The sequence below is a fragment of the Gasterosteus aculeatus genome, chromosome 12, assembly GCF_964276395.1.
Source record: "Gasterosteus aculeatus chromosome 12, fGasAcu3.hap1.1, whole genome shotgun sequence".
In the NCBI taxonomy this organism is placed as follows: domain Eukaryota; kingdom Metazoa; phylum Chordata; class Actinopteri; order Perciformes; family Gasterosteidae; genus Gasterosteus; species Gasterosteus aculeatus.
In genome coordinates, this window is record NC_135700.1 from 22,910,062 (window position 1) to 23,023,655 (window position 113,594).

A 113,594-nucleotide genomic window follows, 5' to 3' on the forward strand; every position below is an offset into this window, starting at 1 on the left:
GACGCTGGCGGAGCAGCACAGCAGAACTACAGCCTTCACTGCAGAGTGGAAGTGGACGTCCCCCGCCAGCCCCCCCGGGGCTCTCCTCCTCCTCCTCCTCCTCCTCGCCCTCGTTCGGCTCGTGATTCCTCGCTCACAGCAGATTGGTTCTTCATACTCGGGCACTCGTGTTCATGCAAACAAACTGCAGCATAAAGAAACTCCCCCCTTCTTCATCTGTTACATTTTTTAAAAGTCAGTTATGGATTTGTATGAGATTCTATTTTCTTTTTAAGGGTGTGCATCCCGACACGGTGGTCCCAGAACTACCTGACATCACTAATTCCGTTGTTATTTAGTTGCTCTGAAGGATCGTAGGTCATAAAAACGGTGGTTCAAGTTTGTCAAGTATCTCCCCAACATGAACCAATCAAGATGAGACGAGAAAAAGAAAAATCCATTAAGCTGCTGATTATCTTCTTTCTTTGGGTGAGAGCCGGCTTAGAGGAGTTAAGCCCCTAATGGAGGACTTACTGAAAAGTTCAAACACTTATTTAACGTGCACCGATAACTAGCTGCACGGTAGCAGACGCTTGAATAGAGTGGTGTTTGTTTTATTCATCCGGGGGGGGGGGGGGTGTATGGTTACAATAAGATATGATTCATTTTGATTGAGCCGGAAATAAAGTATTTAAACTTTAATCCAGGCATGAGGCCAGATATGAAGCGAATGACGGGATGCTCGAGGGCGGGGCTACGCGCCGATTGGCAGGTTAAGCGTCCGCACGCGGCTTGAAACCGCTCGCGGTGTGTTTTCACTCTGACGTTCGCCGTGGCTCCGCCCCCTCGTGCCACTCACGGTTCCCCACGTACACAAGGTGGCCACGGCCAACGTACCAGGCCTGAGGCTTCAAAACGTCACCCCGCCAACCGATGGGCGACCGTTTGGTATTTTCAGTCTTTGGCGTGAGAGAGGTGTGTTTTTTGGTTTTGGACCTTTTGGGTGGTGAATCTCTCTTTGCTGCATTGATTTAAAAAAAAAAAAAGTATTTGTATTTTTGACTATTTTACCAATTTTGTCTAAATGACTCGCAGCAAAACAAAGGGAGGTGTGTGTGTGTGTGTGTGTGTGTGTGTGTGTGTGTGTGTGTGTGTGTGTGTGTGTGTGTGTGTGGCTCATTGATCTGTTTCTACTAGGCAGCCCCCTCAGAGGAAAACTCACAGCACTGAAAAAAGGGGGAAATGGGGGTTGTTCACTTAACAAATGAACAGTTCGTATACATAACACAATTGATTTATGTTCCTCCTCTAAACATATGTAAATCGTGTAGAATTCTTCTAATCTTCAGGGATGTTTAATTTTTATGTTTCAGTCATGTTATAAAGAAAGGAAGTTGTTATGTTTCATCTGGAAACTCCGCCCATTAGGAGCAGGTTTTTTAAGGGAAAACTTTGTGCGCCATTTCTTCAATCCAGTCGGAGGAATTCATCCGTCTGGACCATAAAAGTCACACGGTAAAGTTAATAACACTGTATCATTTATTAGTCAAAGACAGACGTAGTCGCGTTAGTCGCACAATTTTGACTAAACTGAGGTTTTTATCTGCCAGTATAACATCGAGCAGGAATTAGTCAATGTCAGTCAAAGTTAGCTAACGTTACCACTCGCTACATGGATAGTCAATGGTAATGCTAATGTTGCTACTCGCTAGCGTTAGCTAACGTTATGCTAAAGATAGTCCTGTTCGAGGCATTATTTTCGTCGAGCAGATATTTTTAAATGACTAGCAAAAATGAGCAATGCAAAGGTTAGCTAATGTTTCTACTCGTGTTATGCTAGTGAGGGCAACTTGCTCATGTTTTCTAAATCAAGCTGAGTAAAAGGTAATGTTAAACTGCTCGGTTATACCAGCATGGGAGTTTTTCGCGCGTCATTGACTTAGGCCCTGTCCACACGAACACGGGTATTTTTATAACAGTGACTTTTTTTACGCGGTTCGGCCTTCAGTCCACACGAAAAGGCAGTTTCAGGGCACAGAAACCGAACATTTTTGAAAACTCCGGCCAGGGTGAGCATTTTCAGAAACGACGGTTGCAGTGTTGTGTGGACAGTATAACCGTTTTTTTGCCTTGCGACGTCAGAGTGTACGCCTTTATCCGCTGTGTTTGATGTCAGAATGTGCGCCGCTAACTGCTTTGTTGACAATTCTGTGCAATGGCGGATGTAGCCCAAATCGTGCTTATAATAAGCTGTGCCGCTAACAGGGCTTCTAACATGTATACCGATACATGATCAGTTATATCACTATGCTGCCATGTTGTTTTGCCTAATGTATGCCTTGAACCTCAACTACCCTCCTGAACTTAAGTACTCGTTTGAAGTGCTCCAGAAGGTTGTGATGGAGCTGGACGGCAAGACACTGTCAAAGAAAGCCCCGGCTCTCAAAAACAGACTCCATCAGTGAACTGTTGCCATTTGATGGCAAAATGGATACAACCGTTTCACCATCTTGTTTTGGAATATGGACCATTGCTGCTTTTTCAGTAGGATTATTGGAACCAGTCACCTGCATGTTCTGTGATGGGCCGCTACCAAGTGTAGTGTATTTTTTTTTCTTTTTCTTTCTCAGGGTCATGTGCCTTTTTCATTTAAGTGTCAGCATTTGTCAGATGTGTTTAATAGACCTCCAACCGTTTACCCTATTTTCAAATTTGGAGGTGATTTTTGGATTTTGCACATTCTTAACTGACTTATAGTAGTGGTGGGAAAGCAAGCCATAACTCTTAATTGTATTACTTTATTTTCAAAACCAAATGTACTTTTCAAGCACAAGATCTACATTTGCCAGGACAATAATGGTTCTTACATGTGTCCTTTTGTTAAGAAATTGTAAATGTAATGTTTTTTGCACATATTTTGCACGACATTCCTGCATTAGCCTGGCTTTATAGTATTCTCTTGATGCTGGTTTGATGTAACTCAGAAGGTGTTTTAAGGACCAAAATAATGTTGTCTCAGGTTGCAGCAGTCATGAATGTTTGCTACACACTCTTGATAACTTGCATACCAAGTGTTTCTTGTGAAAGAAAAAGGTGCTTTGTTCTAATATGAGATTTGTTTGTGAATGTGTGCATGTGTTTGTGTATACATGAATCTTCTATTGTTCTATGACAATACAGTTGTAAACTAAACGTTTTTGTTTTGCCTTGTTTATTTTAAAAATGTTAAAGGAGTAAATTCTGTAGGTAAGAGATTAGTAGAAATCGCCATACAGAAATAATTTTAGCATGTAGAATTTATACAGAAAAGTATGCAGGATCATTATCAGACTAACTTGAGCAGGAAGCAGGAAGTTAATTTAACAGAACAACATTGCATATACTTTACATAAAAATCTCATGTTGCTTCAATAGGTGAGAATTGAATACACTTAACATAAAAGGGACATTTTAAAGTCACATAAAAATCTCATGTTGCTTCAATAGGTGAGAATTGAATACACTTAACATAAAAGGGACATTTTAAAGTCACATTAAAATCTCATGTTGCTTCAATAGGTGAGAATTGAATACACTTAACATGAAAGGGACATTTTAAAGTAACACAAAAAAAATAAGTTGGGTTATCAGAGTAATTTAATACAATTAACATTAATAAAGTATTTTGAATTTACATGAGAAAATCATGTTTGTTTTACAAATAAAAATTAAGTATATTAAATAGAAATGAATCATTTTGACTAAACATGAATATAATATGTGCAACCGATGTACATATTTTTTTCATGTAAATTCAAAAAACTTTTTTTTTCAGTGAGGATCAATTTTTTGTGAGTGGGCGTTTTGAGTTTGTTGACAATAAGAAAGATGTACAAATATCACCAGACGTCCCCTTTTAATGCTGCGTTCTCAACCTTGGTGTCTCTTAGCTTAGCCAGACGGACACGAGCTCTGAGCTCCTCTTTTTATTTATTTTTAAATCACAAAATGACCCGTTTCACCGCCACTAGAAGTAGAGAAGCTTCTTATTTATGGTTTGATTGACGGATCGATCAGCTTGCCATCGTGTTGGTAGCGTCTGGATGTTCACTTGAGGACTGCATGGCCCAATAACCCGCCACCGTACCTCGCTTTGGCTCATTTCAAGCTTTGAAGCCCACCCCAAGGTCCGACAAAAAAATAAATAAAAAATCTGAGTTCTCTCCGTTCCTCCGCGCTTCCATGAAATCTCATCCACGGTGAAGACCACGTTTGGTGGGAAACTGGTGGAGATCTTCCCCCCCCCTGTTCTGTTGGTAACGCAGCGCCTCTAATCACTTGGACGTAGAGTGCGATGGCTTTAGAGGCCCGCGGCACGAGATATTAAAATCTGGGTGCCCTACATTGGGCGGTTTGTTTGTTTCTTTTCATATTCTTCCAGGCGGGCTGGAGGCGAGTGTCTGATAACACAGCGTCCCCTCTGATGGCCGTGTTCCGATTATAATCTGCTGGTCCAAACACATAATCATGTTGCGGCGGGACAATCTCAGCCATTTCCTTTTGTTGTTTAACGGCAGTAAGGGGATTAAAAAGTGTGATTGTTATCGACACAACGCTGAGCTCAGGATGCAGCATCTGTGGCTCTTTGTCTGAGGGGAGAATGTAAAATATGGCCCAACTGAATCCACTAAGTTCACTGCAAAGACTGGAAACGAGTCCACAAGAGTCTGCAGCCGCTCGGCGAGGCTGTTCAGGCTCAATGCTAACACGCTAACATGCTCACAGCGGGCAAATGTTGCACAAAAAAAAGCAGAAGTTTGGTCAGAAGGTTTACAAGCCCTGCATGGATCTTCAAACTCAATTTTGTGCAAAAACGTAGCTTGAATCCATCTGGTTGTTGTTGGAATATTTCAGTCAGGTCTTAAATGAAACTCTAATGGCCCAAAACCCATTAAAACAATCCAACACTCCACCAATGCATTCAGCTTTCCTCCGGTGTCTCTAGAGGGAAGGTTTGAGGGGAGTTTGAATCAATGGAAAAGCGATGTTGTCGTTAGCCGAGCCTCCGAGGCAACGACTGGGGGTCGTGACCCGACAGCAGCCCCTTCAGCCACTAAGAGGTCTTAAAGAAATCGCCCCCCCCCCCCCCCAGAGAGGGACGCTGTCCAGACACTTGATTTTTTTTTTAAAAGGAGAAAAATTGCATCTCTTCTCCCTAATTGGGAAAAACCTGTAGAAACCTTTTTTTTTTTTTTTTCAATAGTTTTTTTTTTTTTTTTTCATCAACCCATGAATCCTCCTATTGTCGAGGGAGGAAGAGACTCGAAGAAAAGAATACATTTCAAAAAACCTGTGGAAATAATTAGAAGCAGCTCCGGTGACGCATCTACTCGCCCGTCATCGAGGCAAAAGTGTAACACAAAATATACACACGTTAATGTGTCACCTATTGCACATACGTCATGATTTGAATATGTTTTAACCTTTTATTTCTAAGTGTTTCTGTGAGTTTGTGTTCCTCATGTGTTTTTGTAACCATGGAAACGCACAGGGACGTCTGAGGAGAAAGAAGAACAGCTTCATGACTATTGTTATTATTCCTGCGTTATTATGTAATGTGTGTTTTTAGGGTGTAACGTTAGCCCTCCACACTGGGGGGGCTCATGTTTGCCCTCCAGCTGACCCGTGATGTCATGCTGTGAAGAAGGATCCACTCCACTGTGAAGAGCCCAGCTCATCCTGGCGTTATACATCCTCAGATATTCTGGGCTTCGCTTCCTTTTCTCAGCCAAACACACAAAAAGAGGAAATATCCATGTTCAAGAAAACACACCTTCCCCGAGAGCGACTGAGCTCATTTCACTTCCCCAATCAGAGCCGACCAGACGCGACCTGAAAGGTGTTCGTTTTCACCGCCTCGCTGTCCGAGAGAGAGGGGGGGGGGGGGGGGGGCACACAAACACACAGGTATGTTTTATTGATCAAGTACAAGATGGGGAGAAAGCCTGTGAACATGGCCATGAATAATGCATCGGAGGAAGGGGGAGGGAACCCGAGGGCCGAGATGAAATGGAGAGTCAGCGGGGGGGACGGGGGGGGGGGGGGGGGGACGGGGGGCTGTGTTTCAGTAACCACATATCCCGACTAATTGAGTTAACCTGTGAGGGGTTTGCAGCCTTCTACATTTTTATGAAGTGATCGCAGCCCACAGTTGTCACTTTTCATCTATCACTTGTCTTTGATGGCTGTGGAGTTCCTGTCAATTGGCCCCTGAGCAAAGAATATAAACCCCCCCATCCCAAATATTTAACAGAAGGACACCAGACTGAGAGAACTGGACTGCAGAATGTCACTAATCAGTCAGCTTGTGTCTCTCTGTAGTTACTGCGTGTCTCTTTGTGGTGGTTTTGTGTCTCTTTGTAGTTACTGTGTGTCTCTTTGTGGTTGTTTTGTGTCTCTTTGTAGTTACTGTGTGTCTTTGTGGTGGTTTTGTGTCTCTTTGTAGTTACTGTGTGTTTCTTGGTGGTTGTTTTGTGTCTCTCTGTAGTTACTGTGTGTCTCTTTGTGGTTGTTTTGTGTCTCTCTGTAGTTACTGTGTGTCTCTTTGTGGTTGTTTTGTGTCTCTCTGTAGTTACTGTGTGTCTCTTTGTGGTGGTTTTGTGTCTCTCTGTAGTTACTGTGTGTCTCTTTGTGGTGGTTTTGTGTCTCTTTGTAGTTACTGTGTGTCTCTTTGTGGTGGTTTTGTGTCTCTTTGTAGTTACTGCGTGTCTCTTTGTGGTGGTTTTGTGTCTCTTTGTAGTTACTGCGTGTCTCTTTGTGGTTGTTTTGTGTCTCTTTGTAGTTACTGCGTGTCTCTTTGTGGTGGTTTTGTGTCTCTTTGAGGTGGTTTTGAGGCTCTGACCTAGTTTTGCGTCTCCATAGCGGTGTTTTTTGCACATCTGGACCCAGTGGTTCTACTCTGCAGGCCTGTGAAGACACTGGAGATTGTGGACGGACATTTTCACGTTGAAGCCTTTTGGGACTCTAACTGCATTCAAGGCCTGTTGACTTATTTCTTAATAAGAACCGCTGCAGTGAATGAAACACGCTCACACGTGAGTATATTAAATAAATGTGTGATAAGTTGGTGGTATTTGGTTCGACTGCTCATGTGTGATTTACTGTCAATAGAAGCCTGATATTACTGCTGCAGGTCAAAGAATCAAACTGTGACCCCACAAAGCGTCAAACCTCCACACGCCTCATCACATTATACCAAGCGTCGTGTTTCCACATCTATACGTGTCTTCGTTAAAGGTGCAGAATATGACAATAAGAGCATCATAATAGCAACAAATATTATCTCTGTAAAGAATAACACAAATAACACAACGTCTTTTAAAAGTTAAAAAGGGAAAGAACTACAGTCCACGAATATGGGAGATATGTAAGTAACATTAAATTGTTATTAAAGGCAAACAAATCCTTTTATTCAACAGCGAAAAAGCACAAGAGCGGATATTGGGGCAGCGAAGCAGAGATTTCTGGGTGATTCCCACAAACAGAACAGCATCATGGACGCGTAAGCAGGGTGGGAAATAAAGGATAGCGCTGAAAAGTCTCTAAAACCTTGTTTAAAATTCAATCGTCACTTGCCGCTGTCACTTAAATGTATTTAAAAAGCAGTATTCATTATTCAGATTTTAAATATTCATGCATGAATAAATAAAAGATCTTCTGCTCCCACCAAATTCCAGCAACACGTGTCGCTTCTTCCGCTCCCTCAGCATGGTCCATGATATTTGTGTTTCACTGCTTTCATGTTTTTTAGGGGTTTCTTTTGGTGCAAAAAGTCATCTCGACATTGGGGGGGGTTCACGGGGGAGGATCCTGCTGCTTGTTCATTTGTCTATTGATACCATATAAATCCGCCCAGTAAAAAGAGCCACATGTTCGACAGTCCCTCAGCGGCTTCCCCTCATTCTACTCATCTAATCGGTGGCCCGATTACCTCGGTGCTGCGCTAAATATTCTAATCGCTTTGGCGAAGTCGCTGCAGAGGAAATACATCAACCAACTAACACACCGATTCCGGGCAAATGTCCTCCGTTCCCTCCTGTTTCGTCATCAAGAATAAATAAGCGGGATCGCGCAGTAAAACCCTGCGGCGCTTCCTGTTGAGGAACGACACGGCGACGAGGTTTAGTCGAGCCAAAACATTTAATACACGGCAGGAGACATGCAGCACTCCACACGGCCCCCGACTGCACCTCTCGTTTGGAAAACACAGGAAATATTTTAGAACAAAACACATTAAAAAAAAAATTGTGTTACATTTCTTTTCTTTTTTTCTGATACACGTTCATAATACTGCTTCATGAAATATGTCACAAACAAATTAGCTTCTTTTTTTTTGACACAGAGCAAAACATAAAGGAAAGCAACTCAGGTGTTACACACTGTGCTCGGTGACAGCCAGCAGAAGATGTGATGACATCCGGAGGGCGTGAATGTCACGGAGGGGACGAAGGGAAGGACCGTCTGTGGGGGTGGGGGGGGTGGTGGTGTGGGTGGTGGGGGTGGTGGGGGTGGTGGTGGTGTCCATATCCTCTGAGGAGAAACAATCCCAGTGTGCTGAAGGCCACAGAGGTCGATGGCTACGCGTAGAAAGTCTCTGCTTTCACCGCCTGGCAGAACATCGTCATGGAGAAGACCAGGCCCAGGACCTGCACCAACACGGGGGGGACGAAAGTCGCCGTTAAAGTCCAACCACGGCGGGCAAAGTCACAGGGGAATAGACGGGAACCAAAAGGACGCCGCTCAAATCTCAGTTTGTTTCATTGACAGTAACAACAAGAGGATCCGCAACACAGACTTCTACAGTGGACACAGTGGACTTCTCGGCGTTTCGAAGGCTTCGACTCTGCTGGCAGCCTGTCAATCAGGAGGAAGCCCCACCCTAAAGCATTCTGCACCGCGGCTCTATTAGTCAGACGGACCATAAAGCGCGTTAAATGTTAAATGAGCTACTTTTTCCTGCCCGACCGGCAGCGACTAAGCGCTTTAATGCCTCGAACTCAATAATAATAATCATTCAAAATGTGTCGGGAGGAAAGCTACACGAAACACGCTTTAATTTGTGTCCTTCGGCATAATTGTATGATTGTCACTCAGCTGGCAGACATCATGTCCGTGATGCGATTACATCATCTCCCCAGTTCTCATCCGGCTGCACGTACAGCTTTCAGAAAAAAGCGGCCTGAGTAAAAGCCGCCCGCGGCGCGGAAGCGTCGCGTGATTGATGTTTTCGAGAGCGTCACCCCACCATCCTCCCCCCTCCCCCCCCCCCACCTCGCAACTTGTGTAAGCGCATCACGTCGCCACTTGCCTGGGACGCAGATCAAACGCTTTCTAGGGAGGAAGCTCCTCCGTGGCGCACAGAGAGAACACAAGAGGCTTATTCGGGCTCCCGCTGTCCAGAGAAATCCTCAAGAGCGCTCGGGCTCTTTGTTGGACAGGCCGCCGAAAGCCCCGACGCTGTTTATCACGAGGCGAGAGCCTCCGCCCGAGGCGGCGGATATCAAACACCGGAGGCTTAACGACGGCTGAAAGAGGAAGAAAAAACAAGAAAGAGCAACTTAAACGCCGCAATTACCTGTGTGAGCGCCGTGCATAGAGCGAAGATCCAGAGGGCCACCAGGTTCTCGTTCAGCCAGTCCTTCACGCGCTCGTAGCACGGCTGTGGAGACACAACGAGCACGTTCACGTTTGCAGGATTTATTGATAGGGGAAAATACTGCGGATGCCTTTGTGGGTCATCGTCAGAAGTAATAAAAAGGAGAAGAAAAGAAACGGGCTTTCAAAGAGCAGTCGACAGGTGACTTTACAAAGTGATGAGAGCGGCATTTGCCAGGCGGCACGTGGCTCTTTCACTTCCTCTTTTTATACACATGCCAAACTGTGCTTTTCATTATGTCCCTCCGGAGAAAAGACATCAGTCCACAGCTCTGCAGTCATGCCTTTCCCGTTGTGCCATCTTCTTCTTCTCTTTTTTTTTATATTCACCTACATTTTACCGCCGGCGGGACCACCGAGGGAAGCCGGAGACGTGTTTTCCTTTCGCACAAAGCAAAGTAATTCTGTGGCGGATCGATGTGGAAAGTCATGCAGTGGGCCCAAAAATATTTTTGCCCGGCTTCAGTGTTATTTATGAAACCGCTGCAGCCTGAAGACAAATGCATTCGTATTCGTTCGTCACAAGTGAACCCTCCTCGGCCTGAAGAGGAATCCGTCCTCCTCTTCCTCCTCCGTGTGGGAGGCTCTACTCAAAAAACCTCAATGGGGGGTTTTAATTGGGCTTAAATCATTTTGTGACACCGGCCGTTACAAAAGGTCAAGAAGGAGCGTGACGCTCCTAATGGGTGTTTTATAATGAGGAGGCTTGCTTTGCTTCAGAGAGCAGCTCGGTAGGAGTCACAGGAAGATCTTACTTGGGGGAAAGTTAAAGCTCCATCCCACGGTGGAGCTGTGGTTGTTGCAGACGCTCGACTGAGTGCAGTGGTTGTACGGAATGAGACTTTGTAGGAGACAAGATTCCGGTCTGCTGACTTAATGTGTGGAATGTTATTCCTGTCCAGAACGAAGAGCGGATTCGGTCCCTCTTGATTTACATTAGAAGTGCATTAGGAAAGTCACGTCCCCTTTGGCCTCTCGCTGCAACGCGCATTCCAAACCCATTCAGCGCTCTCCACCTGCTCCTCGTTCCCCCGGGACGAGCTCCACCTGCTCCTCGTTCCCCGGGACGAGCTCCACCTACTCCTCGTTCCCCGGGACGAGCTCCACCTGCTCCTCGTTCCCCGGGACGAGCTCCACCTGCTCCTCGTTACCCCCGGGACGAGCTCCACCTGGGACGCGTTCACCGGGACGAGCTCCACCTGGGACGCGTTCACCGGGACGAGCTCCACCTGGGACGCGTTCACCGGGACGAGCTCCACCTGCACTTCGTTCACCGGGACGAGCTCCACCTGGGACGAGCTCCACCTGCTCCTCCTTCTCCCGGGACGAGCTCCACCTGCTCCTCCTTCTCCCGGGACGAGCTCCACCTGCTCCTCGTTACCCCCGGGACGAGCTCCACCTGCTCCTCGTTCACCGGGACGAGCTCCACCTGCTCCTCGTTACCCCCGGGACGAGCTCCACCTGGGACGCGTTCACCGGGACGAGCTCCACCTGGGACGCGTTCACCGGGACGAGCTCCACCTGCACTTCGTTCACCGGGACGAGCTCCACCTGGGACGAGCTCCACCTGCTCCTCCTTCTCCCGGGACGAGCTCCACCTGCTCCTCCTTCTCCCGGGACGAGCTCTACCTGCTCCTCGTTCACCCGGGACGAGCTCCACCTGCTCCTCGTTACCCCCGGGACGAGCTCCACCTGCTCCTCGTTTCCCCCGGGACGAGCTCCACCTGGGACGAGCTCCACCTGCTCCTCATTCACCGGGACGAGCTCCACCTGGGACAAGCTCCACCTGCTCCTCGTTCTCCCGGGACGAGCTCCACCTGCTCCTCGTTCACCGGGACGAGCTCCACCTGCTCCTCGTTCACCGGGACGAGCTCCACCTGGGACGAGCTCCACCTGCTCCTTGTTCCCCGGGACGAGCTCCACCTGGGACGAGCTCCACCTGCTCTTCGTTCACCGGGACGAGCCTCGTACCTTCAATGAAGCCCTCATCTCTTCCTGTGTGCTCCTCTACTCGATCAATCGATTGGCATCCTGTGTTAAGTGTTTATGGGCCAATGTGCAGAGTGTTCCTGGATTTGAAAGCATTTATTTTGTATTCAAGATAAAAAACGGCCTCAAGTTGCTCTTTAAAAGGATCTTTTGGTTGGAAACAGCAGTCTTTTCTGTTGAAGGTCAACAAATGTTGTCATTTTTCATTTAATCACGTGTAGATCTTTCCACAACCCACGTACGGACGAAACCTTGAAGCATTGAGTGAGTGCTGCTGGTGTGTCTTCAGAGCGTTGTGTTGTGTTTGTGTGTGTCCTCAATGAGAGCGTGAGGACAAAATATCTTTTCCACTGTTCAGCATCACTCGCCTGAGAGATCAGCCTTCATTCGAACTCTCTGAAAAAGATGAACACCGTCTTGGGGGGATTTTTATCTATAAAAAGAACTTAATATTTCAACAATACAGAAAGCCTTGAAAGCCTTCGCCGACTCAATAAAGAAAATGTCTGGAGTACAAATTAATTTCAAACTGACAAGAAATTATGAATTATATTACTTCTGGTACGGATATTCGAAATGCACCACAGAAATATGAATGTCATTGCAATTAAAGGTCTGAAGATATTATTGACAATGAGAACTGTTTTGATTGTGAACTACACTAATTGATTAGTTCATCTAAGGGCAAACAACATAAATACAGAACCACCTGAATGAATCTCATATTAATCGTAAAAAGCCGCTGGAGTGCAGAGACCTCCGTGAAGGCCGGCCTATTTCAAAGCTTTCTGCAAAGTGTCTTTCAGGACAAGTGATAGAAAAGTACTGAAAAAGGTTGAGCCGTTTCTTTCCAAAATTTAAAACCAATTGTATCAAGCTGCTAACAATTAAGGTACCTGTTTTTTTGTCTGCTAAGTCTACACCTGTGACCACGATGGCGCCGCGTTTCAATCAATCATCCATGGTGGCCGGCTGCACTGTAGGTTGTGAACCCCTCAATGTTTGAGTTGTTCTAAAAGTGACTAATGCTGAAGCGTTTTAAATCTGCATTATCTCTAGTGACCAGCAGGGGGCGACTCCTCTGGTCCCATAGACGTCTATGAGAGAATGACTTCTCTCTTGATTTATTCCCTCAGTAAACATTGTAAACATGACTTTATGGTCTCAGTCTCTAGTTTCAAGTCTTCTTCAATACACCATGACGTTCATTTAGTAAAATATGGTCCATTTAGAGTCAAACAGACCATAAATCATTTACCGTGTGTTTTTAGTTCATTTAGTTCAAAGATAATTGCCTTAAAATGGCAGAATCCTCTTTGCTTACACTCAGTTCAAACCTCTCGTGTTCCTAAATGCCAAACTCCAGTTGAGTCCAGAAAGAGCTCATGGTCAGTAAATCCATTATGTCATTTGATGCTTACAGAGTTGTGCGACATCACCATTTACAGCTGTGAGTCTCCGTGCTCTGCACACGATCGGTTTGGGCGGTCGTACGGGTTCGGACCTTGGTACCACGGCTCCACCTCGCCTTCACCCGCTACTCTTCAGACTGAAGCTCCAAAGGGATTTGGGATATTTTCACTTCACTTCTCTGCCGTGGAAGTGGAGATGCGTGGACCGTTTGTATCTGCCGTCTTCTCTCTACGTTGTGCACAATTGCCACTTGAAATTAATTAAATTACATTCAATTAAATTGATTTAATATAATTTGAGTGATGACATTTCTAATGGACACTGTCTGCTGATGAAGATCACGTGGCAGAAAGTCCCAGAAGAGCGAGTAAATGGACCTTGGCGGTGAGGCACTTTCAATCTGGTTTTAAAGATGAAATCACTTATCAAGGTGTGACATTTATTGATGAGCTTTATTAACTGACCATTTCCACGTCACCATCCGCTCGGCTCACAGCTGTTGAATGTGCCTGCTGTTTTTGTGTTTTTTCATTTTGGCTCTTATTTTTTATCCAAGTCACATGATAATTTCAAGTTTTCTTAATAAGGTTTTTCAATTACGGTTGATGCTAAATATAGTTGATTGAAGCATTAATTCCTGTGTGTAATCAGAAAGATTCATCATCGTGCTCATGGAGACGTACAGTGCCCATAAATAGCAAGATGCATGGAGTGAGAGCTTATGTTGGTCCAACAAGCTATTTTCTGTCACGTGATGTTGTCGGGCATAAAAAGACAAATACTTTTCCCAGATACTTTTAGGAAAGGAACAGCTGTAGCTAAAATCAGCCTTACAATTGCATCTAACTGAATTGGAGGGGACCTAAAATCGAACCCTGCGGTATCCCATAAGAAAAAGCTGAGTAAGTCCGTTACACACTACGGACGTGAAGAATAATTGCAAAACAATTCCAGGGCTTGAGTTGTGAAAGGTGATCACAGAAGGTGTAGAGACTGAAAGGAATAGTTTGCCATCTTGATTCTAGTATCTGTGACAAAAACTACAGGTTAAAAAAAAGTAGTGAAAACGTTTGTGATGGCATTTAAAGTGAGAACTTGGTGGTTCCATCTGATAGATAAGTCGAAGGCTGCATCAGGTCACCTACCACATGCTCCTGCATACGAATAGTGAGCTCTGCTGTGTCCAAGGGACACAGAGCCAGTGAAAGGTCACAATGTGATGCATCAGCTGCCAAGAGGAGATTGTTAGTCAATATGGCGGATTCTGTTAAATGGAGCAAGGTCTCTGAAACCAGACTGAAATATTCAAGGAGGTTCTGTAGGCAGGAAGGAGAGATGCAGTTCAGTAAAAACACAACATCTCTAGGACTTATGTGTAATCCATCACTTCACGTATGAATGACGGATTTACAGCTCTAGCTGGTTCTGAGGGACGAGGGACTAATTGCGTTCATGACACGTTCATGGGAAGGCTGTCAGAAAACAGGCGGTTGCTTTAATGAGAGACGCAGGTGGCTTCACCGCGGTGACAGATTCCCGTGCGGCAGCGTTTGGTCACCAGTAGGCGGAGCAATTCAAGTCATCAATGAACGGGTCGATGCATTAGATCCCGTGAGACGGCTTCCAATCTTGCCAAACGATGTGCGGATTCATCTTGTTGCACACTTTCCCGTTATAATCACACCTGTTACCTATTTGTCAAGACAACAATGTTGTAGCTTTTTAATTTTTTCCCTTTAGAGTGATGCAATTCTCTGCGCATCCTCGTAATAATACAACCCCGGGCAGATTTTCCACATGACACTATTAAATGTAAAGTCATTGCCGACCCTTTTCTTCTCCGGTGTGGTTTGGCAGCTGCGAGGCTTCGACTATTACTTCAAACCAGGTCGGGATGCAAAGTCTGTGCTGCCTTTGAGTGATGAAAACGTCGAGAGGTACAGACCCCGAAAACCTCAGCTGTTTGTTTGTCGTCGTAAAGTTTTTCGTTGAATTGTTTCTTTCTGCAGTTTTTATTGCAACGCAAACAGCGTTGTGCACAGCAGGCGCTAATAATTAAAAACACTGATTATTCATTACCAAACATGGGTGGACCCAGGAGACAAGTCCGTCTGGACAGAAGTGATTAATTCAATATCTGTCATTTAGAATAAAAATCTCCCAGTCCTCTGTTTGCTCGCCACACAGTTAAGGTTAGATTTTCCTAATTGGACAATTTGTGGGCCAAGTTGTTTTTCAGGGGGCGGCACGGTGGCGTGGTGGTTAGCACCGTTGCCTCACAGCAAGAAGGTCCTGGGTTCGATTCCACCCAGTGGCCTTTCTGTGTGGAGTCTGCATGTTCTCCCCGTGTCTGCGTGGGTTCTCTCCGGGTTCTCCGGCTTCCTCCCACAGTCCAAAGACATGCTCTGGGGATCAGGTTGATTGGGGACTTTAAATTGCCCGTAGTTGTGTGAATGTGAGTGTGAATGGTTGTGTGTCTCTGTGTTGCCCTGCGATTGGCTGGCGACCAATCCAGGATGTACCCTGTCTATCGCCCGAAGTTGGCTGGGATGGACTCCAGCCCCCCCGCGACCCTGTGTGCAGGATAAGCGGTTTGACGATGGATGGATGGATGGAAGTTGTTTTTCAAAAGATAACTGGTTATTGGAATTTAGAAATGACTCATTGTTTGGAAAGAAAAGCAGGTATGCATATTAATTATGTTACTGGGATGATTTGCGATAAATGAGGAATTCACTTATTATTTCCATTTAAATTAAATGTGCCCAGCGCTAGTTTTTTTTAATCTGTACCTGAGATGATATTGGACATCACTTGAACTCCCTCATTCAGGTCATGTAGAACCTCGCCAGTATAGACAATTGACTTGAATTAGTTGGTTGAGGTTTTATAAATTCAATATGAAAAATGGTCTCCTTTAAATACAGTACAACTTTAACCGGAGGGTTAAAGTTGAAGTGCTGACTCCCAGATCTCTGCTCATAAGTGATGATTGGGAGGAAAAAATCCAACTCTGCTTTTAACATTATTAAAAATCATAAACCATTTGTAAGAATAGGATGTCATCGCCGTCATCTTTTTGTTAGCCAAGTAAACAGGAGCGGTTGTATTTGGGCCGTGGAGGAGGGGCTCAAAGGTGCCTTTTAATGCTCAGGTAAATGACCTGCCAATGAGCAGGTAGCCCCGCCCTAAGCCCACCAAGCTATACTTTATGGTCTGTTGGACTCCAAATAGACAATAATTCACAAAATAAACACCATGCTGTATTGACGAAGACTTGAAACCAGAGACTGAGACCATAAACTCATGTTTACTGAAGGAATAAGAGAGAAGTAGAGTCATTTTCTCATAGATTTCTATGGGACCAGAGGAGTCGCCCCCTGGTGGTCACTGCAGAGAATGCATGGTTTAGATAACTAAGCATAAGCTTCATTTTTCAGAAGTGCCAAACTCTTGACAAACTTAAAATATCGACTTTCTCTCCTCAAGCCACATGCACACCGCTTCCCAGCCCTGCTGTGCCTAGTTACGGTTGCCGAGGGAGGATTTGCGAATCGCTGGGAAAGGTGTTCAAGCAAACATTGAGTTTCCGTCTCCATAGCACCTTCTGGACGACTACTTTGGGGTATTTTTGTAGGGTACTTACTGCTGTCCACCACGTCCCCGGGTTGTCCAGGCCACAGTTGTCGCTGTACTCCAGGCAGCAGGAGTCCGGCACACGGGAGGTGTTGTACACCTCGAACCAGTCCGTGTGGTTGGTCACTCCGCAGCATCGGAACTGCACCGGGGAGAAAAGACGGGTCAAGAGAGTCCGTCCCAACACAAAGAATCCTAACGTGTGATGTCATTCAACGTCCCCCGATGACGGAAACCAAGAACGATTTACCTGCTGAGGAACAACATCCGCCGAGCGAATGATTCATACGAAACCTTTGATCTGTCAGATATCGAGCCTCTTTTTGTACAATACACATCTCATTTGTATTAAAGGCCTAAAATCATTTTCCAACGCGCAGGCTTCTTTTTATCTTTGTGATTGCTATGGATTTTTGATAAGGGATCATGGCTTCCAACACAATTCAATTCATCAGTGTGCTTGGGTGAAAAAGATAAGGCGCCCCCGATGTTTTGTTCATTCAGTGGACCTTATTCCCGTGTGGGAATAATGCCGAGTCGCTCCGTGCACAGAATCAGGGATTGTGTGTTAATCTGAAACTCGCTCGCCCGCTTAAACAATGGATCATGTTTGCAATTCATAAGAAGTAAGGCTAACAAAGCCATTCAAAAAGCATCTGAAGCATGAACTTTGAGTCGTAATGTTCAAACTATTTCACCTTGAAAAGTTTACAGCCAGCTGCTCTTTCCTGATTTACCACATGCTGCTTTTTTTTTTTTACTACTCGTATGCAGATCCTCTTCTATCCCCAGAGCATCCGTTAATAACATGCAGGGTGGACGTTGCACAGTGACTCAGCACGTCCGAAGGACGAAACCGTGACAGAAAAAGAGCCGGACTTCACCTCGGCCGGACTGCACGGAGCCTCGTGCACAGCGAGGCACGTTCACGCCTCCTGCAAGCGATGGCTCAATCACGCGGCGGTTCCTCGCGTCGCACACGCTGGCGTGGATTATCTGCACAGCGATGCGTTTCTCCGCCGTCATCGTCTTTCCTAACGAGGAGGCATCCTGCCACAGTTTGCCTCGAGGAAACCAGACACCCGCTCAGCGTTTACTGCTCTAATGGAACAGAACTAAGAGGCTCGACATCGGTCCAGAGCGCCCCGACGTCTCCAATCTGTCATTGGATGTCTCCCATCTGTCCTCTGCAGCCCTACGTCCCGTATCTCGCATTACCAACTAATCTAATCTAAGATAATGTTGATGAATAACAGAAAGGAAACCAATCAAAGCGGGATTACACCGTAGAGAGTCTGTGATGTTTTTGTTGATCTATCTGACAGTATTTTAACCCTAAAGCTTCAAGCGTTTGTTACGGTTGAGTCTTCCTCACACTTCTTTACTGTCATATTTTTATGTTCATTTTTTCTCCACATCCCAGTAACAACAGGAAGGATCGCAGAGTTTTACCACATTTCTTTACACAAAATGCAGGAAGATAAACCCAAACAGCCCTTTTAACGTGATGGAATCGCAGTGGTACAAATAGTGAAACGTCTCTAATAATAAAGTGTCACAATAGATAATCAAAACGGTCTTTCATAAGGGCTGAAATTTCATTTAATTGATATTTGTCAATTTAAATCCACCATTGGCAGCCGGTAGTGTGGAGCCTCATATTAACACATGTTTGGAGGCTCAAGGACTTTTATTTTGAAACAAATTGTTGTTCTGATCATCTCTTAAACCTAACTAAAGTACTTCTCAATCTTTTCGTTTAGTTGCCTAAACCCGAGTTGTCCCCCGCAAGGACGGAGGCTTATTTTGGAAGGAAACCTACGACATCTCACATCGGTTTGTACGATCATCCAGGCGTTAGTCAGGCCCACGTTGCCCTCCGAGCCGAACAGCTGGAGGCCCTTCTTCAGATCCCTCTGGGCGTAGTGGTCGATCTGAGGAGACAGGAAGGCAGAGACACACGGCGTCCGTCACTTATTGTTATTTGGACGTGTAGATTGCCCGTGGAAAGCCGAGCGACGAGTTATGGTTTTTAATCTCAGTTTTGGTCGTTACGCGGTGGAGTGTTCTGCGTTTGACCTCCGGTTCAAACACTCACGGAATGGAGTAGAAACTAATAAAATGGGTGTTTTTATCCCATCAGGTCTTTGTCTCAGCAATAAAGAACATGAACACAGTACGAAACAGAAGACATTACAAAGACCTGAGGTCAACGACCTGCGGAAACCTCCCAGCAGCCTGGTGTTCGCGTTGTTTGACGAGGTTCAACGGGTCCCGAGTCGGTCACGGAGGCTTTCTGTTTGCCAGCCGTTGCGTTGCCTGAGAGGCCACGTGAGTCCAGTTTGAACCGGTTCTGAACCGGAGCTTCTCCACCACTGCGGAGCCGGATAGACTCTGAGGTCAACCCTGAGAGAAGACCACCGCAGAGGCGACCGTGGTGCATGTGGAGTAGAGAGGGTGCGCCAGGAACCGCAGGGTGGTTGGTTCGAACCCCGGCTGCTCCATTTCGTCCCATGTCGAAATGTCCCTGAGCAAAGACACCTAACCCCGCCCCTCCTCTACCTGCTCCCCGGGCGCCTTAACGGCAGCACACTGCTCCCAATATGTGGGACGGGTTAAATGCAGAGTTCTTCTTCTTCTTCTTCTTCTTCTTGCGCACCGTGTTTCTCTGCAGGCCTTTCACAGAAGTCCTGCGAGAGAAACCGGCTCATCTTGTGGGTAAAGAACACCTTTAAACGGAGTGAATCCATCGGCAGGAAGCCGAGCCGCTGTGCACCCGAGGGGCTCCGTGCAGAACAAACAAGACGCCACGTCGAACAAAAAGGTCCGCTCGCTTCACCCCACAAAACCAACAGGACGGAGGAGGAGACAAACACAACCGGCGAGGAGCAAACGGCGCCCACAGGCTCCGCCCTGTTTGCACATTTTAGACGGTCAATCCCGAGACCCTCGGATGACAGTGATCGTATTGGTTGAGAGATGAGGCCTCAGAGTCGCCGAATCGAGGACACGCAGCTTCTCTGATGTAACAGTTGGAACATGTTTAACACAACAGACCTTGTCGACAGTTTCACACCGTCACAAGACAACAACAAACACTGTGGAAATGTTGCTCGATAGACCCGCCGGGATAGATTTTCTGCGCTCAAATCCCCGAATGCAAGAATCTTCTTTGTAGACGTGGAGCGGTCGGGCAGTCTGACAGTTTGGGACGGACATCGAGACGCGCCCCCCCCCCCCGCTGCCTCGGCCTACTTTTCCATCTTACACATTGAGAACTTTGAACACTTTGTCGAAACATCAAAGAGACTTCAAAGCCCACAACAATGGCGAGGTACTTTCCTCCCGCCCTTCCTTTGGTCGACGCCCCTTCTGGTACATACAGGTGCCTGTAAACACGTGAAAGAAAATGGGGACGCCTCAGAGAGACGAAGACGAAAGAGAATCCCGAACAACGAGACGAATGACACGGATTGTGATTTCTCGCAACAATGTAGATGCTGCAAGCTGCTGCATGACGTCATCAATCCGATGCATCCGACGCGGGAATCCGGGAGCTCTGATCCCCCATTCGAGTGGACCGGGTGAAGTCCTCTTTTCATTTCGGTTCCAAGTAGGTCGTTGTGCGAAGAGCGGCGGCGGGGGCGGCGGCAGGAGGCGGGCGAGCGAGGACGCGGCCCGGCCTCCCAGCAGCCGTATTGATGTTGTCCTCGGGACTTCAGTCACCCTTTAACTACACCAGGCGAGTCAGAGATGGACCATCAATTATTTACCAGACGGGGATCCGGGGAGAGATGGGAGAGAGAGAGAGAGAGAGAGGAGGAGACGGACGGGTGGATTCAAGAAGACGAGCGGCGAGGACGAGCCAGCGGACGACGAAGGGCACAGAGTTTACACTTTAAGTTTGTTTACTTCAGGAATAATTGTAACAACAAACGCCCGCGGTGAGGCGTTTAAACGCTGCCAGAACTCTAAAAGCAAAACGTAGAGAGGCTGTTAATTGATTTTGATTTATCGATTTATCTTTATAATTATTAGAAGCTTTTATTTCAGCATTATTCATTAGTTAATTTTACCTCTTTGGATTCTAATTCAAAAATCTTTACTCCGGTTTCCGAGCTCCACTGATTTAAAATCCTGGTGTTTCCTCATTTATACCGACACATTTCTTCCAAACGCTCCTTTTGTCCAAATGTGGCAGCAGGCGAAACCAGACGCTGAGACACAGCAGCTCCATCAGCACAGATGTTAACTTTCAAGTTGCCCGTCACGTTATCGAGCTGCTCTTCTCCTTCATTCCAGCCACTGAACATATTCAGTTGCAGGAGGAGCGACGTGGAAGGAAATAAAGGCCATGATCCTTCACCGATGTGCCTCCATTAGGATTTCGAGTGTGGCGCTTTAACCCGAGCTGTAGAATAGAAGATCTCCGCCTGATGCCTCGTAAAAGCCGCTTGTTCTCTACTTGTTCACCTGCTGTATTCAGATGTTTTGGAGTGATGATTACTGGCCACTGGTTACTATGTGAGATGCAGCACCTTGGTTTCAGATGAACAAACAGAGTTCACGACGGGCGAACAGGTACAGTGAAGTAAGCAGAGAGGACATTAGGATTGAAGACATGTCAGAGGGGAGGAAACCATGAGGAAGAACGGCTCCCGGCAGGAGATGCGTTGCTCTCAGACGCCAAACCGCAGACGGCGTTTCTCTGCTTTCAACGATATTGATCGGGAACTTCAAATTGCAGCGCGGAAGGTTTGTAATTCAATCACAGCGGCGGACTCAGATTTAAAAAGCCGTCTTTCATACGCATGCGATTTGGTCCCGGTGCTTTTCCCAGTGCGTCCAAACGTCCCATTGGCTGCCCGCTTCCATCCCATCCCTCCGCCAGCAGGGAGCCCGATGACCTTCAGGGGCCCCCGAGCCCGCAACCTGCAGGAGCTGCTTTGCAGCAGGCGGAGGAGGAGCGCCACCCGTCTGGAGAACGGGGGGCGGGGAACAGGAGAAGCGGCCCTCGGGTAGGGGGGCCTCTCGTCTCCGGACTGAGATTCCCCCCCCCCGGGGCGCAGCAACAAATCAGGGCTTGAATCGGGCGCCGCTCCTCTTCTTACTGACTAATCAGAGTCCTCGGATCGGGCAAATCAATTAGAAAAACCCGACTGGGGCAAATCAATTACACCTTCCGTCTTCCGTCTCTAATCAGCTCCTGATTAACACTCAGCGACCGGCGTGCGCCGCCGATCGATCTGACAGCCTCCATTAAGGTGAACGCCGCTTCTCCTCCTCTTCTCTTTCATGCTTAAATTAAACCAAAGTTTGATTATAATTATTCAAAATACAAATCTCTCTCATGTCATTTCGTTCTTAATTTGTGTATTTTGTTGGTGCAGTTAATAGTTTGGGAAAGGATCAGTCAATCAGCAGCACAATTAAACTACATATTTTATACTCATTTGAGTATAAACACGGAATAAAAAAAAAAAGAAGTAGCGAACAAGGAAAAAGAGCAGAACACGAGTAAAGAAAAGTCCACGCCGACTGAACGCTTCTCAGGCCTGAGGCACTGACGGTGATGATGATGATGATGACGAAGGTGGAGCTGTCTAGATGAAGCGTCGCACCGTCAGGGTTCCCCGTCGGCAGAGGACACGAAGACGCTCGTCCAACAAAACGCCGCCTTCACTCACGTGTTTGCTGCTGCACTTCTGCTCCGGATGTCTATAATAGATAAAAGTCCATAAATACGTAATAACGGTTAACATTAGAGAAGGACGCATAAAAACGTCTCCTCTCCGCTCGCGGATACATTCCGGCGTGTGACGAATGGCTCGTGTGCTGCCAGGGAGAGAAGCGTCGTGGAGCTGGTGGAAATAAAGTGGAACTGCTTTTTAATAGCCGGCATTCTTTAATTTATTTCTTTATGGTTGCAAAAGGCGCCGCCGGAAGGAACGAGTCCTGGTTCAGAGCGCCGGGGCCTTCGTCTCCAACCGCCTCCGTCACGCGCCGGATATGAACTAACGAAATGAAATCCCGAGGTCGGCGTTTCTGACCCCCCCCCCCACCCCCCACCCCCCTCCCTGATTGAGAGTGTGAAGGGAACTGTTGTTTTATCACATATTACACCCCCAGTGTGGCCTTTTCTCACCCTGAAACCAGCCGTCACACCTGTTCTGACACCTTGTGTCCTTGAGGTGGACGGAGCCAGTGGAGGTGGACGGAGCGAGTGGAGGTGGACGGAGCGAGCCAGTGGAGGTGAACGGAGCGAGTGGAGGTGGACGGAGCCAGTGCAGGTGGACGGAGCCAGTGGAGGTGGACGGAGCGAGCCAGTGGAGGTGAACGGAGCGAGTGGAGGTGGACGGAGCCAGTGCAGGTGGACGGAGCCAGTGGAGGTGGACGGAGCGAGCCAGTGGAGGTGAACGGAGCGAGTGGAGGTGGACGGAGCGAGCCAGTGGAGGTGAACGGAGCGAGTGGAGGTGGACGGAGCCAGTGCAGGTGGACGGAGCCAGTGGAGGTGGACGGAGCGAGCCAGTGGAGGTGAACGGAGCGAGTGGAGGTGGACGGAGCCAGTGCAGGTGGACGGAGCCAGTGGAGGTGGACGGAGCGAGCCAGTGGAGGTGAACGGAGCGAGTGGAGGTGGACGGAGCGAGCCAGTGGAGGTGAACGGAGCGAGTGGAGGTGGACGGAGCGAGCCAGTGCAGGTGGACGGAGCGAGCCAGTGGAGGTGGACGGACGGAGCCAGTGGAGGTGGACGGAGCGAGTGGAGGTGGACGGAGCGAGCCAGTGGAGGTGGACGGAGCCAGTGGAGGTGGACGGAGCGAGCCAGTGCAGGTGGACGGAGCGAGCCAGTGGAGGTGGACGGACGGAGCCAGTGGAGGTGGACGGACGGAGCCAGTGGAGGTGGACGGAGCGAGCCAGTGCAGGTGGACGGACGGAGCCAGTGGAGGTGGACGGAGCCAGTGGAGGTGGACGGACGGAGCCAGTGGAGGTGGACGGACGGAGCCAGTGCAGGTGAACGGAGCCAGTGGAGGTGGACGGAGCCAGTGGAGGTGGACGGAGCGAGCCAGTGGAGGTGAAGTCGGTGCAACAAAAAGCCCCCGCCATGACGGGAAAGGTGCACAGCGTGACGGCGCGCGGCGGCTCGGGGGCAGAATTCGCTCTTTTAATTTGAAGCTTTCAACGTCAAAACGGGAAATCGTTTTCCGCTCGGAGGCCTCCGTCGGCATCGAGCTCGGCGGTCCCACCGGAGTCTGATCCAGATGTTTCTGCTCGACTGATGTTCCTCCCGAGCCACAAGCACGTTTTCATATTGTTTCTTGGGGTAAAAGTACCGCCGCGTAAAGGCCTATTGATCTGACTTTATATAACTGACTCCAGGTCCTATCAATACGGTTCTTTAACAGCTCAAAGCACCTCGGGGGGGAAGCTGGGAGAAGGAGGCCGATCATTTCCATCACTCGTGCTGTGCCTGTTGAGAGATTCCACTCCGACGCTCAATCCGAGACCTTTTCTGCTTCCCGGCAGGACGCTTGATTAGCAACCGAATCCAATACTCAACAGCGAGCGCTTATCAACACCACAAACACAACTTTACTTAAGGAAAAATACTAACACAAAGAAGTTTGGCTGCTTCTTTGCAGAAAATACCCCTTTTCACCGCCGGCCTGCTCTCACTTCTACTAACTGAAAGCATAATAACACAAGTAATAACTGTTATTCCCTGAGGACTAATGACAGAAGATGGCGGGCGGTCTGCCGGTCCGTCGTGGCTCTGTTTATCTTTCTCCTGCGGACTGATTTTCCCCTTGAGGTGATAATAAAGCCGAGCCGACAAGGTTGTAAAACCCGCGGCGTGGCGGCACGAAAAACACCCATACATCAACAATTCTCAACGCGGCGCCGCTGACGCCAGGCTCATTTTCATTTCACCTCGCATGGCCTCGGTCGTCAGAGGCCGACAGGGGGAAACAAGCGGCGGGGCGGTCGGGGGGGCGTTGGAGCCGGACCAGCGAGCGCGACCAACGTGCACCCGCTGCACACTGGAACCTTTTTAACTCGGCAGCTGCAGGACCCGCTTTCAGGGCGGTTACCGTGGCAACGGAGGGGAGGAAAAAGCAGCAGGTCCTGATAATCAGAGATAAACTCTATCTACACACACAGGATAAAAAAAAAACAAAGTGACACTGATAAGGATCTCTTCAGAAAGAGACGAAAAATATTCGTGTGCATGGAAAGAAGCTCGTTGTAAGTGAAAGAAAATTCCCCGCAGATGATATTAAGGTTTTTATTTTGCAAAAAAAGTTTATAAACTGAGCGGTTATAAAAGCGATGTTCCTCCTAAACAGTCTGTCAAGATGACGTTTGAACAACTTGAATAACTGAACTAAGAAAATAGCCAAATTGTTTTGCGGTGTGGGTGCAGAATAATACAAAGCACCAAAGAATGAGGCAGAATCTCCGATAATGACAGCATGAAAAGGAGATAATGTCCCCGACTGATGCTGCAGGGAGCGAGGGGCCGTGATGTATGAAGCCGGCGCATTGTTAGCGGAATACAAAGAGAATGTTGTCATCACCATCGTGAGATTTGTCCATTCTCAGGTAATCTCTGCATCACTGGCATCTTTGTGCTGCTCTTCAAAGGCCGGCCGGAGCTTCATGGCGTCACGTGAGCGATGACCCCTTCGACGGGGGGGGGGCAGCGTGCAGCAGGCAGGACTCGCTCACCCGAGCGCAGCGTGTTTTACCACCTGCAGGAGGATGTGCCACGGCGTCGCTTCTCATTTTGCTTAGCAAAGAGGGTCAAAGTTCAAGGACGAGGTGCGTTCCAATAGAAGAGTCGAAGAGTCGCGCTGCTCCCCCCGAGGACCGCCAGAGACCAACACGTCCACGCACTCATACGTCAACACAAACACAACCAGGCCCCCCCCCGCGGCTCCGAGGCACCGGGAATATCAAAGCAGGCTGTTATTTACCGGAATGCACAAAGGCATTAGTGCGGGTTAGCCTCGCATCGGCCAGCAGGGAGGAACTCCTGGGTACCAACACTTGAATAATGTAACGCAAGGCGTCTGGAATCGCCAGAGATTCATGTTGCAGATCCACTTTCCTAACTGGTGTGGCATTAAGCGCCTCGAGGGGACGTCCAGTCGAATGCACGGCCAATTAAATCACAGCACCTGCCTGTTTTATTCATCCTTTTGTGTCACTCCGGCTCATTACAGGATAACGGACTCCTGTACTGGGATTAAATAATGTGAATGTGAAAGAGAAATCCGTTTTTCCTCGATTAAAAAATGCTGAAATCTTCTCAGACCAAATAGACGCGTGTGTGTGTTTCTAATTGACGAGGACGAACCCGAAGCGCACAGCAGTCATTGCTTTGCTGTTTGCTTCTTGTCATCTTGCCTGTAATTTAAGTTAATCAACAACACGATTAAAAACAGCTACACGAGACTCGCTCCTCGTTACAAGAAACACATCTTGTGTGACGCAGACTGCGGATCCCAACAAATCCTCACCGCTGCATCCAGCGGGTGTTTAGGTTGCTCGACGAAAGACGCGCACAACGCACACACAAAGCCGGGTAACCGGTTTAATCACGTTTATTTTCTGCCCGGGGTAAAACGACCCCAAGGACAAAGGCTGTTTCCGGATAGCGGCGTTAATTACTACCAGGATGCAACATCGCACACTCTCCACTGCGTCATTAACGCCTGACTTGTTTACTCACAGAGTAGGGAGCTTCATTAACGAGGGAACGGACGCGGGAAGACGCGCGAGCGCCCGGCGACAAAGAAACATCTCAGGAAGTACCTCGAGTTTTACTAAAGCATCGCCGACGAAGCTCCCCGGACGCCGGGTTCGAGCCCCTAACGGACGGGGCAAAGGTTTCTCCGTGGCGGATTTGAGGAGCTCGAACAGGAAGTTTGAGTCCTGTTGTGTATGAATGTAATGTTTGTGTGACACACAATCTGTGGCTGTATTCATGCTTCGATTACCGGGTTTTGACAAAATATTTTGTGGGATTTAAATTTGTGGAATACTCAATTATTTTGTTGTCTCATTTCACTTTAAACTTCTTTTTGCACGTTAGATTCCCTTTTAAAGGGGGAAATACTGTGTTTAATTCAAATTAACGCCTACAAATAAAGGCTACATGCTTATTTCTTGGATTATTATTACTGAATTACCAGAGATTAAGACATTGTTGTTGTTATGAAATAACCTACACAACATCAGGACGGGATATTTCGGTTGCATCTCCCGAGCCGACGTGAATTATGTATGTTCTCACTGAATTTGACCTCTGCACAAATAGAACTCTGTAAGTGGCTTTTTCAAAGCGACGACACGCTGAACAAACTCTGAACTTCAACGACGCGCCACAGACACCCACGGGAAGCGGTTAGGAGCCTTACGTCGTCTTGGTAGATGAAGAAAAGCACGATGGCCAAAATCTCCAGGAAGAAGATGAGCAGGAGGAGGATGAAGAACTGCGGAGACACAAAGGGAAGAGAATTGGTTTAGCACGCCGTGCATCAGTGAGGAGGAAACGAACACGGGGGAGATAAGGAGAGTGAAGAGGCGAGGAGGGAAGGAAGCTCTCACGCTCAAGAGGAGCAAACCAAAGGGAAAAGTAATAAAAAATAAAGAAATGACCAAAGCGACTTGAGGACCAGCGTCCATACGTCTCAGTGACTGACTGTCAGACTGAAGAATCAGTGGAGGAGAGCGCAGATGGACTCCTGCAGTGTGGCTATCGGGGGGGTAGGACTAGGCATTGGATGAGATACTGTTATATTATATATATATCGTGAGGAGAGACTATGAATATACAGTCTGAGATTATTCTACTTTCTTTTGAGGTTTGCGAAACTGTGAATTGCTGTAATCTTCTGAACCAAACAGACTCACTAGCTGAGCTTATTATTTGCTATTTTGTGGTATTTCCTATTGTCGCGGCGTTCCTTCGGTCGCGAAAATTATTAAGCCGCAATTGAGCTGCAGACACGCTGACTCCATTTTGTTGACGCGAATGACAGGAGATCTTTATTTTCTTTTCGGTTGGTGTTTATTTCAGCAACAAGAGAGTTAAAAAAAAAAACACATACCAAAAACACATTCCGTCACACGGTGGAAAAACTGCGCTCTAGTGTCTAATGAGCTCATCTAAGGTGCACCGGCTGCAGACATGACGTCAATGTAAGAAAGAAAACAAAGGGGGCGTCATGCCAACATACATATCCAATATAATGTCTTCAATATGAGAAAGTCCAATTTAAACAATATACACACTTCGGGCTCTTACACCTTTCTTGGCTTTCAAGATTCATCTTGACCACACTTACTACTTGTCAATCACCACTTTGTCTCTATAAACGGACCACAATTTACCAAATGAACATCATGCTGTATTCAAGAAGATTGAGACTATAATGTTTACAGTGAATAAACGTTTATAATGTTTACAGAGGGAATAAACAAGAAAGTAGTTATTTCCCATAGACTTTATAAAAAAACACTTATTTTTTGGTCTAAACTCATGAATTCCTCACGATTGTGTCAAAGAAAGAAGATGAATTGATATTTGGTTGGTAAACTGTAACCATGGAAAGCTGTCAGCACTTTGTGTGTTATTAGCGTATCGATCGGTGAAGTACGGACTCAGATCCAATACAACACACGGTTGTTGTAGTTCCAAACGGAGTATTTTATTATCCCCAAAGCAAACCAACAGTTTACAGAGTCACTGGGCAAAGACGTGGTCGGGGACAGAAGACTGAAGTACCGGGACAGAAGACGAGGGAGTCCAAGACAGGCAGGGTCGGCAACGGGGAATCAGTCCAAAGGAAAGTGCTGGCAGGTCTCGCATAAACGCAGAGGACGATCTGGCAGCGAGCGAGCGAGTGGGTGGGGTTTAAACACAGAGGGGAGTGGGTGGGGTTCAAATACTGAGGGAGTGGGTGGGGTTTAAATACTGAGGGAGTGAATGGGGTTTAAATACTGAGGGGAGTGGGTGGGGTTTAAATACTGAGGGGAGTGGGTGGGGTTTAAATACTGAGGGGAGTGGGTGGGGTTTATATACCGAGGAGAGTGGGTGGGGCGGACAGGTGAGTGTGAGCAGCAGGTGTACGGAATGAACTGATTAGGTGGAGTGAGAGGTGGAGAAGGACTGACTGGGGTTTAAACACAGAGGGGAGTGGGTGGGGTTTATATACTGAGGGGAGTGGGTGGGGTTTAACTACTGAGGGGAGTGGGTGGGGTTTAAACACCAAGGGGAGTGGGTGGGGTTTAAACACCAAGGGGAGTGGGTGGGGTTTAAACACCGAGGGGAGTGGGTGGGGTTTAAATACTGAGGGGAGTGGGTGGGGTTTAAATACTGAGGGGAGTGGGTGGAGTTTAAATACTGAGGGGAGTGGGTGGGGATTAAATACTGAGGGAGTGAATGGGGTTTGAATACTGAGGGGAGTGGGTGGGGTTTAAATACTGAGGGAGTGGGTGGGGTTTAAATACTGAGGGGAGTGGGTGGGGTTTAAATACCGAGGGGAGTGGGTGGGGTTTAAACACAGAGGGGAGTGGGTGGGGTTTATATACTGAGGGGAGTGGGTGGGGTTTAACTACTGAGGGGAGTGGGTGGGGTTTAAACACCAAGGGGAGTGGGTGGGGTTTAAACACCAAGGGGAGTGGGTGGGGTTTAAACACCGAGGGGAGTGGGTGGGGTTTAAATACTGAGGGGAGTGGGTGGGGTTTATATACTGAGGGGAGTCGGTGGGGTTTAAACACCGAGGGGAGTGGGTGGGGTTTAAACACAGAGGGGAGTGGGTGGGGTTTATATACTGAGGGAGTCGGTGGGGTTTAAATACTGAGGGGAGTGGGTGGGGTTTATATACCGAGGAGAGTGGGTGGGGCGGACAGGTGAGTGTGAGCAGCAGGTGTACGGAATGAACTGATTAGGTGGAGTGAGAGGTGGAGAAGGACTGACTGGGACAATATCTCAATATTGATACTGTTTACTGTCAATTTCAAAATAAAGTTCCGTTGTTGTCTTTGTCCAGTTGTTGTTCGTTCGATCTTGCTTGATCTTTTCATCAAACACCTCGACGGAATCAGCTGGAAAAGTCCCAACTGTGAAGTGCGTCGACGTGCCGGTTATACAAACAGTGAAAGTGTGCTGATTGAGTGTCACTTCAAGTTAATCCTTTCGACAAATGCAAACGGTTTGTTCGAAACAACTCGGTCTTTGAGGAAAACGAAATGGTTTAATTGAGATGATAAACACATGCAGCATCATTTATTCCAACTTACTTTAAAGGCCCGTTGCCTAACGAGAGTAATGACTCGTGTTTATGTGACAGCGATGCGCCAGGCGGTGAAAATACATTTACATCTGCTTTAGTCCTTAAAGTAATGTTTGTGCAAACAAACGTGGCTGCAGAGCATCTCGGCTCACACCCAAAGACGCTGTGTTGGTTTTGTGCTCGCCGTGATAAATAATTATAAACAAAGCCTCCGACCCAAACACGCTCGATATGTTCCCCCTGCAAATGTCATCATTCAAACTGAAATACGTTTCTGCGTTTGCAGCTTCCAGCAGCAGACCTATCGGGAAGATTTATGGCCGATCAGAGAAGAAGGCTTTTCTGTAGGTTAGAAAGATGTGAAGCTTTTGTGAACTGAGATTTGGCTGTTTTTGAAATGCAAAGTTTTTTATTCGAGAAGATTACTGTAATTACCAGTAAATAGCTTCACGGTAAAGTAACGTCAGCATCATGTAAACAAAGCTGTAAAAGTCTGTAAGATTGAGAACCACTGGCTTAAAATCGAATAATAAACTAGTGGCTGGTGGCTGATGGATGTTCTGCTAGATCTTTGGGACAAGTCCTCTCTGGGCTTTGCATGTGGTGGTTGTAGTGTAAAATGCAGAGTGAAATCCGAGCAGCGGAGCTTTGGACGAGATGGAGGCGGCAGAAGGATTTGTTTTCTGATGCCAAAGAACACAGAGAAACTGTGTTATTACAATACAGTGGATGAGCGAGGCGAGCATCGGTTGAACCCTTGAAATGTTTCTGAGCAAACTGACATTATGCTTGTCTACAAAGAGGCCAACAGGGAGCATGTGAAAGGAAACAGAGCTGGACCCAGCACGGAGCCCTGGGGCACCCCACGTTGAAACGCTGCTGCAACACAGAAGCGCTTGTCTGCAAAGTAGGACCTAAAGCACACAGTACAATGCGTCCTTAGCTACAGTATAGTTGCGTGGACGCACTTCCCACTCCTGTGCACTGCATTGTGTGACATTCCTATTCATACACCCTCACGCACCACTTTTTGTATCTTGCTTTCAACTCTGGAATCCTTCCCCGACGATCGTGTAGTCTCAATCAGAGCATTGCAAAAATTCTTTTTTTATATCTCTGAGCAGCAGATAACACAAAAAAGAGTGTGAGCAGGGAAGCCTGGTGGTCACAGAGCCGGCCTGCGGGATACAGATAGCCCCGACACGTGTAATGGTGTGTGTTATCACGTCAGTCTTTCACCAGCCAGATAAAACTCTGTAAAGTGGCCCTTCAAGACCTCTAAATCCCTGTCGCCTTTGGACCGGTGGCCTGCGGCTTTTCTGTTCCATTGCAGTTTTTGTACTGTGAGAGTTAATGAGCCACAGCTGGGTTGCATCTGACTGAAGGGGTGGAAACGTGCAAGACGTGCTGGCTATCTGGGAGCAGACCGGGCTTTTCTTCCAGCGCTTCCATGCTTGACGCTTGTTGTTATTGGTTCATGGGGCTGCAATTAGTCACTAGTGAATTGGGATATTTACTCTTTTAGAGGCCACGGAAGACTAAATGCACAGTGCACGCATTATGAGGCTGGTTGGGCCGGCGGTGCTGATGTCCCTGTTTAGAGCAGGTATCGATGTCACGGCGAGGCCTCGGGACGAGAGCTGTAATCAAAGTCCAGGCGCGGGGATCGATTCCTTTCGCGTTCGTCCACGCTGTGATTTCCACGCAGCGGGAGCGCTTCGGAGGCGCTTTGTGCATTGACTCGCGAGGTGAGTCGTGTCAGGCACACAGTCCATCAGAACCCTCCGAAATCGATACCTCTACGGGGATCTTTCCAGCCCTGAGTGTCTGTGAGTAGCCCTGGAGGCGATAGAAACGTCCTCCCCATCTAATCGTTTTTTACAGGCTTTGTCTCTGCGAGCCAAGCATGGGGGAGCTTACATTTCCACCAGTGACCTCACCTCTCTGGGTGATTTGTGGGCTGATTGGGCCACAGACCCACCTCTCCTCCCCCGTAGCCTTTGACCTGCACTTGCAATAACTGCCGGAACCCACTGGGGTGGAACATGACTTTAATCACCCATAAAATTGAACTTTGGAGAAGTTGCGCGTCTTCAAAAGGCTTTCATTTCTAACTTGAAAGGACAAGATATGGGATATTGTAACCAATTTGGGTTGAATGTCATGACCGCATTGTACTCAAATGATACGATGTCTTTTTCCTGATGTTTTTTGTCCAGGTGACCAATGAAGGCCTCACTGTTTGAAATGGCTCCAGAATACTGAACAGATCGCTCGGCAGCCGCTAAACGAGCTGCTCCACCGAGGCTCCGCTTATTGTTATAAATGCCCTGACAAGTAAAAGCTTTTTCTTTACCTTTCGTCTGTCTGTTCCCTTCATCCTGAAACCTTGCGTAACATCCACGCTGTTGAAATTCTCTACATATTCAGTCCACAGATCGAAGACGGTTTGGACGAGACAAACGAACACCACAAACTGAGACGGCAGCGCCTTCATCCTTTATTGTGACAGGAGACGATGTTTGGTGATGCAGATGTTCATCTGATGGGCAGATGGATACAGTGGGACTGAGAAAAGATCACCTCACATTGTAATTGCAGAAAATTATCTACACTTTTCTGTCCAAACCACCGGGTTGCAAATCTATTGTTACTTGGTGACTTTCGTCTCTTATACTCTTATGCTTGGAAATTAGTCTTTGGGGCCTTTTTTTGAGTTTGTTTGTTCTTGAGTTTAAACATTAATATTGCAAACCAACATTTCTCTAAGTAACTCAGTCAATAAACAGCTGCGGTACTGAGTGAAGACTGAAGCTTATACGGGGAACGGGACGGGAGATTTAAGGAGAAGATTCTTTTAGTAAGCTCGGCGCTGTGGGGAGAATATCGCAGGCGATGCTGATGAGTCGCTCTCATTCCCAAAAAGCTGATAATCTCCACTGATAAATTAGGGTTACCCCCCATTGCTTTGAATTTGAACACAAGAGCCTGTTTGTTTATCAGAACTATTATTAATCGTACAACGATCCGAGGTTCAAACCTCATCAGGAATAATTCAAACGAATGTGTAGGAAAACATTAAATGTCAAGCGCCTTTTTTTCGTTGTGTTACATGTCACTTAGTGTGCATATGAGGGAGAATATCCATATGTATCACATTAATATGTAGCATAATAATAAGTCAAATATAGCTGTAAACCGCCGTGCAAACAAGCAGCAGCTATTTATATTAGTGATTAGTAATGAAAATATGCTTCTACACAATAAAGCAAATATAATACGAGCTGCCGTGTTTGTCTCCGGTCTAAAGTTCCTTGCTACATAACAGTGATTATATTTGTATTATCTCGTCATTGCTGTGTTTTCTCCTTTTCACTTTAGGTTTAATTAAATTAGGGAAACGATGTCTCTTAATGAAATCGGGCAAACATTTTGCATAATTAACGATGCATAAAAACAGACGCCGATGTGGCCACGGTCGTGTCATCCAATTAACATAACTGGCAAAAGGTGCTATGGAGATAAGATGGGATCAGATCAGGATCCATTTACAGAGAGGGAGCATAAACTCAGGAGCCGCTCGGCACCTCTCGGGTTGTGAGTCCTCCTGTGGATCGTTTGTGCAGGATTACACTGTTTTAACTTAAGCTTAAGGGGGCATTTTAGATTATTTCCTATGATTTGAAACAGCTGCAGCTTGATAATGTTAATTAATTTGGCTCGTCAATCGACCCCAAAAGAAAACTCCGCCTGCGTCGTTTCCAGTGTTGGGAAAGTTACTGAAAATGAGTATTTAGTTACAGTTACTAGTTACTTTTAAAGGTAATTGAATTACTTACCAGTTACTGTGTATCAAAAGTAATTAGTTACTCTGGAAAGTAACTTTTAAGTTACTTTTATGTCTTTTTAAATGTAATGAATATAAATAGTACTAAACAGTCAAACACAATAAACATATTTTTTAGGGCAACAGGCCTTCAAATCAAGCAATAGTACAAAAGTCCTTTTTAATACTTGACTTAATGCAAAATAACAGTTTCAGGCGTTTGCCTGAAGGCAACTGACTCGACGGTTGACAGGATGCATCATCTTCAACACAGCGAGCGATCGATCTATTCATCTCCGCCCGGCTCATCGGCCGCACTGCAGTCCGTGTAAAGTGGAGCCGCGGTTGTTTGCGTGGAGCGGCGCCTGCAGCATCCTGCGCTCTTGCTGTTTACGTGCACGCACGCCGACTATCCTGTGACGCACAACGTTTGGTGGCCACAACTATTTAGTGCTGACATGCAGCTATTTACTTACTATTTGCCGGCCCTCCCCTCACTAAAGAGAGTAACGAGAGTAACGAACTCATTTCAATTTCAGTAATTGTAACTGCGTTAATTTATTTTTTTTAAATTCTTTGTTACATGCTCGTTACCGCTAAAAGTAGTGGAATTACAGTAATGCGTTACTTTGTAGCTGTCATGTCTGTACAAAGAAATCTCACAATCACGAAAATAGTTGCATGAGCGTTTTCTGTGAAGAGGAGCTCTTTGCTCGAACTGCAGTAAAACAAGAACAGAAGCAGACGGCCAGCGAAGGAGACACCGGGAGGTCACTCACCGCGAGCAGCAGGGGGCGGCTCTCCTTGACGGCCCCCACGCAGCCCAGGCAGCCGATCACCATGGTCACGGTCCCCACGGCGATGAGCAGGTTGGCCGCCGACAGGGAGGGGAGGGACGACGACAGGGTGGCGAAGTTTCCCTGGGTCACCGAGAGCCAGACCCCGACTCCCAGGATGCCGCATCCCCCCAACTGCAGAGACACGGAGAGCGGTCAACAACAGGACGCCTCAAAGCGCCTCAATTCGTCCGCTGAGGGAGGACAAACAGGAAGGCGAATAAGTGGACGCCGTCTCTGGGATCTGTTTGGGTTTCGAAGCATTGAGTTCTAACTAAAGATTAAAAGGATGAGCTGCACGCGAGAACATTTCCTCATTATGTTTAATGGCACAATCTAGTTGCCATGGCAGTTTCTTTAAAACACATTTGCTTTTGCACATTTCGAACTCCCCCCCCCCCCCCCCGCAATCCGTTCTCATTTTGATTTGTTGCAGCAGGTCTGTGATTCTTTGAAGACTGCAACAAAAAAAAGGTGTGAATTCCCCGTTAGTGACTGTGAGCCGCGATATTAGGCTAATTATCACCTCCACGGGAGGGGTTAGGTGTTTAATATTTCACAACAATGTTTGAAGACTCCAGCTGCTGTGGGAGGAAATCCACAGATCTTCGCCACAGCTTTTTCCTCCAGAGGACGACGACTCCGAAAGACACGGACAAACATACGAAGTGAAGTGGGAGTGGGAAACACGCGCTCGTTCTCCAGGCCGCTCGCCAGAATCTCCCCGAGATTCACGCGGATAAACACACGCTCACAGCTTCTCTCCGGCCAACGTCGGCTCTCTCTGTTTCCAGCCCCAACACAACATCCCGTTTAATGAGCCGTGGAAGTAGGGCAAGGCGGAAATAATAATCAACTCACGCACTGACGTGGGGCTGCATGCAGCCAGGCAGAGCTCTGGGGGGGGTTGCTGGGGGGGGGGGGGGGGGGGGGGGATGCCGGGGACCGTTTGGGCGTCAGAACTCTTTGAGACACTTTCCACTGTCCCAAAAATGTACAATTCTAATGATTAACTAATCATAAAAGGTTGTTTTGCTTCATTTGCGTGAGGAGTTTCCGTGCTGCTCACAGCACGTGATAGGACGTGATAGCATGTGATAGGACGTGGTAGGACGTGATAGGACGTGGTAGGACGTGATAGGACGTGATAGCATGTGATAGGACGTGGTAGGACGTGATAGGACGTGATAGCATGTGATAGGACGTGGTAGGACGTGATAGGACGTGATAGCATGTGATAGGACGTGATAGCATGTGATAGGACGTGGTAGGACGTGATAGGACGTGATAGCATGTTATAGGACGTGATAGCATGTGATAGCATGTGATAGGACGTGATAGCATCTGATAGGACGTGGTAGGACGTGATAGGACGTGATAGCATGAGATAGCATGTGATAAGACGTGATAGCACGTGATAGCACGTGATAGCATGTTATAGCACGTGATAGGACGTGATAGCATGTGATAGCATGTGATAGGACGTGATAGCACGTGAGAGGACGTGATAGGACGTGATAGGACGTGATAGGACGTGATAGCATGTGATAGCATGTGATAGGACGTGATAGGACGTGATAGCACGTGATAGCACGTGAGAGGACGTGATAGGACGTGATAGCACGTGATAGCATGTGATAGGACGTGATAGCATGTGATAGGACGTGATAGCATGTGATAGGACGTGGTAGGACGTGATAGGACGTGATAGCATGTTATAGGACGTGATAGCATGTGATAGCATGTGATAGGACGTGATAGCATCTGATAGGACGTGGTAGGACGTGATAGGACGTGATAGCATGAGATAGCATGTGATAAGACGTGATAGCACGTGATAGCACGTGATAGCATGTTATAGCACGTGATAGGACGTGATAGCATGTGATAGCATGTGATAGGACGTGATAGCACGTGAGAGGACGTGATAGGACGTGATAGGACGTGATAGGACGTGATAGCATGTGATAGCATGTGATAGGACGTGATAGGACGTGATAGCACGTGATAGCACGTGAGAGGACGTGATAGGACGTGATAGCACGTGATAGCATGTGATAGGACGTGAGAGGACGTGATAGCACGTGAGAGGACGTGATAGCACGTGATAGCATGTGATAGGACGTGATAGGACGTGATAGCACGTGATAGCATGTGATAGGACGTGAGAGGACGTGATAGCACGTGAGAGGACGTGATAGGACGTGATAGCATGTGATAGCATGTGATAGGACGTGATAGGACGTGATAGCACGTGATAGCACGTGAGAGGACGTGATAGGACGTGATAGCACGTGATAGCATGTGATAGGACGTGAGAGGACGTGATAGCACGTGAGAGGACGTGATAGGACGTGGTAGGACGTGATAGCATGTGATAGAACGTAATAGGACGTGATAGCACGTGATTAGTTGCCACGGCAACCGAGCTCCTGCTTGCTGGAGGAAAACAGCGGTAACTTCCGGTAACACGTGAGCGTGGTCTTGTGTTGAAGTTTCACTTTAACAAAAAGAAAGAAGCCAGTAGTTTAAATATTTACAATGGAACAGATTCACAGTGTTTTAAATCAATACCGCCCCCCCCCCACCTCGCAGCAGAGCCCCCAACCGGCCGATTCAGACATAAACACACATCAACCAGGCCGCCTTTTATTGCATCACAAACATCACAAAAGTGAAATCGGTGTGCTGAAGGGGAAGTGCCCCCCCCCCTGTAAGACGATGGACGTACCCGACTCGCAGGAGCACAGGTGGAGGATTTAACGACGAGGATTACATATTAATACGCTGTAATGCTGTTAGTATAATTAAGGCCTTAATGTAAATTCTTCTTCATCCATGAATACGAAGTGAAGCTCTGCGGGTTTAGCTCACGGTTACCTTCATCTTTTATTTCTCCTGCCACACTTTGATGAGTGAGAGTCATGAATTCGGTTTGATGAGTGAGATGCTGATTCCACGTCCTCGGCTTTCCTAAAGGGCGATGACGTGCACTGACAGATGTTCGGTATGGGTATTGCCTTACAGATGTGGAGCAGCGGTGAGAGGTCCCGGTGTCAGTCGACTGAGGATCTATATTTGCTCATCACGGCCTCGAGTGACTGAAACTAAACTCAGTCTTTGTCTCCTTTTCAGCTCGGCCTCCTTCACACAGTGAGGAGGGAAACCGGTGGCGGCCTCGGGGGCTCGGACACGCCGGCCAGCAGCTTGAGGAGCAAAACTAAATCCGCTGGGAGGCGGTTTGGCTTGGATGGGGCTGGAATCAGACGGAGCCGTCACAGTTATTGGATTTGATGTACAAATATTTAACCAAAAGGAACTCGACACTGATTAAACGTCAGGCCCTGAAAGCTTCTCGCTGCTTTGATTCGGAATAAGACCCGAGGAGATAATAACTTCTGTCAGACGCCCGAGGCCTTCCTGCACCCATATTTCTCTTGGTAAATGTTTACGTCTCACGGTGTGTTTCTATCCAGACGCTCCCCTGCTGCCAGAACTGAGCCATCATCAAAAGCTCCACCTGCAGGACGCACCACCTATTCCTGCTAGAAAGGCTCCAAACAGACTCGTGGAAACACTCACTGATCGGCTGTGATTGCAGGAAGCTGAAGTCACCATGGCGATGGTGCAAAAGCAGATGTTTATTTGAAAAGAAAGAAGATATTTGCTCCAACCACCCGTTTCCTGAAAAGCTTCAAACTGTGAAATATAAACTAATCCTGTAAGCTGATGTCTGTTTCCAACATTCATCCTTTGTCATGAGGCTGTTTTTCATACACAATGACTGATGGCCGCGTTCATCCATCGAGCTTTTCCATCATTAGAGGACCGAGATGATCTCGTTACACGTCTGGAATAGAATTAACGCCTCCAGGTTAAATGCCGACATCCATCCACGTCTGTCCGAAAGTGGCCTTTCTTTATTATTGAGTTGTATTGTTGAGTTACGGTCGCGGGGACGTCGGACCAACACATTCTCATCAGTTTAATCCGGAGCGCGAGTCACGGAAAATCAAACAGACGCATCGCTGAGTGGCCAAATATGAACGAATCGCCTCTCATCGTATTCACAACAATGGACCGCAGGTCGGTTCAGGCACACAACTCACATAAAGCCTCCGGACCTAATAATAACAAAATAAAAATAAAATAACAAGGAAATAATGTTTTTTTAATGTTTCACCCTGGCGCTCTGATTTTATAGCATAACAATGTTGAACAAAATGGATTTTTGGAGGTACTGAGGTGGGCTCAGATGGCAGAGCTTTTTGAAAGGAATCGGCCCAGCAAGGCAAATGCCATCCATGATTATCATGGTCGCCCCCATGGAGGGGGTTCAAATGTCGCTCTGTGAAGGCCTCACATCCTTTGTACACATCTCCCTTTTGGCCTCATTGGGCAAAAAGTCCACGACACCTCTCAGCATATTGTAATTCAAGCCCATTTGGGGCGAGCTTCCCATTGGCTGCACATTGACATCCAGGTCACTGTGCAGGACGGCGTGAGGAAAACAAGCGCACAGTGAGTCGCTGCCCGGCAGAAGGAGCTCAAAGAGGGTTTTGTTCACCAGAGGGGGGTGGGAGCTGAGAAAGTGGTCCGTTGTGGGGTTCCGGTCCGGACCCTCGCCTCGGGTCACGAGCTTTAGGGAGCGTCCGAAACCTGCGATGGGAGCGCGGCTGTGCTGGTCTGGAGGGAGGGGCTTATATTACTGTAGAATATTTTGACGCTAAATGCAAAAAAAGTTTTGTATTGTATAAAACGTTTCGTTCATAAAGAGCTTTTGTCGCATATAACATTGAGCACTCACTGTTAACAAACTCTATGCAAGGCCTCTTATCGCTAACGGGAAAATAAAAACTGGATAAGCCCAAATCATGCATTTTACCAAATGTGTGTTTTTGTGTGAGAAACACTCTGTAAACAGGAAACCTTCAGGCTGTTTGCTGCTCTCGCATTGGGAATTTCAAGATGCTCCACATCGCGCTTGTTGCCATGGAGAGCGGGAAACAGAAAACTTCCCTCCAGCGCCTCATTCTCTGGTTTTATTCAGACCTGAAGTGCAGAGAGACGCTGCAACACAAACCCATGCGGCTAAAGGAGCACATTGAACAAACCTCAGCATCAAAATATGCTGCTAATTAAATCAAGACGAACCCGGCTGGAAATACGTTCCCAAAATGAAAATTGGTAATTGAAAACGTTGCATATTTTGTGCATGACTTGCCTCCTAAATCTGTGGGAGGTTATTGGAACCAATCAAGTTTCACACCAGCAGCCCATTTGCAAAGACAAATTAATTAATTCCAACTAATTCAAAACTACACCCCCCATCCGCTTTTCATTTGAAGTCATTTAGGGCCACTACTACGCCCCAACTCCCCCCCCCCCCATCTGTTTATTTTGAGGAGACATCCTGCTGTTTGCAGCCGGAATAATGCACCACGTGACCAGAACGGTCGTCCGTGACCGAGCCCGAAATCAAAGAGTCGATAATGGGCCAGTGAGAGGCATTCGCGCCTCTTTCATCTGGGTTGCTGCAGGAGGAGGCTCACTATCGTGTTTCCATCACTGATGTAAAAGGAACAAAAAGCCCCGCTGTTTTAAATCTACTGCATGTGACACGAATCCACAAAGAAAGTATGAACCAGTTTTAATACGAGAGTTGATATTTGTATCAACCTGTTACAATTCATCCATAATCTTGTCAGTCTACTGCGGTTCAAAGCCCTCGGAGTGCGTGTCACACTTTTCCATGGTATGAAATGTCACTAATCATTGGATTGGATTTGTCGAGCAATTTACAGGACTCACAAATCTCATTCCACAAATCTCTTATTTGATCTTCTTTTGACATGCAATCACTTTGCCAGAATTTTGCTATTCATGGCAGCAAAGATTAAAGTCCAAGAACAATATCTCCTGCAGGAGCTTCATGTGTCCTCCAGACAAACTCCTCCCACACGCAGGTGTCCACTAGTCCCACACCTGTCCACCCGTCCCTCCTGGTGTGGGCCGTCTGGTCGTGGAGGAGGGGGAGGGTCCCTTTAATCTTCATCCATTGACTATGTCCTGTCACACACTACTGGGACACGCCCCCCTTTACGCTCTAAATGCCACTGAGCGAGGCCCCGCCCCCAACGCTCTCCATAGAGCCGTGGTCGTTTCTTTCCTCAGATTTTTTGAGCCTATCTATATTTTTCTACATAAATCTCACTGAGGTTCCTGTAAGGACAGAAGTTTACTGGTTTTACCGTCATTCAGAGAACCTTTAAGGACGTTGCTTTTCTAGCTCACTTCTGCTGACCTCCTGTAGTGTATTTCTCACCTTGCTGCGGCGATGAATCAGTGTTCTCCGGGGGGGGGGCGGGATGTGCTGGATGTGTTTATGGGCACATCAGGACGCACTTTGACTACAGCTGTGCAGCAACACGCTGATTTACAGCTTGTTGTTCTTCTGGTAACCTTGACGCTGCCAAACCTGCTCAAAATACTTTTCTGCTGCCGGTAACTAAGAAGGATGAAAAATGTGAAGGAGATTTAATCCATCATGAGATAAAGGAACGAATGCATGATGTTTTCAGGGTATCTGCCGCTGCCTGGAAGACTGTTACTTGTGTGCTGAATACCTGAACATTCCTCCCATTTCAATTTCCCATGGTCTGTCCATCCAGAGCCAGTGTGATGAAATATGATTAATTATATATATATATAAATATAAAGCCAGGACGATACTGCCCCACATACAATCGAACCGCCCCGCGGTGACATCACGCTGATGCAATAAGATCAGCGATAAGTGAGTTTAAGACGCGTCATGTAATGAATGATAAAGGACAAATGAGGAGAATGTAGGAAAAGCGCCGATACGTCGTCAGTTGAAGGAGCAAATCTCTTGATGGTTCCCAGTACAGAGGGACGCTGGGAAACCCGTCTTCCGGCCCCCCGCTGTGTTCGTTTAGTGGTTAGAGAAGAACGCCGCTGACGGGGGCCGGAGGTCCTCGAACATCAAAACAAGAACAAACGCCTGTTTGGTTTCTATCAGAACAACAAAAGGCTTTTAGCAGCTCTCGTTTATTTGTGCTTCCGTGACGTATTCGGCAAGTATCCAGGGTGAATATTTTCCACCAGTTCTCACAACTGTCAAACTCTGAAGTCTTGATCTTCACCTCATACGTCTTTCTTATCGCGTTGGCTCTTTCCTGTTAAAAATGTCCTGATTTTGTAGTTGTTACGTTATTGGATTTTTCATTCTAATTGATCTAATTAATAAAAAGTAATAACAAAAGTGTGTGTCGGGTCAAGAAAAGCTATCAGCTTGCTATCAGCACCCTGCTCAGTCGCCATAGTTCCTAAAAACGACTATTTCAACGTTTAAACCACAAGCTGCATTTTGCAATTATCCGGCGAGTTTCGTGTTTCTCTTCTGGTCCAAACAGAAGGGGAACAAATGAGGATTCAAACTAGGATGAAAAAGGCAATATTTTCCCATCCAGCTGCTTTGAGTTGAAACCAAATGAGGTGCAGCGGCGGCAAGTCGCAGCGGGCTTATTAATTCAAACGGCAGCCACAGACTCTTTAAATAACACCTCTCAATCTGACACCTGAACAATGACACGACTCAACAAAAGCTCCCCGATACATTTCCCTCGCACAAAGGAGGAGGCGTGAATCTGCGAGGCCGCCATGACAGCCCTCCATTAGGACTCCTTGCTTGTGCAGCTCCTCACAGAACCTCTACCAGAAACACGCTAAAGTAACATCGGCGAGTTATTAGCACTGTTTCAGCGGGAAGCTAGCGGGGTTGGCCAATAAAAAAGATAAATAAAGATAAATATGAAGGGTTGAGGAGGGATTTTTTGGGAGTAGGAACATATTTAGTATTATTACCGCTGCGACCATCCGGATACTCCATTGATTTGAGGGGGATGTTCCCTTCCACGTCTATTTTCTGTTTACTTCTAAACGCTTTGAAGTTATTCTCTTCTAAATCTGGCGTTCATCTACCGGAGACACACACACACTGTGTTTACTGCAGTTTATTCTCTAAAATCCGCCTCGGGCATCTCGGCTGAGACCTCAGCATCACATGGAGCCCGGCGGGCAGCAGACCGAGTTAGCTCGGAGTTAGCGCCGGATGCTAGCCAGCGGCTGACCTACTTTTCTCCACTGAAGGCCGACAGGCTTCGCCTGCTCTCGTCTGCGGAGGAGGAGGAGGAGGAGGAGGAGGAGGAGGTGGAGGAGGAGGAGGAGGAGGAGGAGGAGGAGAGGAGTATCGCCCTGACAGCCCGGTCCGGTCAGCAGAATGAGGGAGCTGGAGGACGTTGGGTGGGAGGAGCTGGAGGAGCACTTTGCACCTATGCAAACACCTGTTGGTGTACCTGGGTGCTAATGTTTGAATGCACGTGTTGATAAATTAGCATGTATCACATGTTTTCAGAAACATTCGCAAAATTCATCCTTTGCAACTAGTCGCTGTAATAAAAGCTCCCACTTTTTCTCTTTTCCGTTCTGTCGCATTTCCCCTCCCACGCCAGGCTGCCACGAACACCTCGGAACATAAGTAGAAACTTCAATCACCTCCGGATTCACACGGAAGACTTATGAGCCTCTTGGGGGGGAAGAAAGGTGCTCTTTTTCCACTCGGATGTCTCTCCGGTTTGCAAATCACAAATGCATTTTACTCGGCGGGTCAAACGGCGCCGCTGGTGGTTTGTACCCGGGATGCTTTGTGAGCGCGTCGGGTCACCTTAATGAAATCTCAGCTCTGGCATCCGGTAAACCGGAGAGCGCCGCGGGTGTCTTTCGTCCCTTTCCAGAATCCGAGACATTGGTCCCCAGAGAGGAATCCGCACGCGTCTCTCTGGGAGGCGTTTCTGATGTTGTTAACGTGGAATCCTCCGCGAGGAAACGCCATCCGCAGGAAACTGCAGGGCGAGGAATAAATATGGTCCCTGGTGTCTTGATACTCTGATAATAACACACGGGGGGGGGGGCGAGCGGAGGTGTGCGGCCGTCCCTTTTTTGTTTTTTCCAATTACACTATTACACTGTGGAGTAATGGAATATTACACGTTGTCGTTTCAAATGTGCACGAGCGTGTTTGAACACCGTCAGCTGACAGGAAGTAGACGTGGAGCCGAGCTGCTGCCCTGCAACGCGGAACGTTTCGCAAGATGCTGTAGTCATAGAATCTGACACTGAAAATTAAACTAAAATAATAATAATGGAGCAGTTTTTCGAAAGCAACATATGACATAGAAGGTTTCTTTTTCTGATTCATTCAAACGCCCAACGTCCCCTCCGTTTTTTCATCCTCCACATCCTCCACATCGCAAACACAATCCCAATCAGCCACGATCCACACGTCTACTTTCACTGCGTCACTCGCCTCTGATGCTCGAAGGCAGCGTGCGTTCATTTTACTGTAGCAGCCTGAGACACAGTGGTGCATTTCTAACAACTAAACGCTGAGAGGGGGGAGACGGGGGAGACGGGGGGGTGTGGGGTCCACGTTCCCTCCCCTTGGTGCTCTCTGAGAGTCTGCAAAACAAAACCTCAACAAAACCCTGTGAATGGACCAGTCGAGGGGGGAGGAGAAATCTCTGCAAAGATGAATCAATAAATCTCTAATCTCTTGAGCATTCTCTCCTCCCCCCCCATCCCAAACCACACACACACACAGACACACACACACACACACACACACCGGGAATACACACCGGACCTCCAGCTGATGCCGGCTGGTCTCATTATATCGACTGGTGTCGGGAGGAGACTGATTTGTTGCCGCGGCGACCTGTTTGTCAGAGGCGGTGACAGCAGTCATCAAGTCCCGGGGCAAAGTCAGCACTCACACACACACTCACACTCACACACACACACACACACACACACACACACACGCACACGCACATGGCCGATGTGCTGCTGCTTATTTCCTTAACGACAGGCGATGAAACCGCCCGTGAATCATAAGTCACACATGTGCACATCTGGTGTTCCTTTCAGACTAGGACGCATCGCTTCGTCGCGTCCTAAATTGGTGATTCGGTTTTTCCACCATTTCATTTTTTTGAATTCATTAGCGGGGAAAAGTCGTAAAGTAAATGACTCTCAGTCCCCTCAAGGGTTGTCTGATCTTAATGCGCCCCCCCCCGTTTGAGGACAGGAGCACGCAGGTACACAAAGCTCTCCCAGCGCAGGCGTCCAATCAGGAAGGCACACAAACATCAGGAGTAACGAGCGCCAAAGACCTCCTTTGCCGTCCTCACAACGTGCACACGGCGAGGTTCGCCGCTATCGCCGGCGCTAACGGCCTTTTTCAGTCTATTGAGTGTTTCGCCCACAAGAAGCACGCTGGGCTGCAGTTCATGCTGCTCGCCGCAAGTCCAACCCAAGTCGACTGCGTTCAGGCCGCTTTGCTCGAGCCCTGTTAGCAATTAACGGCATCATTTTTTACTGTTAGCGGCCATCTTGGATTTTGAGGTCGGCGTCGCTGTGGTTTGTTTTAAGATCGACCTTCATCACGAACCCAACACTTTCTAACTGCACCGAGCAGAGAGCACACAGGGGCAGTTTCCAGCCATTGTTTATGGGAAATGTAGTTCACGAAGGGAGGCGCGGAACATAAATTGATGCCGGGGCAATCGGGCATCGAGACGTCGCTAACATAAAACCGTAGAAGAGGTCAAAGGGAAGGATGTGTCGCACCTTCTTCAGCCCAACCGGAACCTAAACCAACTTGGAAACATCAATACATGGAATCTATAGCGTTATTATATCTATCGCATTACGGCATCTGGGCCCAGAGGGAAGCTCCAATTGAATGCAGAGCTGCATTTCTACAAGGATCTTTCTGCTGCAGCGAGACGCGGGACCTCCCTTCATATTGATGGGGCAAGAGAGCGTGTCATAAAGTATTTAGAGGCATCTAAGGAAGAGGCTGCTTTAGAAACGTAGATCATGAAGTCAGTGTTTAACAATCGAAGCTGACGTCTGTGGCGGGGGGGGGGGGGGGGGGGTGTTAATCACCTCAGGGGGCTCCTGCTGCTGTAAAACGCCCTCGTACTCGTCTGCTTTTATACGACACGAGTGCAGTGATCAGAAGCCCTGATGACTCTTTAACTGCCCCTTCAGGTCCCCCCCCCACCCCGCCCCCATCATCCATCCATTTAGCCTGTCTCCGCCTTGGCCACTGAGGGCCGCCGGCGTCTTAACGAGGCGATTTGTCGGTAAAGCGTGCACGTTGCGGAGTGTTTGAACCGGCAAGCGGCGGCGTCATCGCCCCCCCCCGACGCGCTCAGTGGTCTCAGTGTTTGAAAAGTCACATATGCAGGAGACGACGTCGTCGACGCCTCCTGTGGGAAGCGTGTTTCCCTGTGACTCCACACATGAAGTGACTTGGTCGTGATTTGGTATTTCTATAGATTTGTTGCGTCTGAGGGGAAAAGAGCCACGCCGCATTCACACGCCACCCCCCCCCCCCCCCCCCCCCCCCGCGTTCCCCCCCCCCCGTGTTCCAGCAGCCTCCCGGCAGCATGCGGGTGGTACTAATGACAGATGGAGAAAGGCAACACATGTGCGTTCCCCCCCCCCCCCCGCTACCAAACTGGAGCTGCAGATCCGCAGTGGTGAAGAGACAAATCTCTGACAGCCAAAGTATGAGATCAAACAACGAGGGGGGGAGGTGAGGGGGGGAGGGGGGGAGGGCAGAGGGTAATAGAAAGCTCAGCGGACAGTGACCAACGAGACGTGTGAGATGGAGAGGCAGTGGCATAACAAATGAGGGCTGGGGGAGAGAAATGGGGACCAATGAGGACGAGAGTGGCATAACAAATTATTCATGTGAATAGGGAGGCGGGGGGGAGGCGGGGGGGGGGGGAGTCCGTTGAGATCTGCGTGACAGAATGCAGCGCTACATGAGGGGCCGGGGGTCATGGAGGATTCCACAGGTCATGATTTCTGTCCGTGCTGAGGTTGGGGGGTGAGGGGGGGGAGGGGAGGGGGGGGTTAGCGGCTGACCTTTCAAGGATGACTGACATCGGGAGTCTTTTCTTAGAACCGAGTCTGTGGATCGTTCCGTCTGCAAAGGGGTTTGTTTTCTTTGTTTCCCAAACTGTATCAACTCGTCCAGTTCTAAATCACACAAAACGGACGTTTCTGAATCCGCCGAAGGCCCGAATCTCATCGTGTATCGCTTGATGTTTCAGAGGATTATTAACTCATCAAAAGGTGAAGACCTGATGAGAGGTCGGCGAGTCGCTCTCTAACCTCTCTAACGAATGAGCTTCTGGGGGTCAAAGGTCAATGTTTATATTCTAATGTTTTAGAACGTAAATGCCTTTCACACACAATTTCGAAAAAACGATAAATTTCTGTCCTTTCCCACCATGAATTAAGGATTCCAGACGTCGGCGCAAACTCTTATTTTGAGTATTTCTAATTATCTCCTGACATTTAATCACCAAAACAATGAATCTTCAATGGCCACCATCTCTAGTTCCGGGCCTGAATCGGCCTCCGTGTGCGTGTGCGTGTGTGTGTGTGTGTGTGTGTGTGTGTGCGTGCGTGTGTGTGTGTTCGAGCTCAGAGCTCCTCTCCACTCGACATTTCACTTCTTTGTTTCTTAATTGTGCTGCTCCTTTCTGGCCTTACCTCTCTCTCTCTCTCTCTCTTTCTCCCTCTCTCTCTCTCTCAGTCCACCTCCCCCGGCGCTCCCGTCAGTAACACCTCATCTTCCAAAGCCCCCCCATCCCGTCATGTTCCACACCCCCCTCCTCCCCATCATTAGCTCTTCTCCCTCACACTTCCTCTCCCGCACTGCTTCTCTCGCATTTCCTTTGCCTCCTTACCGTGTCTACCTTGTCATCCTTTGCCCTATCTGCCCCCCCCGCCACCCCCTCCACACCCTTTCATGTCAGCCTCACCCCCCCCTCATCTTCTTCCTGCAGTCACCATTTCAAATCACCCACGTCCACCCGTCTCTTAAATGTGGCAAATCCCATATTGTGGGCGGGGGGGGGGGGGCTTAGACTCAACCGGCCCGACGCTGCCCCAGACATTGAAGGCTATGTTAAGAAGAGGATCAACCACATAAAAGGAGGCTGCTGAACCCCCCCCTCCCCCCCATCTTACACCCACACCCACACAGCAGCTGCGTAGCAAGAAGCCTCCTGCATATCCAGTTGGATACGCAGGTAATACGATGGAAGGGTTAGCACTGAATATTTCAAAAGGCATCAAATAGAGCGGTGAAAAAAAGAAGGGGGGGGGGGGCTGTGTTGTAGTTTGCAGATTCAAACCGCTTTGGATGAACAGAGAGATGCGGATGAATAAGTAACCGGTTCACCTGCAGACGGCTTCATGGACCTACAAGGAAGTGATGCGCCTTGATTCACGGCGTCTCCACGAGAGGACGTCACATGTAAGCCACATGACGAAGGACGAGGAACCGACTCACGCGCAGACCTGAGAGATGTTTCCAGGTATCTCAACGATCTTTCCTTAAACCTGACCAGGTCATTTTGGTGTCTAAACCTAACTAAGTTGTTCCTGTAAAGACTTTATGGATGCACCTCGCAGGATTTGACATTCGCTGGTGGTTCCAACAATACAGGAGCCGCTGTGTGTTGCTTAACGCATTGACTGCAGGCTTTATTTCCAGGAGCTCTAGAAACATTACTGTTGGGGTCATTGCTTCTCGGCAGATACATCCAGAACTTTTTTCACTTGAAGTCTGGAGATGGATAAAGACCTGTACCTGATATGGACAAGAACCTGTTATGGATGAGATAGATTAGGACCTGAGATGGATAAATACTTGAGATGGATTAGGACCTGATATGGATAAATACTTGAGATGGATTAGGACCTGAGATGGATGAGATGGATAAGGACCTGATATGCATCAGATGCATGAGATGGATAAGGACCTGATATAGATGAGATGGATAAGGACCTGATATGGATGAGATGGATGAGGACCTGAGATGGATATGGACCTGAGATGGATAAGGACCTGATATGGATGAGATGGATGAGGACCTGAGATGGATATGGACCTGAGATGGATAAGGACCTGATATGGATGAGATGGATGAGGACCTGAGATGGATAAGGACCTGCTATGAATGAGATGCATGAGATGGATAAGGACCTGATATGAATGAGATGGATAAGGACCTGATATGCATCAGATGCATGAGATGGATAAGGACCTGATATAGATGAGATGGATAAGGACCTGATATGGATGAGATGGATGAGGACCTGAGATGGATATGGACCTGAGATGGATAAGGACCTGATATGGATGAGATGGATGAGGACCTGAGATGGATATGGACCTGAGATGGATAAGGACCTGATATGAATGAGATGCATGAGATGGATAAGGACCTGATATGGATGAGATGGATAAGGACCTGATATGGATGAGATGGATAAGGACCTGATATGGATGAGATGGATGAGGACCTGAGATGGATATGGACCTGAGATGGATGAGGACCTGAGATGGATGAGGGCCTGAGATGGATATGGACCTGAGATGGATATGGACCTGAGATGGATGAGGACCTGAGATGGATGAGGACCTGAGATGGATGAGGACCTGAGATGGATATGGACCTGAGATGGATGAGGACCTGAGATGAATATGGACCTGAGAGCACCAATGTGATAAAACACATTCATCTGAGCTATTCTGGGTGTCATCAGAACAGCTACACGAATGTCAAGAGGCCAATCAATTTCTTGAGCAGTGGTGGGCCTCATTATGTAATTAAAGCCCCCCCCCCCGACTGCCCGATCACGCGTGTACTCCGCTCATGATCAGGATTAAACCTCTTTCAGTCTCAAGTGGCTTGAACAGCTGCCGATTCCTCCCAGAGTTCTCCACGTGCTGCCTGTGATGGACGGCTATTAGAAGCTGATCTTCTCTGCAGGAGGGGGGGGGGGGGGTCGCAGTGATGCCGATCAATACTCAAATTATCCCCCTTCGCTACCGGCCTTATGCAGATCTTATTTTTTATATTTAGTTTCCTTCATTACAACTTGCAGAGGTAGTTGAGGTAACTTGAGGTAATGAGGCCGATTCAGCTTCCTTTAATACCGGCGGTGATTAACTCCACCTCAAAGCCTTAGAAGTTACAGCCGGTACAAATGCTACTCACGAGAAGTATTCAAGTATTTGCATTGTTTGTCACCTCCCTGCTGTTCAAAGGCCTTTCGGCCGCTGTTGTGATCAATACTGCATGAATCCTTCCTACTCAATGCACGTCTGTCTTTAAATATAGCTCTTTAATTATTCATATATTGCTCCATAGCGTTATTCATTCACAAGAGAAACAGGTGGAACACACACACGACTAGTCCTTTGAATTAAATGATTTAATATGTTGCTTCTTTCATTTATCACGGCCTTTCAGAATCATTTCAAAATAAAAAACACTTCTTTTCCGATCAGAAACTGCGGTTGTTAAGAGTCGCCGTGTGACGCATCGTCCCGCGTGCTTAGCCAGAGGACACCTGTTGTTATGCTAAGCTAAGCTAACGCAGACATCTACTTGCTGTCTACCTCCATCTCCGGAGAAAACAACATGTTATTATTCTCTGGCACAAACAATTTAAGCCGACATTCCCCAGCTGACTGAATTGGCAACGAAGAGATGCTCACTTGCATCCATTAGCAGGTGCAGCGACTCAAATTAGAAAAGCGTTAATGGGGACAGCTCCTAATAATCGAAAGGGTCGGCGAGGCGACGGAGGGGGAACGGCGTGCAGACGCGCGTGTCTCTGCATCAGAGGGACGGGGTGCGCGCACCCGGCACGCCGTAATTGGGTTCCCAGGCATACGGAGGGGAAAAAAAAAAAAGCAACAGATCTATAATTAAAACTGTGGATTTCCGGCTGCTGTGTTTATCAGTCGGCCATATGGGAGCCTGGTGGACGGGACAGATGGAGGACCAATGCAACTCAATGGATCATTTGGACATTCATTTACCGTCTCTGGATTGCATTTATATAAAGTACTGTACCTAAAAATACAAGCCCCCCCCCCCAAATAGTTCTTAAATGTGTGTAATTTATGCTGATTAATAACAAACAAGGAAAAACAACTTAAGTGAGCCGTTGCTTGTCATAAGTCACAAAGACAAACCGTTTGTTATTCTAGAATCAGTGTTAATAAGGTCGGAGGTCAGCGAGACCCCCCAGAGAGGCTCCACTTCTTGTCACGAAAAAATCCATCAACAGGAATCCATTCAGAGATGCGGCGCGGTGAACAGTCATTCACAATTAATGACAGAGAGTCATTAATTGTGTTCCTCGGAGACGCAAATAATGTGACATTTCGGAGTAGATTTCATAATTTTAGCAAAGATCAATAATCCAGCTGGTTGGTTTTGTGTGACCGGTTCTTGCCCCCTGAGCGTCGAATCCAACACCTCTGCATCAGAGGGTTTCGCAAACAGAAGAACGCGTAAATTGTAACAATTGAGGCACCTTTTAAAGTAAGAAGGAACTCGCGTGACGAGTTTTCAGCTGTTACCATGTTTCCTGTTTCGTTGTCTTCATTCTGACCGGCTCAAACCTTGAGGGATGCGCCGAGTCGTCTTCGTGTCGTACTCAAGAAGGGATTTGTACGGTCTGTTTACAGACGTGATAGCTGGCAGAGATCGGGGGCCCATTTAGCCCGAAGCCGACGCCGGCAAACAGACAAATGACTTGTTTAGTTTTAATGAATAAAAAATAGGACGCCGGTGTTTTGGGTTTGCTGGTGCCTCCTAAGGGCTCCAGATAAGCTCTGCCGTGGTGGGAGACAAACAGGACGCGCCGTCTCGTCTCGTCTGTGTCAACTCTGTCTCTTCATCTTCTCACTGTTTTTGTCGTCTTAATTATTCACGAAGGCGTTTATAAAAAAAAAAGGTCCTCGTTTGCATTTTCTTCCAAAAGTCGAGCAACACGTGTCAATTTCCTGGATGTATTTTATTTATAAGAACTTCTCTTGCGAAGCGACTTGGGTTTAGTATTGACAAGTAAAAGGTTTATTGCTGTATATCTATTGTTTGTCTCTGGGCGTCCCCCCTGGAAAAGAACGACTCAGACCTTCCAACGCCACTGGGAGAGGAGGGGGGGCTTCGATGGGACCAGCTCTCCACTGTGACCCCTGTGAGGGTCATCAGAGGACCAGCGGAGCGTTTCCTAAAGGACTCCTGACTTTGTGGCTTCCGCTGCTCGTCGAGGGGCTTCGCGTCTTTTTTTTCTTCTTACCTGCTGTTTCCCCACCTGTCCCTGCAACGTCCACATCTCTCTCCCGCGGATCTGTCCCCCCCCTGCCCTCCCCTCCCCCCCCTCCCCCAGCTCTGCACCACTCCACCTGCATTCAGCACAGGTCCCGAGCTGCCGTCCTCCGGCTCGCGCATCCGCGCTGTTTGGACTCCGTGCTGCAGCACACTGCGACCCCCCCCCCATCAGCCTCCCCAGCCCCTCCCGCTTCACACTGCTACAACCGAACCGCGAGTACACCAACCCCCCCCCCCCCCCGCCGGCCTCTCCTTCTGTCTCTCTCCCCCCCCGTCTGGTCCTCTCATATGCACACTCATTTTGCGTCGGCTCGGCTTCACTTTGATACAGATACACCCCCACGCGCACACCCCCCCTACACCCCCCTCTCGCTCTCCCTCAGCAGCATCTTTATTCTAAGCATCTCTGCAGCAAACGCCCCCCCCCCCGTTTCCCCCGTCGAGAAGAAGATGGACTGTTTTTTTTTATCAGCGTTATTAAAAGCCTTTATTTTTACAGCCCGCCTCTTTGCATCTGCTGATGCTAATGTGTGTGTGTGTGTGTGTGTGTGTGTGTGTGTGTGGGGGGGGAGGGGGAGGGGGTCATGGGAGAGCGCGTGAACATGTGTGTGAATGGAGGCCGCAGAGGGGGGGCCGCAGAGAAGGGGGCCTCGCTCTGCTCGCTGCATCTCAAATGTTGAGTCTCATCAAGCGGAATATGTGAACTTGTCTGACAGCTCGCTGACATGAAAAGGCAACAACATTTGGAGGAGTTGATGCTCACACACGCACACAGACACGCACACACACACACACACACACGTACACACACACACACACGCGCGGTGGGCTGCGAAGGACAGGTGGGGAACATGAATCTCTGCGTTGCTGTAAAGGGTACGCCCGGCTTCTGAGTGTCAGCCGCCTCGAAAAAGCGCTTTCCCGCGCTCACCGTGAAAGGTCGACGCGCACCCGGGAACCCGCCGGGCCCCCGGGCCGCCGGGCCAGGTCGGATTAACGCTCCTCTGCCGTCTGCGGTTCTGAGGGTGTCGGGTCCGGTTCGGGCGAGCGTGATCCGGTTGGAGCGGCGGAGGTGAGCGCAGCGATGGAGAGGAGGTGAAGAGCGCTTGTGCTTCTCGGGACGCGTGTGAAACCCCCCGGTGATTCGTGGCGGGGAGCCTGAGGGGGGGGGGAGGGGGTATGACAGGTGAAGGAAGGAGCAGCTGGAGACAGTTTTTGGAGAAATGCTGGTTGAACATTGAGTCACTCAGGACGGGGCGACAGATGTTCTTCTCCTCCGCAGCGCTCGGCTGGTTCCGGCTCAGATTCCGCTCGTCGTCTCCAACCTTTCATGTCCAATTCGCAGATTTCCGGTTTCGTGTTTCACTCTCAACAATCTGCCAACAAACAGATTGCCGCTCGCAGCCTGAACGAGGCCCATAACTGCTGCTTCCACCAAATCTCCCACCGACTACAAAACCTCCTCCCGGGGCTTTCGCTGGTTTTAGGGAACGAAGACAAACCTTTTGAAAAAAAAGGTGCCGATTCCCTCCGAGTGGCTCGTAAAACACGCCGACGCCGGGCAGCTCCGCGGGGTCAAACCGGGGTCAAACCACCGAAGCGATGCCGTGGAGGCCGCGCGGCCCCCCCCAAGGACGGATAATATATAGTGTTTGAACAACACACAACATGTCTGTGCAACCGTGGGCCTTAATCTGAATTAGGCCACCGAGCGCGTCAGATCCACACGGAAAACACGAGAAAGAGCCTTTAAAGTGTTATTACTGGCACTGATACCGACTCCACCCGATGAAACAATCAAACCGTACTCACGTCTGACTTATTATTCATACTGAACGCTGCGGTTGTTGTTGTTGTTGTTTTTTGTTTCTGTCTTTTTCTGTCTTGTGTTGCTTGTTTTTTCCTTACAGTTCCAGAGAGCTGTCGTTGTTGAATAAAAATGCTTTTCTAAAAAAGAGAATCTCCGCCTGAACTTTACCGAGCGGTTCGATCGACTGAACAGTCGGGAATAATTCTCACGCTTTAGTCAAAACAACCGATGCTTGGCGGAAAAACCATGTTTCACAGAAGCCTTTTTCCCGGTCGCCGTCAATCAGCCATGACGCGTTCTTGGTTGCATACATGAAGTATGAAGGACTCCTCATGTCTGGATCAGCAGGGGATTCCTTCTACTAACGACGCGTGATCAGTGTCAATCATCATCACACGTTGTTTGTGTCTAATGACGTGTCCTGACATCGGCTTCTCATATTGAATCTGTGAATCTGTTAGAAGCCCTCGCTGTGACGGGCCCTCCCCCCCCACGTCCCCACGTCCCCACGTCCCCGTCTGGGGAAAGTCAATCAATCGCTGGAGGGATTCTGGAGCTTTGAGGCGTTTGTTATTTTTTATTTGCTGCTGCGGAGCCAGCGGTGGTGATGAGGGAATATGTGGCGATGATGCTGATGCTGATGATGATGATGATGATGCTGATGATGATGATGATGATGATGATGCTGATGATGCTGATGATGCTGATGATGATGATGATGATGCTGGTGATGGGGCACATGTCACCAGTCACATCACGGGATCAAATTCCTGCAATCAGGAGGGTTTTCCCGGGAACGGTGAATGTCTTGTGTTCCATGGAACGACGACGCTGCTGCAGAAAAACAAAAACAATGAGTTTCCCGTGGATTCGACGTGACGCAACTTCAACGGAGGAGCAGAACGCACAGGACGCAGCGTGTGGGTTCGGAAAGCGACTTACCGGAACATCGGGAGGGAGGAATAATCCTTTTATCCCCCCTGAGCCTCCGCGCGGCGTTTTATTCTCGTGACGTGTGACAATGCTGATGCGTTTCAAATGTTTCCACGTGACGCGATGTGGTTTTTCCTCACGCGCGTCTCTCGGGAATCTCAGCAGAGGAAGAAGCAGCTCGGGCGGCTTCCCGGACACGTTCACCAGTATTACTAAACGGCGCGACATGTGGACGACTTCACTCACTGAGTTAATGCAAAATATGACCAGGATCACCGCTAAAGACGCTAAATCCTCTGTTATTTCATTTTCAGCGTCAGAAGGAAGATTAAGGACAGATTACTTGAAATAGAACGAGAAGTGAATAAATTGTATGAATACAGTGGGAATGTAGCAAGATACTCTTAAATTAAAACGATTGAATCGCAGCATGTTACCTTTCACAATAAAAGCCCCAGACACGTGGACCTGGTCTGCTTTGGTCAGAAGAGTAATAAAGTTGGTGGGGACGCGGCGTTGTTGTAGACCACGTGTCTGTTGCGGGTACGCAGAGGACAAAAGATGTGTCTTGAGGCGGGACTGGAATGTGGTGATGGCGTCGGGGTCTCTGATGAGAATGGGGAGTGAGTTCCAGAGCTTGGGAGCTGCCCTGGAGAACGCTCTGCCCCCAGAGCTGCAGAGTTTGGATGTGTGGGGGGGGGCAAAAGTAGTCTGGCTCGAGGTGGATCTGAGGGACTGAGGAGCTCAGAGAGATAGGGAGGTGCCAGTTGGTGGAGGGCTTTGTAGGGTGAGGGTCAAGATTCTGTAGGAGATCCGGTGGGAGACGGGGAGCCAGTGGAGGTCTCTCAGGACGGGGGTGATTTGGGTGTGGGTGAGCAGTCGTGCAGCTGCATTCTGGACCAGTTGTCATTTATTCATGGAGGTGTTGCTGATGCCGTAGAGGAGTGAGTTGCAGTGGTCCTGACGGGCGGAAATGAAAGCGTGGAGGAGTTTCTCTGCCCGGTGATTCGTGACTGAAGATTTGACCCCCGCCCCCCCCGGCGTCCTCCTCCCGTAAACACCTCAGTAACAACGCATTCAAAATAACCGTTGGAAATATTCCGGCCAGCGAGGGATCCTTTTCTGATGGTCTCTGAAGTATCTTTTTTTTTACCCAGCATGCCCTGAGCAGACAATTAGCGGTGGCTTCGTGTTTTCCCCGTCGCTCTGATCGCGGCCTCCCGCTTGTTCGAGCGCCCCCCACCTGCGCCTCCTTTCACGCCGCCAATCAGGTGCATCCGGCTCGCCGCTGACGGAGCTCACTGCCTCCATCTGCGCTCTTCAGCCCTCTCAGGCCCTGAGAACGGCATTCTGGGACCTTTGGTATCCTCCCACTGGCTGCACACCGACCCTCGACTGCCCTTTATGAATATTTAAAACTTGTCACGTCCGTCGGCTGCGGTCCCCGGATACTCGGAGGTGTTTTCGGTGTTTCGGGCCCCGGCGGCGCGTTGTCCCGCGTTTGTCCCCGTGTCCTTGGAGGACGCACGGCGAGCGGGCCTCTCCGAGGTCGGACTAGTAACCCTTCGCTGTCAGGAAGGAAACGAGTGAACGTGCACCTCTAAGCGCTTCACTTAGCGATTCCGCTCCGGCGGTTTCCACCCGCGGGCGACGCTTCCTGGCTCCACCCGGTGAGCGCGTCGCACGTCAATCGCTACGTGCTAATTAGCCCCGGTTGGGCCAATCGGAGGAGCCGGGTGGCTCCGCCCCCTGAGGATAGATGTCTTCAAGCTGGCCGGTTACTTGTTCGTTTTTCTTCACGTTGTCTGCACGGATTAAAGGAATAGTTCAAAAACGATATATAGTGAATAATAATCACCACTTTAGGCTTTCTCTTCTCTTAGGAGACAATTTGCCGGTTTGAGGAAGCGATGAGGACAGAAGCACAGGCGGATTCATCTCTACAAAATCTCCTTTTTGTGAGTTTCAATAAACTGGAAATGGAAACGCTCTTCGGAGCGACGCTTTTGAAGAGGAGACAGAAACGGGGGGTCTTGCGACGCGAGTCATCACCACTTTACTGCTGAAACATTGTTCAGCCCAAATGAGCTGGCAAACAATTCAAAGTAACATCGGAGCGCCGGGTGGGGGGGCAGGTGGGGGGGCAGGTGGGGGGGGATAGGCCCAAAGCCCGGCCTGCCAAAACAGACCCGAGATCAGCTTCAAATTAGGTTCGTTAACAGAGTGGTTTCCAGCTCCTGACACACTTCCTCCTATCGGGGGGGCTTTTCCTGACGCCTCGACATGAATATTTTAAAGAACTTCACAGACGGAAAACACGCGTAGCAGCGCCGCACTAAAACATGGATGCAGAGAAGCACTTTTATCCCAGATTTATTTGAAATATTTCGCTGATTTTAAGAGAATTTATTTAAGTTTAAATGAGGCAGAGGAGTCTCGGAAGCAATAACTTCTGCCCGTTTCACGTCATTCTGAGGTCAAGTGTTATCAGAGGTTTGTGGTGGATGCCTCTAATCCCTTCATGTCACTGCCGGGGACAAATGAAGCCATCGACGTGTCGTGATCACGGAAAGATTGCGTTCTACGCCCAAATCTGGTGTCTGTGGGTTGAAAACTGGAATTTTCTGGAGTATTAAACCGGCTCAATTCCTCCTGAGCCAATAAAACCACCCGGGAGCTTCATTAAAGGGCTGCTTGTCTGGGGATAAACGTACGTGTATATTTATTCTGCACCAGGTGAGCATCCTGGATCCACATCTGTCGCAAAAAAACACGCCATCGCCGGACACAATAACGAGACGTCCCCCGGTGTCCCCCCCGTCTCCAGAAATCAAACCTGTGTGCACAACGCCCGCGGGCCAGAAGGACGCACAAACACACTCCGCCAAAGTCAACTGCGGGCCGATTACCAGGACCACTCATGCTGAGCAGCGCCCCCTCGCCTGAAGCCAGCAAGGAGGGGGGGGCTGACTAATCTCTGTGGAAAGACCGTTTCTATTGATCAGGCCAAACATGGGGAGGCAGATTTCTCTGACCTACATCAGCCACGGCGAGGAAACACAACTTCAGAGGCCGCGCGTCGCCAGTGTCTCCCCCATTTGTTGCTGACGAGATTAATTAAAAAATTGGCCGTGAACGAGTCTGGTTTGCGGCTTGGGGAAGGAGGGAGAGGGGTGAGGGGGGGGGGGGGGCAACTTCATGCAGCGTTGAGCATCCTCCGCCTTTTTTCATTTTTCTTAGCTGCGCCAATGCTGCAATTCCCCGGTGGAGTCGTGGCGGCCGCGTTGAACCGCCAGCCTGCGTCCTGCAGCGGCAGGAAGTCCATTTCCTCTTTCCGCTCGCGCTAAAATGCTTTTTTCTGCGGCCTCGCAGCTGACGGTCTGACTGACCGTCTCTCCGAGCGGGTGAAGCCTCATCGGATTCCACTTTTGAGTCCGTTAGACGTGGAGTACTGGAACGCACGCCCACGCACACTCAAACCGCACAAACCTGGAAGGACCCTGTGATTTATTGTCGTGCCGGGACCCAAAATAGACTTGTTTCCATAACGACCTGCATGTCGTTGTTGCACCTCTTAATGGAACAATGTTATCGGAATGAAGAGGTTCACGGAAAACGTGTAGTATAACTAATGTACTGCATATACACGCCACACAAATTGAACTAAATCCGTCTGCCTGTGAGGAGGCGAGAGGTGACGGACGCAAACAAGGGCGTCAAATCTGTGCAAGTGTGGCGTTTAAACTGTAAATAAAAACCACCGCTCGGCTTAAGAAAAGCTTAGTCACAAAGATGTCAATATAAAAAAGGGTAAATAAATTGAAATAAGCTGTATTAATTGTTAAATAGTTTTGTTTTAAAGATGAAAATGACCCGACAGGAAGCTGAACTTTCCCTCTTTTTCTACTCGGCTTTCCTTCGGTTTCCAATCGCAATTGTACGATTGTTGAATTAGTTTATTTTTGCAAAAACCCCCAAAAACAAAAGCGATCCAGATGTTAGCGGACATTTTCCAGATGGTATTCGGTGGTCCAGTGAAACGCTTCCACCCAGCAGCAGGTTTGAAATGAGTCCGTTTCTTGTTCGATGCTTTTGCGTATACGCCAGTGAGCAACACGTTCAATCACTGAAACAAAAGGAAACCCCCCCAAAGACCTTCTGCACACCGAGCGTGAAGAGAAGCCAGGAGCCTCCTCGCCGACAGCAACTACACCACGATGGTCGGTTTGAAGGACGTGCAGAGGAAGTGTGATGGACAAAAACACCTGCTCGTGTTTAGGAGGAACTCGAGTAACCCGGCGACAACCCAGCAGGATTCGGACGCCGGTCGAGTTTTGAGGGTCACCAATTCATCATTTATTTGGGTATTGGATCATATTTTTGTATTTAATCCCTGCGGTTTCCTGTTAATCCATCGTTACAGAGATCAGTCAATCCACAACAAATGTTTAAACATGCAAGTGTACCTGAGTTTTACCTCAGGCTTTAAATATGGATAAAAGATGTATTTGTTAAAGGAGGATCGTCTTGTCTTAAGTGGGAAAGAGATTACAGGTTATCAATAAGAATTACAATAAAATAAAATGAATTAGAAAACGATTTCCCCAGCAGAGGCATCAAATTCATTCAAGTTGATGAATTTCTCAACATCCGTTTCTGTCGAAGTGAAACAACGAGAGTGCAGCCACTCGCTTCCCGACTCCAATCCCGAATAATCTCGCCTCCATGTGACATCTCACGATTATTTTGAACAAATGTAAAGAGAGGGTTTGTTTTAGATGAGATCCCTCCTGAGAATCCATGTGAGAGCTTATCAGCATTTCATCTGGCCGATGTGAACATGTCACTCATATAAATGATCGATGAGAGCCCCTGCTGTGCTGCACCATGTAGCCTCTCACACACTCACTGCCTATATACTGCCTGGTCCCGGCCCTCGCTAGTCACCCGAGTCCGTGGGAGTCATAGTCACACACTAGTCACGTGACTCGTTAGTCACGTCTCGTCAGTCGTTGGTCTCATGAGTCGTTAGCATCGTGAGTCGTTAGCATCGTGAGTCGTTGGTCTCGTGAGTCGTTGGTCTCGTGAGTCGTTGGTAGCGTGAGTCGTTAGTCTCTTGAGTTGTTAGTAGCGTGAGTCGTTAGTATTGTGAATCGTTAGTCTCTTGAGTTGTTAGTAGCGTGAGTCGTTAGTATTGTGAATCGTTAGTCTCTTGATTCGTTAGTAGCGGGAGTCGTTATTCTTGTAAGTCGTTAGTCTTGTGAATCGTTAGTCTTGTGAGTCGTTAGTCTCTTGAGTCGTTAGTCTTGTGAGTCTTGTGAGTCGTTGGTCTAGTCAGTTGTTAGTCTTGAGTTTTTATTCTCGTGAGTCGTTATTCTCGTGAGTCGTTAGTCTCTTGAGTCGTTAGTCTCTTGATTCGTTAGTAGCGGTCTTGGAGTCTTGAGAGTCGTTATTCTCGTGAGTCGTTATTCTCGTGAGTCGTTAGTCTCTTGAGTCGTTGGTCTTAAGAGTCTTTGGTCTTGTCATTTGTTAGTCTATTGAGTCGTTAGCATCGTGAGTCGTTGGTCTCGTGAGTCGTTGGTCTCGTGAGTCGTTGGTAGCGTGAGTCGTTAGTCTCTTGAGTCGTTAGTAGCGTGAGTCGTTAGTATTGTGAATCGTTAGTCTCTTGAGTTGTTAGTAGCGTGAGTCGTTAGTATTGTGAATCGTTAGTCTCTTGATTCGTTAGTAGCAGGAGTCGTTATTCTTGTAAATCGTTAGTCTTGTGAATCGTTAGTCTTGTGAATCGTTAGTATTGTGAATAGTTAGTCTCTTGCTTCGTTAGTAGCAGGAGTCGTTAGTCTTGTGAATCGTTAGTCTTGTGAATCGTTAGTCTTGTGAGTCATTAGTCTCTTGAGTCGTTAGTCTTGTGAGTCTTGTGAGTCGTTGGTCTAGTGAGTCGTTAGTCTCTTGAGTCGTTAGTCTCTTGAGTCGTTAGTAGCGGTCTTGGAGTCTTGTGGGTCTTGTGAGTGTGTGACACACACACACACACACAGTGTGCTCATAACGTTTGCCGTGGTCCTCCTCGGCAGTGCTTTATAGCTGAGAGAAGATGAAGAGTTGAAGAGGTCACTCGTTCCCAGAGGGAGATTGCATCTTGGAAGCTAGATTGCATTTCGGCGTTCGAGGCCTCATCTCGTTCCATTACCAATAAGAACAGAAGTATGACAAATCAAAGTAATCCCAGCACTGTAAACTGCAGGGGGGGGAGAGGGGGGGGGGGGGGGGGGGGGCAGCATCCCACAAAACCCGAGACAAAGTTGCAACACGATTGCACAGAAAAGACAAAAAGACAAGAACACATCACACACTGGCACGAGGCTGAGATGGAGATCTTTAAATGTGAAGCTGTGGAACATGACGGGGGCTTCGGGGTGGAAATGAAAGTGATCTGTTGGGGGGGGGCTACCGGAGTGAGATGGACAGACAAAGGCTGAATTGCCCCCCTCTGCAAACAGATATGATCATCCAGATAGAGCGGCTTGACAGCCTCGATGGGCTGAGAAGGGGAAAGAGGGAAAGGAGGAGGTGGGAGGGGTGGAGCAGAGGAAGGTGATGGAGCATCCCGGCGTTGTGATTAACGAGTCCGCGCTAAAAACGCCAGCTGCACACGTGAAGAGGCTTAACGCAGAAAAACAAAGCGGCGCACACCCACGTCTGGAAGTGCTGTATGTGGAACCGAAAGAAAGCTCGACCCACGGTGGGCTTTGCTACACGTGATCTAAATGCATGACCTGTCTTTCCTCCGCCGCCCCCCCCCCCCCCCCCCCCCCTCCTCCTCCTCCGCCCCTCCGCTCCATCCTCACTCCTCTCACATCACTCTGGCAACACACACCACAGCTGCCTCTGGCCCACATGAAATACAGAAAGACGTGTGAGTAAACATGCAGAATGTTAGATCAGTCACGTGACTCCCTCGGCCACGTGAGCCGATGGTCCCTCGCTAGTCGAGTGAGTAATCGTAGTCATTAGTCAGGTGACTCGTTAGTAATCTTAGTCATTAGTCAGGTGACTCGTTAGTAATCTTAGTCATTAGACAGGTGACTCGTTAGTAATCTTAGTCATTAGTCAGGTGAGCTGTTAGTCCCTGACTAAGGTGAGTCCTTAGTGGTCAATCGCTCGTCAGGTGACTCGTTGATGATGTGAGTCGTTAATCAAGTGATTCGTTAGTCAATCGCGAGTCAGGTGACTCGTTAATAATGTGATTCATTAATCAAGTGATTTGTTAGGCAAACGCTAGTCAGGTGACTCGTTAATAATGTGTCTTTACCACGTGATTCGTTAGGCTAACGCTAGTCGGGTGACTCGTTAATAATGTGAGTCATTAATCAGGTGATTCTTAGTCAATCGCTCGTCAGGTGACTCGTTGATGATGTGAGTCATTAATCAAGTGATTTGTTAGTCAATCGCGAGTCAGGTGACTCGTTAATAATGTGTCCTTGTCACGTGATTCGTTAGGCAAACGCTAGTCAGGTGACTCGTTAATAACGTGTCCTTATCACGTGATTCGTTAGGCAAACGCTAGTCAGGTGACTCGTTAATAACGTGTCCTTATCACGTGATTCGTTAGGCAAACGCTAGTCAGGTGACTCTTTAATAACGTGTCCTTATCACGTGATTCGTCAGGCAAACGCTCGTCAGGTGACTCGTTAATAATGTGAGTCTCTTGTTAACTATTCACGGTATTCAAAAGTTTCTCACTAGTCAGTCAACCTGTTGCGCGTAATGCGCGTAATTATTCTCGTGAGTCTCAAACTACTTGCCCGTCACATGACGAGTCATTGAGTCATTAGTAATCTCAGCCCCCCCCCCCCTCATGACTCACCCAGAAGAGGAGGTTGAAGAAGACCATTCCGTATCGCAGGGCCATCACGCAGCCCTCGGCCATCCTGCAGCGGCGCAGCTCTAGGAGGAAGATGAAGGAGAGGTCCAGGTAAAACACCACGTACTTCTTGCCCCGCTGCGCGCAGCGCCCCTTGGCGGCCTGCGGCCCCTTCGTGGTGTGGAAGCCGAAGGCGAAGGGCGGCCGCTTGTACTCGAACTCCCCGCTGAAGCGGTGGAACCCGGAGGAGAAGGGCGGCGAGTCGGACTTGCTGTCCAGGGACGGACTGCGCCGGTAGGGGGTCTCGTCGGTGCTCGAGCGTCTCATGGCGGGAGGCGGACGAGTCCAAAGTCCCGGCCTAAAGTCCTCAACGTGGAGGGGGGGAGGGGGGGGGGAGTCAGAAGTTACTCCGCTCGGTGCAGACGGGTGGATGTCTCCTCCAGTTTTCCTCACAAAAAAAAACAGTTAGAAGCCCTGTCGAACGATTTAAGACCCCCCACGTCCTCCCCACCCATGTCCCCCTGTCCCCGTCCCCTTGTCCCAACCAAAGCTGCTTGAGTCTCCTTTAATCCCGCGCGGTCCCTCTATATTCTGCGCGTAATCCCGCCGCCGCGCTGTGTGGTTCCGTGCGTTTTAGGACATAATCCCGCCGCGCGCTCACCTCTCCGCGACCACTTTCAGCGCAGGTGCCGACGCTCCGAGAGATGAAAAAACCCCGCGGGGGGGGGACAGATCCGCGCTCCCTCCTTCTCTATACGAGCTTGGGGAGGGGGGGGTGAGAGGGGGGGGTGGGGGTGTGATGGCACTTGATCCGGGGCCAATCAACTTCTGCTACTCAATGAAGAACGCAGTGCGCGCGCGGCGGGGGGGGGGGGGGGTTGGGTTGGTGCAATGGATGGATGCGTGGAGGAGGATGGCGCCAGAGAGAGCGGACCCCACTTTGGGGGTCTTTAATCCCGCTCCTCACACATCTGCCGACTCCCCCCCCCCCCCCCCCCTCTTCGTCTCCTCCTCCGCCGTCCCCCCCTCCTTCTCTACGCGGACGGGAGGTAATTGCTCCCTCAGACTCCCCTCATCAGCGAGGCAAAAAAAAAAAAAAAAAGTGTACGGCGTCCCTTCCCAAAGACCCCCCAAAGACACACACACACACACACACACACACGTGTTTTCCTCTTCTCTTAAGTGGGCTGCGAGATCAAGGTGTCCACCGGCGGGTCACGGCGAGAGAAGAATGAGCGAGTCAGCTCAGACTGCAGTGTTTGAGCTCCCTCCCCCCTTTCTCATCCACAAGCTCCTCTCTCTCTCTCTCTCTCTCTCTCTCTCCCTCTCACACTCTCTCACACACACACACCCAAACAGCCAATCGGTGCATCACATATATGTACATGCAACGCACAAGACCTGGCGTGTGGTTAATACACCAGAAGCCTGCTGCTCTGGTGCATCCTCCTCCTCCTCCTCCCCCTCCCCCTCCTCCTCCTCCTCCTCCTCCTCCTCCCTGGACCTCATCCCACATGCAGAGGTCGTTCTCCTGCATGCTCGGCTCCAGTCGTGTGCCTCTCTCCCTCTGGACCCTGACTCGGGTCCCTCTGCAGCCTCACTTCACCTTGCAAACGACTCACAGCCCTGACAAATGTTTTTATTCCCGACCGTCGGGAGGAACAGTGACGCGTGCATGACCGGCATGACCGACTCATCGAACAGATGACTTGGTCACAACCCCCATCCGGTCTTGGCTTTTGGGACACAGCCGCCAAGAGCGCCGGCACAATTCCAACCACAAGATATACTCAGGTTAATGCAACAAGAGGCACGTGGGACGTTTGTGGAAAAACCTCACGGTTGCTCTTAAGAAATCAGTTTCAGCCTCCCGGTCTGAGAAGCCAATTTCTTATCTGGCATTCCATTGCATCTCCACCCTTCTTGCGTCACATGCGGGAAGGATGGCGACGGCCTGAAGGCTGAACTTCAGGCTCTTGAAACAGCACCGCCGCAAACCAATGGGTGGCGTCGTCGTGACTCCGTCCACCTGGTACGGATGGATGAAGAGGTCCAACCGCCGTCTCTCGCTCCTTCCGTTTTGGCTACAACATCCCTTTATACTTCCCAGTGACGGAGGTCCCCGCTCAGATTAAGCACACATTTTAACCGAATCGGCTAAAGCGTTGCACAGACTTGTAGTGCATGACGATAAGCACGTGGTGCTCATTTACCATTTAGGTGCCAATCACTAAAAAATGTTAGGATGATGTTTCCACCCAGCTGTTATATGCAAATTGAATTGAAATGTGCATTAAAAAAAACCTGTAGACACATTACAGCAAAAGTTGTTTTTACTTGACACTGAGCAGGCATAAATAATCCATGTTGTTGTGTCACAGCACATCGGTGTTTACACAGCGTGGGGCTCGTCCCATTCATGTGTCCATTAATACGCAGTAATCCGCCTTAATTAACATGGAATAGAGTCTGCCACGATGACGCGGGAGACTTGTTAAATGTCCACGAACACCTTCCTGCGAATCGTTTGTGTAATCCCTGAACCTGACACACACACACACACACACACACAGTAAGCGTACAGTGGCGCCCAGCGGGATGCGGCGGTAACAGCGTCGGCGTGCAGCGAGAGGTCTTCATAAACTTTACAGACAAAAACACGTCTTGTCTCGACTTCGTGAACATAAATCGAATGTTCCGTTTCAAAAGGTGCCTCGTGGTTTCATTGATGCCTCAGTTGAAAACAGAGTAGAATTGACCTCTATGAGTAGATGATTTCCACTTTGTTCTTTTGGGTTTGAAGCGTCAGTAACATTTTCATTTCTTGTGTTTCCCGTCCATCAGAAGAAGCGCTTTGTGGTTTCCTCTACTGATCAGAATTGACGATATATTATATAAAGCAGCTCAATAATAGTATTTCTCCGTTGTTGCCATTGTTGAAGTGGTGTGGAATCTTTCCTTGAAAACATCTTCTTCTCAAAATGGACCTCGATGAACATCACGCTGAGGGAATAAATGGAGAGAGAAGTAGTCATTTTCCCATAGACGTCTATACCATCCGACTCATTTTTGCTCAATAAGGCCCTAAAATAGGCAGTAAAAGCTTTTGTGAGAAAGTGGTTCACCGGAAGCCGCACAATGCTACTCACACACACACACACACACAGCTGATCTCGATATCCCCGAGTGGAGGAAATCGCATCTTAAAACGCTGCCCGACCACCGGAAAGAGCTGCTTCACGATGCCGTTTCTGACCAGCAATCTGCCGACCAGAACGTCGCATCCTGACTAGTGTTCAATAACCTCCTCGCGCTGCGTCGCAGTCAAGAAATCACTTTCCAGCGTCACATCTGTGTGTGAGGCGCATTCTCACAGCGGCTCGAGGCCAACGATAACTGAGGAATCAGAGCCACGAAGATGAATATCAACAGCTCTGATGGGAAATAAACACGTTTTACTCAACCGAGCTGGCGCGTTAGGGACTCGAGATTCCCCTCGCTGACAAAATTGAGATTTATGGACAATAAAACTAAAATTGATGAATACAGATAGCCATAAAGTGTTTAGTACAGACAGAAAACTGGCATTGTGGAATAAATAACGCCGTAAAACACAAGATTGGATTCTAAATAAATGATCTAGAAGTATTCTCGCGGAAACGGTAATATCGTAGAATGTATTATTAAATAGAATTGTTTGGGAATAAGCGTGTATCATATCCATCATCTTCGAAACACAACATCTCGGCTTTCGGTAACAATCTTTTTGCATGTCAAATAGCATAAAACCTCTAAATATTTATACGTAATGTTGATTCACAGTGACAACAGAAAATAAAAGTGAACGCTTCCTCAGGCGGTGAACCTCGTATATTCATCCCTAATGTAGTCTTGCTCGAATCCGTGCGGTGAAATGTGAATACCAGATACATTTGTTGCGCAGCCCTTTTGTACATTGACAATAATTCCAGTTGGAAACCGCGACGTTTTGTGTTCGGCGACCTCGACTGCGTTCACTTGCAGGAAAGTGTGGCCAAATCTAAACTGCTGTTTGGATTCCTCTGTCACAGGATGAAGCGCTGAGGACTGTTGCCATGGCGACGGCTTGAGTGCACAAGCCCAGCGTGCACGCCCGGGACGCGGACGGTGGTCTCCCGGGTTCACGAGGGTCCTCTCTCTTTTCACAGCCCTCGCAGTGGCATCCACGTCGCAGTCGCAAACGTGCACGACGTGAAGGACAGATAATAAACAGGTGAGGTTCCAAAGCACACAAAAAAATCAAGCCACACTTTGAATGCGCCGTGAATGAATCAGTGCGCCATCATCTGACTGTGGCTGCTGAGCGCATTTCGTACATTCAGATGAAGCAACAATGAAAGCATTTTAAAAAAAAATATTTAATTAACATGTCGACCGAACAAGTGGATTTTACACCCGTGGACACAAGACAATTAAGTAACCGGGAGAGCATGCGAGCCAAACTGTTGTACCCCGAGCACGTGCTTGTGCGTGAGCCAGTTTGGGTCTGCGATTGCGTAAAGCGACGCCGCACTCTCCCGCTCAGAGCCAAACAGAGAACGATGTCTTCTATCCAGCGTCTTCAACGGTGCCTTAAGGCTGCATTCTCTGTAGTGACCAGCAGGGGGCGACTCTCATGGAATTGATGAGAAAATGACTCCACTTCTCTCTGGATTTATTCAGTAAAAATTACTCTTCAAGTCTTCTTCAATACAGCATGATGTTCATTTAGTAATTATGTTTCATTTAGAGTCAAACAGACCATAAAGCATCATATTAAGCCCCGCCCCAAAGCATACCTGCTCTCTCATCAACTTTCATCAAAATAAACAAAGACGACTAAAACTAAGAAGTCAGTCCACAACCGTACGTCCACTTCTTAAACAGCAAGGATCAACGATCGTCTTTTACTGTTTACTTTAGTGCTGACAGCCTAAAGGTAGATTACCGACCATTCAGGAAGGGGAACTGAGGAAATTAAACTTTTATTATTTATAAATATTGCAAACTGGTGCGTCAACAGAAAATAAGCTAATTTTGCTTAAAGTAGCGAACAGCAGGTGAGTGTCTCCTCGTGTCCCCAGAGCCGACGACAGCAGCAACAATGCTCAGATCTAACCTCAATATAGACCTCACATCTGCATAAAGATCATGTATATTTAAAGAAGGCCTGTCAGCTTGTGCTAACAACACATACATGTCTGTCGTTAAATATCTCAAAGGGGCCGTGGCAGCGGTCTCGGGGGCTCGAAATGTGCCGCCGCGTTCAGAAATAAGCTTAAAAAATGTACGCGCGCCAAGTAGAACACGACACGAACCACGGCAATGGGACTTTGGGACACAAACAACAGTCACTTCTGTTTTTACTTACGACCGTCACTCCTGAACGGGGGTAAAAGAAAAAACAAGACGCAAAAAGCAAGAATGTGCGATGTGGCTGCACGTTAAATGACTTTCCTAATGGTGCGTGTGAACAGTTCTGATCAACACATTAAGCTGTGCAGCCCTCCCGTTATTTACGCCTGCGGTCTCTCTCATTAGTCCGCCGGTGACAGACGGCCGACTGCCTCTGACTCGGTCTTGTGTTCTTCCACGTCGCACACAGGTGCCGTGGCGTCAGCCGCCTCGTGACAAACGCACACGTGCCACAAGGAAACCTCTCAGCCGTGATTCTCATCCGTATCTCAGTCATGTCGTCGGGCCTTTCTACCTTTCCCAGTCCGGGGGGGGGGGGTTTGTCAGCCACCTTCACGTGGCATTCCCGATCACTTCTCTGGAACCTCTGCAGAAACTGTCTGCGAGGTCAGAATGAAAGAAAGACAACCATCAAACACGAAGCGGTGCGAGTGACATCCGGCATTTACATTGTGCCGCTAATCCCTCCGAGCCCGGAAGGTTATTTCCCCGCCTGCCAGTCAAACGCCGTGGTGCTCTGTGCGTGTGGAGTTGTATTCATGGGCATGAAGGAAAGAAAAGAAATAACCCCCAAAGATACTAAATACACAAACATGCGTCTCACGTTATGTAAAAACATGCGCGATCACCCCCCACTGTGCTGACTGGTGGTTGACATACATACAGTACATGGCTCCCATTCCTACATTATACTCCTTAATACATATATATATATATATATGTATATAATTATATTTATATTTCTTTCGCATTGCTTTTGAATGTCCAACTCATTCTTATTTGCAGGTAAACACTGGAGTCTAATATCAAATCAAATGCTTTAAATGTGATTTGTAACAAAAGGCCTAGAGGAAACGTCTAGACCTGGACCTTCTCATTAGGGGTCCCGTTTACATCACTCATTATACCACAAATTAATCCATGAAATCTTTTAAGTGCCACGGCGCCGAGAGAGTTCAATCACCGGGTATTCAGGAGCTATTTCATTAATCAGTGTCTTTGATTAGCAGACTTGGTCTGATCTTTGGAGTGCAATAAGTTTCTTTCTCCGACCATTAAGCGTAATTTCACTGAGCAGACACGTTTTCATAGATGTTTACACAGACACCTTTAAACCAGACGATAAAGTTCTAACTTGATAAACACTTATGCCCTTCAAGTCAAAATATCAACTTATTCTTTCTCCATCACATGATACACAAAGAGGCGGCGCCAAAGCTTCATCTGTTAAAGCTGCATTCTGTGTAGTGACCAGCAGGGGGCGACTCCTCTGCTCCCATAGACGTCTATGAGGAAATGACTCTACTTCTCTGTAGTGACCAGCAGGGGGCGACTCCTCTGCTCCCATAGACGTCTATGAGGAAATGACTCTACTTCTCTGTAGTGACCAGCAGGGGGCGACTCCTCTGCTCCCATAGACGTCTATGAGGAAATGACTCTACTTCTCTGTAGTGACCAGCAGGGGGCGACTCCTCTGCTCCCATAGACGTCTATGAGGAAATGACTCTACTTCTCTGTAGTGACCAGCAGGGGGCGACTCCTCTGCTCCCATAGACGTCTATGAGGAAATGACTCTACTTCTCTGTAGTGACCAGCAGGGGGCGACTCCTCTGCTCCCATAGACGTCTATGAGGAAATGACTCTACTTCTCTGTAGTGACCAGCAGGGGGCGACTCCTCTGCTCCCATAGACGTCTATGAGAAAATGACTCCACTTCTTTCTTGATTTATTCCCTCAGTAAACACTGTAAACATGATGTTTTGGTCTCAATCTCTATTTTCAGGTCTTCTTCAATGCAGCGTGATGTTCATTTAGTGAATTGTGGTCCATGTAGAGTCAAACCGACCATAAAGCCATGGATGCTTTAGGGCGGGGCTCACTGTGATTGACAGGAAGCGTGTGCGTCTCTATGTTATTTAATACATACTGTGTGAAAAGACACATCTCTCAAAAATAACATTAAAGCCAGGTTAGCACAATCAAATCAAATAAAGAATTGTATTATACAACAATAATATGTTTCTATAATAAAGAACATATACACATATTGGTAGCGCAGCTGATCTGCCCCGATGCATCATGGGTCGGATGGTAAACAACCTAAACTTGCTGGATCAACTTTTCATTAAAGGAGGCGGCTACAAAGCGGCGAGTGGCCGGTTCGTTCCTCCAACTGGAACATCTCTGTGAAGAAGAAGAAGAAGAAGAAGAAGAAGAAGAGCCGAGCCTCCTCCCCACATCCACAAACACGTGTTGTTCTGCCCTGACAACTGGTTTTATACGTTGGAACGCTGGACACGGGAGGGATATATTTAGTCTTTGTTTGGAGCGACGCCCCCGTAGCTCGTTATAGTCCACAGCCTCGTTAGCTGTGGAGACACGTGAGCGTTGGATGAGAACGGAGGAGACTTTGTTAGTGCGCGGGAATAAATCCAAAGGCTCCACACACGACTTTCACTGATGTTCCGTTATTTCAAAGTAAACGAGCGCTTTGTTGACACAATGTTAATGTTACTCAAGCTTTATAATGTTCCTCAGTTAGTCCCTGCATGTAAAGATTCTCAATGCAGCTCCATTAAATACGGGATATTATATAAATAAACCTTTTTCTGGTATAAATATAAATATATTGTATACTATTTTACTATAGGACTATTTTATTGTATATTATTTTATATTATATAGTTAATTTAATTGTAACTGATTCTCTTTTGTTTCGTGTACACACCCCCAACCATGGGAATGTCCTCATATGTTCAACATACTTGTAAAATAAATGTTTCTGATTCTGATTTCTGATTCTGATTATTGAATACTATGATATATAGAATACTACCATCATCAGTGTCCGACCTGATCTCATGTCAACAATATGCTGCACAGTCAAAGGTCTTGTGTTTACGTTCAGGCTAAAATATTCTTAGTTAGGTTCAGGAAAAGCATCACAGTGTGGGGCTTCAAATAACTGCAACAAACACACGTCTCCTTTCTTGTTGACAGCGTGAGTCTTACTTTGTGTCATTGCAGACATTAGGATGATTAAAATGACTCCAAATAATGAGTTGTTAAAATTATGAATCTCAAAAGAATTAGTTAGTGTCTTAAAATAATGACAATACCTCAAAAATAACGAGGTGGTTTTTCAAAATAATGTCTTAAAGTAATAACTTATTATTGGAAAATAATGAGAAATTTTCTTAAAATAATGACTTTAGAGCTTAAGATAATAACTTCCTGTGTTAAAGTAATCATGTATGAAGATAGTGACTAAATATGGTAAAATATGGGTCATACAGCCTCGTCCTCCCACCAGCGGACCTGCTGAACGGCTCATTTAACTCCCAGAGGCCGACCTCACATCTGCGTGCAGCTGCGTTCAGCATCCTCCAGCATCAGCATCGATCCAGTCCCCGGGGGGTTGATACCCTCTCTGTTAGCAGGCTGCATCTGCATCCGGCACACATCTGGTTGTGCGTTTGTTTTGAAGATGATTTTGAGGTTCTAACGGAGATTACGATGATGACTGTGCCAATGAGTCTGACTCGAATGCTAAGCCAGGCTGCGTCAAGGTCAATCCCAATAATACAGCGTAGTTCCTCTCGCTGAATGACTCGTGAAGGCTTTACCTGGTTATTATTGCGAGGGATATGATGTTAAGCATCACACAGTTTGCTTTTAATCATCAGGCGTGGAAAAGAGGAGTTCCTGAACAAAACGGAGCGCCTGACAACCCGCCGGGCCTCTTTCAACAAAACCCTCCAAACTTTTTCCGCAAAGTATCCTCCTCCGGATGAAGCAAACGCCAAATATCGGGAAACGTACTCCTGCTGACTCTCGACAGCTTTGTCTCCATGGCAACTAATCCGCGGGCTGTGGCAATAAAGAGGTAGCTTGTGAACTTCTCAATGAGAAGGAGCCACTGTGGAGTCTGCAGCGGCGGCCTGTGAATGTTAATGATACCTCAGACCTACAGAGGAACCCAGCAGAAGAATACACGCACACATCCAGATGATTAGACACATGTGAAAATACTCCATCTCTGGGTAACTGTGCCTCTGTGTTTGTGTTCTTTGGGAGCTGAGACTCTTTTCGCACGTCTCTGCGGCCACGTCGCGTCTCTTCATAGGGAGCTAATGGTCTCTCCACTGTCCTTTCACGTCTCCTTAAGCTGGTTTTGTCTCGCTTTGTGGTCATTTTCAGCGGGTTTCGCCTCCCCTCGTGGTCCTTTGATTGACGCCAACGAATAGCAACTCTGACTTCAAACAGATGCTCCGTCCCAGAGGCGAGCCCAGCGGGCCGCCGGTGTCTATGTGACGGTACACAAAGCGCGCGTGTGTGTGTGTGTGTGTGTGTGTGATCTCACCAACGAGGGGAACAGTAATCAAGGCAACAACGGCGTCTATTTGACGGTTGATTACAGTGCCAGAAGAATTAGCGCTAACTGGGGTTAATGATGTGCGACATTAGCGCCTGTGAGCTGATTGGGACGTAATTGGAGGTCTTATTCCATAATGGGCTGAAAAATCAGATGTACTTTTCAGTCGGAAACTGCTTTTAAAATAAGAACGTATGAATAATAAGGAATCCATGCCGGGGGGGGGGGAGGGGGGGGGCAAAGTTCAAGTGTGTGGGATAGAATATAAAATGCTTAGAAGAGTCAGATGGAATTTTTAAAATAAGACCCATAATGCACCGGTGTGGATGAGCCAATGGATGGCGTCGAGATTCAGAGAGAACAGACCGTTAGAAATAACAGGACGCAAAGTGGCCCAAAAGTAGTAACATCAGTATCTTACAGTATTTGACATTATTATTATTATCATGACATAAACAACATTCAACTAACTTTTTAGCTTTTACGTAGAAGCCGCATTATAAAGACACTGTGAACATCATAAAATTACAAAATATAATACCTGTGTGATTATGTGTGTGTGGGTGTTGGTCTGTCACACAACTGGAAGCTCATTTACGTGTAAACATTTGAATAAAGAAACAAATTGCCACAAGACGTCGGCTTTAAAAAATCGTTCATTCATTCTTTCAAGGACATTCTTCAAAACAGCACGATGCTCGTTTGGTAAACAACGGTTCATTCACAGTCAAACAGACCATGAAGCAGAGTGTGCTTTAGGGCGGGGCTACTGTGATTGACATGTCCACGTCGCTCCTCCTCCTCAGTCCAAATATAGGCACTTGAGTTCACTGGTTGCAGAAAAACAAGACGGCGACGGTAAAAATTTAAAGGCTTTGAAGGATGTTCACGACTATTTAGTTTGGCACAAAAAACATTTTAAAACAAATGTATCTGTCGTTTTATTGCGGACGTCGTTGGTTCAGGACGACGTGACGTCATTCACAGATGGGGAGAAATTTGTTTGAAAATGTTGTACGTTGCTGATAGTGTGGGACAGCTTTCCATTTTAAAAACTGCATTCAGTCTTTCAGTGTGTGAGTGCTCCAGTGGCTCAGCCAAGAAACACAAATAACGTGTTTGAATGACTCCCTTTGGATGATAGCGGATCACAGCCTCCCCAACGAGCCCGAGAAGCTGTGCACACTTTCTGAGCACTTGAAAAGAGGTTCAGATGTGACGAGCAAACAAAGGCACATCTAAGAGGAGCTGAAGCTGTAATTCCCCCCAAAACTGTTTCTGTTTGAATGGGATAATACGAGAAATGTGTTTTTAAAGAACTGGGGGGGAAACAAAAGAATAGCATAGATATGAATTAAAGCATAACAGCAGAAGAGCACAGGAAATACTCTGACTGACTATGTATAAAGAACTCCCCCATGCGATGCAAAATTACATGTCATGTAAAGTTTAGTCTGCAGTTGTTGCACCACAAGGAAGACTAAAAAGAACTGTAACCTCGGCTGCTATTCTTATCGCCTACGAGAGGTCTAAACAAGCAGTTAAGTTTAATATAGAGACAGGAGGAGTCCATTATGTCGGGCGGAACGGGATGCAGTGGAAAATACATCATGAAATATAGTGTGGCCTGGGATTCTTTCTGTGTTAAACAGGGCGTGGGAGAGCGCGGTTATATGGGCTCGTGGTTTTCCATCTCAGCAGAGCCCTCGATGAGGAACTCAAAATGTGACAGGCCGCTGCCACCTCGCTGCCACCTCGCAGCCGCCTGACTGCCACTCCGCAGCCGCCTCGCTGCTAACTCGCTGCCACCTCGCTGCCGCCTCGCTGCCGCCTCACTGCCGATCTGCAGCCGCCTCGCTGCCACCTCACTGTGACCTCACTGTGACAACACTGCTACCTCGCTGCCGCCCCACTGCTACCTCGCTGCCACCTCGCAGCCGCCTCGCTGCCGCCTCACTGCCGCTCTGCAGCTGCCTCGCTGCCGCCTCGCTGCCGCCTCACTGCCGCTCTGCAGCCGCCTCGCTGCCGCCTCACTGTGACCTCACTGTGACAACACTGCTACCTCGCTGCCGCCCCACTGCTACCTCGCTGCCACCTCGCAGCCGCCTCGCTGCCGCCTCACTGCCGCTCTGCAGCTGCCTCGCTGCCGCCTCGCTGCCGCCTCACTGCCGCTCTGCAGCCGCCTCGCTGCCGCCTCACTGTGACCTCACTGTGACAACACTGCTACCTCGCTGCCGCCTCACTGCTACCTCGCTGCCACCTCGCAGCCGCCTCGCTGCCGCCTCACTGCCGATCTGCAGCCGCCTCGCTGCCGCCTCACTGTGACAACACTGCTACCTCGCTGCCGCCTCGCTGCCACCTCGCTGCCACCTCGCTGCCGCTCCGCAGCCGCCTCGCTGCCGCCTCACTATGACCTCACTGCTACCTCGCTGCCGCCTCGCTGCGATCTCGCTTTCACCTCGTAGCCGCCCCATTGCGACCTCACTGCTACAAGGTAGCAGTGAACACAGAAGTGTGTTCGCCCAGTTTCTGATTGAAATATTTACAGGTTGCAGTTTCTCATATCTGCTCTGATGTGTTCCAAGGTTCATTCACTCATATATAAATATATATATATATGTGTGTGTATGTATATGTATATTTCCATACGCCTCTCAGCTCTTTCTTTCTCTGGCTGGAGAAAAGTGGGCTACGAAAACATGAGGCTTAAAAACTGCCAGCATGAAAAATAGTGAGGGAACAAAGGGAGAAAGGACGGCTGAAATCTGGCAAAAAAAAGGAAAAGGGAAAGTAGGCTCCTGAAGCAAAAGAGGACTGGGGAGAAATTGGGTGAATTCAGAGCGGAGCGGAGCAGTGCACACTCTCACACACTCTCACACACTCTCACACTCTCACACACTCACACACACCTGCAGGACAATGAAGGCTTGTTCTATCCACCTTCAGCAGCCAGCGTTCAGCGCAATCGTCCAGGCAGAGTCTCCACGCCTCGACGAGCCCACAGCTTGAGCTCCGGTTGGTCACACGACACCAGCAGGAACCATTCAAGGGAAACACCCGGCCGCCGCCGACATGTTTTCACTGCCCGCGGCAAGTGGCATGAACTGGCATCAGACGCCATGACGATTTCAGTAAAGGAGATAACGGAGTCATCAGGTGAGGTGACATTGGGGGGATACGTGGGAGGGGGGGGGGGGTCTCCCTCTCTTTGGCGTCTCTGTCTGCACACCCTGGAACGTGTGAAGGCAGCCTGAGCGTCGCCGCCGTTGGCTCGGACACACAGGGCATTTACTGTTCGCTGGTGGTGATCCACGTCACCATGAGCCACGAAGGGTGAAGGCCGCAAAACCACACAGGGGGGGGGGGGGGGGGGGGTTAGGAGGATGGAGGGGTTAAAAAAAAGGTAGATAGATTTACTCGCAAAGGAACTTCTGTAACAGCAGTTCCGTGGTTATTTTAACCCAAACATGTGTTTCTCTTCTTAGTATCTTAACTTACTTCCCTGTGAAGACAGAAGTTTATTTTGAAAAGCCGGCCAACACATCTTGTTCCTGGCCTCATATATCACACAAACTGAATTACTATTCAGTGATTAAATAATTTCCTTGTCTATTTAAATAACTTATTTTTGGAAAAAACAATCTACAATCAACATCTACAAAAAAGTATTTCTAAAAGTTTCTTTCTAAAATGTTCACAATAAAATACGGCATTTTATTTTATTGTAATATGTATTTTGTACATCTGTATCAGTCTTTGTATTACTTGATAATCTATGGCATTTTGTTTTTGAATCATCCGTTTCAAAATAAATGTTCTCATGTCTTGTAGCCGCATTGCATTCTGGGCCGTTGTGGTTTCTGTCAGTGGAACATAAAAATGTCAAAGCTCCCACTAAACATTTCTCCTCGTTCGACAGTCGGGAATCAGCACGAGCCAAAAATACCCATCTGCCAGAAAAAAGCAAACACTGTCGCTCTGCGACAACTGCATTTACTTTTGTGCTGTAAAACAAATAAGTGCACAGCACACGCGTGAGCGCGGCCTTCGGCGCGGCGTGTACGATGGAGCGGCTCCACGGGGAGAACTCGACATAAAGGCGCCTTGTGAGGCCTGAAGGGAGGAAGGAGAGGAGAGGACCGATGGGAGGAGAACGCTGGAGGAATGGTCGGTATTCTCAAATGTTGTTCTTCTCCACAAGTTTATTTGTGTCTTTCATCGAGGCCCTAGGAAGTGGAGGGAGAGTGTGTGTGGGGGGGTGACACTCCTCAGCCAATCAGAGAGCTTCATTCTCACCACCACATTTGCACAATGGCAACATGAAACTACTGTCGACTACAAGTAAAGAGTGGAGAACGAGCTCGAGTGTGATTGATGTAAATCCCAACCTCAACCTAACATCCATTAACCGAGATGAATGCGAGCAGGCCGCAGTTGATCTCTTCTAATTAGACAAAGTCAGCAGGCAAAGGCTCCACTATTTATCAGAGTTAAATCTCCTCCAGCAAGGTCACTGGCATCGGCGCCATGAGCCGCAGTACAGAACTAAAGACGGGGAGGCGAGGAGGAGAAGTCGGGAACGAGAGTCAGATTTAAATAAAGAGCAATGACTTACCACTCACTGATCCCACTCCCTCTTCGTCACTCTTCTTCGCTCGGTGTATCACAAAACTTCTGCCGTTGTTTCTCTCCACAGACTCCCTCTCTCTCCCCCTCTCTCTCTCTCTCTCTCCCTCCCTCCCTCTCAACAGGATAAATGTGCACATGTGCAAATGAATGAAACAGCAAAAGGTCGACACCCAGTGGTGAGTAGAGCTACTGCGCTACATGTTGGAATCACTGACAGCATGAAGGATGTCATTCACAGACTGACAGAAACAGATGTTTCATGGATGAAGTAGCAAAATAACCAGCTGCTCGTGTTGAGGAAACACCTCTCGTTGCATTAGATGAAGTTAAGGCGGGCGCACAGTCACATGAATACAGACAAGGACACAAGAAAGTCTGTCAGTTTGACCTCCGATGACCCCTGTCATTCTCTCTGAGCGCCTGACACTGACGGAGGGGTTCACGTGGTGCGGCGCCTTTGATTGAACCGTCGTGTAATGTGAGCCACAATAAAACCGACTGCATGTGAGACATTCAAACATGGCGGTGAGTTTGCACAGCGCCTTCTCCTCTCGCCCGTTTGCTGTTGCTACTGTTTGTAGGAATCAAGAGTCACGCGGCTGTAAATGTTGCTCCTGGTTCAAACTGAAAGTTTACGTCGTGATGGCGCGCGGCTGAGAAACGTCGTTCATTCTGCAAGCATCGCTGAGATCAAATAAATCGATTTTGGGCATTTTAAGGCCTCAACTTCACCATTGCTCCATGCCGGGAGTCGTTTTAAAAGTCAAATCTAATTAGCCTACCGGTTACTGAAAATGCAAAACACATCCTGTTCTTTCACACACGGAGAGTCTTTGACTACAAACAGATCCGGTGCATTTTTCTTTTCGAAAATCCAATGAGGAAAAGGTCAGTTAGACGTTGTGTATTTTGGATTTGGGGGTTAACCGTCCCGTTAAATGAAAGAATCGATGTCATGAACCACAAAAACAAGCATAAGCATGAAACTACAACCTCCACAAAACAAACCCGACTCTCTGCAGATATCAACACAAACTACAAAGAGAGGAGATCGCAAAGGTTATTTACTACACCTGCACGGATGAGAGTGGTTATTTTCGCCTTTTGGGTGGAAATTGTTTGTAGGTTTTCACACTTCGACAAATACAAAGTTCATTGAATCCCTTTGGGTAAAGATCAATGCCCTGTGATTACTGCTAATGAGAAAGTGCTGTTCATGTCAATATGAATGAATCAGAAGTAGACGAGCGGCAGTGGAGTAAGTGAGCGCATTAAGCTGCCGAAGCCGGAGGCTTGAATTCTTGTTTTTGTTTTTTAAAATAGGCCCATAAACTGAAAGGTGAGCGAGGCAATCACAGCAAATGTTATGGTTTCTTAAATGAAATTGTCCCCATATTATTGTAAATAAGAGCTGTGCTCAAGTGGCTTGTTACCGGAGGGCACAAAGACATTTCAGGAACAAGTGCCTTTGAACAGTTATTGAGATAATCAAGCAACCAAAATCCCACCGCGGGTTAAAAACATGTTGTGTTAGTTCATGTGCCTCCCTGGCTACTTAAGGATTTTAGACCAAGATGGCATTTTAATTCCATTGATGGACTTCGGGAGGAGATAAGAAGGAGACGTGGATTTGTTGCAGCCTATAAAATAACTAATCAAATCCCTCCTGTTGCTCTTCCTAAGGTTTCTTCCTTTTTTCCTCCCCAATAAAGAGTGTTTCTTTTTTTGGGCAATTCAAAATACATTTCATTGAACTTGACTCTGGCATAACCACGCTTTATATATTGTGCATCCCTAATAATAAGGACTAACACAACTTCCCGTACTTATAAAACATGTTAATATAGTACGTTCAATACCAGTTATGTTGTACTTTTATACTGTGTTATTATTATTTTACTTGTGTAAAAGAGACATTGATCTTCTCCTTTACCTCATTGGCCTGCGGAAGTTATAAATTGTGCAACACATTTATAAGATATATAACGTAATGTTTATTAAGTACATTTGTACATTTATGTACTACTTTCATTTTGAGGTATTTTAATGTAACGTTATACTTCTACTCTGTTATCTTATATTTCTTCTTCACTTTCTTTGGAGCCAAACGTTGAACCCCATTAATCTGATTGAAGTAGCGATGATGATTCAGATTATTAATAGTACATAAAGTACATTAGGTATTTGAAACGAACCTCGGCTGCAACATTTGTAGTCAAATGCTTATGAGTGATTATTATACTATGATGTTGTGAAACTGGCCATGCTGCTTAATGAGTCATTTTACCTTTGCCAAGGATATTTTAATGCTAGTTCCTTTAATTGTGAAGAAGGTAATTGTACCACCACTATATGTATATAGGTATAACGTGCATAGGTGCATAATGCATAATTTAAGAAGTCACATATCTGTGTCTTGTCATTGTTTTTTTAAAGGAATTGACTTCCTTTTTCAGCGCTCGCTCCCTTCACGTCTAATCTCCCCGTTGCGCGTCCCCGCCGCCTGGCGTCGCGCGTCCCCGCCGACCCCCTTCCCTCTGCCGCCGCGCGCGCTCCCGCGCCTCAGTGACATTCCGCCCGGCCTCACGTGTTGTCTGTGTATAAAAAGCAGTCCCGAGTCCCCGCTCATCATCATGTCCACGCTGTCACCCGACAAACGGAGGAAGATGGAGTCCGCGCTGAGCCAGCTGAAGAAGCACACCGTGGTGGTGGCGGACACCGGAGACTTTAACGGTAATGGGAGGACAAGCAAGCTGCGTTTGAGTAGTAGCTAGCTGGGTTAGCATGCTAGCCCACCGATTCCAGTGGGAATGACGGTGCTTTCACTTTAGCGTCAGTCGTATCCAGTTCAATCCGAGGGGGCTGGAGTTTGCTAACTTGGCTAACTGCTGTTGCAGAACTTTGAGGCGTGCTGTTACAGCCGTTAACTGTGTCAACTCAAGTTGCCCTCGAAAGTTGATTATCTGATAATCCGATTACTTGTTTCTGCCGTTTGCCGCTTCGGCAGCTTTATTTCTTACGCTAGCCACCGCAGCAAACGACGCTAGCTTACAGCGTGACCGCCGCGCTTGTTCCGTAGAACCGCGAACATTCGCCTCTTTTTTTATTTTTTTTTATCCCGCTTGGAGCGAGCTGCGAGCTGCGCGCACCGCGCATGCGCCGGGGTGAAAGTCCCCTCTTAACGGAGATCTCTCCTCTCCTGCTTCCTGTCCTCTCCACGAAGGGGTCAAAGGTCGCCTTTCTCAACGGGCCAGAATGAGGAACTGTTTGCAGAAATACAATCGCAGTGTGTGACGCAAAAAAAAAAAAAAAAGGCGCCGGATAGTTCCTTATCCGAGAGCTTGCAGACTCACCGTGACACGACAGAACCGGTGTGACCCTCTGATCGCTGGTGGGTTTAAACGTGTCTGCAGGGGCCCTCTGCGTGTTGAACAAGGAGCTTAATAGAATATCAAGGCATGCACAGCTACATGCATGTTTAGCTTATCAAAAGGGTTTTTTATGGTCTCAGATCTTTGGTTCTGGCATTTCACGGGTAAAACAGAAGTTGAAGCCTGCACAGTCAAGTTCTGTGCAGGTTTGTTACAGTAGTCTGAAGGCCTAAAAAGTTTGCAATTACAACTGATGCACAGATAACAATTTAAAGACAACAACTCTGACAGAGAAAGTGGTCACAGTTCGATAAGCAATGATTCAGTTCAATACACTTGAACTCTAACATCACTGCAACATGAGCAGTGGTAACACAATGTAATCAGATCGTCCCTCAATCTGTGGATTTCTCAGTCATTAGAAACTAGTTTATGATGGTGGAAAGAGCGGTTACTCAAGATTCACCAGCCGTTTACTTCTCTTTTCTGTTCTTTTCTGTTCAAAAATGTACCTGTTGCGTGACTGTTGTTACGCTTCACTGGATGCAGGTTTGGACACGTCTGTTTCCCCTAAGAGCTGCAACAACGTGGTCAGAGATGGAGCAACTGCTCGCTCTTTCTTCACATGACTATGTTGGGCAAGAAAATGTTGCCTGAAGTAAATGGGAAGGGGGGGCGGCGGCGGCGCCTGTAAAATCTTGAACAAGGCAGCTTGCCTTCAGTTATTGATGGTTTATTCATGTGCATACTTTTCATCAATCATGTGGTCCAGATTGTAAGAAGCTGCAATACAGTGAAATCACACAACACTTTTAGCTCTTCTATTATTTGCGAATAGTGATAAACCGTCCTCTGCACAGGAGCGTTACCGCTCTACTCTTCCCGCTCTGATCTTCTACAATGACGTTGTCACAAAAGAAACAGGTTGTTTGTGTGTGTTTATGTCGCCTAACTACATATTTGCAAAAAAAGACCCATAAAATAATAAAGGCTAAAACGGTGGTATTACGATGTACCTTTTCTAGTATAGTTCTACTGTCCACACACACTTAGATTAAAGCTGAAATCTGACTGTCGTGACCTCAGGCTATATATTTTCCTATTTGATGTGAATAATCAGTGTAAATGTATTCGGGATGGATATTAAATTATGTAGAGCTTACAAACCATTTCTATTTTAATGCCCCAGGTTCAGACAGGCCAGACCCGCGTTATGGGAATACTGCTGTAATCAGCAGCACTTAACTCTGTGAAGTATTTAGCACAAAGCCACTGACTCGCAGAAGGATCCAATTTATTCACTTTGTTGAAGCGGGGAGGAGGTGGGGGGGGGGGCACGACGACGACAACTGGCTGCAGAACAGAGGCCGGCTTTGTCCTTCCGCTGAAGAGCCGGCGGCGGCGGCGGCTGGATTCTGCAGCAACAATCGTCCGCTGACACAAAAAGCCTCGAGCGGCGCGTGAAGAAGCTCCTGCATATCGAATTAAAAGCTGTAACAGTGGAGTTCTAAAAGTTGCTTGTGGCACGCTGCTGCATAAATGACTCCAGTCCGTTCATGGTGCACTTTTTAGTGCTAAACATTCCGCTCGCTTGTTATCATCAGAGGACTTCTTAATCAGCATCTAATCAAGTTTTAGGAATAAACAACAAATTAATAATTTATGTCAATACGTTGTTTAACCGTGAACCTTATTTCAAAAAGAACCGCTCCACCTGCTTCAGTCAGTCTGAATAGTTGTCGGCTGCTCACACGTTCTGTCCAGTAGGTGGCGCCATGTTCCATCTGACAGCAGCAGGTATTTGTAGATTCAACAGGTTACATTTGGTCGGTGTGTTGATCCGCGTGAGGAGTTGTAAGATAGACTTGCAGACCTGTTCATGAAAGGTAACACAAATATTATTATAAATACTTTGGTCTTTTTAATTGGGTTTATAGAGCAGCATTTATTTTTTGTAGTTGTAGATTATTTTTGTATTTTATTAACGAATGCACTCGTATTTGTAAATTAAATCGTTTGCTCCGTCCTGCAGCCATCGAGGAGTACAAGCCTCAAGATGCCACCACCAACCCGTCTCTCATCCTCGCCGCCGCCAAGATGCCGGCCTACCAGCCGCTGGTGGACCAGGCCATCAAATACGGCGTCGCCAAAGGCGGGTGAGAAGGTTGACCACAAATCAGTTTGCAGTTCTTGTACCACACACACACACACACACACACACACAATGTCCATTCAAATCCCTTTTGTGTGTACGGAACGTGAGGCTAACCAGCGTCGTCCTCCCTGCAGGACGGAGGAGGAGCAGGTGGCAAACGCCATGGACAAGCTCTTTGTCAGTTTTGGGCTGGAGATCCTGAAGAAGGTCCCGGGCCGAGTCTCCACCGAGGTGGATGCCAGGTAGGGAGGCAAACGACGACCAGCAAACGCGTTTCAGAATGACGCCCAAGATGGTTGCTGGTGTCCTCACTCTTCATCGTTTCACTGGTCACATGCTTTAGATCAGGGGTTCTTAACCTTTTCGACCTTGAGGCCCAATTTTTATAGTACAAAGTGGCCCGGGGCCCATTAAATATTAACACTGTATAGGTTTAATTGACTTCACTCTCGGTTTGATTTGTATTCAATTTTGGCTTTTGGCACTGCCTCTGTTCCTCCATTTACGAAACCGTATTTAATGAAGTCGAGATTGTATTTCCGCAAAAACTTTGTCTTCTGGGTGGGGGTATCGGCAGGACGTTCGTCTTCATTTTTTCTTTTTAAAAACGTATCCATTTTTGCTGCGAAGTAGACAGTCTTCTTCTCTGTGTATTGGCGCTTTTTAAACAACCGAGTGATGCATTACCGCCACCACATGGTCGAAAGCTGCACGCAGTCCCGCGGCCCTTGCGGCCCACAAGTGCAAAACTGAAAGTTTTTTGCGGCCCTCTAGGGGGCGCTGGTGGCCCAAGTTTGGGCCGCGGCCCTATGGTTAAGAATCACTGCTTTAGATGATTCAGCTATTTAATTAAAAACGATTCACATGAATGGCATTTAATATTAAATGGGGTTCTGAGGATATTTACCTCAACATGTGTATCATTGTTTTTGTTTCTCCCTCCACACGGCGCCGTTCTCCACGTTTCTACAGCAGCCCGGAAGGGACAAACTAACTAGCGGCTCACATTCAGGCTTTTAGGTTTCTGTGCCTAAACCTTCAATACAGCATGATGTTCATGTAGTGAATGACGACGCATTTAGAGTCAGCGGGGGATCCCTTAGGGCGGGGCTACCCAGTGATTGACAGGTCACGGTCACCCCTCCCCATTCCAAATACGTCACTTCCTGTTATTCTCGAATCAGAAATGAATGAACACCGTGACTCATCTCCCCGTTTGCCTCTTATTCTCTCACACACACACACACACACACACACACACTAGCAAAGCCACGTGTGCGACTCCGGCCTAAAGGTCGGAGGTGAACCAACATCCAGCCGTGATGTGGTCGTTGTTTGTCTTCGCCCGGCAGACTTTCCTTTGACAAAGCGGCGATGGTGGCCAAGGCCCTGAAGCTCATCGCCCTCTACGAGGAAGCCGGCATCAGTAAGGAGCGGGTGCTCATCAAGCTGTCTTCTACGTGGGAGGGCATCCAGGCGGGCAGGTGAGCGCCATCGGATCGCTACTGAAACGTTTTCTCACACTGCTGCTTCGATTTGTTTTTTATTTTTGTTCCTCTGGAATAAATCCGTCATAATGGAAGCTCCTGTAATCCACGATGCGCCTGCAGACGTCATTCGTTTTGGTGATAATAGGCCCCGCCCCTAACCAACGGTTACCAACCAGCTCAGAACAAACTGAAGGTTTAGGGTTTAATTCAGGTTGTAAACTCCGCCTCTTCATTCTGGTAGCGTCATTTAATTAAACATTTTTCCATTTATGGATTCTTCTATCGTGCGAATTTCAGTTGACTTGACATTTGAAGCAAATGAAGAAATGACCGTTTCATGTAACGACTCGTTCCCCGTCTCGTGTTCGCTGGGACTCAACGTGAGCTTTCTCCCCGCAGGGAGCTGGAGAAGGACCACGGCGTCCACTGCAACATGACGCTGCTCTTCTCCTTTGCGCAGGCGGTGGCCTGCGCCGAAGCCAAAGTGACTCTCATATCGCCCTTCGTCGGCCGCATCCTCGACTGGCACAAGGAGACCAGCGGGCGCGCCAGCTACGAGCCGCACGAGGACCCGGGTAGGACGGCTGGTGGTCGCGGGGGAGAGTTTAGCTTGTGGCTCGAGGGCTGCGACTGAGCGCCATCCCGTTACTGCGGAAACGTCCTCCCGTCTTTTGAAAACGCTCCCCTTGTCCTCGCTCAGGTGTGCTGAGCGTCACCAAGATCTACAACTACTACAAGAAGTTTGGCTACGGCACCGTGGTGATGGGCGCCTCCTTCAGGAACACGGGGCAGGTCAAAGCCCTGGCGGGCTGCGATCTGCTCACCATCTCGCCCGGGCTGCTGGCGGAGCTGAGCCAGGACCACAGCGCCGTCACGCCCGCGCTCCGAGTGGACAAAGGTACGCCGTCCCGCTTCCGCCACTCGGCTCGGCGGAGGATTCTCCCGAAGACGCCGTCGATCGGCTCGCGGGTTTCATGCTTGAACGTGGTCCCGTCCACTGGGGGGGGCGGAGACACGAGGGTTCTGCGTGGCGGCTGAAAACGGCAAACGTTGTGGTTTTCCGTCGGGATGATTGGCGATGGTGCCAGGCGAGTATTATGGGGTGTCGCTTCACGCCGCTCCTTTGAGGTCAGACGTGCTGTAGAAGAATGTTCAGACTGGCAGCTTGCGGGCACACAAAAAATGTCGCTCTGACACATTAACGTTGGGAGCGGCGTGTTCTGTTTCCATGTGGGGGGGGCGCGGCGCAACAACCTGAGGTGAGGTGAGGTGACTTACCCGCTGTACTTTTATAATAATTGGTTTGTTGTCAGATTAAAAGTGCAGTTCTATTGTTGGTGCATTTTTATTTTTAACACCCCTATTCGACATGTGGCTCGGACTCGTATTTTAGTTTAAACTGTGATTACTTATTCATGATGCTTTTGACTGATTGTCCTTATTGCTGCACTTTGCTCCATAAATACAGTTAAATCTCATCTCAAGTTCCCTGAACTTTTTGCTCTTTACATTAAACTATAACTGATCAATGTTAAGCACCTCATGAATATCAATGATTCTTATGATCTATTTTTATTAGTGTCAAAAGTCGCTAAATATAAATCAAGGATTTTATCTCCACTCAAGCAGGAAGTCTTACTGAAGTAATATGAGGAACAACAAAGCGAGACGTTGCCATTTGAAGTACAGATCATTTGACCTCGACCTGTTTTTTAAAAAAACACTGCTGACCTCGGCGGTTTGTTCCTGCAGCGAAGGCCTGTGACCTGGAGAAGATCCACCTGGGCGAGCAGGACTACCGCTGGCAGCACAACGAGGACCGCATGGCCGTGGAGAAGCTGTCCGACGGCATCCGCAAGTTCGCCGCCGACGCCATCAAGCTGGAGACCGTGATCAAAGTGCGCGTGCCGCTGATTGGCCCCTGAGGGCCGCTTCGTTGGTGCGTTTGACGATTTCGCTCTTGTCTGACGTCGTTTTTCTGACTTGCAGGGGAAAATGCTCAGCGTGAAAAATGGCGAGTAGCGCGACGGGAAGTACAAGGAGTCGGCGGGCCGCCATCTTTGTATCCAACTACCTGGGAGGGGGTCCAAAGCCCCGCCCTCTCCCGAGGTTTTCTGACCAAACGCGGATGCTTACGCGTCTGAGGATAAACTGATTGAAATCTCCATATTTTCCAGGAATTTGACCAGAAAAGGACACGACTTTGTAGACGTGGGGAGTCTGTAACCTCCGCTAGAAAGATGAGCACTTCTTCTGCAGGAAAGCAACCAGGACTGGGGGGGGGGGGGGGGGGGGGGCTCCCTGTTTGATTTTAAAGCAACACTGTTCCGTCGTCCCTCTGAAAACAATCTTTTGCTAGAATAAAAATCTTAGTCGTTACATTTGCGTTTTGTCTTTTCTTACATGATGCTTGTTGTTCTGACGCACACACACACACACACACACACACACACACAGGTGACATCCTGCACCCGCAGGTGAACACATCCTGACGCACTCTTAGTCATGAGTTCTATTTCTTGCCGTCTTGCCGAGCCAGTTGGACTCCATTCTGTGTCCGCCGGCGAGGCTCCGCCCGCAGTGATCAGAGAGGGAACATGTTCACTGCAACAACACTCGTCCGCTGCCCGTCTAGACCTTCGCTGGGACTTTAACACTTTGGTTATCTAGAAAAGCGATAAATACAAAAGCTGAAGATCGACTGACCAAAACCAGCACCGGCGCTTTGCTGCTTTTTGAGCGGAAGTTCAGGTAATTAAGGGGAATTATTGTGTTTGTGGGATTGTTTTTGCACTTTGTGGAGATTTGAGTCGCCGAAATGTGGCAGAATTTGACGTGTTTTGAAGGAGATATTTTCTACTAGTAAAAACCTGGCACATGACTTCCTCTTGCACAGATGTTCTATAGGAGGCAGATGTGATGCTCTGTGTGAGTGTGGCACTAATACATTAATGTACAGCAAAATGGATCTAGACATTGTTCTAGTATCAATGTTTTGAGTATAACTCATGAGAGCATCGGCCTTTTCTAATGGGAGCAAAGATGCATCGCCAAACTGTAGAAATTAAATTTATTTTTAAATGAGTTTTAGCTCAAGATTCATGCAGAGACTAAATCCTATTTTAAAATCCTCGGGCTTTTGCACGAAACCAGGATCAGGGATTAAGCCGAGATATTAAAGTTATCCTGGATGTTAAATCAGCTGCCGTAACTACTGTTAAACACATTTAACTAAGTGGTGCAGGAGTAGAGAGGGTGCGCCGAGAACCGCAAAGTTGGCGTTTCAAGCACCGGCTTTGGATAAAAGCGTCAGCTAAATGACCTGTAATGTTCCTCTGAGTGTTAATTAACCAGAATTAATTGACTGAGATGTGGATATTTAAAACTCTTAAGACGTATCATTGGAGACATGCAGAGATTAGGTTGTATTTCAAACGTAAGGTCTACGTTACCAAATAGGAACTTGAATATCAAGTCATGATGATCATTTATTTTGGGAGTGAATCCGAAAGGAACCACAGACCTTGTTAGACACCTGAGAAGACTTGCGTACGTCAGACATGACGCCACCAAAGTGCAAGTGTCAGGACTCGTTATGGCGGGAATGTGAATTAACCCCCCCCCCCCCCCCCCCCGCACTAAAAAAAAGGTTGTAGTTTTTAAACATTTCAAACTTAAACATCCTACATATGGAGTCTCAAAGTGCCATACAAAACATTAAAAGGTAAGGAATAAGAACACTAGATATTTGGAAAAATTTGAATGGTAATAAGCATTTTAATTTATCTGTTCATGTATTTATGTATACGCATGACTTGTTTTTGCATTTTATGACTCTTAAATTACAAGAATTACAAGCCGGTCCAAAGTCAATTGAACAAGGAACAGGACTAAAGGACTAGAGGACTAAAGCTGTTCTAGGACTAAAGGGATGGATATAAATCTATAAATTACATTATATTAAATGAAAGAACTCCACAACAAATAGGTTAATTAATTATTAACTTAAAGAATATTACAAAATATACACAGTATATATAAATAAGTACACCGTAAATAAATCCAAGAAATAAATGTGAAAATATTTACAACCCTTATTTCATGTTTGTCTTTCATATGAATTTATCATTTTACTCATTTTCCCTTTTGCCCCGTTGATGTTTTATTGTAAGGATTTGTTCCTTTGTGTCTCCATGCGACCCCCCCCCCCTTAAAGGCTCGAGCGGCGGCCATGCGGGGCGAGCTGGGCCCGGGCGGCCTGCTGCTGGGCCTGACGCTGGTCCTCCTCTGCCCGGCCTGCGGAGCCTCTTCTCTGGGCCTCGCGGTGCACGTCGTGCCGCTGGACGCCGACGGAGGCAATACGGTGCTCAGCGCTTTTCTCTCCTTTAATGAGCTTTGTCTCAGGTGACGGTGAACTCCTCGTACAGGGGAGAAGAAAAGCTCTTACTCCATGAAACATGAGTTGTTCAGCTGAAGCCCCCCATCTTTAAACATCCTGGAGGCCCTTTTTCATTTCTCCTCCTTGGTTTTCATAGGTTTATATTTTCCCTCTGCTATGGAAAGGACATTGTATGTCCACCACCCATAACTCAATATATTGTGACGTACGCAAGGCCAGGTGCATGTTGGGAAGTCACGCAGCTCGTCATGGCGTCCCTTTGCCTCCTGCAGGTTCGGGCTCATTTCAGCGCCATCGCTGCCGGTCCGTGTCCGTCTCTGTCGGGCCTGTGCTCTGCAGGGGAGGACTGCCGGGTCCACGCCACCCCGCTACCGTTCACCGGCGCCAAGCCCGGCTCCGGCTGGTGCGTCCGCCAGTGGCAGAAGACCGTGCCCAGCAATTACAACGCCACCATCGATTTAGGGTACGAGGCCCGCGCACGCAAACACACACACACACACACCTTCATTCATACATCACCTCCGTAACAAGATCATTTCTCTTGTTCCTGTTTTATTATAATTTTTAGCTTGTGGAAGTTTTCTTGATGTGGTTTGTTTGCTTCCTAAACATAATTACTAAACGGTCAAACAAACATCTCACCTTCTACAAAATGTCCTATGACCTTTGGTCTTTCAATTGCTAATTGTTGATAAAGTTATCAAAGTAATGCATTTTTTGGAAGGTAGTAATACTTATTATTTAGTATTTGTCTTGTGTCATTGGACTCTATTACTTGTTAATTGAATCAGGCTTCTTTAAGTTGTTTTAATTTCTCTGATACATTTAACTTTTTGTGTTTAGTTCGAACACAGAAATTTATGTGTCCATGAACGCGAGTCCAAAGGTTCGAGAAAACAGCGGCAGACTGAACCAACCTGCTTATGTTGGTCTCCCTCCTCCACTGAGGTACAAACACACACACACACCTGCTCTTCAAACACATATTTTAATTTAACGTATAAATGATTGCATTCGTCTTAAAAATGTAAATGTGAAGTTTCAACCAGCTGCCGGCTAACTTAGCTTAGCACGAAGACCGCTAACAGGGCGACGGCGTGCACCCCGGAAGCGCACTTATTTACATGTCCGCACCTTCTTCAATCAACGCAAACACTACTTGGTATTTCATCTGATTTAGAAGATAAACTGACCCCTGACATGTTGTATTTCACACACCTGGTTCATGTAGTCATGGAATGCCGCTTTAGTCAAAATTAAATAAATGAATAAATACGTAAATACATGAAATATGCATTTGAAATACATCATGAAATAAATAAATGAGGCAATAAATACATAAATATTAAATACATTTAATTATTTCATGGTACTTTTATTTCATAATGCCACTTTTCATTTCCAGAGACTTATTACATAATGCCGTTTTGCTACATCTAACATTCAGAACAGACAACAGAGCCGTGTGCAAAAGAAGGCTGGCTAATGCAGCTGTCTGATTTAAATGTTTAGTTCTTTGGTATAAAACATTCAGAGGCCTCTTTGCGCCTTAAAGAGAGACGACTATTCTCCACAATGAGAGAATCCCCATTAATAATGAATAATAATTATTATATTATTGTATTATTATATTAATAATCCTCCTTTGAGGGACTGGTGCAGTGTGTCCAAGCTGCTCTTTCTCCTTGTGCCCTCATTCTCCAGGTGAAGACCTTTGACCTCTGTTTGTGAAGGACCTTCTCTCTCTCTCTCTCTCTCTCCCCTCTCCTCAGGGGGCGAGCCGGATGCCCCCACCACTTCCCCCTGTCGGCGAAGGACCCGGACGGTGACCGGGTCACGTGCCGCTTCGCTCGGCCCGACCAGGGAGAGTGTGTCAGCTGCCCTCAGCACGCCTTCATAGAGCTGGATGAGGTGGGTCTGACCTCGCAGTACACGATGAAGAATCATCGTCACCATCATCATCATCACCATCATCTCTGGTGGACGAAGAAATACTAGAAATACTACAATGTGGAAATACTACAAAATATTTATAGATATACAATATGCAGTATGGCTAAATCATGATACACACATGTGTATGTATATATGTATATATATCATTATTATTAATTATGCATGCATCTATATACTGTAAATGGTCCTTTAATAATATCACATATTTACTTATTTTACTTACATATTTACAATTTGTTAATATGAAAAATAATACACTGCCTTATTTATGCGTTAAATGACTTATTGACATAATTTGAATCTAACTGAACTGAAGCTGTCAAAGAGTTAAAAGAACTTAAATGACGTGGATTTAAAAGTTAAAGTTATCAGATACCCGCCACACTCTGGTTGTGTTCTTTAAATGACTCACATACGTGTCTAATGGTTTTAAACCTGTTTTAGGCTTATTTTGGAAATAGAGCTGAGGAAATCTCATTTTGATCACATGTTTTCTTCCCCAGGACACGTGCACGTTGTCCTTCACTGGGAACGCGGCGGCGGGACAGTACTCCATCTACCTGATGGCCGAGGACCGGATTCCCGCTCCCAAAATACGCCGCGTGGCGGACAGCAGCCCCCTGAGCTGTGTCCCCGTGCACCTGTCTCTCACCGGTGAGCCCCCCCCCCCCCCCCCCCCCTCTTGGCGTCTTCCTCTCGTAGTTTCTCAGGTGTGGTCTGCAGTTCTAGAAACGCGTCGCCTTCTCTTTCCTCCCCTTCCAGTGGAGGAGTCGACCTCCAGCTGCCTCGATGAGCCGACGGCGACGGGCGACACCCCCCAGGGGGGCACCACGCGGTTCGTCCTGCCGTACCAGCAGGTGCAATTCGACACCAGCTTCACCTCACAGACGGAAAGGTGCGTGCTTGCATGTGCATTTTTCCTTTTTATTACTACTAAGTATGGAGTTCAATTCACGTTATCTGTACAAGCCGAGGTCCCAAACTGGCCCCCGGGGGCAGGAAACGCGAGATTCGAGGATTCACGGGCGGCTCGTTGGAGGGGAACCTTCAGGAAAACATGACAACCGCAACTAAAACAGCAGTGACGTTTCTGACGTCACAGCGGCGGCAAAGACGACTCCGGAAGCTGGCGTCGTGATGTAATCACAGAGCGCTCCCCCCTCTGGGCCAATCAGAGTCCTGCTCTCGGCCCCTCTCGGGTCTGAGCGAAGAAGTGGGCTCCACAGTCACCGACCCCCCCCTGCCGCTTTCTTCCCGTCTGATTCGGCTGCGACGGAACATCAGGCAGTGAGCGGCATTCTGGGTAGGAGAGCAGCCTCGGGTCCCACTGCTCCGCTCAGCTTTCACACGCCGGTGCTGCCAGCTGCCTGCTGGCATTTCAAGAGAAAGAACAATAGATGATCTCAAGGTCTCGGTTACACGGGAAAGCACTGCAGCGGTTGAACCCAACCCCACTGTGTTCCGGATGTACCGGTCCACCTGCATTCCCCACCCCCCCCCACCACCCCCCTCAGGGATTCAGCAATTTCAAATATTTGCACGTCATCGCACGGAAACCAATCACACCAAACAGAAACAGAAATCAGCATTAAGCGATGCAAAGAGCCACATTTTGGACCTTTAGTGGCGCGTGACAGATGATTCTCGCACAGGAGTCGTGGTTTTTCGGGTCTAACCCCAATAACCGGTATCGGCCGCGTGCGTTGACCAGCGGACGTCACGGGCTTTCCCTCTCTCTGTGTGTTCCCAGTGTTTTAGAGGTAGCGGTGGTCGGCCCCCCCAACCTCTACAGGGTTGGTTTCAAATCAGTCGGCCCCCTGGCGGCCATGACGATGGCCTGGATCCGCTCCGAAAACCAACTGCCCCGCCTTCTGCCCGTCTGCTTTGTTGCCAACACCAATAGGTGAGTCATCACGGTGGGCGCCACCACTGCCGAAAGGTTTTACAAGTGTTATCCGTGTCTTTTTGACACCGCCAACCACATTTAGCAACACAACCGGTTGTGATTTGCACTTCTCATCCTCCCAGTTTGCAGTCGGAGCCGCGGTGCGTGTGGCTGCACCAAAGTAAGAGCGCCTTCCGTCACCCGAATGCCAGCCGTGCATCAGAGTTAAACCTAAAAGGAACACTGACGTCTGCTTGTCTCCATCCTTTCAGGGGAGATGAGGACGCTTCCCCCTGGAACAGGTTGAGACCACGTTGCCGCTTTTTCCCCCCCCCAGTTCATTTCACAACGTTAGAAGCGCCTGCAGAGTTGTGACCGTGCTGCTGTCGGCCCGCAGTGCTGACGTGTGGGAAGACGGAGATGACTCTGGTGCTGTCCGTCGCCTCGCTGCGCGGCATCGACCTGGCCGAGCTGCAGCTCAACAGCCCCACCTGCCCCGTCGCCTACAACAGCACGCACCTGACCGCCATCATCTCGCTGACTGGCTGCGGGACCGAGGCTGTGGTAACATGCGCCGCCTCCTCCTCCGCCCTCCTTCCGTTTCCTTCTTCAATTTAATCTATACGAGAAATTGTGTGAGAAATGTTGAACTAATGCTGTGCATTTTAAACGTTGCTTTTCTTCATCAACTGACAAATAATAATTCAATTTAAATTGAAAATAGACTTTAAGGGCAGTTTACTTTGCACTGACCGCTCATCCAGCTGAATTCTGATCAAACGCAGCACTCCGGTTCGGAGCTGGTTTACACCAACACTTTGCACAGCGTGCGTCCGTTCACCATGGTCAGCCGGCGGCCCTCCCTCGTCCTGCCTCTGGCCTGCCGGATCCCCGGCGTCCAGGCCAGGGGCCCGCAGTACGAGGTGCGCATCCCCACCGAGAAGGAGGCCTTCGGCGAGGTCGGGATCTGGCTAGAGGTTCACCCGCCGGGGGAGGGGCCCCTGGGAAATTTCACGCGCCTGGCCAGGTTCCGCTCCCTCGAGTTGGCGCCGGGACGGGCGCGTCGGGAAGCAAAGTCCTCCGACGACGCCGGCTCCCTCGCCGTCGGGTCCAGATTCACCCAGCTGGACCTCCAGGTGATGTCCAACTGCAGCATCGAACGGGCCGACATGCTGGTGGGCAATTGCCGCCGGTCTGAGACGGCAGACTTTGCGCAGGCCACCTTAATCCTGGAGCAAGGGTCAGTCAGGGTATCCGACGTGCAGCCGACCTGAGCGGGACCGCACGTACACAAAAGACTTTATTAATTATCTCACTTCTCTCACTCTTCCTCCTCCAGGTGTTCATCTTCCAGCAGCACTGTTGAGGTTATTACAGAACAAAACAACTCCAAGGTTTACCGCCTCGATTTGAGCTCCATCCAATCCCAAGGATCCACGGTCCGTACTGTCGTGCACCGCGTTCACACAATACATGTTTTGCTGCTCCTCCTTTTTTTTTTAAAACGTACAAAATACGTCTCAATGGAGGGCAACCGGTTTACCACCAACACGGCTGTATGGAGGAAATTGACTGTAAGGCATCGTAGAACACATAGTGTGCTGTTGGCCAAAGGTCTCTCTGACCTTTGACCCGGCATATCGGATGGAGGTCATAGATGCACTCAACGGCCCCTCCTAACGGGGAGCTAAAGTACGGCCTGGTGGAGCCGCACAGACTCGCTGATGTGCTCGTGTTGGTCGAGGTTCAACCTTGCTGTTAGTTAGTAATTCCTGAGTTGTGATCTTATAAATAGTTGAAGTTACTGTTTGTCCTGATGTGTTTATTTGGCGTGTTGTCTCCTTCAGATGTACGTCGAGTGCACAGTGAATCTCTGCATCGCCACCTCGCCCTCTGAGAGGTGCCCCGACCTGTGCACGCGCTCCCTCAGTCCGAGGGTGACGGTCAGCAGCTTGCTCACCGGCACGTACACCGTTCGCTCGGGACCCGTCAGCCTCGTGGTCACCGCTCCCACGCCGGCAACCCCTGCGCCGGTCTCTCCACTGGGAGTTACCTCCGCGCCGACCGCCGCGCTAGCTGGCCAGAGCACCATCAGCTCACGGGGTAGGGCGTCACCTTCCAAGCCTCTTTTTTGGGCTTTTCAAATTTGTGACCGTCAATCAAATGTCAATATCATTGCTTTATTTTGGAGGAACGCACTTACGCGTTAAGCTGCTCGATATCCAGAGATGTTGTTGCAAAGTGAGGGTTAGATTACTATTCTTAAATAGGAGCAGAGAACAAACGTAAAAAAGAAGTTTTGATCATTTCATTCCCAAAGAGAAAAAGCAGCAAATCCTCACATTTGAGAAGTTTTTCGCTACTGTTTTAGAATTAATTTAAATCATCTGGCTTGGTGTCAAAATGTAAACACAGTCATTCTAAATTCCTCTCTTGCAGCTCCTGAACAGGCCTCGTCCGTGGCAGCAGGAGTGATTTTAACCACTATCGGCATATTTCTTCAAAACGTCCTTCTTCACTGAGCCGGCATGAGGACCTGTGAGAACACGCTACGTGACACGTCTGTCAGCTCCGTGCACAGCGCAGTACGGTCAAAAAACACCGGTCAACACTGTTGACATTCAACATCTCTTTTTACAATGAAATCTGCATATATCAGAATAACATTTTAGACTTTGCATCGTTGGAATTTTCAGCAATGAATAACAAAGACAACGCTTTCTTTCTGTGCCCTGTTTTCAGAATGTTAACCAATGACAAACATTGTGGATTTCATTTTGGTGTCTTCAATTATTTCTTTATGTCATTAAAACATTGAATCAGACCAATTTAATTCGTGCTTGTACTATTGTTTACTTGTGAACCTTCCGTCAGTCAGGCATCAAGTTCAAGGAATATTGTCACACAAACTGCTTAAATGAGGAATGGATATGTAATATTATTTTTTATTACAGTATAATTCTTGATTTATTTAGTCATTGACATCATGACATATAACAAAAGTACTAATACTCATTTAATAATGTTGATTATAGAATACGTTTTTGAAAAAATAAAGCTACAAAAAAGAGTCAAACACCTTTAGAAGAATTGAACAATTTACCGGTGACTTAAAGACAATAACAAAAGTTTACCACATATAAAAAATCAAAAAACGCTTAGTTTTGCAAACAAATGATCTAAGTTGCATTGGCAGAGCTCTGTGTACAGTATACACAGCTTTATGCAATTCAGAGAACATTTTCTGTGTGCAAAATTGCAGGCACTGAATGTTTAGTTTTGTTGTGTTTTAACTATTCTGCTTTTTGAATGAATCAATGCACGGAGTTTTGAGACCAGCATTGTTCTAAAATGACAATACAATTGATTTAAATGTTTTTTGCTAAACAGTGACACAAATTAAAATTTATTTCAGCACCAAAAGAGTTGGGAAACAAAAGTGACTTAATTTGATTAACTATCTGTATATGAAAAAGCACCTCCTGACCGGACACAGAGGAATCTTTTCAAGAGTTACTATGATGTTGACGGTTCTGCAGATCAGTGTCTGTGTAAAAATAGAAAAAGAAAGCGGGCATGCCCTTAAGTTTGCGAAGCATACATTGGCTGGAGTCACCTCTCAGTCGCGTGGAACAAACGTCCACCTGCGATATACCAGGTGAGCACCATGGAGCCTCTGGTGCAGGTAAACATGCACTTGACATTACCATTTAAACTAAACCAGTCGCCTTTAACCAAAGATACTGGCTCGCCGCCCTTACTGTATTTGTTTTCATTCTGGAGATCCGACCAATCGGCGTTTAGACTGGGCGGAGTCTAGCCCGCCTTCTTGTTAGACACGCCTCTATGTTCAGGGAACACCGCTTCATACATACACTGTTGTTAGCGACATAGCCTCTACGGCCAATTTCATTTTTTGACATTTACACCGGCTGCCACTTCTTAGAACTTATTCTTTCCCGTCACGGACAGGTGAATGCGCGGGTAGCGGTTTCCCGGCGGGCTCCCGATTTACTGGTGGGTTAAATTGTTGCTGGTGGCAGTCCTGCGAGGTAAGTTGAACTAGTGCTAGCTCGTTAGCCCCGGAGATGCCCTGTTACTGATGGGGGTCGGTTGTTGTGCTAACGTAGCATTTTAGTTAGCTCCTATGTAACCTTGCCGAATACAACAGGAAGCGATCGGGCACTCGCTGCTATTTCTGTGATCATGTGAAATGTGTTTTTACTGGATGTCCGTCTTCCAACATAATTACATGAGATTTGAGTAGCGGCTGCATTAGCCTGCAGCGGCGATGAAGTTAGTCAAGCTAGCGATGCTAGCATGCTAAGAGCGGCGAACATGTATTAGCTTGACATGCTAACGCTAAGTAGGCTGACCTGACGTGCAATTTATTTGTTGTTAGTTTCCTCTTGCTGCATGTAATTTAACTTTTGAATAAGTAAAAAGCGCTGATGGCGGCGAAGCAGTTTGTCTGACGATCCAATCCCCCCTTTCCCGTCGAACTTCTCGCACAACTTGGCGTTAATGCGACGTTGACGTTACGGCAAGGCTAGTGTTAGCGTGTCAGCTAGCTAGCGGTCTTTTTTCCTGACGTGACGTTAGCATGCTAGCATGGACCGACTTAATCACAGACTGCGTGACTTTATTTAACTCCGCTGGTGTTACGGTTGCCCGCACGTTGCACACCGAGCAGCCCGCTGTGTTGTGGCACTGTCAGCTGCGACGAAGCGCGGCTGTTTTTTTGTTTGTTTTTTTCCCCAAGTCGATATCTCCGATTTAACGGAAAGCTAGCCAACGCGTTCCGCTCATCTGGACATTTTTTTTTTTTTTAAACTTAAGTCCCATTTACTGAGGGGCGGTAGGCGACGTCCCGAGAGGTGACACACTCGTCGTGTCTTCCCCGCTATCGAGCATTTTCACTTCGCAGACGGTCGAGGATCGCTCGTCTGCCACATGACGTCGCGCTCGGCTAGGACGAAAGCCAACGGCAGCCATGAGACCAGCGAAAGCGGTCTGCCCCTGAAACTGCCCGAGAACGGCTGGCGTTAAAGCTCGGTGTTTGGCAGAGAGGGAGGGAGGGAGGGAGAGAGAGAGAGGGGGGAGGGGATGAGGCAGGGCTACGAGAGAGAGACAGCGCCTACATAGAATGTTAGCTCGAAGCTTAACGTTAGCCTGTTCCCGCCCCTCGATAAAAAAATCTCGCCATCTTTTAAAAAAAAATTATATATAACGTTGTATAACTGCATTTGCTTCGCGTTTCGGTCGAAGACGCTGGGTATGCGGTCAAGACGGCGACCAAAGACCGCACGCCTGGCCACCGTGTTTTCCGACACTGGTGGTGCAGGACGGCGAGGCACAATGTCCGCCCTCCTCTGCTCAACGACCGCAGTGACGTTTCTGTGAGGGAGCGTCAACAAATGACTTTCCCCCGTGGAACGCGTCGTCCACACGTGCGCAGAGCCACGCAGACTTAAATCTGTTGTATTTATGTCTTGCAAAACATTGAGTTAATGTAAGAAGTTACACACTTCTTGACCTATACTATTCTTTTTTTTGTGTTTTAAACTGTTATGTTTCTATGTACACGTAAATCTAAAAGTTTGCTAGTAAGTTAATAATTTAAATTAGTCATTTTTGTGCAAATATAATTGCATAACTCAATTAAGACTTAAAACTAACTGTATATCCAGTGAATGGTTTTATAAATTACACTACATATTATTATTATTATTACATTAACCAACTATTTTAAAATATATTTCTGGTTTCAACATTTAAAAACATTGTCATCGAGAGAAATACTAATATTCATTTAAATACTCAAATGAATAGGTGGTAGCTTCATTGCATCATAGTAGCAGGCAAATGGAGCTCTTTAGAGGAACTGCTGTGTACTTGAAGGATGGTCCCTAACCAGCTGAAGCATCCATTCTGCTGATCAATGACGGCATGTCTATAAAGTTTCCTTGCAGCCTTTCAATATAATTTGGGATTTTTTGGTTCCCACTACTTTAATTTGTTGTTGTTTTTGTGTATTTCTCATTAACCGTTACTTGGTAAAGTAGTCAAATTTTTTTTCATCAAATTTTCTTTCCAAGTGGTGATTATAGAGCAAAATAAAGGCAGGCTTTACGGTCATCATTTGTTAGGTAGACTGTTGAGCCTACCTGTACACAACTAAACCATTCACACCTTTATACACTTTAACGGTGTCTGATTTCTAGCCTTTCTCTTTAGTTAGTCTGTGACATTCAACAGTTATCCCAGACATTTCAACGCACAGTTTTATTGGATCGACTAGTGCAGAAACACCATTCCCAGTTTCCACAATGGTTTGAGTCAAACACCTTTCTGACACAATCTGCACAAAGCCTGTGATAAATATTACACTTTTAAGCACAATACAATCCTCCGTCACACACTTTTTAGTGAGATAATTTTAAGATCGACAAATTGATACATTTATTGTGGTCTAATCTTGATTTTGAAATAATGCGTGTCTTTTTGTCTTAAATTAACAAACTCACTAGCAAAGGAAGTTGTGTACGTATCAGTGGAAATATCACTGATGACAACCTCAAAACTAAAGCATTAATATTACTTGAAAGTATTACTGGCTCTTGATTCTTTCTGTGCAAATAAATATGAGTAGAACCTAGAGCACATTTTTAACAATCTTCTTTTTAAACGCCCCTTTAGCCCCTTGGAGTATGCGTGTAAAATGAAGAGGCGCGTGGAGGACCAGGAACCAATATTTGCACCCCAGCAACAGCAAACGCGTCGCCCGGTTCAAGGCATTGCAGACAGCTTTCAGCACCGGGCCCTCGCGCCGGCCCCTTCCGCGGTAGAGGCACCTGCAGACAACATGCAGCCCTCCCCCGGCATCCAGTTCTCTCTCCCCCAAGGCTACCAGGTATGACGGCGTGGATGAGGCCTTCTGTTGACATTCTAACACAAATCCTATTTCTTTTTTTGCATCATTTATTTTTTTTGGAGTCACGAGAAGCGACCGATCACGCCTGTACGTGTGGTGGAAGTCCCAGATATCCAGGGAAACTTAATGTTGTCGTGTTTATAAAGTAATCGGGAAGGAGTTCAGTCAATCCCCCCCCGTGTATTGAGCAAGCTATGTTGGCTTATGAAACACGACTGTACGAACCAAAACTAAACTAAGAGATTTAATTGCATAATGAGACAAAAAGATGTGGAAATAACGGCAGAGGGATGCAGATTTGTAAAACGTCTCAATCCATGCTTTGGCAGATCCATCCATGGGGCAACAAGAAAGTAACTATTAAAATGCTTGTTTTATACGTTTAGATCAATTTGTGCTAAGCTTAGCCAACGCTGTAACGGCTCCATCAACACTCTTCACTAGCTTCATGTGGATGTAAATACGGCCCGTGGAGGCCGTGAGGAGACGGGAGGAGAGTCTCTACGCCGATACAGCGTGTTGAAATGTTTGAACTTGAGCGGCTACGTAGACGCGGCCTTCTTTAAGGCTCGCGGATCCTAACGTTCCCGTCATTTCTTGCTAATAAGGTGCCCACAATGCCCCAGAGCACGAGTGGACACGGACACAACAGCGCTGCTGCTGCGCACGTCGGCCCCCACGCTCACGCCCTGGCGGTGCAGTCCCAGGGCCCTGCGGTGGCCCAAGGTCACGTTCATCCACCGGCACCCATGACCTCAGCCCAAGGACAGCAGTTTCAGCGACTGAAGGTGCTTAAAATAACAGCAACAGCAACCTCGTGTGTTTGTGCTTTAATTAGATTAGCTTCACACTATAGTATAAAATAAGCGCTTCATTTGTATTCTGTGGATATCGCTCATTCTGTACTTTGTAGGTCGAAGACGCCCTGTCTTATCTGGACCAAGTGAAGCTGCAGTTTGGGAACCAGCCCCAAGTTTACAATGACTTCCTTGATATTATGAAAGAGTTCAAATCACAGAGGTGAGTTCTAATTTTATTGTCATTTTCACAATGAAAGCGATAAATAATCTCAGCTGCTACTTCGACACGTGACAGCTTTGTGTTTTTAAAGCGAGTTATATGTCATGATGCTCTGGACCTTTGCTTGAGGACGTTTTCTTTAACCGCACCTTTGAATTGGTTCATACTGTACATCTATAATGTAAACCCTGTATTCATACCTCCAGCTGTTCATTCTGTATATTGTCTTATTATTTGCATTTCCTGCAACTACACCTGTACAATGTATATATTATTATATTTTAATCATATTTCTATCAACGCCTCCTGTAATTGCAGCCCTTTTTTCATCCTGCATCTATTTAATAAATATATATATATATATATATATAATATATATATATATATAATTATGTTTATTCCTCATTCTATATTTTGAATATGAGTCCATTCTGTATATACTTTATAACTGCACATTGCAGCTTTTTCCCAAGTTACACTCGCATGTGTGTGTATGTGTAAAAACAACACTGTGATGATGAGGCTTCTAACACTGAATTGCTGTCGCTCCTTCGGTCCCTGCAGCATAGACACTCCTGGAGTCATCAACCGCGTCTCCCAGCTGTTTAAGGGACACCCGGACCTCATCATGGGCTTCAACACGTTCTTGCCCCCCGGATACAAGATCGAGGTTCAGACCAACGACCTGGTCAACGTGACCACGCCGGGTCAGATCCACTACATCACCCCGCACGGCATCTCTGTTCAGAACATCCCCATGAGCGGAGCGTCCAGCCAACCCGCCAGCCACAACCAGCACCAGAGTCTGCCACAGGCCGGCCCGCACACTGCCGCCGCCAACACAGCCGCCACCTCCGCCCCGCCAACCCCCACCCTACCGGCTCCAAACAAAACCAGCAAGGTAGAAGACGCGCTTCTCTCTCGTTCTGCTGGATTGAGTGTCGTTGACCTGATCGTGTTCCTCCTTTCTCAGAGTTTCTCAGATCTTGATGAATTTGTATTTTCAGCAAAATATTAAAAAGGGCCGAAACACGACACAAACGCTTTTTTTTAATTTTTTTTTAAACAATATCTTATTCGGGATGACTTTGTTTGTCATGTGTAAAACGGAATGTTCACTAAATGACTGTAATGACACGCGTGCGCTCTTCCACGTCTAAACCCTTCAGCCGGTTCAGTCTCCGGCGCACACGCCCACCAGCCAGCCCAACCCATCCATCCCCTCCTACGCCTCGCCGCGCTCGCCCTCCGTCCAATCGCACACTCCCGTGAGCAGCACGCCGTCCGGCGGGCCGCCCCTCCAGAACAACCAGCCCGTGGAGTTCAACCACGCCATCAACTACGTCAACAAGATCAAGAACCGCTTCCAGGGTCAGCCGGACATCTACAAAGCCTTCCTGGAAATCCTGCACACATACCAGGTGAGACAATGGCACATATGGCATCCACGGGTATCATCAGGAGTCGATCAATGGTGGTGCTCGGCTTATACAGCAACAGAACTCCTTATCAATTTTCGTGTTGTTTCTTTTTTATTATTTTCTTCGTAAAAAAGACAATTAATTAGGAAATGGTTGGACGTTGCTTTTTTTTTTTTGTCCTGTATGTCAACAAATCGTCTCTTGGGCAGCAAGTTCCAAACTATTGCAACACTTTCGCTCATTTACTGCCAGTTGTAACCACTGATTCTGGGTTCTTTTTCCCTTGCTGGTATTCCGCACACGTGTGTTTTTGCTAGATTTAAAGAAACTGGGACACGCGTAGAAGTGCTTTCACAACCTCATTTTGTGATACATTTTTACAGAAGGAACAACGAAATGCTAAAGAGGCAGCCGGCAACTACACCCCATCGCTGACGGAGCAGGAAGTCTACACTCAGGTGGCGAAGCTCTTCAAGAACCAGGAGGACCTGCTGTCAGAGTTCGGACAGTTCCTGCCTGATGCAAACAGCACGATGGTGACTAACGTAGATCAAGTGCATGGTTGCATGAATACCGATAACAGCTGTCTGTAAACACCGGAGCGACTACTATACATTTAATGATAATATGATGCTTTTTCTCAGCTGCTGGGCAAAAGTACACCCGACCGGGCGGAGTCGGTGCGTAACGATCACGGCGGCACGGTGAAGAGACCTCTACTGAGCAACAAACAGCGTCTGAGCCAGAACGGCCTGCCGATCAGGAGACCACCCGGAGTGGGAGTCCCGCCTGTCAAGGTAATGAATGAATCTGCATGAATCTGCCCCAACGTCACAATGAGGATATTCTCCTCCACTGTGACGTTTACCATTCTCAATGCAAGCCTTTTGTTTAGGGCCTGCAACCCAAATCATTTTGTCATGTTCTCGTACACTTGCAGAAAAAGCCCAAAATATTGGGGAAGGATCACAGCATGATGGAGGCGGGCAAACACAGCACCAGCACTGAAACGATGTTCTTCGAGAAGGTCGGTGTCCTGATGAAACCAGACGCTGCGCCTTCATTTAATCACCTTATTTATTGTAGTAGTGACGTAAAAAATCTTTTTAATAAAAAAATGTTTTCAGGTGAAGAAGGCTCTGCGGAGCTCCGAGGCGTACGACAACTTCCTGCGCTGTCTTCACATTTTCAACCAGGAAGTGATCTCTCGCGCCGAGCTGGTCCAGTTGGTCATCCCGTTCCTCGGGTGAGTTTAAAAGACGCTGGCGCTCCGCCACACATCCGCAGTCACCAGCGCTCAAACGCTTCGGTAACTGCTGTTGCTCCTTGTAGCCACATAACGACGCCGCAGTAAAACAATGTAACGAGTTATTCTCATGGAAAAGTATTAAAATTCCTTAAATCGCGGTAATTTACACACCATATGACACATTACACTCTGACTTTGTTTACACAAATATTGATTCCTAAATTGTTTTGCATAAATAAATGTATAAAAAGTGCAACCACTACAAGTGTACCTGCACACACTTTCATCTCTTTATCTCACGCGCCTTGTTCATGTTTGGCAGCAAATTCCCGGAGCTTTTCACGTGGTTTAAAAACTTCCTGGGCTACCGAGAGTCGAGTCACGGCGAGTCGAGCCACATGGAGAGTTTACCCAAGGAGCGAGCGACCGAGGGCATCGCCATGGAGATCGACTACGCCTCCTGCAAGAGGCTGGGCTCCAGCTACAGGGCGCTGCCCAAAAGCTACCAGCAGCCCAAGTGCACCGGAAGGACGCCGCTGTGCAGGGAGGTGAGTCGCTGCAGACGCCTGCTGAGCTCTGTCATCTTTGGGCCGTTGTGGCGCTGGGGTCCACAAGGTTGGTGGTTTCGAGTCCCGGCTGCCCCGTGTCAAAGTGTCCCTGAGCAAGACGCTCTGATTAACCTGTAATGTTTACGCCCTGCTATGGATGGGGGGGGGGGGGGTTCTCTCCCCAGTTAAAGCTCTAATGTCTGCGTGTCCGACCTCTCCGGCTGAGCTTTGGCTGCAGGGCTCATTTTTAGCATCGCGCTTTATAAACTCAACCAGTGCTGAAGTTTCTCCTCCGTGTCTGTGACCACATGAGGATTAAGATTAGGATTAAGATCTAGTATTGACAACAGGCGTCTTATATGTTGTTCTATGTATATATATTTGAATGCTTTCCGTGTTCACATGAATAAATGCTAAATGTTGGCTGTGTTTCAGTCAGAAGAAGGAATTCTATACTTGGGGAATCGCTTGAGCCTTACAAAAAAACAGCAAATGTTCATTGCAAAATTATTTTCTCACACCTTTTTGTCGAATAGTCAAAATAATTTAAAGCTTTTTAAAACAACAGTAAAGCACCAAATGCTTTTCTCCTACTTTATACCTTAAATCTAAAAAGTGCTGATAAACTCATGACTGCTTGTTGTAGCTTTCGTGTTTTCTACATCGGACTGTGAGGTTCATTTACCAGAAGTCCTGTTGTGTTGAACTTAATGTGATCTTGCAGGTTCTGAATGACACGTGGGTGTCGTTTCCATCGTGGTCCGAAGACTCAACATTTGTGAGCTCCAAGAAGACTCAGTACGAGGAGCACATCTACAGGTGTGAGGACGAGCGCTTCGAGGTGAGGCTGCACCGCGAGACCCTTTTTGGATCCAACCTCATTTTACGATACAAAGACGTGCGTCAACAATTGTGCTGCGATTGCTCCTCAGCTGGACGTGGTGCTGGAGGCCAACCTGGCCACCATCCGAGCCCTGGAGACGGTGCAGCGGAGGATCTCCCGCATGTCGGCGGAGGAGCAGCTGCGCTTTAAGCTGGACAACGCGCTGGGCGGCTCCTCCGAGGTGATTCACCGCAAAGCCCTCCAGAGGATATACGGGGACAAGGCGCACGACATCATCGACGGACTCAAGAAGAACCCGGCTGCGTCGGTCCCCATCGTGCTGAAAAGGTCTTTGAATCCGCTTTGTTTCGTGTTGCAGAAATGTGTTTTCTTAATGTGCGCCGTCCCTTATCAAATAAAGCAATATCATAAATGAGGGCTTATCCGGTCGACCTCTCACACCCGTTTTATAGCGGAAAAGATGAGATCTTCTTACGCTTTTCTTTGTGTCCGTGCTGCAGATTGAAGATGAAAGAGGAGGAGTGGAGAGAAGCCCAGAGAGGCTTCAACAAGATCTGGAGGGAGCAGAACGAAAAGTATTACCTGAAGTCTCTCGACCACCAAGGCATCAACTTCAAGCAGAATGACACCAAGGTGCTGCGTTCAAAGACCTTGCTCAATGAAATTGAGATGCTGTATGACGACGTAAGTAAATACGAGAATCGGGTTAATCGGCTCAATCACTCCCCTGTTTTGTCTTTTTAAAGTTTCTCAGACGGTTTTATTGAGACCAAACAGCAAGTTGGTTAAACGGCGTAGTTGTGTTTCACCCGACGGGTTCGGGTTGAGCCGTACTTGCATAGTGGGAATCCCCCGACCCACTCCCGTCTTTGTCCCGCAGCGCCAGGAGCGAGCGTCGGAGGAAGCGGCCGCGCCCCCACCGGGCGGCCCCCACTTGACCCAGACCTACGACGACAGCCAGATCCTGGAGGACGCCGCCGCCCTCATCATCCACCACGTCAAGAGGCAGGTCGGCATCCAGAAAGAGGACAAGTACAAGATCAAGCAGATCATCCACCACTTCATCCCCGACCTTCTGTTCGCGCGGCGGGGCGAGCTCTCCGACGTGGAGGATGAGGAGGAGGAGGAGGAGGAGGACGAAGACGTGGAGTTGGACCCGGACGGCCCCAAGAAGCACAACGGCCTGCCGGGCGGCAGCCCGTCAAAGTCCAAGCTCCTCTTTGGCGGCGCGGCGGCCCAGAGGGCGCGCGGCACCGAGGACGCCTACACCGTGTTCTTTGTCAACAACTACTGGTACATCTTCCTCCGCCTGCACCACATCCTCTGCTCCCGCCTGCTGCGGATCTACGGCCAGGCCGAGAAGCAGATCGAGGAGGACGCCCGCGAGCGAGAGTGGGAGAGAGAAGTTCTGGGGCTCAAACGGGAGAAGAACGAAAATCCGGCAATCCAACTGAAGATGAAGGAGCCGCGTAAGTGACCCCGGAGAGAAGCGTGCTGGTGGATTGTGTGAATCTCTGAGCTGTTCTTGTTTTGATCGGACGACAATGTGCCACACTTTGCGCCCGCAGTGGATGTGGACGTGGAGGACTACTACTCGGTGTTCCTGGAGATGGTGCGTAATCTGTTGGACGGGAACATGGAGCCGACGCATTACGAGGACTCCCTGAGGGAGATGTTCACCATCCACGCCTACATCGCCTTCACCATGGACAAGCTCATCCAGAGCATCGTCCGGCAGGTCAGCAGCCGCTCATTAAACATTATCATCGTTCAATTTTGACATTTTTATAACATTTTCTTTGGGAAAGAAAACACATTTAGTGGTTTATTTGTCTATAAGCGACCGTGGATTTCTCCCCTAAATTCCGCAAAAGTTACTATTAGATTTTGCCTCATATGCATATTTAAAGGAACCGTGTGATTTACAGCGATTTAATATGAATTGTACACATAACTCTCTTGTGCGAACGATGCCTGGAAACGAAGCGTTGAGAAGCGTTTTGTGAGCGGTTTTATTTCCACATGCAGGTCCTCTCCGAGTCGGCCATGTTGCCCTGCCGTGTTCTACAGTGTCCCTGAATGGACAATCCGCCGGTTTCAGTTGGTCCAACCTCGAATTCCTGCACTGCTTTGAACAGAACATTTGATACAACTTTAAGACATCTGAAATTTTACCAAACACGTCTTTAAAGGACCAGACTTCGTTCGCCAATCTTTCATTCCTAAATGTATCTTGATGGTTTTTACAGAACGTTGTGTTCACGTCACCCTCAGCTGGATTCATTCATCATTCATTCAAGTCACACGCTTCTAAAGTCACACTGTTCAAACCGTGTATGCAGCAAAATGAAACCAGAACCTTGAACCTGGCGTTATCTTCATTTGCCCATTTAAAAACACAACGATGTGTCTTAACGAAACCAGTCAGCGTTTTCACTGCGACGTCTATTTAAATGTTTCCCCTTTTTTACTTTGCAAACCAGAACAACAACCTAAGAAGGGTCTTCTGTGCCGATCAGATCTTTACCAGCTCAAACCTGTCGCCCTCCACAGCTCCAGCACCTCGTCACCGACGACGTGTGCTCGCGCGTCACCGACATGTACCTGAGCGAAAGCGCCAACAAGGCCACGGGGGGGCCTCTGTCCACGCAGGCGTCCCGGGCGGCGGCCGAGGGGGCCTACCAGCGCAGAGCGGAGCAGCTGATGACGGACGAGAACTGCTTCAAGGTGCGGCGACGGCCTCCTCTTTCGGCGCCTCGGTTCGACGCCGCCGGTGCTGATTTTGGTGCGTTTTTTTCTTTTCTTTTTTTTTCCAGTTGCTGTTCGCGAAGAGCCGAGGAGCCGTCAGTCTGTCGATGGAGCTGCTGGACACGGAGGAGGAGAACTCAGACGAGCCGGCGGATGCAGAGGTACGAGCCGTCCGCTCAGTAGGGGTCAACTGGGGAGAGACTGAAATGCCGCGGATGTTCTCACGAGGCCGCGGACGAGGTGGACGTTCCCCCACTAAATGGCAATCTGGCGTATTGCCCCTTTTTAAAGAACGTCTTGCTGCGCGTTGGCTTTCGCAGCCTCGTTGTGTCGCCACTGTAGAAAGTCGGCCGACACAACGGGTGAAACGTAGACGTAGTTCCGTGGGACGGATTGTGAAACTCTGGCCGCTCTTTCAGTAAAATAACAAACTTCTTTGTATCGATACTGAAAGAACACAGAAGAAAGAAAAGCTGCATCTTCTGGATGTGATCTGCTGTTCACGTGATATTCGGCGTGCGCGTTAATACGCATATATTGTCATTAAGAGTCGTCCCGAGTACAGCGGTCCGGCTGTTAAACCGGCGTGTCTGCGATGAGCCGATCAGCTGTACTTACCTGTATTTACGCTTGGGTGCTCTAAACAGGATTACACTGTTAACCCTAAAAGGACTTTGGATCGCAAGCATTTATCTAGCTAATATAACCTTGAGGTCCACGGTCACATTTCATTTGTGCAAAGATGCGAATGATCAGTGATGATTATTGTTGATTGATTACAGCAGCCGCTCTACAAGGAGCCAGCAAACTATTGAACACGCCGGGATGACGTCAGGATTTGCTCGTTTTTTGTTTGTTTTTTCCGAACAGAGCATGAACGCACCATCGTGTAACGAGAAGTCATCGTTTAATCCTCGATCGAGGGGGTGGGGGGGGGCAGAAGCGATCGGGGATCCATAATGTCTTAACGGTTTGTCGCGCGTCTCCTCTCGTCCCCACAGAGGTGGTCGGACTACGTGGGCAGATACCTCAACTCCGACTCTGCGTCCCCGGAGCTGCGCGAGCACCTGTCCCAGAAGCCCGTGTTCCTCCCCAGGTGAGGCCCCTCCCTCCTCTCCCAGCCTCCCCTCCTGTCTGCATACTTTCTACCCCCCCCTCCCCCCTCCTCCCGAGGCTCTAGTCGGCTGAGTGGACTCTCGCTCAGCCGCCCCCCCCAACCAGCTGCCAAACACGACTTAGAGAACACAGAGGCACTTCTGCACACGCTCTTTTCTAACCGGGCATCAGAACCGCCTCTTTTGTCTGTCTTTCCTTTTTTTTTTCTTTTTTTTTTCTTCAAAGTAAACGGACGAACAACGAGGGTTTGAGAAGGTTGATTTAAAGAGAGAGCGAGAGAGAATAAAAAGCCGTGGAGCCTGAAGAGGCCTGAATGCCCTCCTGTTTGTGAAGAGTCTCTGAACGTTTTCCGTCGCTGACATCTGCCGCAAACAGAAGATTGCACTTTACACGGCCGTCTTTTTAAAGAGAGAGAGAAAAAATAATGGAATTTATTTATTCATTGATTCAGTTCCTTTTTAACGGGAAATTTTATTTATTAATAGCAAAGGTTTTTTAAGAATGTTTTTTGGCCTGATCGTGGGTTTTGAATAGCAGACCGCTATGAGGAGTTTGATTCTTTATATTGTATTGAATTTAAATGCTCATTTTCATTGTGTAGAATAAGAACTAAAGTCATCGAATGCACAAACAAGCAACCTTTTTCTTTTTGATTTTTCTACGATGTCTTTGGCCTGAGTTTGCGAGACTGAAGCCGCTGAGTCGGACCGGAGAGACTTTGTTCAGAGAGGACAGCGATGTGGTTTCCCCTTTTCTACCTTATCATGCCCTTTTTCGTTTGTGATTGTATCCAGATCAAAGGTCCTGTATTTGGCTGTAAAATGTTCAAATGTCCATTTGTTCCAGTCTGTTATGCTCGGTGTTATGTTTGTAATGGTTTTTCGGTGAAAACAGCTGAGCTCCCGTCGCGACTTTTGGTCGCGTTCGGGAGGTTTTACGTTCCACCGGTTTTTAAAAACACATCACCTGCAACACTTGTACAGAGCAGTAGGGTTTGTAAATAAAATGATTGTCTAAATTGTATGTTCATGTTGGTGTATTTCTTTATCTATGCATGCAGGCGGGATCTTTAAAAAGCTCCGGATGAGCTCTGTCATTTATTGTGTGTTTGTTTCTTTGAGATGGCTGTCCATAACCATGCACATTTCCTTAAAATACGTTAAAGAAAAAAGGCTTCTTAAATATTGTTCTAAGTTTTGATCTTTTTTTCAACCCATGGCATAAATCTGGTACTATGATTTATCGGTGGGTCACCCACATCTTGTCCCCTTTTTGGTTTTCTTTTATTATTTTTCATCAAATCTATGAGAGATCAGCAGCAAGAGGTCAAAAGACTTCCTTCTACACAAAAGTCTTCAATGGCAGCAAAAAACCCCCCCAAAACTCCAGTTTATTTTCCAGTTGTGTTGGGTCTTCATCTCATGATCATAACACTCTGTACGTCGTATTTCCCAGCTCATATTTTTGGATTGGTTTTTCTATCAGGCATTTTTCCCCCTGTTTCTAACAGTTTTAAATTGCCCTCAAGTCTTTTTAAGTGGAGCCCTGAATGCAAAAATATGTGAGTCCCCGCTCACCTGTACTCTCAGTGGTAAGTACACATTTAAAACTTTCATTCAGGTGGGGTGATCATTGCATCTTTATTTATTGCCTGCAAAAGAGAAGGAAAGAGATCAATTGTGTGCCAAGTTTTATTCATGAGAAACGATGTGGCTGTGCACCGTACAGAGATCTATATCTACATATTACTGCTGCCTCTGCTGCTCTTATAGATCCACATTTCCCTCCAATGATTTGACTCCAAATCTTACTCAGTCACTCGGTGAGTTACAATGCATGGGTTTAAAAAAATATATATACCTTGTTTAAAGGGACAGTCCTCTCAAACTGCTCTCAGATGATTTGCTTAATGTGTATTGTGCCTGAGAACGTTGCAGAATCTCACAGTGCAAACTGCCCATTTAAAATCTGTTGTGCAACAAAAACTAGCTTTTCACACACTTTAGAAAATGTGTGCAAACTTTCCCTGTAAACGCCTCTTCTTTTTTTTCTTTTTTCTTTTGCACAATCCTCATGGTCGCTCACGGCTGTCGTCTCTCCCCCCCCTCCTCCAGGAACTTGCGGCGGATCAGGAAGTGCCAGAGAGGCTGGGAGCGGCTGCAGCAGCAGCGGATGAACAAGGCGCCTTCGGAGAAGCTTCCGGACGGCGAGCTGGAGATGCAGTGCATGTTCAAGCTCAACTCCTACAAGATGGTCTACGTCTGCAAGTCGGAGGACTACATGTACCGGCACACGGCGCTCACGCGCGCCCATCAGGTGGGGACAGGAAGTGGGCGTCGCTCGCTCGCCGTGGGTTTAGTCCGCGGTGGATTTCTCTTTGAGGGTGGACGGACGTATGAAGCTGTAGATATTATGCAGAGCTCATGTAGTTACATATTCATTCATCATGTGGTGAACGACGCCCTCTAGTGAATCATCTAAATGAACAGTTTTATAGGTTCTAGTCTCTGAGCGAACTGGTCTCCCAGTAGCTGAGCTGTGTTGTTGTTGTTGTTGTTGTTTGTGCCCTCAGTCCCAGCAGCGGGTCAACACGCGCCTGCACAGGCGCTTTCACTCCTGGCTGGACGGCTGGGCCGAGCAGCACGTGAGCGCCGACATGGCCGCCGACAACCGCAAGTGGCTGATGGGCGAGCGGCGAGAGGCCCTGCTGCCGTGCGCCACCACCCGCTGCCCCGAGGTCCTCCACTACATCCCCGTCAACAAGTACCGGGTGACGTACCGGACGCTGTAGGCCCCGCCGCCCCCCTTTTCTTCTCTCTCTGGAGGACGAACTGTCTGCCCGCCGCGGCGGCGTGCACGTCCAGCGGACTCGTGCAGGAGTCGGGAAGTCGGAAGCCAAAATCCCGGAACTTTGATGCTCGCGCTGTAGTTTCCGTGAAGCGTCGCGTCAAAAAAAGAAGCCTGTCTCAGAAATCACAATATTATATTACATGTAGAGTAGTTTTTATTTATTTTTAAAAATATGACTGTTTTTGAAGAAATTCACAATTGGAACAAGAAAGGTGGTCGTAAGTATTTCATTCTTTTGAAAACCACAAAACACAGAAGAAGGAGCCTCGGTGTGGGTTTCCATGGCAACTTGTATTCAGCCTGTGAATGTTTTTCTTTTCTTAGGTAAAGGTGCAGTGAGGCACAATAATTATATATATATATAGATATATATATATATATATATATATAAATTATTGTGCGGCTCAGCAGCAGTGTATATATCGTGTATGATCATTTATGACCGCCCAAACATTTTTGTGTAAATATGTTGTTTACATCTAGATCTCCTTTTAATCCGACGGCATCGCTGTGTAGCATTAACACACACACACACACACACACACGTTGAGAATCAGCCTCTGGCTAAATACGCAGAACGATGTTCTTTTATACGCGTTTCTACCTTCAGTCTTTGGCCTCGGTGTCACTCGTGGTTTTGAGGTGATTGAATGTAGCAGAGCCGTAGTCTCTCCTTCTTCTTTTTTTATTAAGTAAAGTTCAAAAAGCCCAAACCGTTTCTCCTAGTTAAACTTTACCAAATGGTCAGAATCTGACCCGCGGTGAACGCTGAACACGAGCTGTGTTGATCTTTCACTCTTGCAGTTGTCGTTTGTGTACAGAAGGTCTATATTTGAACGTGTGTTGTACAGTTTAGCGATGAAGAAAACAAGCGAGCAGTAATAGTTCCTTTAGTTGTTCAGAACTCTGTGTTTCTCGCTGAAAATACAAATGTGACCGTTGGCTTCCCTTTTTGCAAAGAGGGACGTAAACAAAGCGTTTTTATTGCCTTTTCTCGTCCGCAGCTTGTTAAATAAAACTAGAGACGCTGCCGGTAACGTTCGCCGCTTCGGGGAGGATGTTAAATTCTAAATATCGCCGCGGAAGCAAACGTCTTTTCTCCGTATTCGACCTCCGGAGCGAAATGTGATCGTCTTTCATTCGTCAATGGAAGCGAACGCACCAAACGTTCCCGCCGAGGCTTCAGGCTCCACCGAGAGACGTTTCCGGCTACAGACAATCCCGGAGACAGTTTAATACTTTTTATTTTTGTATTTACTGCGTTTTAATAAGGAGTACCACAGGACGTCCCCGGGGAGATGATTGTACATAAAGACGTTGTTTGTACCTCGTTTTAATGTGTGACTTTTAAGATGTTGTACATGAGTGTTCGTATGGTGTTTGGCATTAAACTCTCCTTTCAATCCGCACAAACTCGCTCCAACGCTTCTGTGACTTTTTTTTTTTTGTTTTCCGTAGAACGCCGACGCTCCTCGTCAGCTGATGTCTGAAATGTTCGGTCTGCTTCCTCTAGAATCCACAAAGAGCCTCTGTGAGGAGGAGGAGGAGGAGGAAGAGGAAGCAGCCCTCTGCTGCCCCCTCACATGGCTTCAATTTGTTACACTCGCTGTGACTTGCAGCAACGGGTCAGAGCAGGACAAGGAGTCTCATTATGAATGCCGGTCCGGTCTCTGGTCTACGAGGACCTCTGGTCTACGAGGACCCCGCAGGAACGCGGTGGGCTTTCTGGCTGCCGGTTAAAAAGATGTTTCTGGACTCATAAAACGTGGACTGCTTGTGTAGACTGACGTCTAACTTCCAACTGGAGCTTGTTAAATACTAATTGAATAACCTTGTTTCAATAGTATAATATTTGTTGAGGAAACATCTTTGCTTTCTATTGAAGAACATATATGTACATTTATTAATCATAATTATTCCACTTTAATTGATTTGACTTGATGGTCAGTTGTTGACTACATACAAACATCGACACACTTGTTTGTCATGAAAATACTCATTTCAGGAATTATTATTTTAAATAATTATTTATTGCCATAATATGTCAGACATACAAGGACACCAAGACAACACGGTGCAAGAGGAATGAAATCAAATATAATGCTATGGGTTAGTAAAATAAGACTATGGTTCAGTGAAAAATAAAGGAATAGAAGTTAAAAAGTTTAAAACATTTAAAAATTAAAATGAAGTGCACCAGCGAACAGAAAGTGACAGTCAGTCAAATCAAGTCCTCAAATAAAATATTGACAGTAAAAATAAACGTTTAATCTATTCAAGAATAAAAAGAATCTCAAATCGATGTATGTAGTTGTCATCACGTCCCTCTTACCCCCCCCCCCCCCCCCCGCGCCCCCCTCCCCCTTCTCATGACTTAAGTGAGGCTCCATTCGTTTCCGTAGCAACACTTGTAGGCGTCGTGTTGCTGTTTCCTGTGCAATGAGCTGCCGGTGATACCCGAGTGAAAGAGCAGCTTTGTCTTCAGTTCTCTTCAGGGGTGGAGGGAGGGAGGAGGGGGGGGGGTTACCCTCCAATGTTTTAGAGGGGCATTATATTATAAGCTCAGTGGTAGAAGTACCCTCTATAAATACACACAC

The 113,594-nt window shown here is 47.7% G+C and overlaps 4 protein-coding genes across 5 annotated transcripts; 3 read left to right on the plus strand and 1 right to left on the minus strand.

Annotated features, from left to right (window-relative positions):
* Window positions 1-8,138: 8,138 nt before the first annotated feature.
* tspan4a (tetraspanin 4a) lies at window positions 8,139-77,162 on the minus strand. 2 transcript variants are annotated; one of them, XM_078085859.1, is made up of 8 exons: window positions 76,998-77,162; window positions 62,578-62,657; window positions 34,614-34,805; window positions 27,129-27,203; window positions 18,543-18,644; window positions 16,721-16,852; window positions 9,593-9,676; window positions 8,139-8,663 (listed from the first exon to the last, which is right to left on the minus strand). In XM_078085859.1, the coding sequence occupies exons 1-8, from the start codon at window positions 77,146-77,148 to the stop codon at window positions 8,595-8,597; spliced, it is 885 nt and encodes a 294-aa protein (XP_077941985.1). In that variant the 5' UTR covers window positions 77,149-77,162; the 3' UTR covers window positions 8,139-8,594. The 2 variants fall into 2 exon arrangements, with proteins under 2 accessions (XP_077941985.1, XP_077941984.1); XM_078085858.1 differs by having other exon boundaries at window positions 62,578-62,932; window positions 76,998-77,128.
* A 2,340-nt stretch (window positions 77,163-79,502) lies between these two features.
* taldo1 (transaldolase 1) lies at window positions 79,503-86,406 on the plus strand. Its single transcript, XM_040196637.2, has 8 exons — window positions 79,503-79,744; window positions 82,415-82,538; window positions 82,672-82,779; window positions 83,890-84,021; window positions 84,427-84,602; window positions 84,728-84,925; window positions 85,780-85,925; window positions 86,017-86,406. The coding sequence occupies exons 1-8, from the start codon at window positions 79,645-79,647 to the stop codon at window positions 86,047-86,049; spliced, it is 1,017 nt and encodes a 338-aa protein (XP_040052571.2). The 5' UTR covers window positions 79,503-79,644; the 3' UTR covers window positions 86,050-86,406.
* Window positions 86,407-86,607: 201 nt separating this feature from the next.
* Window positions 86,608-95,097, plus strand: LOC120831270 (uncharacterized). The gene is made up of 15 exons (XM_040196625.2): window positions 86,608-86,778; window positions 88,244-88,390; window positions 88,699-88,889; window positions 89,270-89,374; window positions 90,199-90,337; window positions 90,886-91,036; window positions 91,145-91,277; window positions 92,133-92,285; window positions 92,411-92,448; window positions 92,540-92,569; window positions 92,665-92,831; window positions 93,053-93,507; window positions 93,607-93,706; window positions 94,115-94,370; window positions 94,707-95,097. Exons 2-15 carry the CDS (start codon window positions 88,259-88,261, stop codon window positions 94,787-94,789), a joined length of 2,133 nt encoding a protein of 710 aa, XP_040052559.2. The 5' UTR covers window positions 86,608-86,778; window positions 88,244-88,258; the 3' UTR covers window positions 94,790-95,097.
* A 993-nt stretch (window positions 95,098-96,090) lies between these two features.
* On the plus strand, window positions 96,091-112,410 carry LOC120831262 (paired amphipathic helix protein Sin3a). The gene is made up of 21 exons (XM_040196612.2): window positions 96,091-96,319; window positions 98,967-99,180; window positions 99,810-99,989; window positions 100,115-100,221; window positions 100,786-101,122; window positions 101,391-101,642; window positions 102,026-102,178; window positions 102,287-102,439; window positions 102,583-102,669; window positions 102,770-102,888; window positions 103,214-103,439; window positions 104,164-104,280; window positions 104,372-104,610; window positions 104,784-104,967; window positions 105,164-105,752; window positions 105,852-106,021; window positions 106,837-107,010; window positions 107,100-107,192; window positions 108,033-108,127; window positions 110,262-110,463; window positions 110,720-112,410. The coding sequence occupies exons 2-21, from the start codon at window positions 98,989-98,991 to the stop codon at window positions 110,936-110,938; spliced, it is 3,888 nt and encodes a 1,295-aa protein (XP_040052546.2). The 5' UTR covers window positions 96,091-96,319; window positions 98,967-98,988; the 3' UTR covers window positions 110,939-112,410.
* Window positions 112,411-113,594: the final 1,184 nt, after the last annotated feature.

Bases quoted from the DNA above. Each gene is read 5' to 3' on its own strand.
- taldo1 (XM_040196637.2), top strand. From the start codon at position 79,645: ATGTCCACGCTGTCACCCGACAAACGGAGGAAGATGGAGTCCGCGCTG. The intron at 79,745-82,414 runs GTAATGGGAGGA...TCCGTCCTGCAG, and splicing joins GGACACCGGAGACTTTAACG to CCATCGAGGAGTACAAGCCT. The intron at 84,603-84,727 runs GTAGGACGGCTG...GTCCTCGCTCAG, and splicing joins CGAGCCGCACGAGGACCCGG to GTGTGCTGAGCGTCACCAAG.
- LOC120831262 (XM_040196612.2), top strand. From the start codon at position 98,989: ATGAAGAGGCGCGTGGAGGACCAGGAACCAATATTTGCACCCCAGCAA. The intron at 99,990-100,114 runs GTGCTTAAAATA...TGTACTTTGTAG, and splicing joins AGCAGTTTCAGCGACTGAAG to GTCGAAGACGCCCTGTCTTA. The intron at 101,123-101,390 runs GTAGAAGACGCG...TAAACCCTTCAG, and splicing joins CTCCAAACAAAACCAGCAAG to CCGGTTCAGTCTCCGGCGCA.
- tspan4a (XM_078085858.1), bottom strand. From the start codon at position 62,901: ATGAGACGCTCGAGCACCGACGAGACCCCCTACCGGCGCAGTCCGTCC. The intron at 27,204-34,613 runs GTGAGTGACCTC...GTGTCTCCGCAG, and splicing joins GCCGCCCCCTGCTGCTCGCG to TTCTTCATCCTCCTCCTGCT. The intron at 18,645-27,128 runs GTAAGGCTCCTA...CTGTCTCCTCAG, and splicing joins TCTTCATCTACCAAGACGAC to ATCGACCACTACGCCCAGAG.
- LOC120831270 (XM_040196625.2), top strand. From the start codon at position 88,259: ATGCGGGGCGAGCTGGGCCCGGGCGGCCTGCTGCTGGGCCTGACGCTG. The intron at 90,338-90,885 runs GTGGGTCTGACC...TTTCTTCCCCAG, and splicing joins CCTTCATAGAGCTGGATGAG to GACACGTGCACGTTGTCCTT. The intron at 93,508-93,606 runs GTCAGTCAGGGT...TTCCTCCTCCAG, and splicing joins ACCTTAATCCTGGAGCAAGG to GTGTTCATCTTCCAGCAGCA.